The sequence below is a fragment of the Amphibalanus amphitrite genome, unplaced genomic scaffold, assembly GCF_019059575.1.
Source record: "Amphibalanus amphitrite isolate SeventyFive unplaced genomic scaffold, NRLGWU_Aamphi_draft 000861F_arrow, whole genome shotgun sequence".
Taxonomy (NCBI): domain Eukaryota; kingdom Metazoa; phylum Arthropoda; class Thecostraca; order Balanomorpha; family Balanidae; genus Amphibalanus; species Amphibalanus amphitrite.
In genome coordinates, this window is record NW_024882355.1 from 140683 (window position 1) to 254223 (window position 113541).

Sequence of the window (113541 nt, forward strand, 5' to 3'; positions counted from 1 at the left end):
GGATCGGAGCAGTCAGTGGCGGATCCAGGGGGGGCAAAATAGGCATTTGCCCCCCCCAAACGGCATAATTTTAACATTACGCCTATGGACGATGCATGGAAAGAATCGATAAATTGTTTTGGTTTGCCCCCCCCCCCCCCAAAAAAAACTCTGAGCTGGACAGCATCAGCATTGACATGTTATATAAAATGAGGTTTAGACTTCAGGTGGTCCCGGGTTCAGCACAAGGGGGCAAAAAATTGTCAAAAAATATTTAAAAAAATACCTGCCTTCAACAACACCTCATCTAATCACATATCTCAATACAATCACAATCAAAAAGCAAAAACCGTTTGAATAACAATGCAATATTTTGCAACCGCTGCACCATTACTGTCACGTACGCTATCCCTAGATTGGTTGCTGGTAAGTAGTGGTTGTCGTCATCAACTCGTCATGCAGCAGCTGATTGGGATGGGCGGGGCCTATTTTTATCCAGACGATAGAGAGAGCCCCAACTCGCAGCAACAGAAGAAAGTTCAAAGCCGGGGAAATACGTATAAACATCATTCTGTTCAATGACTTGGGCTCGTCAGCATTTATTAGCTAAATGTGTTGGTTGCGTGGCGATTTGCTACCATTATGGCCAATTACCAGCAAGTTTCTAGGTGATTTGCTGCTAAAAAAATTTTGAACAGAAGTTTTGACTCTTTTGCGCTGTTTTTTGTCTACTTTTGCAAGTTTTTCTGTCCATTAACTTACAGCTAAATTTGTATGTTACTGTCAAGTTTATAAGCAATGTTTAAACTTAGTTAGATATGGAAATTATAACATAAATATTTCTGTAATTCTAAATACATTTTTGCGTCGTTTCAAAGCCAAAATTTGAGCAAATTAAGGGTCTTAACAATACTTAATGAGTTATTCTTCAAGTTAGTTGCTCCCTAATTAGTTGCTGCGTTTTAGACGGAACCAGCACATAATTACTGAATCCTTGACGCGTCGTCCTTTTGCACCGGAAAGACGCTCCAGCTCTGAGAGGGTGTGTGGAGTTTCGGAATTTCTTTGAAAGATATATCCCGGAGGGTAAGTTCCATGCTTTTATCAAGGCCATCTATAGCTTTTATATTGATAGTCGGTCGTCCGAGTTTGGTAACCTAAGGGCACCTAGGGGGGATGCCCCCCGCCGGCCCCGCAGCGCCCGCAATCGACGTAAGTCAAAGTTGCGTTTTTTTGTGAATAAACAAACAACTCAGTCATAGGCGTCGCCAGAGATTTTCGGTTGGGGGGGCAAAATCAACTTTTGTGTTAAATCTTGCCTTCCTCCAGTCATTACTCATTCATTTTACGTATCATTCAACGCGCAATGGTGCGAGGAATACGATGGTGACAAGGTTTTCCTTGTAGCTATGACCTGCCATTTTTTTTTACAGAAAATTCAATTTTTTAAATTTTTGAACAAAAAAAAAACGATCGGTAGAATCACAATGGCTGCGCTTACCGACGCACTCTAGAGAGCCCCTGTGCAGACGCTCGTCGCTCATGATCATCACCCAGGAAAAGAGGTTAAAAACGCTCAGTTTAATCGAATCACATTGCTGAAACCTTCATTCACGCATGCATGCAGAGGTTCTACGTGAAATTCATAGGGCTTATCCCAGCCGCCGATTGAAGCTAAGTTGGGCTTTCGGCGGAGAGTGAATGTAGGAAGTGTGAATCGGAAGTAATTCATCTTTGCTCCAGTGAGAGGAGGTGTTTTGTTCACACGAGAGTGTGAACAAAATGTTTCTCGTTTTTCGTGTGCAAGGAAGCGCTGCAAATGCGAAGAAAAGATGTTTAACGGAACCCAAATTTCGCACGGCATAGCGGCAAGGGATCCTTTAGCGATAGGCTTGGGACTTTCAGACCATTTTAGGCCACTCAGGGTCAGTGTGGGCTCTCAGAAGCCTGCTTAGGGTCCTGAAGATCGGCGTTGGTCACCCCAAATAGTTACGTGTATGTGGTGCTTTAGGGCTTTCCGAGCCCAATGTGGGACCCTCAGAAGCCAGTTTGGGCGGCGGGCGCTAAGAGACCAGGCCCAGGGTGAGCAGGGAGCCCTCAAATAGCAGTGTGAACCCTGGAGGTCTGTGTCGAGTCCCTAAGGACCCAACATAGGGACATAAGAAACATGTGCTGGGACCCTCTGAGGCACACCTGAGTCGTGACCCCTAAACTGCCGGCTTGGGCTCAGCAAAATCTCTCGCCTCAAAAGCTCGGCTGAGCCATCAGAGGCCTAAGGTTCTCAGAAATTTTTGAAAGTACCTATCCTCAAAGATCCGTGTGGCCCTTCAGAGGTCTACGCATGTGTAAGGTCCTCAAAGATCCCTGTATGGGCTCTCAGAGAATATGAACACCAGTGGGACTCTCAGAGGCCGGTTTGGGCCCTCCGAAGGCTTCTTAGAGCTCAGTGGAGCTCCTTCGGAGCCTGTGTGAAATGCAAGCAGTCATGAGCCCTGTGGCACTTGAACGGTACTTGAGTCTGTCGCAGACATTTGACGAGAGTTGAAAAAGGCCCGAAGATTTAGTGTCACGCTTTGAACGCAAATTTTGTATCAGCATTTCAAAACTTATGAAAATCAGCTATAAAATGTAATAAAGAACTAACTAGGAACATGAAATGAATCACAGTATTGACATTTCCGAGTCTGGAGTCGGCGTCTTGACGATGTTGGCGACTGCGAGTCCGACTCTGGCTTGAACGAGTCTGACCTCACAGGCATTCTCAGAAAGGTACCCCCATTTTTTCCCGACTCAAAAATCTCATCGGATCTGTATCGATCTCAAGGGGTGCCCGGTCCGAGGTTGGGGGGGCAAGCTGCCCCGCTTGCCCCCCCGTGGCGACGCTAATGAACTCAGTAACTTTCATAAGGAAAATTAAGTATTTTAATTAAACTGCACATAAGTCAACAAAGTCGAAGACAAAGGAGGCAACTTTTGATTATTTTTTTTTCATTTTTTTTTTAATTTAGCTCGAATGTTTGAATGGGCAGTTTGACAGAGCCGGAGCCGACACTAAGTAGAGCCTGTTGTGTAGACCCCGACCTCTACCCGCTGCGGTCTGATCCAGCAATCCAGTTGGGCGATCTGACTGAGAGGAATATTAAAATTAAAAAATAACATTTTTTATTTGATGCCTCTGCAACATCCGAGACCACCTTTCTGGATCCGCCAGTGTACAAGACATGAAGATGTGGGCCCATTATGGTGGCCAGGCACAGTCAACTTCCCCTCTGCTCCCAGCTTTAGCTCTCGTCGCATGAGCTAAGAACAGTAACAGTGTGGTAGTTTCGTTTGGTCTGTTAGCTTATGGTCTATTGGATATCAATGTCAAATGTGCTGCTCATATACCTAGATTAATCTATATGTCTTAGAGCTGATCATAGTAACTTGTGCTTCCTGTATGGTGAGGATGATTGCTGAGGCATTATAATTACTTAATTTTTATTTCCCCTTTAAGTTCATGAGTTGAGTTGGCATTTTATGTCATTAGAATTTCAGGCTGGATACAGTTAGTCTTAAAACTTAATCAAGCTAGTTTTAACCAAAATAATTGTTTTAACCCGCGCCCCAGTGGCGGTCTCGGCCAACTTCGCCCTAGTGAGGGGGGGCATATGTTACCACCCACCTCTAACTCAAAAACTAAGAGGGCTAGAAAGACGCGGTAAAAAGCAGTCGATAGCCCTCAATGCGTCCGTTTGAAAGTATTTCGGTCATTTTTCACCTTAGAGCAATATTGGGGTCACCAGAGGTCATCAAAGGTCAAAATTTGCTAATTGTCATTATATTTTTCAGAAAACATGCCGCTATCTCATGAACTATGGTAGCTAGAAAAACGCATGGAAGAGCAATCAATAGCTTTTGAACTCTTCTTTTGAAAAAGTCATTATCAATATTGACCTCAGGTCAACGGTTTAGCCTCCAGAGGGCAAAAACTCCAAAAATAGCCGTTTTTACGAAAAGTGGTTTTCGACAATAACTTTCGACTACAAAAAGCCACGACATTTCTATTGCCAGAATCGTGTTCCCCTCGCCGAGACGCGTCGAATGAACTATAATTTGACCTTGAAAGGTCAACTTGAAAATTTGACCTCAGGTCAAGGTCATGACCTTACCGGAAAAGGTCATGTTGCATATCAGTCGATGCGTCTCAACAAGACAAACACAATGAGACCATCCCCAGCGTCCTATCTCTTTCCAATCGCGAGTTATTGGCAAAAAAACTGTTTGTAGCCTCAAGTGACCTCGGATGACCTGTCTAGAGGCTATCAGCAAAAATGACACCTTGGTCATCACGAGTGGTCTAAATCATTGTGATTCTGAAATAGTTGGACTGTTCCGATGCGTACACACGGATCTAGAGGCATTTTCGTTTTTCTCCATTGACTTGTAATGGAAAGGTCACGCCACTGACCTGACCTTAGGTCACGGATATAAAAAATCCAAGATATACAAATTGTAGGCGCCCATAACAGCATGCAATCCACCGAGTTTGAAACCTTTCTGACAAACACTGCAGGCTGGACATGATTGCAAACTTTTTTTTAGGCCTGGTCAGTTAACTTGACCTGGTGACCTGACCTGACATGACCTGGGGTCAAAAATTTCACACATTATCCAAAATTGATGTACCAAAAGCTACCCCAAGCGGCGCGGCGCTACGCGCCGCGGTTTTTTATTCACACGCAAAAAACGCGACAGGGTGGTAACATATGCCCCCCCCCCCACTGGGGCGAAGGTTAAGTTACTGACAGCTGGGTGCTTCATTTCAGGGACTTCTATATTTTATCACCAAACAGCAGGCTCCTGGAATGGCTAAAGCAAGAGAGGTAAGTGGATTCTGATATCTATTTGCTATGAAGCACAGAGTGAGATTGAATAGTAAAACAGCATATTCTAATTGCCATACTATGAAGTAATAGCCATTTGGATCAGGCTACAAGACTTCAAAGTACCTATGGCAGCAGGGTGGAAAGCTGCAAATTTACATCAGTCTACATCAAATTAAAGAGTCAAAAGCTGCACCATATAATTTCTATGGCAACCAGTGTTCTAAAATTGGATCTAGTTGAGTGTCCCAATGAAGAAAAAGTTCCTAGGATGAAAAAATGAGGCAAATGCCTCAATTAACCCTCGCCCCGTTGGGGGGGGGGGGGCAATTTGCCCCCCTATGGTTTTTCCTGAATAGCAAGAAAACCGCCAAATTTTCAGTACCTTCCCGGGCATCAGTTTGACACCTCCACACCAAATTTCAAGTCTCAGGTCACCTTAGGTCAGGAGTTATTGAGGTCAAACTGAGGTCATGTTCGAGCAAAAATGAGCAAAAAACATGCAATCTTGAAACGCTCACCAAATCTACAGTTACCAAGCAATTTCAAAGTTCTTTATATGGTCTGGTAGACCAAAAGCGGCGCTACAAAACTGCTATCTCGGATTTTCAAAATTTTGGGTTTTTGACCCCCGAAAATTCAAAAACTTGATTTTTCTGGAAAAACTAAAAAAATCCAATTTTTCCAAATTTCGAAAATACCGGAATATATGTGATGGTCCCTGCGCTCTTCTATATACATACCAAATTTCAGATCGATATCTCTTTTTTTGGCCAAGTTATAGCGAAAAAAAACTTCAAAAATGATGACGTCAAATTTTGGAACTCAATTTTTAGCGATTCTAGACCACGTAGGGCAAAACAAAGAACACCATTGAACTCCCCGTGACGAGCTGCATCGAATCGATACCCATTTTATGCAAAATATCGACTTTGAAATTTGACCTAATTTGACCTGACCTTGACCTAACCTTCACCATAACATAATCTAAACTGACCCCAAAGGCTGCCTGACCCACATAATCGTCTTTGACATAAAATGGACCATAATACATGCATCACATGATATTTTCATATTGTGACCCTCATTGACCTGACCTCAGTGACCTGACCTGGTATCAGTTACCTCATATAGCAAAATATGTGTTTGAAGAACATTTCCCCATCGATGATTTTCAATGAAATGCATTTTACTCGATTTTACAACGCATTTCTTGAAATGCCTGTAAAAATGCCCCGTCAAATTTTATAAAGTTTTTGGAAGACCAGCTCCCCTGGTGTTTTCCCATTGCTTGTTGGCCCAATAAGAAGTATGCAAAATTTCAGCTTCCTAGCTCAACGTTTGCGTCTGCCTCAAAGGCCTCGAAGTTTGCCCCATAGGGCATAATGGAGACTGCAATGCCGGTGTTAGCTGCATTGTCCTGGCAGCGGCGTTCATTGGCACAATATCGCCACGAATCAACTGCTGCCCAAGCAAGAGATGAACCAAACTAGTCTTTGCCATGCCCCCCCCCCACTCACACCCCTCCCCCTCCCTACCCCCCTGATTTTGTAATGCATCGTTTGATTTCCATGCATTGTTCACGATCACTTTATCTGTTTTTTTTTTCATGATGCCTAAATGCTGATTGAGACTAATATATTAGTACCTAGCTTTAACATGCATGTGCATATGTATATTACTTTCGACTCAATACTGCGGCGGCGGCAAACAGATAATTACGAACGACAACAGCAGCAGGAGACCAATTGACGGCGGACACGGCACTGGTGACGGTGACGGGTACCGGTGTCACTTGGCACGCCATTCAACACCACCGACACGTCTCACGTATCAGGCACCCCATTGAAGTTCACGGGCGAGTGGGCGCCCCATTCATTATCGCTGGCGTCCCATTCAGAGCATCTGGCGCACCATTCAATATCACTGACGCCCCTCCAGAACATCCGGCGCCCCCATTGAATATTACTGGCACCTCTCAAGAACATTCGGCGCCCCTCTGAACGATGGCGCCCCTTCCAGAGGGCAGAGCACTCGGCACACAAGTCAACACCACGGATGCTGATCTGCAAAGCGTAACACGCGCCCCATTAAAGATCACAGGCGATTGGGCGCCCCATTAAGAAAAAAAACATGGCGCCCCTCAGCCTCCAGAGCAGAGGCGTATCCAGCATACGCGGGCATTCAGGTCAAGCCCATTGTCCTGTACCTTTAAATTTGGGGCGCCCCCTTTGGCCCTAAAGGCATCCTCATATTATGCCGTTGCATGGAAAGAAATGACGAGTTTTTTTAATTGCGGAGTTCACTCCTAGACCGCACTGCAGAGTTTTCCAAAAAGCCGCGCAAGAGAACCTTCGTGCTTGTAGGTAAGCCACGACACCGGACACGCAGACTCGACCATAGTGGGTGACACCGGTACCCGTCACCGTCACCAGTGCCGTGCCCGCCGTCAATTGGTCTCCTGCTGCTGTTGTCGTTCGAAGTTATCTGTTTACCGCCGCCGCAGTATTAAGTCGAAATTAATATACATATGCACATGCATGTTACAGCTAGGTACTAATATATTTGTCTCAATCAGCATTTAGGCATCCTGAAAAAAAAGATAAAGTGATCGTGAACAATGCATGGAAATCAAACGATGCTTACAAAATCAGGGGGTAGGGAGGGGGAGGGGTGTGAGTGGGGGGGGGCATGGCAAAGACTAGTTTGGTTCATCTCTTGCTTGGGCAGCAGTTGATTCGTGGCGATATTGTGCCAATGAACGCCGCTGCCAGGACAATGCAGCTAACACCGGCATTGCAGTCTCCATTATGCCCTATGGGGCAAACTTCGAGGCCTTTGAGGCAGACGCAAACGTTGAGCTAGGAAGCTGAAATTTTGCATACCTTTTATTGGGCCAACAAGCAATGGGAAAACACCAGGGGAGCTGGTCTTCCAAAAACTTTAGAAAGTTTGACGGGGCCTACTGTACACGGTGAAAATTCGACCTTTGACCTGACCTGTGACTTCATCGGTTTGACCTAGGTCAATAAAATTGGGTCACAAGGTTGTTCCCTGATAGGAACTACAAGTTATTTCCAAATTGCCCCCCCCCCCCCCAACAGGGCGCGTTGGTCGGCAGAGCCCAACGGGGCACGGGTTAATCTAGGAAAAGAGTGTAACACCATTTTTGGTGCCAATTTATAAAGCAGGATTTCATGTCAGGATCTTGACAGGATAGGATCTGAAAGAAAAGGATGTGGAGGCATCAACTGCCAGGGTGTTCAGAGGGGGATGATCACCCCCCCCCCCCCCAGCAGGGCGTGGAAATTCAGGAGCTCCAGCGGGGCTCGGGTTCAAAATTTACTTATGGCGAAAATTGTACATAGGGTTTTTTAAGTTCACACTGAAAAAATGAACTGAAAGCGTAATACTGGCCTCGCCTCAAGTGTGTGATGTATGTTTGTACATTACATGTTCATTGTCTTATCATTCTTTATATAAAAAGGTCAGCTTGTCTCCCCTGGTCGAGACTTCAATACTTATACACGGGTGCACGTACCGGCGCGCATAAATAAGCTAGGTGTGTTTTGTGGGTCGGCCATTCCAGATGACTGGTAGGTGCTTTCTCAGTGACGTAGACGATCTTTGTTGCATGTTCTGTCTTTCCAAATACTAACTGTACAACTATTTGTTAATATACATCAATGACTTTTTTAGAAAGACGCTGAAGCTGCCCTGGACGCCAAAATCCGCCGAATCCAGGAGGAGAACCGACTTCGTGAACAACGGAAACAGGTATTGCACTGATCGAAGACATGTTAATCAAGCAACGTATGCATAGGCGTCGCCAGACATTTTCGGTTGGGGGGGCAAAATCAAATTTTGTGTTAAATCTTGGCTTTCCCCAGCCGTTACTCACTCGTTTTACATATCATTCGACGAGCAATGGTGCGAGGAATCCGATGGTGGCAAAGTTTTCCTTCTAGCTATGGCATGATTTTTTTTTGCAAAAAAAAAACAACAAAATTTTGAAAATTTATGGACAAAAACGACCGGTAGAATTACAGTGGATGCGATTGCCGACGCACTGCAGTGGGACCCTGTCTAAAACCAGGGTGATCTGCAATGCATCGGGCTTATCCCAGCCGCCGATTGAAGCTAAGAATTGGGCATTCGGCGGAGACTGAGAGTGAATGTCGGAAGTGTGAATCGGAAGTACATAATTCATCTTTGCTGCAGTGAGAAGAAGTGTTTTGTTCACTCGAGTGTGAACAAAAATTTTCTCGTTTTTCGTGTGAAGGGAAGCACTGCAAACGCGAGCAAAAATATTTAACGGGACCAAAAGTTACGCGCTGCATAGCGGCAAGGGATCCCTTAGAGATAGGCTTGCGACTTCCAGGCCATTTCAGGCCACTCAGGGTCAGTGTGGACTCTCAGAAGCCTGCTTAGGATCCCGGAGATCGGCGTGGGTCACCCCAAATATATACGTGTATGTGGTGCTTTAGGGCTTTCCGAGCCCAAGGTGGGCTCGGAAAGCCCTTTAGGGCACACGAGTCTTCAGAAACCTGTGTGGGCGGCGGGCGCTAAGAGACTAGGCCCAGGGTGAGCCTGGAGCCCTCGAATAACAGTGTGAAACGTCGGGGTCTGTGTCGAATCCTTAAGGACCCTACGTAGGTAGGGACATAAGAAACATGTGTTGCGGCCCTCAGAGGGACACGAGAGTTGTGACCTCAGATGCCGCCGCCGGCTTGGGGTTAATAAAGTCTGCCGCCTCAAAAGTTCAGCTGAACTATCTGAGGTCAGTTGAGGTTTTCAGAAATTTTTCGAAGGCATCCTCAAAGATTCGTGTGGCCTTTCAGAGGTCTACGTATGTATAAGGTGCTCAAAGATCCCTGTATGGGCCCTCAGGACACCAGTGGGACTCTCAGAGGCCGGTTTGGGCCCTCCGAAAGCTTCCTAGAGCTCAGTGGAGCTCCTTAGGAGCCTGTGTGAAAACCAAGCTCATGAACCCTGCGGCACTTGAACGGTACTTGAGCCTGTCGTAGACATTTGACGAGAGTTGAGAAAGGCCCCGAAGATTTCGTGTCACGCTTTGAACGAAGATTATGTGTCAGCACTCCAAAACTTATGAAAATCAGCTACAAAATGTAATAAAGAACCAACTAGGAACATGGAATGAATCACAGCATTGACATTTCCGAGTATGGAGTCGCAGTCTTGAAGATTTTGGCGAGTGCGACTCTGACTTTGGTTTGAACTGCACGCTCCAACAGTCTGACCTCACAGGCATTCCTCAGAAAGGTACCCCCATTTTTTCCCGACTCCAAAATCTCATCGGATCTGTATCGATCTCAGGGGGTGCCCGGTCGGAGGTTGGGGGGGCAAGCTGCCCCGCTTGCCCCCCCCGTAGCGACGCTAATGAACGTATGGGTTTCATATTGCCGAAAGTCAAACACACTGTTATATACAAGGTGTGCTTAATGAAACATGTGAGCTTAGTACCTACCTGGGACGTGCATTACCGCCACAAGTAAAGTGACATGCTCATATGCAAACTAATTTGTAAAGTCTCTTTATCCAAAAGGTGTTTTTGGAACGGAAGGTCACGATTCTGAAAGAATCGGTGTGCGATATCTGACTTGTGAGGCATATCATTTCCATCTTTTTTCCCATTTTTTTTTTTAGTATTTTCCTTACTTCGAGAATACTTTGAGAAATGAGGGTGTTACTTTACTTCACTGCTAATTTCCCGTGGGAAATTATTCCTTTTTATTTCGTACGTTTCTACATTTGCCTTTTAGTTAACTACCAATTAGTTCGCATACCCGCTGAACCGATCTGCCTATAGCCTAGGGCCAGGTCACCCATGCGCCCCCTGTCCGCCGGTGTGTCTGCAGGAGGTGGAGGCGGACCGGCAGCAGGCACGTGCCTCCGGCAGTGACGAGGCGCGCGTCTCAAAGTGTGTCCGCTACCGGCGCAGCCCCTCGCCCCAACAGGAGCAGCCCGAGGCTGGCCGGCGCGGCGGACGCGACCGCGTCGGAGCCGGCTTCCTGCGCGACCGGGCGCGCGACTGTCCCGAGCGAGGCGGCGGGCCCGCGGCGGGAGGTCGCGGGGAGCGGGACAGGCGTCAGCAGAACGTCCAGCAGCAGCAACAGCAGCGCAAGGAGGACGCCGCCTGGCGGCTGGAGCGGCAGCAGATTGACCAGCGCCGCGTGGAACGCTCCAAAGCCAGCGACGGCGGCTGGCGGCGCGAATGGGATAGAGAGAAGCAAGCGAATGCGCTCAGGTGGGTGTCGAAAATGCACAAAGGTGCGCCTCGCTCTGCGCAAGATACGCATTCTGAGAGTTATTTATGAGTTATGTTTAGTACATGCATTATTGTGCTTCATTCCTCGTTTATTTTGTGATATACGGCATAAATGAACCCACTTGCCCGCAGTAAGCTAATGCTGAGCTGCTGTCGGTGGCGATGTTTGTGTGTTTTCACCTGTGATTTCACCTGTTGCGCTGCGCACAGGGAGGAGCCGAAGTCACGCCGCGGTGGTGGCGGCGGGGACGGTCGGGCCCAGCGGCAGCGGTCGCCGCCCGGGGCGGTTACCGGCGGTGCGCTGCACCGGCCGCCGGCCGCCGAGAGACCGCCGGCAGGCGCCGCAGCGGGCGGCCAGCGGGACTCCAGGAGTGAGTGTTACTCGGTCGACATGAAGGGCAGGGATTTGGTGTTCACGTATTCGTGTTCCTACATCAGCTGAGGCGGCGGTGCTGCGGGACGGGTTGCCGGGTCCGCGCATGGTTGGTGATGTCCCCGCCTTGCCGACGCGGCTGGGGCTGTGGGACTGCGGGTGGTGACCGCGGTGCAGGTAGCATGCGTTTGGTTCTCCCGTGGTTGTGGGCGCGGCGAAATCACGGGACATGTTTTTTTACCTCACATATTGTGACATTCGTTCTAAGGTGGTGGAAAGTCCAGAGTCTATCACTCACCAATTTTCTTTGTCGCAAAATCTGTACATAACAATGATCTGATATCTGCCCGATCCGAGCATCATCATTAGCGTAGTGTAAATATGTTTGTCATATTTGCGTGGACCAAGTAGTAGCTGTCACGACATACCTCACTGTGACTCGCCCCAGCGAGTGAACTCGGGTATATTGTGCGGGTATTTATTTCCCTTGGAGTAATATTGTCATGCTTTCTTTAACAACATTTTGGAAATATGCTCGGTATTAGAATTAATGGAAGGATGCTTGTGCAATGATCACTACCCTTTTTGGTTCATCTGACAAGCCGTGCCCCCGTTCAGAACTCTCGTTTGTAAACCGCTTCTTCGTTGTGGAAGCCGGAAGGCTCTTCGTAATCACACCACGACTGAAATGAATGTTAGGTGATTGATATTAGCATTTTATTTCGGGTGATTTTATTTCCATTCGTGACCAAGCAAGCGGGTGGCGCTTTTCGTCCGTATTAATGCGCTATTTGTCATTTTTATTGTGTCCTAAATGTTTGACGATGTGGCAGGTGGGCTTCACTTTGGCCTCAATCATCCTAAAATTTTACTTCAGCTGTTTGAAATTGATCCTTCAGTAGTTTTGATTGGGACTTGCTATTTTTTATTGAACCTCAAAAATTTGAACGTGGAATGCGCGTTTAAATAACCGTCCAGTTTCAAGGAATGCTCTAAAATGTTTTGTTTTCGCCCTTTTATTTGTCTTTATTTTGTTTAAGTTTGCTTTCAGTGTACTTTTGATTTGTGAATGTGTTTGGTGTGCGATGAATGTACTCGTAAGCGCCTAACCTGTGATGTATAATCGAGCTGATCAACCTTATGCAAATACAGCCAAAGCACAGCGCAGTGCTTTTTGTGGATTTCGCACGGCACGCCACGGACGGCCCGCATGCTTGGGCCCGCACCCGGCCCCTGTCTCACAATGCCTGCATGAGTTGGTGTCTCTCCGAGCTTGCTCTAACCGCTGGTGGCAGAGAGCTGTGGTGTGGTGCACCCCCGCGGGGACGGGGTCGGCGGCTCCCCAAACAGGTACGTGGTCACCGGGGTAGTGAGTGAAAACTGAGGTCTGCGCACTTACATAACCGGAAAGGGACTAATCCGAGAAAATAAGCGTTTTTTGTCTCAATTGAACGCTACTAATGGCTACTGTAAACGCTCGTTTTGCGATGCAAATCGTTTGCCCTATGTTCGTTTAATAACGGTAATCTAAAATACTGCACTTCCTCTAGTGACTCAAGTTCTTTGCGCTTGAGCCCGTAACATTGTCCTGATGCCCGGACCGCGCTGTTCCTCCGTGTCGCTCCGTCTGACGCTGGGTCTGTTCCCGCAGGAGGCCGACGCGGCCGCGGCCGTAAACGGGACAAGGAGCGAGCTGAGGAGTCGCTGCCCGGCGAGCCCGACTCCCCTCCGGCCGGCCGGCGCTCCCCGCAGCAGCCGCCGTCCGCCTCCGAGGCCGCCGAAACAGAGTGCCAATTCGATCATGTGCCTGCCTCCCCGGCGCCCGAGAACGCGCAGCCCGTCCAGGAGCGTGGCACACCGTCCCCGCCGGCGGCCGCCCCTGTCCCGGCGGCGGCCGCCCCGGTCCCGCCGGCGGCCGCCCCGGTCCCGCCGACGGCCGCCCCGGTTCCGCCGGCGGCCGCTTCTCTCCAACCAGCCCCGTCTGCGCCACTGTCCGGTCCGTCTGTTCCGCCGGCCGGTCCAGTCGTTTCGCCGTCCCGTCAGACTGTCCTGCCGTCCGGCACGGTCGTACCGCTCTCCGGGCCGGCAGAAGTGAAGGTGACCGGACCGGCGAGCAGACGGGCGGCAGCGTTCAGCAACCGTCTGCGCGCCGAGCAGGAGGCAGCAGCAGCCGCAGCGGCGGAGGCAGCAGCAGCCGCAGCGGCGGAGGCGGCGGTGGAGGAGCACCCAGCCGAGCCCACCGAGGAATCGAGCGGCCAGTTCAGTGCCGATCTATCGGACGAGGACGGCGATCGAGAGTACGACTCGGACGGCAGTGAGCGTGGTTGGAGGCGCTCGGACATCTCACCAGAGGATCTGCTGGAAGCCGAGCTTCCGAACGGCTACCACGAGGAGCCGGACCGGCGCTTGGGCTCTCGGGACGGCCCTCAGCCTCCGCCCGATCCGCCTCAGCCGCGCCCACGCAGTGTGTCGCCGATCAGCGCCTTGCTCAGGGAGATGACCGGCGAGGGTCAGCAGTCGCCCCCACCGCCACCGGCACCGATACAGGCGCCCCCAGCAGCCATCTGTGACCCAGAGGCGGTGCTGGCCGTGGCCAGGAACCTCTCCCAGCTGGGTGTGCAGCAGCCGGTGTCTGTGTACCCAGAGCAGTACGGCCCCACACCCTCCGCCTATGGTGCTCCTCCGCCACAGAGTTACGGTGTGGCGCCGCCTCAGTACGGCGCCACTCCTCAGTCGTACGTAACGGCTCCTCAACAGTACGGCACGGCTCCTCAGCAGTACGGGGCGACCCCCCAGTCGTACGTAACGGCTCCCCAGCAGTACGTTACGACTCCACAACAATATGCCACGGCTCCTCAGCAGTACGCCACAGGTACCCCAATGTCGCATAGCTCGTCGGTGCGTATACCGCCAGCGACACATGACGCCCCCGTCATGTCTGCCTACGCAGGTGCCTCCCCGTCGTACGGAGTGCCATCATACGGCTCTCAACCGCCGTACGGCACCCCGTCCCAGAGGCCGCCTGTATCGTACGGATCCCCGCCTCAGGGGCCGCCTGTGCCGTACGGATCCCCGCCTCAGGGGCCGCCTGTGTCGTACGGCTCCCCGCCTCAGGGGCCGCCTGTATCGTACGGCTCCCCATCTCAGGGGCCACCAGTGTCGTGCGTCCAAGCGGAGGCGCAGCATCCGCCCTACGGCTCGCCCCCGCATGGCCAGTCTATGACGTACGCGTCCTCTCAGTCTCAGCAGATGTCGCTACAGGAGGTGCGCGGCGCCCCTCACAACTCGCCATTGGTACACAGCGCTCCCCAGGGGCCTCCGGCGGCCCAGAGCGCTCCCCAGGGACCACCGGCGGCCTACGGAGCGCCGCCGCCGGACCCGCGGGGCAGTGTGGGTGCTGCTGTGGCGCCGGCGGCCGTGACCAGCCAGCCGCCGCCGCCACAGGGCCCGCCGGCAGTCCCCCAGGCGGCCGTGCGCGCTCCGCTGCCTCCTTCTCCGCAGAAGAGCACTGAGCTGCTCCGACAGCAGCCGGCTCCCTCAGGCGGTCCCTCTCCGACCGCCGAGGCCGAGCGGGGGACTGCGGAGCCGGGCACATCGAAGGCGGGTCTGTACGTGCCGCCCGGTAAGCGCGCCCTGCTGGGCCGCCGCCGAAGCCCGCCGCCGCCTCCGGAGCCGCCGCGGCCGGCCGGGCCGATCCAGTGTGTGACGTTTGTGGACGGGAAGGCGGTGATGGGTCCGGTGGACGACTCGATGTTCCACATACAGGATATCCGACTGAAGGAGGGTAAACTGTGAGGGGTGCGGTGTGGTGCTGACCGCCAGACACACCAGTGGCCCGCCCAGTGCTCGGCACGGCAGTAGGTAGCTTGTGCTGTCCGGTGTCAGACAAAGCAGCGGTCCGTGTGGCCTGGTATTCGATAGTAATGTCCTGCAGGCAGCAAGAATAGTAGACGCCTCGGTGCTTTCAGCGTGACGGATATGCAGCTTTATGGATATAGTAGCTTTGCTGGAATGTTGATAAGTGGTGGCTAAAACTATATTACATTACGATTGAACTACCAACTAGATAAAAGGATTATATTGAAATTTGGATGGTATTAGGCCCATACATTTGTTATTGTCGAATCTGCATGTCGTGTTGGCATTATATGAAGATTGTGATGGCGTACATTAAAGAAATGGTCTGAAATCCATTTACACAGCGCGTGTGGTACAAAGCTAGATGAAACTCGGGGAAAATGAATCTGTTTTAAAATGTGAAGTTCAAACGTTCACGCCGTCGCGTCGTTCACGCTGATGTACGGTATTTCTGTATACGGCATTTCTGTACATTTGAGTACAAGTTATGTATTATGTGTGGGTGTGGTATGCTAGGCGTGACATTTGGTCACCTATCTTACACATGTGAAGGTATCTGTGCCCCCATCTCGGATCATGTTTCGTCGCAAGTCGTGACAGGGTGGTGGTTATGCGCATGTTGGTATGATGGTTCTTCGTTTGAGCGATCCGATCTCTTGATGCGAGAAAAGTAGGAGGACGGGGAGGCATTTGGGTCTGATGTCAGGGTTTTGAGTGATCTGGTCCATGTACTTACACACGTATGGGATGCTGGGTGTGCTTTCATGGCGATAAGACCGATCGGATGACACATTGATACGAAATGTCGTTTTGACTATAGATGTATCATGTAGGAGCCTGCAGTGCCGCCTGCCCTATTGTCACGTCAATGCTGTCATTGCTCCATTTGTTCATGAAATAAACACATCGTCTCTCGATTGACTGATTTTAGAAAACCACGGTTAGGAACAATAAGTGGAACCATTGTGCAATTGCATAGTATCTATCATCTAATACGTGCGATGCGATCAGTGACGTTCTGATAGTAACGGTGATGACCTTCTCACTCTACAGTTTCTCCGAACAGAAAATAATCGATGAAATACTAGGACTTACTCCACAAGGAGATCGAATGGGTCGGAGCGCTTTCAATATGTATTATACATATCGTCGTCAGCGAATCAATAACGGGTCGAATCGAGTCGGGTATCGAAGAGTACTCTTCGATTCGATCGGGTATCGAAGAGTCGGGTACTCTTCGATACCCGACTCGATTCGACCCGTTATTGATTCGCTGACGACGATATGTATAATACATATTGAAAGCGCTCCGACCCATTCGATCTCCTTGTGGAGTAAGTCCTAGTATTTCATCAATTTAATTCCATCTCCACATCATGTCATTACGTCAGAAAATAATCGTTTCATTCGTTCATCTTTCGGAAAAAGAACTACTCCAGGCTGGTGATACGTCAGCAATGTTGAGGTGTCAGGTGCTTGGCTCCTATAAAAGGTGGGAATCGCTTCTTTGTCGCAATTATTGGGTGTAGAGATGGCCTGCGCGCTTGTTGGATACTTGGGATCCTATATACGGCCTTGCTTGTGATTTCGTTCGGTGATTTAAAACATACGTGAAGGTATCTTAGCAGGGCCCTGTTCATGAAGTCTGCGGCCGCTGCGGCCGGCCGCAGGCTCTAAGCTCCGCCCATTTTTGAAACGTCATCACTCACTCGGCCTCAGCAGCGTTCCATGAACAGCGTCTGCTGCCGAAATAGTTTCCGACAATTGTTTACAACTGAAGCACACCGGTAGATAATTTGTTTACAAAATCGTCTCCATGACAACACGGCCTGCGCCTATTTGACTTCAGTGCGCCAAGTTCAGTGCAATTAGTTTTCTTGAGGCTCGGCGGTCGCTGGATTGCGGCCGCAGAGATCGCAGCGGCCGCAGCAAGATGACGTCATACATTCGTCATGCTTCATGAGCCCCGCCCCTTTTTGTGACGTAACAACCCGGCTGGCCGCAGCGACCGCAGCGGCCGCAGCGACCGCCGGGGTTCATGAACAGGGCCCAGGATAAATAACAAATAATGCAATATGTGACGTCATGAATTTTTTGTAAAAGTCTGAAATTACCTTTCATGGAAGTAACATAATGGTGAAATAATACACACTTACATCAAATTACATACAACAAAATCAAATTTAGAAGCTAAGTTATCATTAGCATGATTTTTCATATAAATTGAAAAATTGTCTTTTTCAGACTGGAAGACTTTTCCTCTATTTCGACTACGTCATTAGACTTTTCCCTCTCAGGGATGATACCTGTGTATAATACCGCCTGAACAATTGCTACAATCGTGGCGCGATGTTCTGTTATCGTCTAATTGGATGTATTGTGTGTATTGTGTCAAGGTATTGTGTATTGCGTGTATTGCACACACTGGCACACACATTGCGGGAGCGTCCTGCATTTTTGGTTTTAAATGATAAATAGCGGAAGATGTATGATGAAGATGTGCAATTAAAGGTCAATTAACATCACCTTACTGTTGGAAGACTGTGAGTATCATGGGATTGAGATTGGCCTCGTAATGTTTGTTGCATGTTGGTTGCATTGGCATGGGAACGTGAAGGACTATGGAATGGATAGTTCAGAGGGCTGTTCACGGGCCTTGTGTGCAGTTGGACCTCACACAGCCTCCAAGCTCCGCCCACTGCGTCCCTACGTCAGCCTTCCGTTACCTCACTTAGTGAGTGAGGCTCACTAAGTGACCGCTGTGGCCGGTTGGAACGGGCCACAGCGGACCATCCTGATCCACCACACACAGCCGTGACGTCAGAGCCACCTACCCATCCCCTACCCCCACGCCTGCTGGACGCACCGCCCACACCACATGCAGCAGTGTGCGGTGCCCGTGAACACCCCTCAGGTTTGCTGTCTGGTCTAGTCGTTTTGACTGTTGCATAGTTGCATCTTGCATTAACATGGGGGTGTAAAGGGCCTTGAACATGACACATCTTGCTGAAATGAGAAGCAGTCTAGTCTACTGGACTCTAACAGCATTCAAATTACAGTTAACAATTCACGTTCCCATTAGATTATTAGAAGGATGAAGAATAACCTGTTGCTCATTTCTATCAGAAATAGAAAAAATAAACCATTTCTGATAAATAATAAGCTATTTCTGATAGTTTTAGTTTCAGAGGGCTGAAAACATGAATAATTTGTTGCTCATTTCTATCAGAAATAGAAAAAATAAACCATTTCTTATAAATGATAAACTATTTCTGATAGAAATGAGCAACAGGTTATTCTCCATCCTTCTAATAATCTTATTAACAATGCTCAGCACAATGTTCAAATACCTGAAATTCCCATTAGATGCTTCAATTTATGTCTACTAGAGCCTCATCCAAGCCTGATCCAAAAATCCAACTTTTGTTTGGGATGAGGGAGGAGGCAAATAGTGGTGGTGATGTGTGGAAGGGGGATGAGCTTAGAGGAGGTTCATGGAGCGACAGGAAATATATTGTTTGAAACAAGAGGAGCTTAGGGGAGGCTGAAGTAGCCACTGGAAAAGACCCCTAGACTGCATTAGGTACAACACTCACAAATTCACTGCTACCTGGCCTGTTGGAAGAGGAGTTTTAGTTGGGATTTGGTGTTGGTGCACTGTATAGGAATTGGATATTTAGTTAGATTTGTATTTCCTATTAGAAAGTCTGATTAGTGATTTTCACATGAAAGCTCAAGAAAGCCCTAGGCCTTCTATGAGTGTGTAATGTTACAGGGAAAAATTAGGGTTTTCATCTGTCACATACCTATTTTTGTATTACCTTAAAATGTTATAGCAGTAGCATTGTGCATGTGTGACAGCTTTCAGGTCCAGATTGACCCATCCCCAGCACCTGTGACCCAGCATCAATAGTTTGTGGCCATGAGGCATGTTCAGTAAGAGCTGCTAAAAGTATACTGCAGGGGCTTGCCTTGCAGTTAGCTTTCAGCAGTGAGGAAAGACTAGAAAGAGTAATTAGAAACTGGTTCTCTCACGTCATTGGTGCATTGCCATTCATTGGTGATGTCATTCTCTCACTACCATGGTGTCACAGTTGGGTCATGTGTCTCACCTCACATAATGAATACAAGCACTTAGCACAGCCACCACTACTTAATGTGGTTCTTAAAATGTGAGGTCTGAAGTACCTAATTTTATCTTGAATGCTTAGAGTGTTCTTTATTATTTTGATCTGTTTCACTGTTTAAACATTTTGAGTTCTGTAGATTGAAGGTCCATACCATGATGGGTTATTCACAACTGGAAGATAGTAGTTGTGTCAGTTATTCATTGGTCATCACTCATTTCCACCTCAGTTCATTGCCAAAATTGAAAAAAAAAACAAAGCTCTCATTAGTTTTATTGAATTTGCCTCTATTAGTCTTGTCTGTAAAAGTGCTGCAATAATATGGATATTCTGCTGATGTTATACTATCCTGTAGGATCTTAGGTGTGATAATAGCATTATTTCCAAATGTCATTTTAATGTGAGTTGTTGTGGTGAAGCTATATGGGAATATTGTGACTGCAGGCTGAGAAAAAATTGATAAGGTTTGAATTTTCACCACCTATATTTATATAAACCACTTATTGGTAGTATACTTTGTTTATTCATTTTGAAAACAATTAGGAGGATGTTGTACTTTATATAATGAAACATTAAATCTGAAGCTTGTTTTTTGGATGTTGCTACCTTTGCCCTGTTATAATAATTATGAATACACTGGCACAAACAGACTGCACAGATCCTTGCATGTAGGTAAGCTATTTTGTCTATTGGCTTTTACCAAAGTATGCAATATACTGTGAAATGAGTTAGAAACGTAGAATGGTTTGATTTTTTTGCAACAGCTAACAAGCAACCATAATTATACCAATTGTGCCTACACCTCTTTGTACATGATCACATTTTGCACCAACAGACTGCATGCAGCTTGAACTTAGAGTGTATTGATATAGATATAGCTAGTATACAATAGCTTTTTATTACAACACGCTTATTTCCATTGTTTGCTGAAGTTCTTTAGCCTTGGGTACACCATCAAGTGCCATCAAACAGATAATTGCATCAAGTAGCAATTGATTTATCTTGTTCATCTACCCATAAAGATAAAACAAAAATAATTGTTTTGCGATGACTTACTTATCTTTGCCAATTACTTGCCATTTGCCACTTACTTATATGAGTCACTTATGATAATAAGGCCTATCACTTATCAGTCTAACATTATTTGTCATTTGTTTCATATTTACATGATCCAATGCAGGCTTCTGTTGTGGACTTTCGGTGTGCTCGTGAGAGCGGGTTGTTTCGCACGGTTAAAAAGGACCGAGAACACCGGTTCGGGGTCAGGGTTCACGCGCCGTGCGTCATCACTGGTCCCAACACGTGTGTCGCGCCCCGTTTTCCTGCACCGTTGCAGTGTGCGGTCCCGCTCGTCTTCTCCCTGCGCTCCGTCGGTGTAGATCTGGGCCGGCCCTGCCAGCGTGGCACCATTTCGCTACGGGGACACGATGAAACAGTTCATCAGTTGGTCATATTTCCTTCGTGGACTGCTAACCTAAATGGACGCGGCGGTGATAGAATTTACTTGGCCAGTGGCAGGTTATCGTCGCTCACATCGTCAGTGTGCGTCCCCTTGACCTTTACTCGGCACGCTGTGGCCGCCGCCCGGCTCCCCTCCATTGGTGGCCGAGCTGGGGCTCTGGTCCGGTCCGCCGCGTGCACCGCCCGCCGCGCCTCGCTCAGCGAACACCGACCGGCCGACGCCTCCTGCAGAAAATGCATGACCTTGGCCGGCAGAACCGGCCGTACCGCCGCCCGCTCGCCGCTCGCCGGGCCACCAGGAAAAGACGCGGCTCGTTGCGAAAGTGTCGCGTGTGTGAGGCCGTCCGAGGCGGCGCGATGGCCACGTTTGACGGCGAGGATGGCGACCGACCTGGAGCGTTCGTTGGGGGGGGGGGGGGGGGGGGGAGTTAAACCTGTTTGGTATTTCGTTTTGGTGGCCTGCGATGGTCGGTGCTGACGGTGGTTTTGTGCCGTCCGCCTGTAGTGGATAGCAATATAGGGGGCTACCGTGTCGGTTATAACACTGTAACAGGGCTGGTTCACGGGTCGCACTAATGGGAAACGTTCCGACAATAAAGACAGGCAGAAGTGCCCTGATGGACCGACCTGCTGCCATTCAGTGGCAATAGCCTCTGTACTCACTACTTAGGCATGTAGCCAACACCCTGTTTAGTGCTGCTATGGGGCCGAGCAGTTTGTCAGGATCGACTCGGTATCGTTATCGACAACTGCCGCGCTGGGGACCCTGCATTGCGTGGTAGACTGTCGTACCTAACGTGAATTCCTTGGTCGTAAGCACGGGTAGACTGTTTTCGTTTGTAAGTGCAGGTGATAACCAGTTCAATGATCACCCAAATCGTTATCGACAGTTCTTCACTGCTGCATATTCCTTAACAAACCGAATTTGATCTTATGGAATCTTTACCACGGCATCCTGTTTGGGCGGAATCGTGAACGTTCGGTGCTGCTAACCACCGGGCTAGCTGGGGTAGGTATTGGTTTTGTTTTCGTATTCTCAGCAGCGTGCAATCCTACGGTTACTCTGCACCCAACAGCTGTAACCTGAGACATTCTATAGAAGCTTATCACATTTCCTGCTGACAGACGAATTGAATTCACTACCTAGTATGTACCTAGTCACTGCGCTGTGCCCCTAATCTCATAATCGTTGCAGAGCCTTTACAAGCTGAGCCTAGCCATATGATGACGAGGGAACATTTGTCCCACAAAACGGGCGTTTGCAATTGCATGCGCATGATACAAGACACACCTGGAATGCTCGAACAAGCTTGCCTGTGATATTTCTTTGCGCTAACCAGTCAGACTCAGTTCATCCGTTGATTAATTTACCGAGCTATCGCAGAAGTGTCGCCACAAGCAGGACTAACGTGCATCCACACTTCATTTATCACCCAGAGATGTCACACGCTTTACACGGAGAGGACCCAGAGATTGTCCGATGAGCTTTCCCTCCCCGCCATGTCTCGGGTTTTCACTATCCTGAGTCGACCTCTTCCGCAATGTATCGGGTCCTGCCCCTGCCTTGTCCTGTGTCCATGCTGAGTGGGACCGTTAGCGCTTTTCTGTCCCCCTGCCCTGTCTTTGTATTGGGCCTTACCCCCTGCTCCGACCCAGTCACATGTCATTTTAACGGTGCGCGGCTATGAATGGTCACAAAAAAGAGCCTTATGTGTGGAAATAAGGGTGTGGGAGGTTTAACCGTCTGGTAGTGACTAACCTGAACAATAGTCTGATTGTATAGCGGCGTTTGCGCATTTTATTTAGACAATTCAATAGATACATAATCTTTTATTGAACCATTTCCGATAAAAATGTACCATTAGTCAGTGGCACATGTACGGCACAGGTGTCATGTGACCGCTGCCGCTCAGTCGGCCGCTGAGCGAGCCTGTGTGCTCAGCTGAACAAACTCGCCCGTCCCGGAGCACCTGAGTTACTGAGGATCCGTGTGCGCTGTCGACAGGGCCGCCGGGGAGCGCCGGACCTGCGCCGGCCGGCCGGCCACTCCTGCGGACTCGCCGGAGACAGCCGCTTAGCTATGGACCCGACGGCCTTTTACGGTAGGTGAGGCGCGCGACCCCGCTCCCTGAGCCGCTCATCTCCCTTGCAGAGTAGTTCAGAGTCCCGTGTCAGGGAGCCGGTTGCCGCTGTACGGGTAGCGTGGTTCGTTTTATGTCGCTACACTGCTGTCTTGTCGTGCGAGTGTGTCCTGTTATCGATCGGCAGACACCTGGCAACAGAGGTGCTGGACACAAAAGTTGCTTAGTTGAACGGTGTACTTTGTTGCAGTAGTGAAACACTGTTCACCAATTCGAATATTTGTTCCTTGCGCTCGGCCAGGTTGTAAGTGCCTTTTTAAGCCAATGACAATCACTTGCTTAGATGATGTCAGCCGTCTACAGCACCATAAACTGCTTCGATTACACACTTCAGGATCGTGGCAGCTTTCCCCAAGTGTTTGGTTTTGTCTGAAGAGCGCTGGCGATGCGTTTTCACATTGTGTGCGCTACTAATGCCTCGTGCTCAGCCATAGCTTGTGACCGTATTTGGACACATGCACAGGCTATGTCCCTAGTTTAGGGCTCAGGTTCGCTTATTTTGTTCTGTTTGGTATTTGGCCTGGGACCAAACACGTACGCTTTTACCGCAAGTCAGTGATGTTTTACGTCGAGTGCTCGCGCAAATAATTAATCCTTGATGAGTGACTCGCACAGTCATCCACTCGCATCGCATAGACGCCCGCACAGTCACTGCTTACTATTCCCAGGTCCCTAAATTTGGTACCGCAGTACGTCCGACGTCGGTCCTGAATTGCACGAATCAGATTCAAATAGGCTAGGCATTTTCTGAGATAAAGAAGTGAAACTCAGGCTAAATCATATTCTTCTTATTTTGGGCGTCGTACCCAAAATGATCAAGGGGAGCCTGCAAAGTGAATAGCTGTAAAGCCATTCACTTATAGGGAAGAGCTGCAACGCTAAGCAACATCGTTCCTTTTTGGAAGATAAATTCAATTCGTGTCTGGGTTGTGCTGAGACGATGGTTACACAAATTCAGCGGGCGGCTTCTCGAGACTTTAACGGTGTTTAGGCTTGAATTGAAATGTAGACTTGAAGGGCTCATGGAAAACTTCACGGAAGTTTTAGCGCTTTTTGCGTCACTAAGCGTGTGTGATATTTTCATTGAATATATCGCTTGCAAAGCATTAATCCCCTGTGTCTGGCAGACATATTATCGTTTATTGCGTGTGTTTTTGTCTAAGAAAATCTAAGCAAACCGCGTGCAATCAGCTGATCATCGAAGTCCATATTGTGCTATATATAATATTTTTGGGACGATGGGTTATGTTGCTCACTGATTTGTGACGTAAAGGCCTGACTACACTATGCGTTTTCTGCGTGCGTTTTTTGCGTGTTTGTGGGTTTTGCGTAATATCGTTCTAGAAAAATAAACGATATTACGTTTTTGTGATGTTTTTATATTCAATTGTAGTTAATATAAGAGTTATATTAACTTCTGCATATAACTGATGTAAAAATTATATTATTTTTTACTTTTTTCTAGACCGATATAAGGCAAAAAACGCAAACCCGCAAAAACGCACGCAGAAAACGCATAGTGTAGCCAGGCCTTAAAGGGAGATAATGACCTTTTTCCACAAAATCTGAGTTAGGATCATTTTCTGACAAAACACAACAAGTTATAATGTAAATTAAAACCATTTTGCTCAATGCGGTACCTTGCCGCAAATATCTCAACTTGAAGTCACGTTAGCGGGGAGCGCTGAAAATGACCGTTGAATAAGTACTTACATCACTTTTTGGTACTTGCATGTAATTTTGTAAAATGAGCGTATTCCTTACATTTGATCTTCATCACATCTAGTTAGTTAATGGTCGTCTATAGTGCCTTCAAAAGATATTCATGGTTTGGGGGTGGTTTATGTCTAAATTTACGCAACTATTTTTCCTGTTCATCATCTGAGGCCATATGCTGCTATTTTAGTAGCAACGACTCAATTTTGAATCGGTCCCGCCGACTGCACAATAAAAGAAGATAGATACAACACTTTTGCGGCATCACTGAAAAACTTATGCAGTACTGTTATCAAAATTCTCATAACACCGTTCGACAAACCTGAAGTCTTTTTGAAATAAATATGCTTGTATTTTTCGCTTCAGGCTCTGAGGCCAAAATAATGAATTTCGTAGTCGCAATCGCAAGATTTGGCTGCGTTTCTGGCGCATGCCGTTCATTTGTGGCGCAAAATAATACTTGGAAACAAAGAAGAGTAGGCACTATGTACGAATCTAATTAATTCTAAACCGAATTAACTCTAATTCAAATTAGAATCCTTACAACCAAGCAACGACAAGGCGATAACATAAACAAAAACCCAAGCGTCGCTGTTTGAAACAAAAGCGCCATATACTGCGACTTTTTTATAGAGAAGGACAAGAAGGACAACGCATTTCGGTGGGTGTTACAAGTACTGCAAGTACTGCTTCTTTTTTGCAAAAATAAAAACCTTTTTCACATACGAAAATGTGCTAGGAAATTTTCATATTTTATAGAAACTACAGTAGAAATAGTATAGATGTCGAGTAATTTTTATTAAAGAAAAAAGAAAGCTCATTATCTCCCTTTAAGAATATGAAAGCGCAGTCGATAGTAAGGTAGGTTAAACCTTGCCTTACACACTCGCTCCGTCCCTTTACCCATCTCTGCCTTCCGTCCGGCCCCATTCCTTTACGTCCCGTTCATCCCATCCGTCAACGCCTGCCCATCCTTTCCCGTCCGTCTGTCGATCCTTTCCGTCAACGTCTGGCCACCCTTTCCGTCCGTCTGTCGGCTGTCGATCCTTTCCGTCAACGTCTGCCCACCCTTTCCGTCCGTCTGTCCATCCTTTCCGTTCGGTCCGTCCATCCTTTCCGTTCGGTCCGTCCATCCTTTCCGTTCGGTCCGTCCTCCTGTCCATCCGTCCTTCGCCGGTCCGTGTCAGTGGGCGCCCCACGGAGGGGCCGCTCGATGTGGCCGTTTTCCTTGTCGACCGGTCACGCAGGGACGGCAGCGACGGCGACGCGCCGCGGCGGCCCGGCAGTGAGCCGTCGTCCGCCGCGCCGGCTGCACCTGCTACACCTCTCCCCGGCCGACGGGCCGGCGGCTGACCCGGTGTTCGGTCCCAACACCGAGCCGCGGTCTGTCTCTGTGGGGGAACGTCAGATCGGTGGGGCGGGTGTTGTAGTACCCCCGGCTACTCGGGGTCAACCATGCCCGACAAATCGTCAGATTCCGGTAAGAAATATACCCTCAGGCGTGGTGATGTGATCGATTTAATCACGTACACATGTGGCAGTACACAGGTCGTACGGGCGCGATTGCCTGTCAAACACGACTGTTTCGGCGATAAAATTCGTTTGATGGTTATCCGTGTGAAGGTCAGGGTCGTGACCGCCGCGGCCGCCGGTCGGCCGGCATTGCTGTTCATTGACCAAAAACATGACGCTAATTGAGTAAGTGCGTGATGCGCCGGCATTAGTGCGCTCTTCCCGGTGTCGGAGAATAGGCGGCGGTGGGGTTTTCTGGAGGAAACTGCCGGCCGGCCGGGCGGCCGACTGTGTAGCAGCGCTGTGATCGTACGGTGCGCGGCCGTTTCTGCAGCGGCTGGCTCGGCTCAGTCGGGCCCGGCGCGCCGGCGACGGCGGCGGCTCCGTGCTGACGGTGGCGGTGTCCGTGTCCCCCAGGTGCCCAGAACGGCCAGATGGGCGGCAGCAGCGGCATGTGGCGGCGGCCGCAGCCGGCCTACAGCACCAATGGCCCGCTGCCCAGCCACCAGGACTCGGGACCCTCGTCGGCCGATCTCATCAGGTGAGTTTACGTCTCGGGTGTGTCTAACGCGCCGCCTCCGTTGGTCCATCAGCGGTGGTTACCGCGTGTGTATCCAGTGCCGCCAGTGATCCTCGGCGGCTCGTTTCACGCTCGGCCACGCGTCATAGGCTGTTCTCCAGGCGTAGCGCGCCCACTCCTCGCCGGTGCTCCTCACAGTGGGCCACCAGTCCTCCGCCGTCCTCCTCACCACAGGCCACATGTCCTGGGCCTGGCTCTTCACTGCCGGCCACCAGTCCTCGACGGCCGTCCTCCTCAGCTGCGGACCCCAGTCGGCGGCGGCAATCCTCAGCTGCAACCACCAGTCCTCGGCGAGCACACCCAGCCAGCCGAGCCAGCCGTACAGCCAGAACTGCAGCGTGAACCAGCAGTCGCAGATGTAGTGCTCAAACACACCCATCACCGGTGGGAGGGGAGGGATGGAGCTCAGCCCGGCTCCGGCGCGACAGACGGATGAACGCCCAGCTCACGTGGCGCCGTGAACTCTGATCCTGGAGCCCGGCGGGCCGGGTCGCCCGGGCAGAGCTGGTCGTCGAGCCCGGTAACCGAGCGCCAGACGGTGCGCTCGCTCCAGGAACCTGGGACGGCCCGCCTCCTCTCGAACGGGCGCTAATTGGGCGCCGCCACCGTGCGTCACAGATGCCGCCGGTGACGCGGCGCGAACCGGAGACAAAGGGTGTTCGCCTGCAGGCCGCCTCTTGTGGTCGGCTTAATCGGTTAGCCTGGTGTCAGATGGTTGTTGTTCCAACAGCGGAGAAATAAGTTACGAAAAGAGCCTCAATTTGGTTGTTTTCTCAGCATGTGAGTGTGACCTACAAACGGTTAGAAATATTGTTAGAGATCCAGATGGGTCTGAGATCGTGTGAAGATAAAAATCAATGGTTCAATCAGCACATTATAATTTACTTCGGACGATGCTGTCATCCTCGACCGAAAACTATTCAATTCACTGAAAAACGAGGTCGTTTCTTTAGGGAAATTGCGACGAAATGACATGCAAGCGTGAATGGTCAGGGTCGGCAAATGGGGTCCTTGAATTTTGCAATTAGCTATTGCGCTCGTGAATTTGTCATTAGCAAAGCTTGCGACGCGCAATTAATTCAATAGAATGACTGGACGGGCTGTTGGGTGCCGCTTTTGTCAGTTATGTCTCACGTTTTCGGTGTTAAGTGTAAATTTTGTTATCGTCCTTTTCGGCTAGTTGTTGCATTCCAAAGGGGCCCTCTGAGATACTTCTCCATAAAACTTTCCATTTTCTGTATTATTCTTCAATAATCCGTCTTTACGGTTCTTTATCTTCATATTTTTTTGCGAAATATCTTGAAATAGTTTTATTCAATATCATCCACCTCTGATACTCCAGAGAAATGTCGTCACGTATTGCTTGGCTCAGTATGCGCTGCTCTGCCGAGGTCGTGTATGACGTCACGCGCCGCTGTGCCGTCCGGTATGAACTGGCCTGCCCTGCACTGCCGCCCCTGCCCGGCCCTGCTGTCACTCAGGACTCAGGAGTCGTCCTCGGTGTAGAGTGACGGCTTGACACTCCTGTAAATGGCATCACCGATTATATAACCGACCGTCGGCCATGGTCTGATTTTACATCCGCAGGTGTCCGATTTCATGCGGCCGGCATATGGCCTGCATAACAAGAGGGGCATTAATCGATCGAATTTCTGCGAATCCCGACCAGGCATGTCTATATTGAACGGTGGCGATTGGCGGCCGGTCGTCACATCGTCGTATTCATTGGTGACCTCCGATTGCGGTGTGCTCGGCTCACCGATACGATCGCAGCCGCTTATCAACGAGGTGGTCATCGCAGGAAATCTGCCGCCGCCAGTGTCAAGGACGATTGCACGTGGCCACCGGCAACTGATTAGCATGGCGCGCGATTGCTTTCCCTCGTTCTTGCGTCATTTTCCCGTGTTTTATGTAGCGTTTCCCTTGTATTCACATCACGGACTGCCCTTTACCATGACCTTACAATATGGAGGTGTCGTGTGGGCGACGCTTTCCGATGGCTCTGCGGCTAATGGGCTGTTGTCTTGGCAACGACGGCTCGCGGTCGCCTTGTCCTGGTGACTTGTCAGCTGAGCTCTGGGGCCTCTGCAGACGACACGTTTGGTGAGCGCAATCTGCATCGGCGACCGATGCCTGTTCAGTGGAGCGTGACGGATCAGAGGCCCTTTCTCAGAGGTCTGTCCCGCAGCTGGTAGAACCCCAGTGATTGGAGGCGGGGCTCTGGTGATCGGGGGCACCTCAGGGGTCCGTCCCGCAGCTGATCGGTCAGCCCTGGTGACAGGGGGCTCCTCAGAAGTCCAGTTTTGGTGGCAGCTGCAGCTGGTGCAGTTACAGCTGCCGCTGCACCAGCTCCGTCCTGAAGCTGGTGGGACCCTTGTGGTGAGAGTCGGGGCCTATGTGTTCGAAGGCCCTTCTCAATGGCGGAGACAGAGATTGTTCGCCTGCTACTGGATGTGGTTTCGGGATCGGAGGCCTCTCGTCAAACACCAGGGTGCGACAATTGGCGATGGTCGATAAAGGCAGGTTATCCTGTCTACAACTTCCTAACGTTTCATCGCCTGTGTCCAGAGTTAAAGACACAGGTGTGCAGTGGGGCAGTCTTGTTTGGGACGGGTTTCCTAATCACCGAACCGTCCGATATTTGCGCCGTCTGTTTGGGACGCTAGCTGTGACGCAGTTTTGGTGGTGACGACCATCGCACATCCACACTAACAGGCTGGTTGCGACTCATCTGTCGGTCGTACTGCCTGCCCCGGTACGATGTCACCGGTTGCGGCAGCTTGTGCCTGGCACTCATCTAATTTGGTTGACAAGCTGAGCTGACTTGAGGGTGCGATTGCGTACAGGGACCCGCAGTTGCTACTGTACACATATATTACCAATTTAGAATTGTGCTATTATTTGCTAAGTGCTGGCCATTGGAGAAAGGAAATGTAGCGCAAAGTATGGAGGAATAACACATGTTTGCTCCTAGGACGTATGTTTTGTATAATTCCTCTTACCGCAACAGATATTCTTCCAAAACTACAATCGTGCTATTTTTCCGCGCCGGTTGCCTCCCCAGAGCCCGTCCTTGGTATCGCCTATAGCTTCCGTTCTCGCTACGTGAATGAAAGTCACGTGACTACTACAGGTTTGCGCTCAGTACTAACACACCTAGCCCGAGGGCCGGTCCGTAGCGGGGAGGGGTAGAACGCCTGAGCTCCAGCGCAGTGGAGGTGGTGGTGGCCCGTATCATAAAGAGGCAACCGTAAGCAGAACTACAATTGCCGCAGTATAAGATTATGATCAAGTTTTCTTTAAATGTATTGATTGATAAGAAAGTGCAATGCTTATCTGATATAATAAAACGGTGTCCAAGGCTTTGGAAGAACTATAAAACATATTCAGCAACGTATAAATTTCTGATACAGGCCATGACCTTTCACCTTGCCTCCGGGGAGGACCGCTCAGGAAGCCACATACCGAACGAATCGAGGCCTCGCAGCGCGGCGGCAGAGGAGGTGGATAAACCATCGCCAGATCTTTCGGTTACTTATGTTTCCAGAAGAAGGAGGGGGAGGGGGGGTGGAGGGGGAGGGCTGTTTTCAACACACTCACCAATCCTTTCCTCATTAACTTATAGCTTACCGAAAAAATGCAACACAATGGTGGCCGTCACGAGATGTAGCGAAGAGTGCCTCAGCCACACCGGTTTTGAGTAAACGTTTAGCATTGGAATTCAGGCCAGTGATCCTGAAGCATTATTTTATTTTTGTCGTGCATAAGCTGGGATGACGTGGTCCAAGTTAATTGCGAAGAAACGGTTTTAGTTTCAGAACATTTATGAGGCTAGTCGCGCCAAATAGTATACGTTTGTTGTAAAATGTCAAATAGAATGTTGACGTGCTATCCAGATGATGGAATTTATTTGACACTAGAAGTCAAAAAGTGGCATCGTTAGTCATCCTGCATACCTATAAATCGATTCGTCGCCTTGGTTCGAGCCAGGGGCGGATCCAGAAAATCTCCAAGGGAGGGGCCATTAGAAACCAGGAGGCCCCCCCCCCATAATCCCACCTGTTGGAGGCCCCATCTTCCCACTTGTTGGCCCCCCCCCCCCAAAAAAAAGAACTGCGTCTATTGAGCTTATCTAGCTGTTCAGGCAACATCTCAACATCTGTGCAGGCTTGGAGGCCCTCTGTGCAGGTTAGGAGGCCCTGTAAAAGTGGTCATCTCTGTGAGTATAAGAGACCTCCAAGTTATGAAAAGCTTTACCAATCTTCTAACAAAGAAGTCTTCTCAGCTAGTCTTCTAAGAAATAACTAAGTGGGTAGGTTAAAAAAAAAACTCATCGGATTTCGGCCAGTTTATTTTCAGGAGGCCCCCTTTTCAGCTTTTTAACTTTTTAACTTTTTATTTTATTTTTGAAAAAAATCGGCCAAGGGGGGGGGCCATGGCCCCCATGGCCCCCCCCCCTTGTATCCGCGCCTGGTTCGAGCTCAATAGTTCTTTTCGCGGATGATCGGTTTCGTTTTCGTTTTCTTGGGGGGGGGGGGAAAGTTCATGAGCCAGTAACCACCCTCCCCAGTCCCCCAAACAACAATTGTTGACAAATACTGTGATGGCCTAAAAATGCCCTCAATTGTGTTACGGAGGGAAGAATGAGGTAAGTTGAGCCGCCTTTTGTTTTTCGTAAGCTACAGGCTAACTTACTGATCATTTTTTTCTGCGTTTACGGGTTGGACGGACAGAGTGGTCATTGCGCATGTAATGGTGGCCAGAAATGTTTCATACCGCTTCTTTTTGTACTGAAAGGCTACGTCAAAAATCATCTGGCACGTTGCTCATCTTACCCCATGGGCGAGGTAAGTTGAGACACGTCGTGGGGAAAGTTTAGCATGGATAGAAATGCGAACCTCTTCTTTTCCCGGGCGCGGCGAAGAGTGCAGGGCTCTTTTATTTACTCCATGACATACATACTTAAGGCAGTTTTTTCTGCATTAAAAGTGACTGTTTTAAGCCTTCCAATAACTCGTCAAGTTTTCTATCATGGAAGTAATCATTTTATCCTTCAGATAATCTGCAAATCACTTACAACTTGTGAAATCAACAAATAAAAACAATTTCCTACGATTTTTATTCAGCAGAACAAGCGCAGCTCAGTTTGGTTTTCGACAGCGGAGACAACAATGGCTTATCCGGCTCATCTTCCCCCAGGTGAAAATGGGTCATCTTGCCCTACCCGTGGCCATTTTCGGTTAATGACACCCGCTAAGGAAAATAACCATGCACCGCAGATAACAACCATCTCATTTTAAAAGCAAAACATGTCTTAGTTATCAGGGGCGATATCACATGTTACCGGGTGCTGAGCGTGAGAACGTTGCCGTCTCACGTGAAAGACTGCAGCATCGTAAGCGAACGGCACATGGAAGCTCAAGTCAATTAGCGCCATAGGAGCTGAGAAACATGGGGTGGCTAAACTTGCCCCTTGGCTCATTTTACCTCACTCTCCCCTATTTGGGGCTCTCAACCTTGATTTGTTAAAGTTATTTGTCTGTTCATTATAAAAGCTGTCAAATTTGCCGTATCATTAAACTTTTATTGAGTTTGTATTTCACACTTATCTAAAATGAACAATTTTGTCACTGGCTTCTTTTATGAATGGAATTGGATGGTCGCATGAATGAACGAATGAATAGCTCCATTTGAGCATCAGCTGAAATCAATCCTAAAATTTAATCTACCAGTCTGCAACGAAAATGCTTAAAAACCAGTGCAAGTTAGGTGCAGTTTCTAATCTATGCCGTTTTTTATTAAGTGTCTCATAGCTCCTTAATCTTGAGCCGCTTCTCTCACGATTCATTTTATGTGGTGCTTACATTGTTCAAGAAGTTATAGTATTCGAGCTCGTTGGTCTTAAAAACTGCTATCGAAGTAAATTAAAGTGCTTCGGGCTTCGGCACTTAAAAACCAATCGATATTTAACCCTCACCCATTCAGGCATCTCTTTTCAGCGTCTTTATAGGTACATGTAGCGGAGGGGCGTAGAAACCCTCAGCCATTCGGCCCTGGATAAAAAGAGCCAGAGCTTCGCTGAAAAATAAAAAGGAGCGAGCTGCTCGTGACGAGAGAAATCCGATGATTTGAGGTAGAGGTGGCAAAAGACGAAAATTTTGGGAACCAGACTCGAACCAGACCCGACTGGACATTTCTGGAACCAGTCGGACCCGAACCTAGTTGGAATCGGAACCAGTTGGACCCGTTCCCCAAAAGTCAATTAATACATACTACTTGAAGGTATCATTTGCATCATGTAAAACAGCCTATTTCCCACTGGGAATACTCATGAGCTACTGTGTGCAAAGAAAGATTCACTTCATTCACTTCATATTTTGCAATGATGTGTAGTGTGCAAGATGTATAGTTTATGCTAGGACCTGGTTGGACCCGTTATAAAATTTCCAGGAACCGGTCTGGACCCATATGGGTCCAGACTGGTTCTTTGGACCGGGTCCTCGGGTCCACATTTTGCCACCTCTGATTTGAGGGTCCTGGTCATCGCTGACAAGAAAAAGCCAATCATTTTTATGTCCTGGTCAATGCTGAGATCCTATATATGTAGTCACTGGTTGACCTCCCAGATCAGGTTAATAACCCAAAAGCACGAAAAATTGGGTCCTGCTAGAATTTCTGCAAGTGAAGTTTGCTGGGACTTGGCTTGCTTCTGACTCCGAATTTGCACTTGCTTTGATCAAAGATGATGTATCAAAGCATTTGGGGTAGGACGGGTCACGCCAGATCACCCATTAGGCGTTCTGCCGGCTATCCATAGAATGTTAACCAGCACTTACAACCTTGCAACATATTGCATAGGCACTATAACTGATACCTAAGTAAGTATGCCTAGTTTTCAAATGCTAAAATGGGTGCTAAATTTCAAACCAACACTTCCTAAAAACCACAGTAAAAAGGTGTAAATTTAAGGAAGTTGACCGAGATCATTTCAAGTAAATGACCTTAACCTGAGTTTCACGTGACCTTGGCACCCATAACAATCAATGAGACAAACATTAGATAGTATAGGTATTTCACATGTTGTCACGTTGCTAATCACGAAACGACTATGTAAACACACAGAAGATGTGCGCTGACTTTCAATTGCTATTCTGGCCTGACATGATCTTCAGTTAGTAACCATAACAGCGAAACGGCTTATTGTAACACAATTCATTGTGTATACGAAACCTACAAGTCCCTAAAAATAATCCTATTTACAACTTTTAAAAAGACACAGCTTATACAGCTTGGGCATACAATTTTTTTGCATTAAGAATTAAGATAATATTCATTCATCTCCACAGAATATGGTAAATTAGTGCTGCTGAAGTTCGCTTTCGAAGCGTCTCCTTCAGGCATTCCACAGCTCTCGTGCCATTTTGGATCACGGAACATGGCTGGGCGCAGGACAGGTCGTCTGCGAGCTTGGACGGACCACGTGACCACCTCCTCCACTCCCCCTCACTCCCGTCCCCTTCCCCAGCAGGGCGTCCGATCTAACCGCGCCCCAGGCAGTCGGCTCGGTCCGACCCTCCCCATGGTCGAGCCACGGCCCGGTGCCGCCTGAGTTTGTGCCGGGTGCAAAACTGGAGCAGTAACTAGCGCCGGAACTAGTAGTCAGCACGACCATCGTCAGATGGCAGGAGTAAATGGAATAAGCGGTTCCAGGTTTCAGAAGGAATGGGGCAGGAAAAAGCGCTGAAAACAATGTTTTGCTGATATAGCCATAAAAAGTTCACTGAATTAGGAGAGCAGCACATCAGTTCAAAGCCCTTCAGATGGTGGTTTTAATAAGCACACAATCATTTCCCAATTCGCCTCCAACGGTGTCACAGGCCAAGAATACGCTGAAATACTAGTGTGTACAGAAGCAACTGCGGGTCCCTGTACCTTCATACATACAAACATACATACATGCACTTTGATATTCAACGGTCGTGCGCAGTACGGCTTTTACGAGGTGCATCACAGGGCGCTTATTTCATGTCACGACATTGCATGAATCGAGACTGCAAAAATAGTTGTCCTTCTATCGCGAGCGACCCTCGGAATTCAGTTCGCGGGCTCGGTGACTGGCCATGCTGGATTTTCGAAAGTGAACCGAGCAAACACGCTATTCGCGGTCGGTCGGCGGCGGTGTTGGCGATTTTTCTCGCGCGGCTCGGTCGCTGGCGGGCCCCGCACGTGTTGAACCACGAGGTGGCGAGTTCGTGGAACGCTGAGTGGCGCGCCGCGGCGGCGCGGACTGACTGCCCGCCAGGACCGGGTCGGCACGCCGCGTGGACCGCGGGCCGCCTGGCCTCTCCAGTTTCCCATTCAGCGTCGACCTGAACGAGCGCCGTTGCTATCTCGCGGTGTCAACCAGCCAAGGTCACTGCGCCGCGAAGCCGCGTCTCGATGCGTACGGCCGTGTGTACCCTTTGAACCCGGCGCGGCGTTGAGCCTTGTTGGGCGGTCTGGGCTCAGCAACACGGCAACTTTGGTCGACAAACTACCAAAGCCGACCTGCCGCCAACGCTGGCGGATCTGAGCGCGCCCGGCGGCGGCGGCCGGTGCACCGTGGGGACTTATGCCATCCTAGCACGCATTAAGTGGCAAGTTAAAGTATTTCGATTTCCACTTTTTTGTTATTCATTCCACGTAGAATTGTCCAGCGCATCCGAATCACACCTTAAATCGTCTGTAAAATGATTGTTTATGCCTAAAAAAACCTCTCAAAGTGTAGCTTCGTCCTGACCAGCGTCGTGCTACCTGCATACAGCGAAAAAGCACACTACAATAAAACGCCCTCTCACTCGTTTCCCTGAACAGCAGGTTATAGTTGCGACATGTTTTCATTATCTTTGACTTATAAGGAAGATGATGGTATGCACGAAAATTTCCAAAATTCATCCAAATGTATAATTTTTGACCGAAATGCTAAAAATGTTAAAATGCTTCTTGATTCATAGAGTTGACAAGCAAACTATTGCCTTACAAAGTTTGTTACGCGGTGTTACGCGTGGAAATGTATATCAAAATGTTCTCCAATAATTTCTGCATCGGGGGCAGCTCTCATTTTTTGCCGAAATTTGCCTAAACCAGTCACTATGAGACGTCAAAGCAGACGGTGCCGCGTGGTTTCTTACGCCGCGCCGGGCCGCGCCGCGGCGGGTTACCCGACCGCAGCACACCGCCTGGGGGTTTCCGGTCAGTATAGGAGTTGGGAGGAGGGAGGAAGGGGGTGATACCATGTTGACATTATTTTTCTATCGCTAAATGTTATTTTTGAACAAAACAACAACACCCTTGCAACGCTGCGTCCATTTTATTGGCTATCGCCGCCAATGTTCACCTTATTGAACTTCAGTACAGAGCTTTGATATAGGTAAATCGAAAACTGTTGTAACTTTGTAAAGTGAGGTTGGTGGTTTTTGGGGTGCTAATCACGAATTTCAAGCTAGTTTTGATCAAGGATGATGTTTTCATGCTAGGCCGGGTCAGGTCAGGCCCGACCAGTAGGTGTCTTGCCGGCTATCCATAGAAGGTAGGCGTCGATTACCTTTGACGGCTTCGTAGCATGTTCCGTTAGGCACCAAAACTACTTAAATCTTCAAATGGGTGTTAAGTTCGAAATAAGCTCCAAGCACTTATCTAGAAAAATCGTATAACTTGAAAAAGTCAACTAAGGTCATCTAAGGTAAATGACCTTGATTTGACCTTAACGTGACCTTAAAATGCAAAGAACAAACAGCATTTCATACCTTGGAGAGTTAACAACCACAACAAGACTGAAAACGCGCCGATAATGTGCGCTGATAAGCGCCAAATCGATAACAGCCTGACATGGTCTGGTGAAACAGGTCACAGGTCAAATTTTTATTAAGGTCAAGGTCATGATATTTTAAGTGTGTGAGTAACATTGATCGATTCGAAGGTATAGAAAGTTTCGTCGTGATCCTCCACGTTTTGCTTGAGTTAATATGCGAAAAGTCGAGGACAGAAGTCTGTGCGACCCCCTCCCCCTTTAAGTGCAAGGACTAACAAAGTGCAAAGGTTAAGCCCGAAATGCCTTTTTGGTGATTGGGCTAGACATGAACAAATATCTACTTCTAAAACGATTGTAGTTTCGTTCTAATTTTTTAACGCTTCCACGCCCACGATGCATTGCTAGCCGAAAACGCTTCAGTGCTAAGCCCGTGGGGAGGGGGCGGGGGAGGGATGGGGTCAAGCAGGAGAGTCAACCATGTTGTCAGGGATCATACACCCTAAGCCTAACCATTTAAAGGTGAAATAAAATTAGTTAAGGTAGCGGAGGATGCGATATAAATAAATTCGTGCTAGGATCGATAAAAACCCCACAGTGCGGTGGCAGCCTGGCGTGCGACCCCGCAGGTGCGCCCCAGACGCCACTCAATGGAGCGACACGCCGCCGGGACCAGCGGCGAATTCTGGCGAGGCGTTACCGACCCTTACCATATGGATCGACCCTTTTTGTGCGTCTTTGTTAGTGTGAGTGCGATGGGCGCTGTGCGGATCGGTATGTCCGGGTGTGCGCATCCGTTCGATGAGCGATGGCACTACGGTGCTGAATGCTACCTACATATGTATGGACAAGTGGCCGTTGCAGCGGAGGCGACCGCGCGGCTGGCTGCGCCAGACCGGGTGGCAACAGGGGGCCCGGCCGGGTCGGCTGTCCTATGTGGGGCACCGGGACTGATACGCCTACTCGGGAAGGTGTGACGCTCTGAAGCCTGTCATTGCTGGCCGAGCGCAGTCGTCCGATATGGTGCTGCAATCTGCCATATGTGTAGTTTGAGGCCTTCTAGAATCCCTTGGATCCATTTCTGTGATCCTGAAGTACGTGAGCTGTAATGCTGGAAATGCTGCAACCTATGACATAAGTGGTGCGCAGAATCCGCGCGGCAGTAACACTCGCTCCGATTGGCGCGGACGCACAGCGGCGAATGGTCACCGTCTTTAGCCACGGGCCACGATGATGATACGCATCTCATGAGTGGACACCTGGGCGATCTGAGGCTAAAACATCCTTCAAACCGTAAAAATCCGCATCCAGATCTGTGAACTATCCAGTCCATTGAACCTAATCACATACAGGACATAAAATGACGCATTATGGTGTGTTCTAGAATCTTACTTGTAGTTCTGTACCCTCATTGGACTTGCGTATTGCAAGAGTTTGGTTCGAGCTGACAGCTGACCAATCCGTGGATGTCCTGGTCTTATCAACATGAGTACGTTCGACCGGCGCACCAGTCTCGGACTTCGCCACGGGCACTGCGCTGATCGCCGATCTGCGTCACGAACTGTCACGAGGTGCGTCACGGACAGTCACGAGGTGCGTCACGGTACTGGTGCGGACCGGCCTAGTCCGGTCCGGTCCAGTCCGACGGTCCTAAGCCCGTGGTCCGAGCCGGTGGTCTTGGTTGCTCGGGACCAGCCGTGACCTGTGAGCCGCGCATGACGCCCTGAGTGAGTGGTGACCCGCCGCCGGCCGCTGCACCAGCGCGTGCAGAGAGATGGAGCGGCCCTGTCAGGTGTGCTTACTCCCGGCCGCGGAAGGGGAATGGTGGGGAGACCGGGACCTCACAGAGCGACCAACATTTGCCATGATGCTAATGGCCGACGGCTGCGATTGTCACCGTCACTGTCATTCTCAGACCGATGTCTGACCTCTGACCGACGCCACGGGGTGCCGGACCTTTTCCTATTCGAGACATCGCCGGGAAATGGCGCCCGCCGCGCCGGCCGCACCTCTCTGGCCGGTTTCCTTGTATGTGTACGTGGCCCTGCCACCGAACAGACGACGTGGCCCATGCTGATTGGAGCCGCCCAGCGCGTCGTGGCGGTGATACGCCACTTGCCAGTGAATAATACAACGCACCGGTTAAAGTCGGCTGGTTTCCTGGAAGGGATAACACCGGTGCGGGATTTAACAGTGAAGTAAGCGCGATAACAAAAGCGCCGGCGTATGCATTGTGCTGAGTTTGAAGTCTGTGTCTTCGTTATTTGATGTGACTGCTCTGTCGTGTGTGTAGTGACACTTGTTCGTAGTTGTTCACCCTCCTCGACACTTGTGTTACTGGTCTAAACTGAGATTATTCAGATAAAAGATTAGCATTAGTATGAGGTTAAGTAGATAGGTCCTTGCAATACGTTTTAGAACATGTGAGTGGGAAATCTACATTTAGAAGGCCTTCGAAACCTGTATTCCGAAACATGACTATTCTGTAGTGATGTTCGGAGGTTCTTTGGCGACTTTTCATATTAATTTTCGGACCATGCCTTGTAAAAGGAATACTGAATGAATTGAAAATTTCGAAGCCGACTCTGCCTCTGCTCACTTGCATGGTAATGTAGTCCGTTCTTCGTAGCCGTTTCCGCCTATAAGCGAACTACACACCCTCTGATACCCTATCGTCGTCGACATATTGTCGCGTTGTGGCACTGGCGTCCCCGCAATGGTCCGTGCGGTATCACCGGCTGCAGTGTCGGGACAGCAACCTAACCTGGCAGCGGCATCCGTGTCTTGCTGGTGCTAGGCGGCTGTTTGCGTGTTAACCCGCAGCCGGTCCTGTTCCACTTTCCAGAATCAGAAAGAGATTACATAATAGCTGGCAAAACCGGACCGATTTCCAGGCATTGTTTCTTTTTACCTGCGATGGACCTTAGAGATAGCCCCAACATATTATTGAGCTGCCGAGGTCTGCAGGAGTGGCTCGCCCTGGAAGGCGGACGTTGTCCCAACCTTGGTCACCCGGCGCACACGCCTCCGCGGTCCAGCGCCCTTCCTCATGCCAGCGCTGGAAACTGACGCCGATTTCCGTAGCATCGTCACTGATGCCTCTTGAAACTGACAATGCGATGCGCTCAACGCAGGTTTTTCTGCGTTGCGTTCTCGGCCGGACTGGCGTTCCGCCGGGGTCACGGGGCTGTGGTGGGGTCCGAGTGGGGTCGGCCGGCCCCAGCGGTATGCGCGGGTCACTGAGTACGCTCAGGTGACCGCCGACACTGCTCCGATCCGCTCACAACACCACACTGCTGCTGACGAGACCATGTTGGAGGTGCGCAGCGCACGGTCAGACAAACAGCGGGGTGGGGTCAGCGGCTGAGCGGCGCGGCGCGAGCTGCAGGTCACTGATCCCCGCGGCCAAACGGGGAGATCGCTGGGAGAAGCTAGGGACGAATGTGAACTGGGTCGTCCGGGGCGATGAAGTACATATGTATGCTACCTGGCGAAGGATATAATTTGTATGCGGTTGTCTCCAGTAGTGGTAAACCCGGTCCGCGATGGCAATGATCAGCACAGTTGCATCACTCCTGCCGGGTAGTCATATTCGCGCCTGGCCGTCGGACTGATGCTTCGTCAGTTCAGCGGTGGTGCCCGGTCAGCATGACGGTGTTCTCTGCAGCGGGGACCGGTCGGCGGCGCGTAGCGCGGCCGGTCAGCACCGAGGGTCAGCTCTGCTGTCGGCAGTGGCACGGCCGGTCAGCAGCGAGGGTCAGCTCTGCTGTCGGCACGGTCAGCGGGCACCCGGCTGAGCCGGCAGTGCGTGCCCTCCGGCCGGCGCTGGGGCGCGGCGCCGCCGGCTCCAGTGGCGCCGCGCCGTCAGCACGCCGTGTCAGATCGTCTGCGCCGCGGCGGTCGCCACTTCGGCCGGCGACCTCTTGAGCTGTGCTGCCGCCGTGCCGCCCATCATCTCGGTAGGTCACGGCACGCCCGGCCGGCATTCTCAGCGACTCGGCGGCGCGTGAGTGTCCTCGGCGTGCGCTCTCGGTCTTTGGAGACCGCGCTCCGGCGTCTGTCGTGACCGGCCCGAAGGAAACTCGGTCCTCTGGCCCCGACCGCGGCCTTTGAGCGCCCACCTGCCATCCGGGATGGCGCCGGCATGTCGCTGCCGGCGAGGTGACGTCACGCATAAATGACGTCACACACCTATCCGGGTGGGGATGACTGGAAGCGGTCTGCGGCTTTTCGTGAAGTCGTGCGCTCCACAAGGCGTTTTGCCTGTCATTTACGTTACTTGCTCTTTTTGAGTTATTGTGGAGCTAAAAGGCAACTGTCAGTTTCTTTGGATTAATATTGTGGAGATTTATGTCACCATGACTGTCAAAATGTCTCCGCGCAGTTTGTTGACGCGTAGTTTAAATACAAAAAAAGGCTGTCGGCCCCCCAGTGTGGGAAGGTAGCTCTTATTTTGTCATTAATATGATGTGAACACCGGCCATGTTATAGCATCCTGATCCTACGTTGTATGCTTCTTTTTCCCTGAGGCAATCATTGTACCATTATTTATGACGATATCTGTCCATGAAATATTTTTAAGGTGCCTACATACCTATAGGTATGCGCATTAGCTCTAAGTGGTAGCCAGTTTCCTACTAGAACGGCGCCCGTTGTAAAAGTCACAGTGTTGTAAAATTGGTTCAGGGTCCGAAGCTCCCTCTTACAAGCGCAGTTAAGTGCTGACATCCAACGACAAACCGTAGTTACATAATTAATTATTCAATTACGTACTTGGTTGCGCAGGATTCGCTACTGCGCTTCTGGTCCTGGGTTTTTGGCTCCTGCCTTTGATGTTAGACTTGACGAACTGACACGAATGTTTTATATTTATTGTTTAATTGCATATGTGCTTAGGAAGTGAGGCCTGCAACAGTACCAATGAATCAATTGTGCCATTGACCAGCCTGCATTTTTCCTAAAGACATGATAACTAAAAATTTGGTCTAGTGGATCGCAGGATGCAAGGAAGCGCTGGTCTTTGAAGAAATGATTTGGATGCGAGAGTGATCCATGCCTCTGCTTCTACTGGGGTCTCCCAAGACAGAGGCCTTATGCAGCTAGTTGAATTCAACGTTCCTGCTGGGATTTAAACCTTACAATCAACGCCAACTATGTATTTGCAGTCTTGTACTCCAAAAATTCGCTATTTTAGTTCCTCGTTTCCCAACTTCTATGCCTGCTTTAACTGCTGGCCTGCTATATGAAAACTTCCTTCGTTCATTCGCCTTTAAACCGGTTAAATGCCGCCAACGTGTATCGCTGCAATACAAAACCGATCAGCAGATAGGTGTTCTGCAGTCGCTGACCGTTATCAGCCCCGGCGGAGGGCCGCTCGGTGACCGGCTGTGGTTGCAGGCCCGGGTCTCACCGGGGCATCACCCTGTGTTTGTCCAGCGACCGCACCTCGGGGGGCAACGTACCGTGGAGGTCGGATGTACGAGCCGGCCGTGAGGGTGTGGCTCTGTTTGACAGTGTGTCACGGTGTGTCAGTGTGACGGACTGGCGTCGGAAGTGACGGTCTGGTCTTTGTAGAGTCGGTAATATGAGTGTGTCAGAAGGGAGTCAGGCCGTAACCGAGTCTGCAGTCTTGTCTTGGTGTGTCCGAGTGTGCAGTATTGGTTTGTCAGAGTCTGCAGTCTGGTCGTGACAGTCTGCTGGCTGAGGAGTGAGTGTTTCAGACGGAAGTCTGACCGTGTTCGAGTCTGCGGTCTGGTCTTGCAGAAGCTGCGGTCTGGTTTTGTCAGAATCCGCAGCCTCAGTTTTCAGATTTTGCAGTCTGGTCGTGTTTGAGCTCATAGTGGATGATGATATTTAGTAAATGTCGATGGTCCTGGGAAGGAATGATGGCTTCTGTGATGATCCTGTCTTTCAATGTTGCCAGTCAACAGCAGGGTTTGGAATGAAATAGTAAAAGGCGCACTGAGCTGAGTATGGGTGTTGTGTCACCATTCCTTCGCTGTCGTCTCGTCACTGTCGATTAACACTCGCCAGTCACACTAGGGTGATCCCCGTGCCGCTCGCACCGGTCCCCGTTGTTCCCGTTTGTTTCCGCCCATGTGATGTGATGTGATTCTATGCGTAATGACTCCGTGTCTGCCTCTAACCGCACCGTGCTCTCTCCGTCCGCAGGGAGTTTCCGTCGCTGCGCGCGAACGGGTTCGCCGAGCAGCAGGCCCTGTTGCGAGTCTGGTACAACACGTGGTCGCCGGCCGAGCGACTCGTCACACTGTGCGCCATGCTGGAACAGCTGGCTGACACCCAGGTTAGTGGCGTGGCACCGATTGGTCTCAGCAGAGAGGGGAAGATGAATGAGACGAGAGAGAGAGAGCAGGGGACATGGCGGGGAGAGGGAGGAACACGGCTGGGAGAGGGCTGAGAACACGACTGATTGCGGTAAGCCAGCGGATGATATGAGGATCCGGTGCACTGCGGGTGAAGTATCACACCACCTTACTTTCGTACTACCTAGGTATGCAGTGATGGCCTTGCAGATGTGCACGTAGCTTGGCCTTTCTGCCGTGGTGGGCCTTGCTTACATTTCCTTGGTCCTGCAGTCCGGCTATAGCGGTTCCACAGCTATGTTCCCGCAGACCTGTGTTGAGCCTTACGACGCTCCCTGGCCTGATCTGGCGTGTCCGCGCCCGTATCCATTGGTCCTGTGCTGTCCGTGCAGCCGCCCGTGCCGTCCCGGCCTGTACTCAGAGCTCCAGGGTGTGCCAGACGTCTGTATATACGATCGACGACCATCGTTTGCGCAACTGGTGGGCTTGTCAGCGGCCATGGGGGGCAACGAATCTGGTTCGTAGTACGGCGGGATGTCACACGATACTGGGAGCCCGTCACAGGTCAGGGAGGTGGGTCACCCAGCTGGGTAGAGTCACGCCACTCATCACGCGTGACTTATCCGCCGACCGGCGACTGTTGCGCCAATGGCGGCGGCTGCCGGCGGTTTATACTAGAGTGTGCAGTATAAACAGTGCTCCGTGGCCCGGTCCAGTGCCATTTGTCCTGCAGACGCGCCGGACACGATGACTGGTCCCCCGCCCCCCGTACCCCCGTCCCCGTCCCCGTCATCCCCATGCCCAGTCTCTGAGCCCCCGGGCCCACCCGGGCGATGTCATTGTTTGCACCGACCGGCCCTACGGCGGGCTGTTGGCACAGCGTCGGGACACAGTCACAGCCAGGTACGGCACTCTGCCAGATCGAGTTGACCAACGTCGGAACCACCGCGGCGCAGTCGGTGTTGATTTGGTCTCTCAGTTGTAGGCTCGTAGACTCGTCAGTCGTCCATCGAGACATAAAGGGTGATATTGTTCCGTGCTGGTGTTTCTCACCAGACATTTACAAGTAATGTTCCGATTGTCAGCTGTCAAGCGCTACTTTTTTTTTTGTTACAGCTCATTCGGAGCTCTATCTGCTTGTGCCATTGCGACTGTGTATGGCTTCTTTTGCGTAAAGAAACCATAGACAACATATTTAGGCGGTGAATATCAGAGCGAAGTGAGCATTACAGCCCACGAATGATCAAATACGCATTTACAATAGCCCTATAGGATAAATCCCGTTTTGTGAACGACGCAAATTCGCTGCGACATTATTTCCGTCATGGCTAAGGGGAAATCCTGCTCGATATGCGCGACTTATATTGGCTAACTTCGCCTCACCTTCAAGCCAAAGACTAATTACTATACTCTAGTCACAACTTCCAAGTGTAGTAACAGGTGGACTACACAGTACACAGCTCTCGGGAACGTGTGCAATAGGCGATTCTGTCCTGACCTGGCCTGACCTGTGCGTTCTATTCCCCGCAGGTCACACTGCTGCGTAACCTGCTGCAGGCGCGGTTACAGCACAAGCCCGGTCTGCTGATGAAGGAGGCCAGGGCCAACAAGCCAGGTACGTCTGACTGGTGACGGAAGAGGTGTCTGTCATCTGTGTCGCATATTGTGCTGTCCTGATCACTGTACATTGTTGTGGGTATGTGTCTTTTCCAAGTCAGCCGTTTTACAGACCTTATTTCGGCGAGTGGATCGACTCCTGGAATCCTTCATACGATAAATCTTGCCTTAAATCCTGATAGCTTGCGGTATTTGCCCCGCCGACCCCACTAGGAAGGCCCTCAGAAGACACAAGGAAACATCGGTTTACGTTTCACTGAAGTCATCATCCAACTTAACCCCCGTCTGCAGTTTACCATAGACACTCGGGTTTCCCCAGTCGGTGGGACAATGGTTCTTTCTGCGAAGTTGGTCCCTATTTTCTACTTACCGCTAAGGTAACGTCCGCTCGTCGTGCCTCATTACCAGTAATAACAACCTTACGCCAGATGTTGGCATGAAGCGCTACCACCTCGTAGGCGAAACACTCAACTAGTGATCGGGGACTGTGGTGTGTGGGTGGCCTTTGTAACGTCATATTCGGGCGCCGCTTTGATAAGATGTCGACTCGTCTTCCCAGATTTGCACGGTCGTGTTGACTGAACACACTTCCTAACTAAATAATGTCTGCTGTTTCCCATTGATACTGCAAAGTGTTGCTTCCAACTGTCGCCATTCCACCTTCTATCTTAGTTTCTTTGGAGAACTGGCCGTAGCTCCTGCACACATGCTCTCTGCTGCTCTCGTCTGCCGTTGGTGCCGGCCCGGTCCGTCTGGCGGGTCGGGCCGGGTGGAGCGTCACTTCAGCATAAACAGCGGGGCCGAGCCGCCCCCGGGTCGGCTCGGGAGCCGTGAACCTGGCCAGCCAACTGACGGCCGGGAACAGAGTTGAGTGGTCGTGGTTTCCTTACGCTTCCTCTTGTTGCGCATGCAGGGGTTGCATTGCATGAAGCGTTATCATCTACGAAGAAACGAAATGATTACGGATTATTGGCCTCTATGCGACGTAAACGTGAAATTGGCTGGATAAGCCACTCCAGTGCCGCAGCCTTCCCGTCCCAAGCCTCCACAGAAAAGCCTCCGCAGTCCGCAACTTATGTGCTCTCCAAACCTAATCTGGCCGGAGCAGCGGCGCTAACGGTTGTGGTCTGTGTTTATGAGTGTGCGGCTCACTGGCGCACGCCGTATGGATATTGTATACATTACGTCACACTGCCCCGCCCAGTAACCCGCCCGAGATCACGGGACCTGAGCTGTTTACGGGAAGGGCTTCTGAGGGCAGCGTATAGGGCCGCGCCCACTGGGGCTGTTCTGTTACCGGTGTTCACTGGATTTTGTTCCTGGTCTGATCGGCACAGCTGAAGTCGTGAGACGCCCCTGTAACGGATGCTTTGTTGTGGGATAAACTGACAGAGGCTGCCGTGTGCACGGATCTCAAGCGGCGTGCCAGGGTTTTCCAGTATCTGGTCTCTCCCTGTCGGCTGGGCCGCCGCGTCGCGCGGGACGATTAGTGCAGATCATCTGCCCATCTGTTGCGGATTGAACAGTCAAAGGATAGGCGGCTCACGGCGGCTCGCTGTGGCGACTGTGATAACGATGACAGCATCGTGTAGTCGCCGAGGCGGTGTCATGGTCGACAGTAGTTTATACGAGCCTGGCAGTCCACCGGCAACAGCTAACACAAGATCCCCTTACAGCAGCATCTGAGGAAACCGTAGATCAGTTGTGTTTGTAACGCGATCAGAAGAGCACGCCCGGGTGTTCGTGTCGTCAGTCTGTTATACAAACAATGTGTCAACAAGTGTGTCACGGTTGTGATTGCCGTTATATTCGACCGTTTCGTCCTTGGCTTCATTCGTGCATTTTACATGTTGTTCGTGCTGTATTATTTGTCATTACAACGTTCATTAACTGAATGCATGCTAGCACACCGCCTGCATTCCATGAAACAAATTCTTTTAGTGGAATCGTAGCTACATTCGCTTGCTAAATTATGACGCTATTTTGAGCTGCAGGACACTGGCGTGCAGCTGTATTCCACCGAACACCTGTGTGCGATTAGTGAAGACATTGCTGTGCTTACTTTTCACAAAACACACATCTGTCACCCGCCAGTCCGGCCTCCGCTGCGCTATAACTGACCTTTTTACTCCCGCCTCTCTCCCTCTCACCATTCTCTCCCTCTCTCCACAGAGGTGGTGTTCCGCGAGTGCAGCGTCAACCCTCCGGAGCAGACGCTGGACTTTCTGCAGGAGCACCTGCCGCTGCTGGCGCTCACGAACCACGAGGCCAAGCCGCTGTACCTGAACGGCGTGATGCGCGCCGTGAGCGCGGCCATGAACGGCACGGGCGGCGGCCAGCGGCTGGAGCAGGCGCGTCAGCTGCTCGGCGTGCTGGCCGTCCATCCGGTGCTCACCAGAGATGACAAACGGTGAGTGGTGACTAGGGGAAGAAGCGGGGAGGGAGGGGTTAGGGGGTGGTCAAAGAGATTGGTGGTCCGGGAGTTGTCTCAAAGAGTTGTCAAAGTGTTGTGCTGGTTTGTGAGTCTTCAAGGAATATTAAGATTTGTCTAAGGACCTTGTCACAGTTGGTAAGGAAATGCGGGTCTCCCAACATCTGAACAGCTGGTCCCCGGTAACTACCTAACAAGCGCGAAAATTTGCTCCTTGTCTCAGCGGGTCCTTCAGTCCTAGTCGAACTTTCAGAAACGACGCCAAATAGCGACGCTATTTGTAATACCACTGTCGATGGGTTTGGATTAAAAACACGCAAGTCAAGTTCGATGTTGACATATGCTCGAGCTTCATGCCAACATTTTAAGCTTGTCACCCTCCACTTCCTCAGCCAAGCTCAATGCCTCGCCCTTCTCCCTCTCACCCTCCCTCTTATCCTCCCCCTCATCCCCGCGTCCAGTGGCACACGCCCGTCTCACCCCTCCCCTATGTGTCTTCTAGTCAGCGCTCACTCCTCCCCTATTTGTCTGGTCAGATCAGTGTGTCATATGTCAGCCGTGATGAGTCGCGGCCGCAGAGTGACGCACGATCCCTCTCTGTGTGTGTATAGTATGTGTGAGTGACCTCAGCCGACAGTTGTGTTTGGCACTGACTCACTGCCATTACGGCGAGACGGAACATAACGAGCTGCTACACTACGACAGGGACCGTGCATGTGTTCGTCAATTTTAGCTGTCATTGGTCATGAATTAAAACACGAAAATATGTTTTCGAATGGCTTCAATATCATCTTTTGGATTAACACAAGGCCACCTTCCTAATCAAATATATTTAATGTTTACATCTGTCTCCTTATTCGAATCTTCTTGCGGGATCCGGCATTCGGAATGTCCTGAGCCGCCAAGCGACATTGAAGGCAACTGAAGGCAGACTTTCCTGTTCTGTGATACCGGTTCGCGGCTTGTGGTGGCCGCTTTTTGGCAGGGCTCTGCACGAACACCATAGAAAGAATTAAGAAATTTTCGCGCCGCGCCCTCACATGCATTTCAACAGACATCACACGGATGAAGCGATATGACGGTGCACTTGTGATTTGGTGCAACCCAGGATGTGTCTGGTCTAAGTGGCGATCCTTACTATGCAAAATCTCATAAGGTTTTGTTCATGTGGCCCTACTTCCGACCAGGATCTGGGCTGTTTTTCTATCAGTGTTGCACTTCGCACCACCTGTCCGCCTGTATGTGTGTGTGTAATTTTACGTATGTGATGACGTGATTGCCGTGCCCAGCACGCCACCGGCCGGCGGCTGACCCCACCCCTTCCATGTCACAGTGTGGTGCAGAAGCTGTTCGCCGACTACACGGAGGCGGCCGGCGGCGGCAGCGGCACCTCGCCGGACCGGCGCGGCGCCGCGTCACTGCTCGCCTCCGAGCAGCGGCGGCACAGCGCGTGCGCCGCGTTTGGCGGCGAGCTGCGCGTGCCCAGTCCGGCGTTCAGCCCGCCGCAAGACGCGCCGACCACCGGCGCACCGTCCGCCTGGCAGGGACGCAACCTGCTCAGTCCGAGCCACGGTTAGTGCTGTCGACCGGCCGCGCCCCGGAGCTCGGCCATGGATTAGCGTGACAGTGGGGCTGGCGAGGCCGCCGGCCGACCGGCCAAGCCCAGCCGGGCCCACCGCTCGGCCGCCGCGACTTATGGCATTCCGAACCGGCTCAGCGCGGCGGCGCGTCCTCCGTTCGAGATGGGTGGATCGTGACTGGGTGATGACGGCGCAGCTGGGTGGCTTGACCTTGCCGCTGGTCATCGGGATGTCGGGCTCCGATTGCTTGGTTTGATGACCATTTATGGGATAAGTTGCAGCATGGTATCGCTGCCTGTTTGTATCATCTGCTAGCGTGCCCCAATAAGCTGGATGGATTTGAGCCAGCTGTGTTTTGAAATAGATGTCGGTGTTCTTTGAGCTAGACCCATTTCAGGGGATTGCTAACTAAAGTGGTCCTCTATCAGATTGTTGTGCTTGCTGAGCTCGAACCGTGCTGGCTTGTCATGATATCTAACATGAAATCAGTCCTAGGTATATCGTAATGCCACTTGTCCGATTGTTCCACGATAAGTGGGCGAATCTCGGCGAAGTCGCGTAGGCTGGTGTTACCAACGATCTTTCATTCCGCGTCATAATCTAGACTTAAGGCCTGGCTACACTATGCGTTTTCTGCGTGCGTTTTTGCAGGTTTGCGTGTTTTGCGTAATATCGTTCTAGGAAAAAAGTTATAAACAATATAATTTTTACTTTGGTTATATACAAAAGCTAACATAACTCTTATGTAACTAAAATTTAAGGTGAAAAACATCACAAAAACGTAATATCGTTCTTTTTTCTAGAACGATATCACGCAAAACACGCAAACACGCAAAAAACGCACGAAGAAAACGCATAGTGTAGCCAGGCCTTTATTAGCTAGGTTAGAACTTTAGTATATTCCAGCGTATTAGCTACGTATAAATGTCTGTTAATCTAGTTCTGATTCATACAATAAGTTATAGTACGAACTGACGATATCTGAAAACGAAAGCTTTTAATTACAGTTATACGAATGGCAACATTTTGAAGGCACAACCTTCCGGGATTATCATTAGTCACAGTGTCATAAACATGCCGCGATATAACAGCCCTCGGTGTTTCTTAGTGCTTAGGCACTGGAGTGTCTGATTTTTTTTTTTTGCGCACGTTGATGCCAGATCGGCTACGCAAACGCATGTTATTGGCAATGTTTTTGTTTCTAACTCTCGAGTATAACTGACCAAGCGAATGCTATTCTTGATAACGGTGTGTCGGTGATTCTGTGACTGGTTCTCAGCTGGTGATTGGCGATGTGTTTGACCAATATCTGTGTGACCTTTTCCCGTCTGTCTCCCCTCCACAGCGTCGGAGGGCTCGTACTCGTCCGACCAGAACCAGCAGCAGTCCCAGCAGCGCCTGCGGTCCAACAGTCTGACGCCGCCGGGCACCTACAGCCCGCCGGCCGGCGACCTGCACCCGGTCAGTGAGACAACGGGGAGACTCGCGGGGTCATACAGGGGGACCGTGGTGTCAGTAGGACAGAGTCTGCGAGGTCAGTGACATGGCGGAGGATCTGGCCAGCGATGCTCGCGGACGATGTGCTGGTGGGGTGTTTCAGACCACGGGGAAACGAGTCATGAACTTTTCATTGACTTGTTGCCAGTGTAACTGGTTTTACGTGTTTTAGTACCGTCCTTGGTGATATTTTCGTCAGGTCGTCTACGTTTGCCGTCCCGTACACTCCACTCAGTCACAGTCTGACCACACCTCTTCGTGTCTCCGCAGGGTGACCTGCTGAATGCGAAGCCGCGCAGCTCGTCCATCCACCTGGACCACAGCCCGCTGGGGCCGGGCGCGGCGCCGACCGTCACGTCCAGCGGCGGCTCCGGCACCTCCGGCCAGGCCGGCTCGGCACTCCTCTCCGCCCAGTCGGCCGATAAAAAGGTACGAAACGGATGGGAACATTCACCCTTCTAGCATGAGTGTGTCAACTGTCACAGGGTATCCCGTTCCTCTATAAATTACCTCGGGCTGTCTGCCCCAAGTGGCAATGCTCCTCTCTCAGTTCACATCCACCAGCCTATTTCTGTTTTCTTTCCCATCTCCCATTTTCCTCATTCTCGCTCCACCCCGTCTCTGACCTCCCCCCCCCCCCCCAGTTCACATTTGTCCGATGGTCAGCACTTACGATACTCTGCCCGTCCCGTTTTGTGACCGCTTACCCGCTCTGTTCACAGTCGTCGGGTGGTCAGCCGCCTCGCTCCAACAGCCACAGCAGTCTGAGCGACATCAGCCGCGACAAGGCCTTCTCCGTGCGCGGCAGTGGCACCACCAGTACGTGAGGGTAGCGGCACGGTGCATGGTACCAGGAGAGGGAATCGGTAGACGTGACTCAGCTTTATGAGATTTTCATTTAAGTTGAAGCATCGCAAGGTGATGAAAAGGGAGAGATACCTAGCTTTTGAAAGACGAAGGTCGAGTAAAAGTAAAGATGGTCATAACCGCAGAATTGAAACTCTGGATCGTTTGTAGGTGTATCAGCTGCAGCTCATTTTGACTGGTTCTTTTCTTAATTAAACTGTAGCCTCCGCTTGAAACTGACCTTCATCTCCGCCTGCAGCCGTTCCTAAGTGGCTGCACAAGCTCCGTTTGCACAAGTACACGTGGATATTTGCCGGTATGACGTACGAAGACCTGTTCGATGTCACCATGGAGAAGCTGCTTCGTCTGGGCGTCACGCAGGGCGGCGCCAATAAGTTGCTGAGGAACATCCAGGAGCTCAACGACCGAGCGCAGAAGCTCAAGGACCTGGAGCAGGTACACAGACACGATGACTTTTGAACACATCTTACAGCGTGGTTTGAATTTCGCTTTGATTTATTCGAGTTTGAAATGTGATTTTGTCATATAACAATCATTTGACTCTTTTTCCGAACCCCTTGTTTGCATTTTTATATTTCGATTAGTGAATCCCTTTTATATAAATCCCTTGTTCCTGTGTTTTGTACCCATGATCAGTGCTGACTTCACCCCTCTTGCGTCCGTCAGGGTCTGACCGAGAACAAGATATTCCTGAGCGCGGCGCTGGAGATAATGCAGGTGATGGTGGTCTCGCCGATGCGGCCGCACAAGCCGCGTCTCTCGCCGTCTCCGGCGCCGTCCGCGCCCACCCCGCCCACCACGTCAGCCACCGGTACACCGCTGATCCGCGTCACACGCTCTGACGACTCTGAGGAGCCCGCCTCGCCTCCGGCCGGCCCGCCCGTGCCGACCACCACCACTGCCGCATCCACGGGCACTGCGTCAACCACCACTGCTACTACCACTATCAGCGGCAGCGGGCAGGGAGACCCTCCGCCGGCCGCCGGCAGTGCTAACACCTCCGGAGAGGCGGACCTGCAGGCGCTGATGACGCGCGTGCTGGCCAAGATGTGCACCCAGCTGCTGGTGACCCAGTCGGCTGACGATGAGGCGATCCAGACGTTCCTCTGGGTGCTCGACGAGGCCACCTGGCACGAGGCGTTCAACGACGCTCAGCGCAGGAAGTTCGTCACCTGGAAACGGCAGATCAGTCTCGAGCTCGGCCGGAGACAGGTGAGATGGGTCACTCAGCCTGAGCCGATCAATCGTACTGTATTCTGCTTAATTCGTCACTTCTTTTATTTCGATCGTGTTTCGATAGAATCATCATAAGTGTCTCATATACACTATGTTTTCCGCCTATACAAGGCACTTGTATATTCCGCCTTCCCGGCTGTATTGATTCTAAGATTCATACGGTGCCGTAATTTACCGGAAATCTGTCCCGTTATTGGCTGTGAGTTTTCGCCGGACTGACTCGCCGCCCTCCGTGCCGTCGCCAGGTGTTCCCGCCACCGTTCCGGCGCCACTCGGACGCCCGGCAGTACCACTCTCAGCGGCGGCACAGCGACGCGCGCGGCTACGGACGCCGCTTCCCGGCCTCCTCCGGGTCGGGTCGCGCCGCGCCGCCCCACTCCGGCGGCTTCATGGGCGGCGGCGGTGGCGGCGGTGGCTACCCGGCGCCCAGTATCGGGTACTGGGGCGGCGCGCCGACCGGCGGCGGCGGGCAGCTGCCGGCGGCGGTCCGCTCCCGGGGCGCACCGTCATCACTGAGCCCCGGCTCGCACGGTGTGCACTTCCCGCGCCGCACCAGCCTGCAGGAGAGCGTACTGGAGGTGAGTGAAAACAAAGGAAACGCCAGATGATAGGACGAGATGTCGACCTAGTGTATGGGGATGTTGACTAGGGTTAAGCGTTGTTCGTACATGCTGAGCATTCGTCATGCTGTCGTGTGGTTCATTTGGAGGGTGCGGCAACCGATTCTGACACCTGTCTCGGTTTGTCGCTCTGCCGTATCGTGGCATTGAGGACGCAGACCGCCGCCAGGTTTCCCGGATAGTGCACCGTTGTGGCCGTCTGGCCATACACGCCTGGGCCACTCCCCGTACACTGTATGTCCGGTCTATGACACCCCCCCCCCCCCTCCCCGGCAGGTGCCACACCTGTCCAGTCTGTACCGGACCAACTCTGGCGACATCTACCGGCCGACGGCGGGCACCCACTTCTCGGCGCCGCCGCCCACCTACGGCTCGGGCCGGCTGGCCACGCCGGCCCTGCAGTCGATCCCGGCTGCCGCGCCGCCGCCGCCGCCGCCCCCGCCCCCGCCGCCGCCGGCCGCCGACCCGGCCGGCCGACTGGACTCGCTCGAGAGCATCTGCCGCAGCGTGTGTGAGACGGCGCTCAAGTAGAGGCGCGCGCCGAGTGGCCTGCCATTGCGCGGTATCCGTGCCGAGACGGTGGACCGGGGCCGGGGAACTGAGGCTGGGCGCCCGCCCGGCCCGCGCCGCTGTGATATCTCCCCCTGGGCGTCTGCCCACGGCCGATGGCGCCGGACCCGTCCGCCGGCAGTGAGTGTCGGACGGCCCGTCGGAGGGAGTGAGGCTCCCGCCGTCCGCCGTCGTGCTCTGCCGACCTCAGTCGCCGCCGCTGCCCGCCCGGCGGCCTGCCGGTGGCGCCGGCCGCGCCCGGACCCCTGGCCGTTTTTATGGCCGGGTCTGGGCCCAGACGTTTGTCGTCCGCTGTTGAAAGTTGAGCTTACCTTTGTGATGGTGTAGCTGCCACCATTTTCGCTGCGCCGCCAGCGCTGGAGGCCGGGGCCTGCCGTCGACGGTTTGTCGCTGTTTAATTGTTAGATGTTTGTCTGTGGCGACGAACTGATTTGTTGTAACATCATGTCCATGACTGCGCGCAAATTTTTCGCTTTCCTACTAACAACCACTGACTGTTGTGTGTGTGCGCACGAGAAGCGGCCGCGATGGCTTGGTACGCTCGGTTGTGTTGTGTTTACACGTTAAGGCGGGTTATTTGTGCGCTTCTCCCTGGACTGGCGCGGCGCCGTCGGCCCCGGCTGTTACGTGTGTTCGTGGATGGCTTGCGCTGTGCTGGTGGGGGCGGACGGGGACTGAAAGTGTCACTGAGGTGTGTGCACCGCGAGCTGCTGAGGCGGCCGGAGCTGGGAGTGTCTGATCGTCATGGGGATCTAAAACGCCATGCTGTGTAGCTAGGGCGGACGGGCGCGGCTCGGCCGCGAGGCGCGTCTTGCTCAACACGAGTCGAGGGGTCACCCCGGCGTCCGAGGGTGTACTGCGGCGCCCCCAGCGGCCGGATCTCGCCGAGTGGCGGCGGCGGCGGCGGAGGCGGGCGCCGCCAGCGCCGATCTTTTTGTAGTGTGGTGTTGACCGGCTGCGCTGGGCACCAATACAGTGTCCTGCTTAGTGCCTTGTGAATGGCGATGGCAGTTGGACTTTGAACGGGTGCGGGATTCACTGAGGGTGAAAAGTCGAGCTGGTAAAGTGTTAAATGGTTAATTTTTTGAAAGCCTATTGATGGTCTGAATTGTCAATGTTGGATGTTGATCCACTGTCTATGACTATTCACAATATAAGATGATGAGCAACCGTGAGTGTTTGGCGTACCGTTAGTCGCAGGTGGTCCTGGGGTTTCACCGGGCGTGAAAAAATAACTGGGAAAGCCTTAGCCCTGGGTGAGCTTCACATCGACATTACTGCTTCACACAATCGAGGATTTTTTTGGCTGCCTTGGAGGATTCTTTTTCAGTAAATAAAAGTTATAAGTTATAACATGCATGGTTTGTATCATAATTCGTGTAATATGAACAAAAGCAAGCTAGACTTTGAAAGTTTCTTTAAAAAAAAGACTACGATAGATTATGGGTTCTGCATGCTGATGCCGATGCCCCCGCACCATGGATTACCAACTACCACATCCTTCACTACTACATGCCTACTGCATGGGGCTACTTCATCCGACCCCCACCAAACACGATTTGGCAGCACTGTAATGAGGCCTGCTGGGCGTGAAGTTTTCCCTTCACCATAGGGTTTACACACAAACTGGTCAAAGTTTGAGCCAGGATATACTAGTCTAGAAATGCAAAAAACGAACAAATTTTGGCATCAATAGATTCAGCATTTCATCGTGTGCCTCAAACCGTCCATCATTTGGCCTCAAAGGAGGTAAAAATTGTTCAAAATCGAAGTTGAAAAGATGCTTTCTGAGCACATAATCTGGTAGCAATCACGTGACCTGCTATAAGCAGCTTATCGATAATTTACAAATATAATTATTAATATTCTGCTTTAAACAACATTAATCATACATTTTGAGCTTTCAGTACTTTAAATAAGGTCAAAACATCGCAAAACACAAAAATTAATACAATAGTCACGTGGGTGTCAGGAAATGTCACAGGTGCGTCAAATTTGTGACTGGGGCTTTACTTTCAAACATCGGATCTACCTGTTTCTTATAGGTATCTTGACTTCATCCATGCCCGCACCTTGGACAACACTTGAGAATCTATGACGTCATTTACTCTACATTTCATTCAGAATGCGTCGAAATGTATCATCCTTGTTTATTTTCATCAATGCGTTGTGTCAATATAAATAAACCCGTTGTGTGCAATAATTTATTTCAATTTTGCAATATCAATGAACACTGATCACTTATCAGTGATGTCATCATGACTTTATGCTGCAGGTTCTTCACCTGTCACGGTCATAGAATACTATTCACCTGTTAGAACTTAGAAGCTTAGGTAAGTAGGTTTTGATCCCATTGTGTTTGAAAGCCCGAGTGAAGTTGAAATGGAGATTGTCAGCCTTTGTTTAAAATGGATTTTTTTGCGCTTAAACCATTAATTTCACTTGCTTATTGAATGAGGATTAAGTAAAATATTATGTCTATCATTCCACAAGGTGGTATAAAGAGTCCTGTGTTGAAGAGTACATACAGCAGTAGGTAAGGTAATGTTGAATATTACATTTTTAACTCGAGATGTGCTGGCATTGGTTGTGGCGGTCAGATGCATTATCTTATAGACATGTTTGCCACAGCCCACAGGTGTGCTCTAACCACCACACTGCAAATAATTGTAAGTTAACATAATCTGACAAAGTGTTTTGCTTGTGACGAATGTTGTACTCAATGACAGAGTTATGCAGATTGCAGAATGACTTAATGGATTCCAGCCTGTTTTGCCGATTGTCAAATAGTGATGAACATTGCCGAATGCCGATTGGTTATGCTGAATAATGCTTGTTCAAACTGATGCTGAAATGGTTTTGATGATTGGCCATTAAAAAATGCAAGAAGGTGTACAACTTCCTGTTGGTGTGGTGCGAATTGCATATGAGATGCTGATTTGGTATGGAGTGAGGTATTGGATTGGCATTTGGCAAACTGATTTTTTTATATTCCAAATTAAAGATATTAGGTTGTGTGCTAATACAACTTCTCCCAAGCTTTTGCAGCAAAAGAGTGGTTGGTAAACCAATGTGTTTTTGGGATTGTAACTTTGAATGGCAAAAGACACTCAACTTTCCAGTAAAATGACTTAATAAAATGAGAACAGGGTTTTATGGACACTTCAGCAATGTTTGACAGTCTGTGGTAGATGCTCCTCAATTCAGATTACCTACAGATCAATTATCATTGTTGGTATCCAACATCCTAATACCTGTGGGGGGGGGGGAGGGGCGATGGCCTCTACTAATGTTTGGGAGATCTGGCAGGGACCTCCATTGGCCAGACCATTTTTTTAAGTAATTGAACTTGAAAAATCAAGAGCTAATGGGTTCTTGACTCTTTGAGTCTTGGAAGTGTTGATTCATCAATCTTGTGGTGCAATTTTCAGATGCTTTTTTGTTTTGGTTTGGATGTTTTCAGGTTGGTTGGCACTAAGCACAGGCTGGTCCTGGTGAGGATTTTTCTTTACAGCTGGTGTCTTCTGGCTTTTCAACCCTGGACTGCTATGCTTTGCACTTTGGGGCTTCCAAGCTGATGTGTCTTTCACATAGGAACCCACTGCTGCTGAATGACTTAGGACTGCAGTGCATGTGTACAGGCCTTTTTAGGCTACATTTAGAAACATATTTACAAAGAAAGAGAATATTTAGAAGCTGCCAACAATGGTCTAGGAACTAGTCAAATTCCTAAACGGTAAAACTTCTGTGAGCAGGCCATTGACTTTGAGAAGAGCACAGAGACTGACATGAATGGGTTAGCAGACACACAATCACACTGAACACATACAGGGTCTTGTCTGGTCTTGTCATCCCACATATTAACACAGTGTCCTTCAGCTTGATATTGAGGTTGTGAATTGAGCAGCTTTTCTGAAAAGTGCAGAAAATCTGTGGATAAACGGTCATCCGCAAGATAAGACACTGCCCAACCGATGTTTCTTTTTTTGAAAAAAATATGGAAAAAAATGCTTTTAATCATTAATGTGATACATGCAACTTTAAACCCTTTTTTCGGCAGTGGGCCGGTGTGCGCGGTGAGCCAGCGCCCCGTGCGGCGCCGGTACAGTCCGGGTGGGGCGCAGCGGGCCGCCGGGCGCTCCCTGCCGCCGCGCCATGGAGCTGTCGCCGACCTACTCCGAGTCGCCGCCGGACGGCTCGGTAGCAGCCGCCTGCTGCGACTTCACCACCTGCTGCTACTCGGGCCTGTGCGCCGTGCTCTGCTTCACCGGCGTGGCCATCACGTTCATCTTTAGGTGGGTCTGGACGGGGTGGCGTCGGTCGGCGAGGGGAAGATTTTGTAATTTTAGGGCGCCCGGACTTCAGAGGTCATCAGAGCAGTGGCAGTTATTCTTGCGGGGCATGAGCTGGGTCACATGCCTGATGCCAGCACTGGGGAAATTGCCAGATAAGACTCAGCCTACGCAATTAACCTTGACATAGACAATAGACATCGACTACCTGAGTACAGTGATCGACTACATGAGTACAGTGATCAGATAGTCAAATGTTGATGCCACTTTCGCTCCCTCTCCTGCAACGCCCAGCCCTTACCTTGCCTCTGCCCCACCTTGCGCCTGCCCCGACCCGATATGATAGGGTCCCTCCGCCAACAGCTCTGCGCCGGACCAGGACGCAGGCCTGGGTGTGGCGACTCCACAGACCTGGCTGCTCGGGCCCGTTCTCATCCTGCTCAGCGTGCTGGTGGCCGTCAAAACGCTTATGCACGTGCGCAAGCAGCGGCTGCGTCTGGCCGGCGGCCGGCAGCGGCGGCACAGGCGGCGGCGGCGGCCTGACTCGCTGGACCAGGCCGAGCTCGAGTCGGGCCTGGAGCTGTCGCTGCCGCCGCGCGGACACGACCTGCCGCCCTCCTACGAGGAGGTGATGAAGCTGATGCAGGAGGAGCGGCGAGGACCGCCGCCGCCGCCTCCCCCTCCGCCTCCACCGCCCCCACCGCCAGCGGAGGTGGTGCAGTGATGGAGGGCTCACTCACACGCGCACACTCTGGTCTGGAGACCGCGCAGCCAGGTAGCCGGGCCATACACAGCGAGGTGGTGAGTATACGTCTGAGAGTACCCGCCTGTACAGGGTGCGACTGGCTGGACGCTGTATGTCTGGATGTGATTGATGTGACACGCACATACCCTCGAGTATGTGACAGGTTCGATGTGACTGATGTTAGAGCCTTCCGCTGGAAGAGTTGATGATCTGATTAAAAGTTAACTGCGCTCCATAGCGCGTGGTCGATGGTTGACCACGTACCGAACACTGCTGATCAAAATAAGACGACGGCATTTAAAACGTGCCAACTAAGGCGTACGTTTGTCGCTCAAAGTTGACGGTCCTCTGAGATCCTGCGACTCCCTCAGACTCTTCTGGGTGGTTAAAATTGGTCATTGGCCGGTGTCATGGCTAACGCAGGCTGTTCCGGTAGAAGGGATGGGAGAGCGTACGAACGGGACCGGATTGCCGGGACAGTATCTGGGTAGTGGTTCAATGCTATCGGTTTTCAATGTCCCCGTGGGTGATGCTGGACAGTACTCGGTATGTAACTAGACTCAAATGAGATTGGCTTTGATAGCCATTGTTTACCTTTTGGAATGTGCTCACTTCCCAATGTTTAACTGCACCCAGTCCACAAAGCGGTTGTGGTATTCTCTTACTAGTTGCACAATAAGCTAAGCAGAACTCAAGATGTTCCTTTTATTTTCGCATGCATTTTTCATTATAAGGCACATGCTATTTGAGTAAATGGCAATATTGTAGGAAGCGACAGCGTTCGGTTTTACTGTTTCGATTGTCTATTTTGCTCGTGTCTGTGTTTATTGTCATTAGGTGTTTGGATTGGGTGTTTTGCCATACCGTTGGCGTCCGAAGAAAACTGAAGTCTTCTACGAGGAGCTTTACCGTCAGACTTGTGTCGGGCCGGCAGCTGCGCGCTCGGTCGCGACTGTTTTGTGCCAGACATCTGTCCATCCCGTCCAATGTAGCCGGACGCTGCATATCTCGCAACATCATATCCTTTTGAGCGCAATAGTGGTCCACGGTCATCATATCGTTGTCGCGCGGCGCCTCTGACTGTCGGTGGCCGGCGGCTCACATTCCGTGTATTGGTGTGACGGCCGTCCGTGACGTTACGTTACCCCCTCGGGGCGGTGACGGGTCGCCAGTCGCCCTACGGCGAGCGACTGCCAGCTGTGTCCGTGTGGTGTCTGCAGGGTGAGTGGGCGCGAGTGCAATTCTACGTACAATTGTCTGTCTGTGGCGGTGTGCGGCGGCCGTTCAGCTTTACATAGAATCTGTCCAGGACGGATCTGACGCCGGGTTGTCCGGCGACCCCAGAGAATCTCCCCGGCGCCGGTCCCGGGCCGCGGCCGGCCACCGCTCCGGCGCGCGCGGCCGCCGCGCAGACCATGATTCGTGTCTTTCGAAGGATGTTCCGCCGTACAATGCATGCATCGTCCAGGGTGGGTGTGCCGTGTCGACTGTACTGCACCAACAGAAATTCGGCGAGTCCATATATGATACAATATGCTTGCGTCATATTCACTGGCACGTAACGCCCAACATGTGTATTTTTGTAATAAAATGGTGTGATGTTAATAACGGAATGTTCTCAGCTTCAAGAAATACTCATTAATACAAACTGGGCAAGGAGTTATCGCAAATACGAACATATCGGAAACAGGTATGCCTCCAGGCTCGATCACACGTCATGTCAGGCACGTTGACACAGATCTGACATGAATGACCCTCCTGTCCATCGCTATGGTAAAACAGAACAGTCGAGACATGTAACCTTGATCTGCACCGGTTCGCCAAATTAGCAATTATCCCTATTAGTCCTCTAAGAACATTGCAGTCAACCCGGGAAAACGCAGGCGCATGACTGTCTGTCGTCACTAAGGACAATACCCCGGTAAACGTTCGTGGTTTACGTCACGATGTTACCCTCAATGTTGCGCACCGTATTACGTAAGCTAACGAGACGGAAGTCACTCAGGGAACATTTCATTTGGAGTGATTAATTACCAATCGCATAACAAGCATCGGGTAACACCGAATGTCGAGACAGGGGCCGACATTTGAGGGTAGGATAACAACAGACACGCTTTATTATGACAGTAAAGTCCCTGCTTGTGCGACGACGACAGCATTAATACCATCTTACAAACAATAGTAGTATTATCAATAATCAAATAGCACAATACAATAACATTTTAACCCGTGGCCAGTGCGAGAAAACGACTAAAACATGACGGTAGGTACAACAGCCTTGCAATCACAGTTCACTCTAGAGCATTTCCTTTCTCCCCAAGCAATGTAAATTGCAGGGCTGAACGCTTACTACATCCCCATCCTGGTAAAACCCCTGCTTCTAACCCGTAAACTGGATGATATTGTCACGTGAGACGCTAGCGTCTAGCGTAGACCGTTCGGCAAGCATAGCTACCCGGAACAAAGCTACATCCTGCAGCTGATCTCGGCACTATTGCTCTCCTGATAATCCCTGCTATCTGATTGCTAGCCCGCCGCTAATACTGTTTATCTGCTGGCGACCCTGCTTCAGCTACTGCTGGTGACCTGGCTACCGCTGCTGTCCCTGCAGTACAGTTCCCCTACTACCATGAGCTGCAGCAGCCGTTGTCGCCCCTGCTATTGTCACTACCCCTGTAGGTAGGTAGCACTACTTCTCTACCCTCAGCTGCTGCTACCTATTGCCCCTGCTTATGTCACTGCCCCTGTAGTAGTGTTTCCCTCCCACCTTCAGCTGCTCCCGCCGTCCTGCACCAGTTTCTGCGGCGCGCCCTCAGCTGCTCCCGCCGTCCTGCACCAGTTTCTGCGGTGCGCCCTCAGCTGCTCCCGCCGTCCTGCACCAGTTTCTGCGGCGCGCCCTCAGCTGCTCCCTCCGTCCTGCACCAGTTTCTGCGGTGCGCCCTCAGCTGCTCCCGCCGTCCTGCACCAGTGTCTGCGGCGCGCTGGCCGCCGGCCACGGCAGCCGACCCAGGTCGACGTTACCACCACAGAGCACCACCCCGACTCGTCGGAGGTCGGCAGGGAGCTGGTCCGAAAGAGCCGCCGCCACCACCATCCCGGCCGACGGCTCGATCACGTGCTGTCGGCACGGAACGGAGGGGTAGATCAGTATCCCATACGGTAATTGATGCGGTGGCTACTTACGCGTAAATCGAGGCAAGTTACATGCATCGAACAAGCTCTGGCTGGCCACTGCGAACTGGACGCACATGGCATGGATTTACCCGACGATTCGAGCCAACGTAAGTGCATCAAACTTACTAACGGCAGGTGGTCGCCGCTCAGACGTTACTTGGCATCACTTATCAGACCAATCATCGTGTAAGTGTAATAAGTAATAGAACACCATACGAGCAGAGTGGGGGGGGGGGGGGGGGTCTTATTGTCATTACCAGGGCTGCGGAGTCGGAGTCGGAGTCGGAGTCGGTCGGAGTCGACAGTTGTGACCGGAGTCGGAGTCGGAGTCGATTTTAGAAACCCGAGCCGGAGTCGGAGTCGGAGTCACCGAAAATCTGTCGACTCCGCAGCCCTGCTAGGTCTGCGGAGTCGAAGTCGGGAGTTGGAGTTGGTCGGAGTCGACAATTCTGTGCGGAGTCGGAGTCGGAGCTGTTTTTTGAAAGCCGGAGTCGGAGTCGGAGTCGGAGTCGCCGAAAATCCATCGACTCCGCAGCCCTGGCTCATCACCCACCTTGGTCCTCTCCCAGAAGAGTCGCGTGGCGTCCACGATCTGCCGGTCTGTGACAGTGATCACCTCCGGCTCCACCAGCCGGCAGAGGATGGGAAATGTCAGCTGGCCGCACTGCTGCGTGGTGCAGCCGTCAGCCAGCGTGCTGAGGAAGCGCGGCGGGTCCGCCCACAGCCGCCGGCCGGCGCGCAGACACGGGCCCAGCTCCTTACCGGCCGGCTCGACGGCGATCACTGCGGCGGGTGGCGGGGGTCAGACATACAGAGCGCGACTGCTGGGACCGACCGAGAGGATGGTCCTGTGCGGTGTGTGGAGGACCGGGTGTTGAGGTGGTGCACATCATAAGGTTTAGGCGTTGGGAATATGCTAGCTTTTAGCATTGAAAAGTATGGATTTGAGAAAAAGTCACGACAGAAAGACCAACATTCTCTTTCCAGAGAATGTCTCACAAATCGAGCGTGTTGAGGGCATTTGGCATGCATCGGCAATCGGCATATTTAATCTAACGTCCATCGAATCAACAGGAACATTCCTACAAGACAAGGTGCATTGATTACGAGCGAGCGAGCGCAGCGAGCGAAGTGAGTCTTTTCAATATAACGGAAAAATCTCAGTATGAGCGGCCCGGCCCGGCCCGGCCCGGCCCGGCCCGGCCCGGCCTGTAACGCTTTTGAGAGGCTTATATCTCAGCAACCGCTGGACCGATTGGCCTGCGGTCTTTTTTGTTGGGTAGCCCCATCCCTTCTACCCCGTAATTGACTACTTTTGATACATCTCAGTGACCGCCGTGGCACGTGCCACGTGAAAAGTTAAGGGTGTTCAAGCAGTTTTGCAAAAGTAATGATTTTGAGAGGCCCATATCTCAGCAGCGGCTTGAGCGATTGTCTTGCGGTCATTTTTATAGGGTAGCTGCATCCCTTCTACCAAAGGTCGGATACTCTTCATCTATGTGAGTGACCCCCACTGCACGTGCAAAATACAACAATAAGAGGTGCCAAATTTGTTCCCATTTCAGTAGCTCGGTAATTACTGGGGCGATTTCGCTGAAACTTGGCATACAGGTAGGCACCCACCAGGCAATGCATTCCCATGTGTTGCGGTTAGGGTGCTACTGCACGTGCGCACGTGCAGGGGGCGTTTCCAGATCTCGAGAACGGCTGGGCCGATTGCGCTCAAATTTGGTACACGGTTGGGGACCAGTTAGTAGGGTGCCGTGCAAAAGTCATTTTGGACCCCGTTTGCACGTGCGCACGTGCAGAATGCCGCTTCCAGATCTCAGGAACGGCTGGGCCGATTGCGTTCAAATTTGGTACACCGCTAGCGACCGGTTAGAAGGATGCTTTGCACAAGCCCGTTGGAAGCACCCTCTCGCCCTTCCGCACGTGCAGGGCTCACTATCTCGCTCGCTCGTTCTTCGCCCAAAAGGCGTTTTACTGGTTCGTAAAAGTTCCAGCATTACCGGAGCCACAGAAACTCGCGATCCAATTAGAATAGTTGCAAGTTTCGTTAACTAAAAAGTAAAATCTTAAAAGTTTTACTAAAACACCAGTGAACAAACTAAGCTTTAATTGTATCGAACCGTCTACAGCACAGCCAGTCCCACAATTAGCGCATTGACCGCTGACTATCGAATGAGCGGTGGCTGACCTTTGCACTCTGGCCGGAGCTCTTTCACTACGGTGGCGATGCCCGAAATCATTCCTCCGCCACTGACTGCCACCAGCACGGCGTCCAGATCCGGCACCTGAGGGCACACAGGGAGAGTTAGGTTCAGAGAGCAGTGGTGACACACTGGACGGGGTACGGCAGGGTCAGAGATCGCCTTGTGAGGGATAGCTACTGAGAGAGGCAGACTTTGATACTGCTCCTGACAGACGATGGTAGGTAATCAGGTTTGCTGATGAGGTGTGCATGTGGATGACAAATGAGACAGTGTTATCAGACGCAAAACGCCTCTAATACTTCCAAAATAACAACAAAAAGCGGAGGCACAGCTCGTTCGCTCAAAAAAAAAAAACGAAAGCGCAGCTCGTTCGCTCAGAGAGAGGTCTATTCATGATTATAGTTCTATCGCTAACCATCGGGTCTGATCAGGGTTGCGGAGTCTATGGATTTTAGGGTGACTCCAACTCCGACTCCGGCTTCAAAAATCGACTCCGATTCCGACTCCGAATCCGGACGGAATATCATGATATTAAAATTCATGATGGAGATGTTTTTTATCTTGCCTGAAACGATCCCTTGTGCGTTCCAAGGCTTTGCGTTGCAAATGTGCATGAAAAATAAGTCTTCTGCTTCTTTCGCTAAAAACGATCGTCCAAAACAGCAAAATGGTCTTTTTTCGACAAAATACAATTTCGAGCGCAATATCGTCAATCAAACAGGTGCAGTGCATGACGTTGAGCCATGCAGCGTTAACTCCGACTCCGGAGTCGGAGTCGGTAAGATTTTGGCAACTCCTACTCCGGGCAGAATTCTCGACTCCGACAGAGTCCAACTGCAACTACGACTCCGCAGCCCTGGGTCTGACACCAGCGAAGTTCGCGAGTCACCTGTTGAAGCAGCTCCAGAGCGATGGTGCCCTGTCCAGCGATCGTGTTATAGTCATCGTACGGGTGGACGATGGCGTAGCCCGTCTCGGCGGCCACAGCGGCGCACGTGTCCTTCCTGCGCGGACGGAAAGACTCATCATTGGTACACAGTCCTGCTGTACAGAGATGGTAGGTATCAGGTGACGAGTAGAACGGTGCTTCAGATGACAGGATATATCGGGGTACAGAGAAAACTCGACCGAGTGACACAACGCGATCACCAGAGATCAATTCGTTTAGCTTCACCAGTCTGTACTCAAAATAAATCAAAGCGATCACCTGTGACGCAGGTAACAATGAACAAACATTTATTACTACGTGTAAAATGCACATGACTGTACTTATGCTGACCCCGCCTTTGTTCACCTGGCCTGAGGGGTGGGCTCGCAGTAGACCAGCCGGGCGCCGTATGACCGAATGGCGTCCGCCTTCACCTCGGAGGTACCGCGCGGCACCACCACCGTGCAAGGCAGACCCGCCACGCCTGCAGAGGGGGTGGGTGGGGGCTGAGTGGCTGCGACCGCACACACCTAAAGAAGCGGGCCGGTCACAGGCGCACCGTAACACGCGACGCAGCTATAGGTATTTCAGAAAAGTGAGAATGCTTGTAGCATGTACACAGAGCGCTCCCTTCGACGTAGTGATAAGAACGAGGCCCACATTGGCGCCACCCCCTCGACAACATGTCCTGTGACTTCCGTGCGCCAGACCCAGACTGACAGTCATCGATCACTAACTCACCAGCAGCATAGGCAGTCGCCTGGCCGTGGTTGCCGCTGCTGTGGGTAGCTATGCCAGGCACTGTTGGGTTCTTCTCCTTATTCACCAGCACCTGAGGGTTAAAGAGCGCTATGAGAATGCCAATGGAAACACTGGGACAACTGATTATACTGCTGAGTCTGGGAAGCAGTATTCAATGGAACCAAGCTGAAAAATCACTGAACAGAAGGATGCTGAACATAGACTGCCATTATATATGGTAAGTGAGTTGAATTAGTAACTTCTATGGTCTATGGGAAAAAAACAGTTACGGTGCACAAACACTCCCTCTCATAGTGGGGTGTATGAAGTGGATTTTTGGTGACTGTGTAGCTACATAAAGCAATATACACATTCCCACACAATTACAGTACAAACTTACCAGAAAAAAATTGATACCTTATAAGGATAAAGGCACATTTTGACAAACATTTTGACATAATGCTCCAAAAATTGATAATAATACACAAGGCTCAGAGCCTCAGATACTAACTACATCTAATCAATATTTTTTCATGTCAACAAGGACTTACACAATTGCATGCTCCTCTAGCTTTGAAGGATCCTGTTTTCTGCAATTGTTCTCCCTTGAAGAACAATTCTTTCCCAGTCAGTTTATTAAAGAACTGGCTTGTAACAACAGGTGTCAGGTGCACATGTGACTTGATTCGCTGGTATGCTTTCTGAACATCATTCAGACAAACACCTCCCATCTTATGGCCTTCAACAACAAACACAAGCAGTGTGAAACATGTCAATGTGGTGAATCATATGTGCAAAGCCAAAGGGTGTTCACAAATCACATTCATAATGTCATTCACCTCAGGAATTCAGAGTTATGGGTAGCAACCATTGGCAGTGCTGTCAAGCCTCCAGCTGGCAACTCCACTGGCTCTTGGCCCTTGGCCCAGGAAGACTCAAACTCAAATTCAAATTCAAAGCCAAGACAGTTACAACAGGACTTCTTATTTCTTAAGGCCTGGCTACACTTAACACTATGCGTATTCTGCATGCATTTTTTGCGAGTTTGCGTGTTTTGCAGAATATCGTTCTAGGAAAAAGTTTTTACTAATATATCTTCTTTAATATTTATACAAAAGTTATTAAAACTTTTATATTAATGAAAAGTTTATATGAAAAACATAACAAAAGCGTAATGTCGTTTCTTTCTAAAACGACATTACGCAAATCACGCAAACTCGCAGAAAACGCACGCAGAAAACGCATAGTGTAGCCAGGCCTTTAGTGCACTCAGCAGTCATGACCAAAATATATACTGAACTTTAACCTTCTCTGGCAGGACAAGGTCAGTTAGGGAAACTACGAGGCGAAGATCCAAAAATTGATCGGTCAATAAATTGAAATAGGCTTTTGTTGACCCAGTCTGCAAAAAGTGGCAGAATTCGACGAGATCTCGTCAGGACAGACCAAGGCGGCATATACTGCCTTGACCAAGGCTATATAAACTGGGCAGACACATTCAGGGTATATGACACAGTGGGCAGGGCCCAGGGCTTGGCCCAGGGATAGCCTTGGCCCAGGGGCAGAAATCGGGCACAGTTCGACAATCCGGGCATTCCGGGGCAGGCCGTTTGCAGTCGGGGCGGCCCGGGCGGGGCGGGGCGCACGCAGGGTATATTGAGTGAAGGGCGCACGGTACAGAGAGAAAATAACCTATTTACATATACACTGTTGACTGTGCTATTTACAGTCACCGTGAAAATAATAAAGAAGCGGAGTACCGTTTTAAAAATTCGCGAGAAAAAGTGGGCTGCGCCACAATCGTCGCTAAAGCGCAGAAATTGTCATTTAAAACTGCTGCCATATTCGAATTTCCCTTCATCAGGGCTATGAATGTTTTGACGGTTTTGAGACCATAGAGTTTTGACGCCCCGTGTTCGTATTAGTATTCTATGACCGTGGTTTCGTATTAGCAACTAGCAACCAAGGCAAGAACCAAGGAAAGGTGCTCCGTGACCGTGCCAGGGTATATTGAATGCTCCGTGCTACCTGGAGGCCTGGAGATAGGTACTCCTTTCTAGCCTAACCAAACCGAATCAAATCAAATCAAACAAAACAAAACCTAGCCTAATCGAACACTCATAAAATTTGTTCTATCAAGTGTACTTGTAGGCATTATGTTTACCTACAGATCAAGAAAGACATTCGTCCAAAAGAAGCGCATTTCAGCTTTCTCCCATAATAAAGAGGTCGCTAAGTTGACCTGACCTTAGGTCACATATATCGAAATTCCGAGATATACATTGTATACATATTACATGCTACTGTTACTCTTATCTTTCGCTGAAACTTTCAAAGTGTTCGTTCGGTCGGTCTAGCTACAGCGAACCTTTAACCCTCGCCCGCACATGGGGGGGGTGGTTGCCACCCCCCCCCCCAGGCAGTCTTTCTGCTCTGCACTGAACATTTTTAGAGCTAGAAGGCTGATTTTTCGAATAGCTGCTCGTCTATCCTTTCTTGATGTCCACTGAAAATTTCAAGTTTCTGTGATTTTTGGTTTCGGAGATAAGACCTTGTTTTTCAGGTCATGTCGTGACCCAAATGGCCAATTCTCAACATCTTGCGTTTGCCATGGGCCTTGTGAGCTTTTGACACCCTGATTTCGGCCTTTTTTGCCAGTCTTACCTCGCACCTATCATGGAACATGTTGTTCGACGATGTACAGGGGTCAAGGTCAGGGTCAAGGTCAACCTAGGTCATCTAAGATAATTGCGTTTTAGGCAAGCTGAATTTACTTTTTGTGAAGTTTTTTGACTGCATTTTTGGTAAAAGCTTCTCAGATCATGATTTAATGTGATATGGACCCAAAAACAATCGGTGCACACATCAGTATACACACAGACACACACAGACATACAAACACATATAATTGACCTTGACCTAACTTGACCTGAAATGACCTCAGCAGCAAAATTCTGGTCAGATAGTGTGACAAAGAGGTTTTAGCTGGCTTGGCACCAGAAAACAGCATCGTCATCGGTATTTGATAAGCAGCGCACTTGATATCCAACGGTGACCCAAAACAGCAACATTTTTTAGTTTGACCTGACCTGGAAGGTCAATGACTGACCTGAGAAGGTAAAACTGGGTATCATTGGATTCGTCTCTTCCCAAAGAATCTTTTTGGTCTTTACTGCTAAGCTCTATCTCCAACAGGAACGAAATGGCGCGGGGGGGGGGGTGGCAACCACCCCCCCCCCCATGTGCGTTCTAGGATGGGAAAATGGCATGTGCGGGCGAGGGTTAAACGTTTTCTGAGGATAAGGTCACTTGACATGACCAGATGACATGACCTTAAAACGATCCGGATCGGACATTTTCATATGTGCGGAAAAGATGTATAATAGGTGTACTCCCTCTGCTCCCTCTGCTCCCTCTGCAGTCTGCTCCCCCCCCCCCCCCCCCCCAACACGGCGCAGGTGAAGGAAAATCCGAGATATGTACGGCCCTCCAGCAAAGAGTGGTTGGTTAGTCTCTGTGCTTTTGGTGTAATAACATTGAATGACAGAGACACTCCTGTAAAATGACTCAATAGAAATCGGAAGAGGGTTCGTGCACATATTTCGGCAATTGTTTTCAACAGCCATTAGACGTATTCATCAATGCAGATCGCTTATTGAGATGTTGGCAACCAACCACTAAATACCTGGAGGGCCGTACCTAAGTTATGAGACCTCTTGAGGATGCATGCTTAAAGGGACCCTCCCACCTTCAAAAAATTTAATGAATTGGCATGAAAGTGATGTCGCTCGGTTCAGAAAGAGCAAAAATGAATATCTACCAAATTTCATCGAAAAATATTCACCGGTTTTCAAGATATTAGACTTTTACTTTTGTTTACTTTTTGGGATCTCCGCTGTTCCTAGCGACTTTATTTGAAAGTGCGGCATTTGTTGCGCGCAAAGCAGCATATACACCCGCGTGCTGCCAAACGTTTTAGTAAAAGATTTAAAAATCGTTAGATCTCCGCTGACGTCACAAATTCTAAGGGGGCATACCAATGCATTAGCCCCTTAGAATCCGAAAACTGCAAGTTTGAAATTCCATATCTCCGAATTAAAGCATTTTTCGATGTTGTGAATGCCCAAACCGGTATTTTCAGGCCATGGCCACCAATTTGGCTATCTCAACTCAAAACTAATGTTAAGGTGGGAGGGTCCCTTTAACCCGCGCCCCACTGGGGGGGGGGCTATTTATAGCCCCCCTCCCGTTTTTCTGCAATAACTTCCAACCCGCTTGACGTATCGACGCCAAACTTTCAGTACCTTCGGCTGCATCAATTTGACACCTTGCGTCAAAATTTGAACTTCGTACCTACCATAGGTCGGCCGGAAATGAAGTCAGAGTGACGTCATGTTCGGCCGATTTCGACGCAAAAAATTGAACCATGGCAATCGCTCCCAAGAGCTCAGTTTTTAAGCTAGATCCAATTTCTTTGCAAGAGAGGACTCAGAATAGATTGCGCTATCAAACTGCTATCTCGGATTTTCGAAATTTTGAAAATTTCGAAAACTTTATATGATAAAATTCAAAATTTATATTTTTATTTTTATTTTGACTTTTCGAAAAAAAAACGGAATACCTATTATGTGATAGAACGCATCATTATGACTAACTCTAGCAAGTTTTAGCTAAATATCTTCAAAAATGGCTAAGTTATAGGTACGCATTATTGCAAAAAATTAACATTTAAAAATTTTTCAAATCAATTTTACAGCACGAATTTGACATCGTATGCCGATATAAATAGCACCATCGTGTTCCTGAGCTCAAACTGCATCCAATAAACACCTTTTTTGTTGAAAAATTTTAACTTCAAAATTTGACCTTTTTTGACCTGAAAGTGACCTGACCTAGGCTAAATTTGACTCAAAATGACCTCGAATGACACAGACGACATCAAATTCGAAATTTTTGGCCTAAATGGATCATAAAACATGTGTAACGTGACCGACGGATGATATAATATTTTCGTGACCTGTGATAACCTGACCTTGACCTGAAAATCAAAGTACAAGTTTGGTACCCTCAGAGTATCTAGAGCATCTGTTCACGAGTGTGTGAACCAAAAATGAGCCTGATCTGACTTGTAAGACGGCGGCCAGAGCCCAAAACGTGAAGAAGCTAAAATGCTAATAATTTTTACTTTGACCTGACCTGTGGCGTCATCGGTGACCTCGAGGTCAATGAAATTAGGTTTCGCTCGACAGTTTTTCCGGGGCTATCAGACGCCGTTTGAATTTTGACGATCGGCCCAGTAGTTTCGGAGTTAGGAGGGGGGGGGGCTATGAATAGCCCCCCCCCCCCCCAGTAGGGCGTGTTATACGCAGACCCCAGTGAGTGGGGCGCGGGTTAATACTAGGGCCTGTAACTTTCATCTCCTTGTGGAAGTTCCTTTGGCACTGAAAGCGTTGCGAAGTTGCAACTTGCGAAATTTTAGGACCGTGCAGACTGCAGAGGTTCACTTATGACGTCATAGGTCAGTGACCTGATCTGACCTGAAAACACAGTTGGTGTCTCAAGATCTGGCTTGAATCAAAGGTCAGGTACGCCAAGTTTCACCTCCCTTTCTTTGGCTGTTCCTAGCTATCGCGGAAAAAAAACTATGAGGGGCGGCCCCCGCCCCCCTCGGCCGGCGAGGGATAATCGATTGCCTTTCGACAGGATCTTTGCGGAGCGGCACTGCTGTGAAGCATGGACAAGGCGTGGATGAGTTACGCCAACAGCCAGAGTACACAACTAGGCATTCGACCGAAGTCAATGGAAGCGACACGTTGGCTCAATGCTGCATCGATTTGAACGCTAGCACTTTGTGGGTCGTTATATTCACTGCCGCAATATGCGTCAAGACAAGAGGACATGAAAGCGGCAAACTCAATAGCATTGATCCGTGTACGCAAATATTGCCCTGATGGAAAGTTTTTCCATTGAGTGCCATTGAGTGCCATGTCAGTGCCATTGAGTTCGAAATTCAAACAATTCATGATTAATGGTGGACATGTATACATAGAGTAACTTTTTTGTCCGTCAACTTTTTCGACCGTTTGAGTCTTTAACCCGCGCATGACTGGGGGGGGGCTTTACAAGCCCCCCTCTCGTTTTTCAGCAATATCTTCTGAACCGTTCGACGGATCAACACAAAACTTGCAGTACCCCTAGCGGCATCCATTTGACACCTTGTGTTGAAAGTTCAACTTTCTAGCTACCATAGTTTGGCCGGAAATGACGTCAGAGTGACGTCATGTCGCCCGATTTTGATGCAAAATATTGAATTACGGCAAATGCTCTCAAGAGCTCAGTTTTAAAGCTAGATCCATTTTCTTTGCATGAGTGGACTACAAATACACGTAGCTATCGAACTGCTATCGCGAATTTTCAAATGTTTTGAAAATTTTGGAAAAATAAGTTTTTTTCAATTACAAAATATATTTTTTGATTTTTTTTTTCAAAAAGTTTTCAATTTTTCGCAAAAACCGGAATATATGTGATAGAACGCACTCTGATGAACTACACTAGCAATTTTCAGTCCAATACCTTAAATAATAGCCAAGTTATTCGCATTATTGTCAAAACTTTACAATAACTTTTTTCAAATCGATTTTTCAGTACATTTTTGACGTTGCACAGTAGGTAATATAAATGGCAGCATTGTGTTCCTGAGCTCAAACTGCATCTGATAGGCACCTTTTTTTGTTGAAAAATATAATTTTCAAAATTTGACCTTTTCTGATCTGGAAGTGACCTGACCTCCGGTAGTCAGCTGAAAATGACCTCAAATGACACAGACGACATTGTTTTCGAAATCTACGAATAAAATGGACCAGAAAACATGCGTCACGTGACCGATACATGATAAATAATTTTCGTGACCTAGGATGACCTGACCTTGACCTTAAAAATTCGAAGTAAAAGTTCGTTACCCTCAGGGTATCTAGGGCATCTATCAAGGAGTGCGTAAACCAAAGATTAGCCTGATCGGACTTGTAAGCCGGCGGTCAGAGCCCAGAGGCCAGAGCCCAAATTGTGAACTAGCAAAAATGTCGATGATTTTTACTTTGACCTGACCTGTGACGTCATCGGTGACCTCGAGGCCAATGAAAATAGGTCTCACTCGACAGTTTTTCCAGCGCTGCCGTTTGAATTTTGATGATCGGCCCAGTAGTTTCGGAGATAGGGGCTCTGGAGAGCCCCCCCCCCCCCCCCCCCAGTCACTTGCGTTATGGAAAATACCCCAGTCATGGGCGGGTTAAACTCGAAAGAGCCGATTCCAGGATAGAATGGAGCCGGTGTAAGTCCCCTCAATTACAGTCATAATGCCCGGCAACTTAAAAAAATATTTGCCTCCGGCTACGTTTCAGTCATGCGCAGGATCGTGAGAAAAACATAATCAGCATAAAGCCTAAGCCTAAGGTATGTTCACATGTCAATGATGGGTTCGAAACAGGGCCTCCTCAAACATGTAAACTGGGGGGGCGCCCCCCAGTGATGCCGCTGCCCCCCCCCCCCCCCCCCCCACCAGTGGAGCTAAAATCGCGTTACTGGGGGGGGGCGCAGTTGAACCAATCATGTAAAAAATGAGAAAATTTCACTAAAAGCAGGGATGCGGAGCCGGAGCCGGAGTCGGAGCCGGAGCCGCCGGAGCCGGCATATTTTGCCCGGAGCCGGAGCCGGAGCCGGAGCCGTGAAACAATATAGCCCGGAGCCGGAGCCGGAGCCGGAGCCGCCAAAAAAGGGGGCGACTCCGGCTCCTTTTTATTTTTTGAAGAGGAAAAAATAATTGACCTAGTTCGGTTTGACAGTAGGTACAAGGCAGTAAAACATATCGTACTATTGGTCTCAATATAAGTGCCCAGGCGACCTGTAGTTTTGATGCGGTGAATACCCTCATCCTCGCCACAATGCGAGTGGGGGTGGCGCTGGCTGGGAGGAGGGGTGCACTCGGCCCGAGTTGTGGCGAGGGTAAGGATATTCACCGCATCAAAACTACAGGTCGCCTGGGCCCTTATCTTGAGACCAATAGTACGTCATGGGCCATCAAGTGAATGAAAAAGCCGAATATCCCCAGTATCCCACAGTACGCAATCAACTTCCTGTCTGCTCCTCCCCCCCCTCACGTCTATTGCATCCCCAGAACATGAGGACCGGTCATCAGGTGACGGCCATTGTTTTGAAGCCAGTGCAGTGGACTGCGACTCCCAGCACCGTCTCTTCCCACCCCCCCCCCCCCCACCCCCCAATGCAGCCGAGATGGGTGTCAGCTTACGATGGTTCAGTGAACTCCGATTGGGCTCATGCCTGACGCCTCCGTGATCTAGACACTCTGTTGGCTGAGTAAAGGCCGATCGCCCACTGGTGGCAGTTCCTGCTCCTGGAACCACCCGCCACAGTGGGGTCACGACAGGAAAAAAAAGCTTGCGCGGCCATCGTCACCCCAAGGGCAAAGCTCACATGAGCTCGTACAGCGACCGTCGCCCCCAAGGGCAGCAAGCTCGCTCCCAGGGCAATAAGCTCCCAAGAGCTCGAACGGCCGTCGTCGCCCTCAAAGGCAAGCTTCAAGAGCTCGGACGTGTGCTGAAGCCTTCGAGGGCAGGCATCAAGCTCGCCCCCAAGGGCAATAAGCTTCCAAGAGCTCATACAGTCATCCATCGTCGCCCCCAAGGGCAGTGAGCTCCTAAGAGCTCATACGGCTACTGTCGCCTTCGAGGGCAGCAAGCTCGCCCCTAAGAGCAAAAAGCTCCTAACAGCCCGTACAGCCAACGTCGCCCCCAAGGGCAAGAAGCTTCCAAGAGCTACCGTCGCCCCAGGGGCAGCAAGCTCGCCCCCAAGGGCGATGAGCTCCCAAGCGCTCGTGCAGCCATCGTCACCCCAAGGGCAATAAGCTCCCAAGAGCTCGTACAGCTACTGTCGCCTCAAGGGCAGAAAGCCCGCCTCCAAGGAAAAATAAGCTCCCAAGAGCTCGTACAGCCATCGTCGCCCCCAAGGGCAATAAGCACCCGAAGGCTCGTACGGTTACCGTCGCCCCCAAGGGCAATAAGCTCCCAAGAGCTTGTACAACCATCGTTGCCCCCAAGGGCAAAGCTCCCAAGAGCTTGTGTAGCCTCAGTCGCCCCCAAGGGCAATAAGCTCCCAAGAGCTTGTACAGCCATCGTCGCCCCCAAGGGCAATAAGCTCCCAAGAGCTCGTACGGCTACCGTCGCCCCCAGGGCAGCAAGCTCGTCGCCCCCAAGGGCATTAAGCACCCAAAGGCTTGTACGGTTACCGTCCCCCAAGGGCAATAAGCTCCCAAGAGCTTGTACAACCATCGTCGCCTCAAGGGCAAAGCTCCCAAGAGCTTGTACAGCCTCAGTCGCCCCCAAGGGCAATAAGCTCCCAAGAGCTTGTACAGCCATCGTCGCCCCCAAGGGCAATAAGCTCCCAAGAGCTCGGACGGCTACCGTCGCCCCCAAGGGCAGCAAGCTCGCCCCAAGAGCAATAAGCTCCCAAGTCGCCCCCAAGGGCAATAAGCTCCCAAGAGCTTGTACAGCCATCGTCGCCCCCAAGGGCAATAAGCTCCCAAGAGCTCGTACGGCTACCGCCGCCCCTAAGGGCAGCAAGCTCGCCCCCAAGAGGAAGAAGCTCCCAAGAGCTCGTACAACCATCGTCGCCCCCAAGGGCAAAGCTCCCAAGAGCCCGTGCAGCCTCAGTCGCCCCCACGAGCAAAGCTCCCGAGAGCTCGTACAGCCTCAGTCGCCCCCAAGGACAATAAGCTCCCAGGAGCTTGTACGGCCGTCGTCGCTCCCAAGGGCAATAAGCTCCCAAGAGCTCGTACAACCATCGTCGCCCCCAAGGGCAAAGCTCCCAAGAGCCCGTGCAGCCACAGTCGCCCCCAAGGGCAATAAGCTCCCCAAGAGCTTGTACAGCCATCGTCGCCCCCACGGGCAATAAGCTCCCAAGAGCCCGTGCAGCCTCAGTCGCCCCCAAGGGCAATAAGCTCCTCAAGAGCTTGTACAGCCATCGTCGCCCCAAAGACAATTAACTCCCAAGGGCTATAACAGCTACCTTCGCCCCCAAGGGGCAGCAAGCTCGCCCCCAAGGGCAATAAGCTCGAGAGCTAGGACAGCTACTGTCGCCTTCAAGGGCAGGAAACTCCCGAGAGCTCCCACGGCCGCCCGTCAGACCCGCGATAGTGGCGCCCGTAGCGGTCTGCCACCCTCCCCCCCCCCCGGTCATCCCGCGGCGCTTGCCCGGTCGCCACCGGCGCTCTGCTCCTTCAGCGCACCCTGCCGAAGCTTGTCTAAGCTCGTTCTTATCAACCAGGAAGCAGGGATAGAAGAAATAGCGTTTCTCGTCCCCCGAGCAAGTGATTGTTCGAGCTGTCCAAGCCAGTGTAACCTTTGTTCAACCATCTCCCGAAATGAACATTAGACAAAACGGAATTCCGAAGGTCCAATCCCGGATGACACCACTAATCGGTCCGCGGCGTCGCATTGTATTCTGCCAACAACCAGCGACCCGCACCATTCGGTCAAACTGACCCTCGACCGCTCACGCGGCTGCTCCTCGCCCGGCAAAGGCGGTCAAGCCACGCAAAGACGCGGGCACGTCAGAGCCCGCGTGGTCCGGAACAGCGACAGCCGATAGGTATCCGTGGTGTGCCTGCGAACCGACACGGCGCGCCGCTGCGCGCGCTTTAGGTCTGTAAAAACTCAATAAGACATCATCTGGGACCACCACGATCACCCCGTTCCGGAAGGGTCACTGCCCCCTCGACTCTCCCTCAACACCATGTTCCTCTCTCCTTGGCCCTGTCCCACTGCCCGTCCCAAGACTCCAGCGGACAGTCACCCATGCCCCAGCTGTGAGCCATGCGGCCGGGCGCCGCCATACGACACCGTGACCGATAAGGCCGGGCTGTTTACTTTATTGGGTCTCCGCTGCCCGGTCCGCCGCGCCGCGGCGCCGGCGGGCCCGTGGACCGCGCGGACAAAGGGAGGACCATTCCCGTTTTTGAGCGGTATTTCACTCGATGCTGCTACCACGCTGCTATCGCATTTTGCGAGCTGAAGTCACACATGTGACGACATTTTGGCAGGGTTGGAGATACGGATGTACGGATGTCATGGAAACCCAATTAGCACGTGAGATAGCGCACGCTGGCAGCGGCCGTAAACAGGGCCCTGGCCCGGCGCCTAGATCTGGCTGCGTGCGGCGTGCTTCGATGACGTCACCCACCCGGCTCCGCTCGCTCAGCCGGAGCGCAGGGGTTAAGCGCCGCTGCACCGTTGCAGCGCGCGGCGATACCAGGGTGCAGGTGGTCACGGGCCAAACCTGATATCAGCCCTGAAAATGTCAACCGAGGTCACCAAGTCACTGACCGCGTTCGCCCCCAAGGGTACCGCACCGCACCCACCAGCCCCCAAAGGCTTCAAACACCAACCAGCAGGCCCCTCAGCCGCTGCCACACTCCATATGCACAGGGACGTCTGACCCCGTCCCGCTCCCCCGCCGCAGTCGGCAGTCGCGCTGGCAGCCAGTCACCGAACTGTGACAACAGGAGACCAGGCAGGCGCTAACCCACAGTCTGGGTCCTCACGGAGCGCTCCCACGACCACATCTGCCGCGGTGGCGCGCTTCAAGCGTCCAAAAGCTCTTGACGAAGCAACGAAAAAAAAAACGTCCACGACCGTCTCTCCCAAGCCGATATTGCCAGCCTATTCGCTTTGTAGCACGAGATGTCGGACAACACCATCCAGATTAGACAGCGCGTGACTCCGCAATGACGCAAGTCGCGCGAATTCTGTCTACACGCTGATTATACATCGACAGCTGACAGCCATGACAATAAGCTCCCAAGAGCTGGAAAGGGGCGCCTTCGCGGTCTGCCCACAAAAGCATCCCTGCTCTCGAGAGCGCAGGTTACTGCGCCCGTCAAGCTGTCGCGGCACCCGGCCAGTTACACAACAGCGAACTCGGCCCTTCGCTTACCTGTAGTCAGTGGCATCTACTGACAAACCTCGCGTCATGAGTCGTCACAGGCGGTTGGTTCTCTGCCTCCCAGCTCCTGCGCTGCGCTGAATCGCAAGGCACCGCCCTTCTGAGTACCATGCCACCACTCCCTCTTTCGCCGTCACTATTCATAGCCTCTCTGTCACTCCGAGTGTCACACCACGAGAGAAGCCAAAAAGTTGTTGAGACCATGACCGATGGTCCGTCCCCTTCGCTGGCTCGTCTCTGACTGTCCTATATCCCGCGCTCCCCTCGTGCCTCCCGCCCCAGCCCGCCCGCTCCGCTTATCTCTCTCCCTCCCACCCTCCCTCCCTCTCCCTCGCTCTCTCCGGCATCTGTCTGCCCTCGCCCAACGCCTCTTAGCCGGGGGGCCGCTAAGTTGCCATTTGCGGCGACTGCGTTTCCAATGCCATCGCTTCCTAGTCCTTTGTTCTGCCAGTTCTCTCCGAGGTGCGTTTGCGCGGGGACGCGGTGAGCCGGTCATGGCAAGAGTAGGTAACGCGTATAACCAATCCAATTTTTCTTCCACCCGTATTTAATTGATTGCATAGGGGATGTACTGAGTCGGAGCCGGAGCCGCCGGAGCCGGAGCCGCCGGAGCCGGACCATTTTACTCGGAGCCGGAGCCGGAGCCGGAGCCGCCATAACATTTCACCCGGAGCCGGAGCCGGAGCCGGAGCCGATTTTTTTCTCCGGAGCCGGAGCCGGAGCCGGAGCCGTTTGAAATTTCCACGGCTCCGCATCCCTGACTAAAAGCTTACCAAAACAATCCAGACTATCTCCACGATCACCACGTTGTGACGTAATAATATGGCTGCCACTGAGCTGCCATATATGTGCAGTAAATACGGGCGGCTCAAGGTCAAAGGTTGTTATTGTTTGGCGTGTGGCTCGAGAATACACGGGTCCTGTTGTTCTCAATTCTTTGAGGTATATTGATGACACAGACTCGTGACATGGTGTCAGAAGTAAACTGAACCCTTCGTGTTGATATTTTGCCTGGTTGGCATTGCCTTCATTACTTGTATTCTCACTATGAATCTTCGATCGCCAACCGAGTTGAATTTCGGGGCGGCAAATATGGCTGCCGAGTGGGCAAGATGGAGCCGAGACTGGCAGTATTATGCTGCGGCCCGTGAGTTGGCTGCGAAGCCTATGGCGGTGCAGCTAGGGACTTTCTTTAATTGTGCAGGTGTCAGTGCACAAGAGATCGCGACACATTTTGAGTGGCAGGAGGCGGACGGCCTTCCGGCCCTCCTGGCCGAATTTGAAGCCTACTGCAACCCACGACGAAACGTCATTTTGGAACGTTTCACGTTCAACACCCGGCAACAGCGTCCGGATGAGAGTGTGACAAGCTTCCTGGCTGCCCTGCGCTCACTGGCGGCTACTTGTGAATTTCATGACGTGGACGACATGATTCGTGACCGCCTGGTCATTGGTGTGCGCGACCAGGGGACACAGCGCGCTCTTCTTCGTCAGTCGAAGCTGACGCTGCAGGAAGCGATAAATATTGCCATCTCCGAAGAGGCGTCAACACGTGACCAACAGAGTATGGCCGGTGCGCGCTCAGAAGAGCCGCAACAGAACACTAATGATGTCTGCGCAGTGTCCCAGCCGGTCGCACCCCCGTCTTCTGTTACGGTGAGCGCCCAGTGCCGCTTTTGTGCCCGGGTGCATGTGATGAGACGGACACAGTGTCCCGCGTGGGGCAAAACGTGCAACGTGTGCGGCGGCCAGAATCATTTCTCCGGAGGGATAGCGTGCCCACGGCGACGACCGGCTGGAACCAGTGGCGCAGCGCTGGGCGCCGCGGGAGGAGCTCGTGCGCCTCGACAACGCCAGTTCGGGTCTGGAGACGGTCGGCGCCGCCCACCAGACGGCAGTGGGCCTAGAGTCGCCGCGGTACAAACGCCTGAAGATGAAGACCCATACATCGTGGGCGCTGTTTTCGAAACAGGTATGGACCCCTCCAGGGTATACAAAACTATGCACGCCGACAATGGGGAATCTATCAGATTCCTGGTTGACTCCGGCTCCCAGTGTAATGTTATCGGTATCAACGAATATGAGCGAGTGTCAGGTGACGTCACCCACAGGCATTTGCAAAACAGAGTCACTCACCTGCGCATGTATGACGGGTCTGTGGTAGCAACAGTGGGGAGAGCCCGGCTAAGTCTGTACAAAGGGCCCGACAAACGACGTGTAGTGATTTTGTGCCGTGTAGTCGCACAGGATGTCACCCCGATCCTCAGCCTGTCATCATCCATTGACCTGGGCCTTCTTCAGGTCAATGATGTCGACCCATTGGACTACGTTCCCCATGTATATAGAACCGACAGCGCCCCTGCCGTGCCGACACCGACTTCCGCGGTCACAGACACGCGACAGGGTGGGACTATGATCGGACAGCAGCCATCTTTGCTGACAGCTGAGACCGTCCTCCGCGAGTATCATGATGTATTTGACACATCTTCGATCGGGTGTGTGCTGAGTGATTATGCGATCGTCACTGATCCTACGGTCCGTCCGGTGGCTGATCCGCCGCGTCGCGTGCGTGTACATGTTCGAGATAAGCTGAAGGCAAAGCTTGATGATCTGACAAAGCACGGTCTGATTACCCCAGTAACCAGCCCAACGCCGTGGGTCTCTAACCTGGTGGTTGTAGACAAGCCATCTGGAGACATTCGTCTGTGTCTAGACCCAAAATCTCTCAACGAGGCGGTGCTGAGAGAGCACTACCCGACGCCCACACTTGATGAAGTGACCTCTCGCCTTAGTGGTGCCAAGGTGTTCTCTGTTGTAGACGCCAGTCGAGCCTTCTGGCAAGTAGGATTGTCAGACGCATCTGCCAACCTGTGCTGTTTCCACACGCCCTTCGGCAGATATCGCTGGGAACGCCTCCCGTATGGTATAAAGTCGGCACCAGAGGTGTGGCAGCGAACGATGCATGAACTGGTGAGCGGCCTTTCCGGTGTAGAGGTGATTGCGGACGACTTTGTCATCTATGGCTGTGGTCAGACGCGAGCAGAGGCGACTCTGGACCACGATAAGAACCTTCTGGCATTTCTCGATCGCGCACGCTCCCGTCATCTCCGTCTGAACCCTGACAAATTCAAATTTAAGGTGAGTCAGGTGAAATGGATGGGTCACCTTCTCAGCGATCGCGGCCTACACGCCGATCCTGCCAAAGTGCAGGCCATCACTGATCTTCCTGCCCCGACATCAGTAATCGAGCTCAAAAGATTTCTTGGCATGGTGGGATATCTGTCTCGGTTTGTGCCCAACATTTCCGATGTGCTGCATCCCCTACGTCAGCTGACTCATCGCAATGTCGGCTGGTTCTGGAGTCCGGCATGTGAGAATGCATTCCAAACCATAAAAGACCTTCTGACATCGGCGCCGGTCCTCTGCTTCTATGACCCCAGGCGAGAAGCGACCGTACAGTGTGACGCCAGCAAAGCCGGTCTAGGCGCGGTTTTGCTTCAGGATGGACATCCCGTCATGTATTGTTCGCGTTCACTTACTGCAGCAGAGCAAGCGTACTCTCAGATCGAGAAAGAGCTGCTCGCCATAGTGTTTGCAATGACCCGGCTCGATCAGTTCGTGTATGGTAGGCCGGTCACAGTACAGAGTGACCATAAGCCGCTCGAGGCCATCATGGCAAAGCCCCTAGGGGATGCTCCTCTTCGGCTTCAGCGCATGCTGCTCGCACTGCAGCGATATGACATAACCATAGTGTACACTAAAGGATCGCTAGTGCTCGTGGCCGACACCCTGAGCCGAGCAGCTCTGCCTGAAACCAGTCAGTCGGCGTGTGCAGTGCAACTTGAAAACGTTGATCTGACGAAAGGCGTTTCGATCTCCCCCCAGAGACTGATGAAGCTGCGATCAGCTACCGCCGATGATCCCATTTTGTCTCAGCTGCTGAGGCAGCTGCGCTCTGGCTGGCCGGCGCATCGCCGAGACGTTCCTGAGCTTCTGAGGGGCTACTTTCCGTTCAGGGACGAACTGGCCGTGCAAGACGGACTGATCTTTAAAGGCCGGCGCCTCGTGGTTCCTTTCAGTCAGCAGCGAGAAGTGATAACTGAGCTGCATCGTGCTCACATTGGACTCGCTTCAACCCTTCGACTTGCGCGTGAGTGTGTTTTCTGGTTGGGTATGACCAGCGCTTTGAAGGAGACCATCCTCAAATGTACAGTGTGCCTGGCACATCACCCTGCTCAGTCTAGGGAGCCCATGATGTCACACGAGCTGCCAGATCGTCCCTGGCAAAAGATAGCTGTTGACTTGTTTGAGCTGAACGGTGTAGCATACAGCGTTTTGGTTGACTACTACAGTAATTTTGTCGAAGTTGATCGGTTGGCTTCAATGTCAACTACCAATGTCATAAAAGCCATGTCAGCTCAGTTCGCGCGGTATGGGATCCCAGAAACCATTGTCAGTGATAATGGCCCGTGCTACGCCAGTGCAGAGTTCAAAGCATACACAGATCGTTTGGACATTGTTCACTGCACTTCGAGCCCGAGCTATCCCCAGTCAAACGGGAAAGCCGAAAACGCTGTTCGCACGGTAAAGCGCTTGTTCAAAAAGGCACTCGAGTCGGGCGGAAACCCACAGTGGGCTCTCCTTGCTTGGCGGAACGTACCGACGGAAGGTATAGGTGTCTCTCCGGCACAACTCATGTTTGGTCGCCCTGCTCGAACTTTCGTGCCTCAGGTGCGCTCAAATTTCACGGCACCCGGCTCCCCAGATGTGTCGCGCGAATTGCTGCAACGAAAGGCTAAACAGGCGACATACTACAACCGAGGCACCCACTCTCTCAAGCCACTGGAAGCGGGCCAGTCCATCCGCATGCGGTTGCCCGGACAGGCTAGATGGTCACTCGGTGTGTGCGTGAGGCCACTGACCCACCGCTCGTACCTTGTGAAGGTGAATGGCGTGTTTTACCGCCGGAATCGGCGGCAGCTTCTGGCTGGAGATGTGGGCTCTGATGTGGACTGTGATGAGCGAAATACTCCAGTGCGTAACCCACCGGTACTGAACTTGCCTGCTTTCCGTTCCCGGGAACAGGTGCCACGCCCTTTCCAGAGTCCCTCATCGGATGAGGCAGGTGACCCACAGGTCCCAGATATGCCTGATCCCCTGCTGGCGCCTCCAGTTTCAGCGCCACCTGATATCCCTGTCCGTCCCGCTCCCTCGGCAGTACCAACGCCTGTCCGCCGCTCGTCGCGCGAATCTCATCCGCCAGGGTACCTGTCTGACTACGTCACTAAATGAGAAAGGGGCGGGGTATCGGGTATCGATGGAACTTGTGATGTCGTGTGTTTGCGCAGTTAAAGGTTTTGTGCTTACATGCCGGTGGAAATTGTGCTATCGTTGTGTGCGCATTTTCCCTGTTTAGGCTTACCCGTTATGCATCAGTGTTTTGGGTGTTCTGACGCTCGTCTTCGCGTATACTGCTCAATGTTCAGAAGCTATGTTCATTTGCTGTTCCTGTTCGATGATGGGATGTAGTGCCTACTGTTTTGGCGGTAAGGAAAGGGAGATGTGACGTAATAATATGGCTGCCACTGAGCTGCCATATATGTGCAGTAAATACGGGCGGCTCAAGGTCAAAGGTTGTTATTGTTTGGCGTGTGGCTCGAGAATACACGGGTCCTGTTGTTCTCAATTCTTTGAGGTATATTGATGACACAGACTCGTGACACACGTTACTGATTTTAGTTTCCTTATATCGTTGTTTCTTATCTACAGGCTTTTTTACAGATCCGCTTAAAGGAAATAGTTCACTTTTTAACATGGGTTTTGAACTGGAATAGCAGTTCCGTAGCCTGGGCTGAGACGAGCATAAATCAGGAGCTTTTACAGCCCAACGATCACCCTAGGCAAAGATATTCTATTTCTCGTCCCGAAAAAGGTGTCTTGCGTTGAGGATGTGTGCCTTGCATATATTTCCATCCAGTATGAAAAGAGCATGGGTACCGAAAATTCTTCAGAAACTAGAGAAATTATCTACGAGAACTCTAGAGAAATTCTCGTACTGATCAATAAGGACATTCAGCAGCAGCAGATCGCCCAAATGCCGGTGGCCGCGATAGTTTCTCTAGTTTCTGAAGAATTTTCGGAACCCATGCTCTTTTCATACTGGATCGCCTGTGCCTTACAGAAACTGAAAAGTTCTTCTTATATCAAAATATAGAAAATAATCTTTTGTTATAAATAGGTTTTATTTTCTTTGCTGATCATTTTGAACATAAAAAATCATAAATCCATTGCAAAAAAAATAATTTCGTGAAAGTGAACTATTTCCTTTAAGATGAGACGCGCAATGAGTTCAGACATTGCAAATTTTATAATCGAACAACCAGTGCTTTCCACGATAACTAATTTTCGGACCTTCGATAACGATAAAACGATAAGAAAGGTTTGCGATAACGATAAACGATAAACGACAAAAAATTAAAAAAACAGCGAGAGCGATAAAGCGATAAAACGATAACGATAATTGTTTTTTAACAGCGATAGCGAAACGATAAACGATAAAACGACTTAAATAATACAGCTTAAATAAGTGTACCTACTTAAAGTTTATTTGTAGCATATACTCAATACTGGATTGATCCAGTATTGAGTAGGTTTATACTGCAAAGAAAAGGACAAAAACACATTTTAGTCAAGCTCAGCATCTGCCACATGCTCTGTGTCAGTGTTGGCCTCCCTCTTCTCCCTCTTCAAGACAGCCTCCACTGAGGGCCATGTTGCCCTTGGTTCCATTTTTCCATCAGCCCGTTTTACATTTTATCGTTTATCGTTCATGATTTTTGTAACTTGCGATAAGTGGATGAGCGATAATTTTGAAAATTTATCGATAAACGATAACGATAACCGAGTTACTTAACAGCGATAATTATCGTTTATCGTTTATCGCTCATCCTATCGCATGCGGAAACCACTGCGAACAACGACTTGAAGCCCGAACGGGGCATGGTCATTGGTGAATTCCTTTGAGAAGGAAGCGCCCCGGCTGGTCGCCCTCTCAATCAGTCAAACGCTCACGGTTCAACACTGAGAAGTATTACTTTATTCGGGAGACGGGTTCATTCTTGAAGAGGAAATCTTGCTAGTTGCTACCGCGGTCAAATAAGAATGTGGCGGAGCTTTGTAGCACGAGAAAAGTTTTGTTCAGTGCCGAGACTGGGATCGATAAGCCCTTACACTTATTGAGGGGTTAGATAGATCCACCCCTAGGTTTTTCGCAAATAACTCACGTAAAAAGTGGCCCAGCGTGGCAAAACTTTCAGTATTCTCGTGATTATCAATTGACTACACATTTCCTGAAAATTTCATGACCCTGGTACCTGACCCTCATTACTACTGACCTGTGGCCTGTTTCTTAAGTCAATTTCAAGCAGGTAGCTTTTTAGGATGGTGAGCTGTTTTCAGGCAGGTTGCTGTTGCTTAATTGTTTCCAGTATCAGCGGGCAAGATTGACCCTCACACTTTCTGGGGTCGGTTAGATTCCTTACGCACTGCCGTGCCGTTTAATACATTTTTTTCTAATAAAGGCATTTTCTTTCATTCTTAGAAAGTCGAAAAGCCGGAAATTTTCGTCGATTCTGGACGCTGCGGGAGATATTTACCTCTAATGTCACCCAGCCGACCTGGATCCACCAGTAGGGTTAGGTGGCCTACCATTTCTGTGACAAAAAATCAGTGGCCTAATTCCTCAATCCGATGAGAAAACTGGATTTGGGGGTACCTACCCTAGGTTTGGCCTCTGAGCCTCTGCCACCCCCCCCCCTCGGTGAAAATTCCTTAGAGGAGGCTCTGGTTCGAAATCGATTATATGGTCACTCATATCAAAACCATAAAACAAAGCAGACTTACGAGTAAAAATCGTCGGTTCAACTACAGGAGTATCACACAAATACAAGTAGACAAGTAGAAAGGTGAAGCTCAAGGTACTGACTAGTGACTAGTGTAGCCGGGTTCCACTGATGTGCTCATTGTTCCTCAACAAGTAACCGTCAATGCAGTGTCGCACTGTGGTGATGATCGGGCCTCTGACCGTCGGACAGTCGTTGAAATGTCGACGCTCGCCGCATTACTGAATAACGCCGACGGCGCGGACGGAGGCCAGTCGACCGGCCGAGCCGCCGCTGCGAGGAGCGCCGGGCGCGGGACACGTTCCACCAGTGACCGGCGGCGTCACGGTAGGACGGCATGGCCGGCGCCGAGCGGCCGCCGGACGCGCTCGCCGGCTGGCCGGCTCCGTGGCGGGTGGCAGCCGTGCTCACTGGCGGCCTGCCGGTGGTGGGCGCCCTCAGCCGCACACCGCCCTACCAGTACCGGCTCTGCAGTGCGCCGGCCGCACTCGCCGTCGTCGCGGGCGCGCTGCTCGTCTTCAACGCTGCCAGTTATCTTTCGCCGTCTGTCTTGCAGCATTACCGGGTGAATTTGCACATGGCTATTCTGTTCGAGCTGGTTCCCTTGGCCACCATGGTTGCGTCTGTGTGGCTGACGTTCTCCCGGGGGCGGAGAGCTGCACTTCTGCTCCGCAACGCCGGGGATCTTTTAGAGGCACGTCGACTGCGCGGCTTCCCCAGCAACTCGGGCTCCCGGGGCTACTTTCTTCTGATCGGTCTGGTTACGCTGGCTAAGGTCGTTTGGGTCTTTTTCACTATCCATGATGGGGAAACTGCAGTGCTTAACGGAATACCCACGATGTCGGGTGTCCTTCGGTGTGCATTGATGATCACAACAAAGCTGAGAGGAGCTGCTCTGCTCACGCTAAGCATCCACCTCATGTCCGTCTTGATTGATGAATTCGACGCCATTTCAACAACATTGAAACAACTGCTGAATCCAGCACCCGAAGAGCTTACCAGCCACTCGGTGAACAACACGTCAGAGCGTCAGCCAGCCAGGACACACGACATCGACGTCAAGTCTCCTCCGTTACTGCTTCACGAGCTAGGTCTGAGCGTGATTGGCTCATCAGGTGGCTCACCGTCGCCGTCTCCGCCGCGCAGCGCCGCCGCCACCATCGCCTGCCAGCGGACCCTTTTCCTGGCGGCCGCCGACGCCACGGCCCTCTTCAGCGGCACCTATGCGCTCCTGGCGCTCTGCGTTGTGGGGCAGCACACGGCCGTGACCATTGCCGAGCTGGGCACCCTGTCCGTGGCGCGGCCGTTCGACGCCGTCACCGGGTACGTGCTCTGGTCGGCGGCGGAGGCGGCCGTACTGGCGGCGCTGCTGTGCCTGCAGGGCCAGCGGCTGGAGGAGGCCGCCGGCCGGCCAGCCGCGCTGCTGCTGCGCTGGCCGCCGCGCCAGGCCGCCGCCGCCGCCGAGGCCGGTCGGCTGGTGGCGCTCAGCGACGCGCTCCGTCCGTCGGTCAGCGTCACCAGCGGCAGCAGCATCAACAGCGGCCTGCTGGCCTCCCTTGCCACCGTCGCCATCACCTACCTAGTGGTGCTGCTGCAACAAAAGTGATAGCTCCGATCGATGTGACAATGAAGATGGAGGGTGAGCTGCACCTATTTGCATTCTGGAAAAAATTGTTTTAGCCATCAAAAGAGCGTTTCTCTGTAGGTATTCCTATAAGTAAAATGTTACGTTCCTCGGGTTCCTTGAGTAATATTCTAATCTTTTAATTTTTGAGCAATTTTTAAGCAAATTTATTGTGTAAAATTTTACTCATAGGCAGCTACAGAGAAAGTCTGTTATGATAACAAAACGAATTTTCAGCCTACAAATCGGTGCAGCGCAGCTGACCCTCTATCTTCCTTAGAAATGTAGGTAAGGTAAGGATGCTTGATACAAGTAAAGCTTGGTTAAGCTTTATTCCTTTTGCATCTTTCTGGACCAATCTTGCTTTTTTATGTTCGAGATAGCTACAACCATTGCTGCGCGCATTCCGTTTGCAGGGGGCCCAGGGCTGCGGAGTCGATGAATTTTAGGGTAACTCCGACTCCGACTCCGACTCCGGCTTCAAAAATCCGGTAGCGGCGGAACACCTTCAATAAGGGGGGGGGGGCTGCCGACTTTTGGTCCCATTCTTTCCATGCAGCGCCCATAGGGCTAATGTTAAAATGCCAAAATCAAAGGGGGGCACGGTGCCCCGTTGCCCTCCCCGTTCCGCCGCCTATGCAAAACTCGACTCCGACTCCGACTCAAACTCCGACTCTGACTCCGGACGGTTCTATTTAAATCCATAGCATGATATTGAAGTTCATAATGGAGATGTTTTTACCTTGCCTGAAACGATCCCTTGTAAGTTCCAAGGCTTTGCGTTGCAAGTATGCATTAAAAATAGCACGCAGAATTAGAAAGCGGATTCTGGGTATTCCCCGTCTTCTGCTTCTTCCGCTGAAAACGATCGTCTAAAACAGCAAAATAGCCTTTTTCGACACAATCTTATTTCGAGTGCAGTATCGTCAATCAAACAAGTGCAGTGCATGACGTTGAGCCATGCAGCGTTAACTCCGGCTCCGGAGTCGGAGTCGGTAAGATTTTGGCGACTCCGACACCGACTCCGACTCCGGGCAGAACTGTCGACTCCGACCGACTCCAACTCCGACTCCGACCCCGACTCCGCAGCCCTGGGCCAGGGGCACTATCGAAATTGAGCTGAAACACTCGGTACAAAGCAGATGGACGGCTTAAATAGACACTACTTTGCAAACTATAACTACAGATAGACCATTCAAGCAGTTGTGTTTATTTCGGCACCTAATGCTCTCATTTGCAGCCAAATGTTCTCCATATTATTCAGAGGCTGCAACGCAAAGCACTGTCCTTATGGTAGTTGTTCGAATTCTGCGAAGGCTAAGGCGCTCCGGTACGCGCATTGCACGCAGAGTGCAATGCGGGTTGCCTACCTTGAGTACCTGGTGGCTGGTGCCTATGCGAACATATGCATTAATTAAGTGCAATGTGTTGGTTGAAACATGACGATGTCGTTGGGAGTAGAGTTCTACCTAACAATGTATCCACTAAACAGTGTATGTATACCCAATACCACTAAAAAGGCGACATACTGTTATTCCTCATATTTCTCAGACATCTTTTTCTATTATTGTCCTTTTTAAACCAGTACAGAAAGTCAATCAATACAGCCGAAACATTTGGTTTAATTTTGTTTATCTCATTGTCACCCGAAACGAAGAAGGCGAAGCATAATAACACTGTTATGTAACAGTCATTGCGGCACAGCCTACGCTCCACTGAATCCGTTGGTCGTTTTTGCGCCGACGTTCTCGCGTTGCGCCGTTGACGTCCATGTCTGCTGTGACGTTGGAGTGTCGGCGCGGTCGGCAGGGCTGCCGGAGGGGGTCAGGTCGGCCGCGGTGAGGTCGTCAGCCGACCTGCCGTCCGCCTGGTAGGCCCAGTGGTTGAGCACGCCAAACAGCAGCATCTCGGCGGCGATCACAATGTTGAGGATAACTGCCGGCAGCCAGGCGGCGACTGTCAGACACTGAACCAGATACAGCAGATATGTACAGGACGGGAAAGGGACGAGACAAGTGATGAGCAATAGCAGATAAAGAAGGTTATGGAGATACACTGCATGGTGTATACGTAAACATAGCGATCTAGGTATTTTGCTTAATTCAATCGTGTAATTAGTGGCCAGTTATACGTTTGATTGATTTATCCGTGCCAACTTAACATAAATATGATATTCCTTTGTTGAATTTACAGCATGTTCATAAAAAACACACAATGCAATGTCATGCAGGCAGCCGCATGATCGATAGTCGCTTTGTCAACTCACACGCGCCGTAGACCTCTGGCGACATTGAAGCAGTACATGTAAAGCCACCGGTGGATATGACGATGCTAAAGATAAACTTTTGGATGTTGATGATCACCACGGTGAATTTCATTAGCGCGAACTTTGCCTGCAAACAACAACATTGTAAGCAGATACAAAATAACATGAATAAAAACAGCACATATACCTATGTGTGGACGTTAACCAGCGACGGCAGCCATTTTCTCAACCACACATAGGTAAATGATTAATTTATCTTTAAAAGAATGGAGTTGATGTTTCAAGTTATGTAAGTAGCTTTATCAAAAACGGCTTAGACCATCGATATTTCTGTTTATTTATTTCACGACGCATTAGCTAGAGCTAGTGCTATGCAATGATAATTAGCTAGAGCTAATTATCATTGTACGCTTTTTTGCATGATATCCGTCTCGACAACTCCACAAGACTGTGTATAGGTACTCGACTCGAGCAGTCGTCAATGAAAACAGCCTTCCGCTGCCCTGAGTAGGTGGACAGAGCCTTCTGCCGTGTCCTATTTCTATGATACAGGCCTGTTATTTACCCTACAATTAACTAACACGATCTAGGCTCACTCACCCGATAGCGAAGGCTCTGCAGTTGTCCTTTCGTGGTTGTCTCAAGCATGATCAGGCCGTACATGCCAAGGAGAAACGCCACGGCATGCAGTGCCATAAGAATCACGTATCCTGGACCGCCAGATGCCTAAGAGCGGAAAGCAGGAGTTCTGAACGTCAAGAAGTAATTGCTCATAAGATGCCCTTTAAAAACATGCGGCAAAAAAGAATAACTAAGGGGCTTGCCCCATGTCTCCCTCCTTGGAAGATGAACCGTCAGATTAATAACCATTTGTATGCACTTCTTAAGAAGTAATTTCGATAACCATTTTAGGCAGATGTCTGCTCTGTATCACGTAAAATCCGAAAGAGCGCGGGCATTTTGCTTACCTCTCCAACATTTTGCATTCCTGCTGAGTACAGGTAAAGTGAGAAGAAGAAATATCCGCTGACACTGAAAGGCAACTGGTAGACGAGCACCTTCATCACCCGTATGCTACGTCTGTCGGCCCACAAGCCATAGAGATTATGTAGATGTATTGATACTCAAATGCATTGAATCATGAACATAATGCAACAATAGAACGCATGAACAGATCGGTGGGCTGTAGCCAGACAATAGGCAAAATGTGTGTTACCTGTGCGGTAGCTTTAGGCTAAATTCAGGCTTAAACTGAAAGCTAAAATATAGACCGGCGTGTTTAGCTGATGGGATCATTGTGACCTCCGGCACTGACTTTGTGATTGTGGGTCTCGGACAGCAGGGACGGCAGCAGCAGCAGCACGGGGGAACAGCCAGGGGAACGGCGCTGCCCTCCACGGCAGCCAGCAGTCGCGACTCGCCGCCAAAGTACAGCAGGCACAGCTCGACGAACTTGGACAGGGAAACACTCAGATATCTGTCGGCACAACCGCACTGCTCTAAAAGAATCTCACACACATAAATGAATCGGGCAGTGCCTAGGCAATTTAGCTTATCCCGGCGATAATGAAAAATACCTTTCTTCCTGTTGTTCCTTTTAGGCATTGTGTAAATTGAATACCTATCCTCTGAAATGCTATTTGAAATATATTTGTCTTTCAACACTACCGTTTGAATCATTCACGTCTAACCGACTTCTAGTAAATAAAGGTTTATCGGCAATAATAACCGACTCTTTACTCACATGAGCCTTACCGCACGTAAAAGCCTGTCGGATGCCGGGACAATCAGGCTTCCGAGGCACATCAAAGCAACAAACTGAAAGAAAACGGCTAGGTAAATGTCATAAAAGGAAACTTTAAAATAAGCACTTATCAGTGTACACAGTTTAACACTTATTTCAAACAATTTATACACTGATGAGTTAGAGTACAATGTTATTTGACGTTCTTCAACAGTTGTTTCAATAATTACCAATCTCAATATGTGAAGCATTGCTGCCAGACTTGTCAAGAGCAGACATCAATCAGGACCGAGACTGCAAGCAACTGGTCTTTAATCTGTAAGAATCTTGGTCTAGTCCAAATGTGAATACAACGTTGTGCGAAAACATCGTTAAGGTCGGATCGCATGTTCCAAACATGCAGAGAAGGGCACCCGGTCACTTACGGAGGGCACTGAGTTAGCCCAGACGGTTCCAGACCGCCAGAGCTTGGGCAGTCGCTCATTGTGGTACACGCTCCACAGCGTCTTGGCCAGAAGACCGTACAGAAACAACACCTCTAGACCGACGACAACCCATAGCGTGATGACGTAACCTCCCAGGTCTGAAGCAAAGTGGAGCTGTTTGAGGGTCGACTCGATAAAAAGTCTTGTTCATACCGCAAGGAAATGTGAACGGCATATAATTGTTCTTGTTAGAACAAAAGAATAAAATTAAGATTATAGCAAGTCATTATCGACATCCATAGACATTTTACGTAATACAAAGATCTATGAAATAACGTAACCCGGTCGTCGCATACACACCAAAGCAAACACGATTATCATACGGTAATAGTTAGTTCGGTAAGAAAGAGGGACTTATACCAACCAAATACTATAAGAAGTGACATTGATACTGATGCTCATTGTGGCAATGCTGACACTGGTCAGTGGTCAGTAGTCGGATTAAGTGGTCAGTAGTCAGTGGTCAGAAGTCAGTGACACTGGTTAGTGACACTGGTCAGTGGCCACTGCAGTCACTTATCACTCTGATCAGTAGTCAGTCTAGCCGATATCATAGCGACCTCGCCGTGCCGCCCTTCCTCCCGGGACTCCCGGCGATCGGCCCTATTCCTCACCTTCCAGGAGCTGTGAGGTGGTGACGACCTCGGTCAGGGAGTAGCAGTCGGCAGCCGCTGCCGCCCCGGCGCCATCGGGCGGTGTCGGAGTCTCACCAGTGAGGCCAGGCCGCTCAGACGCCATGAATAAAGGTATTCAGCTGGTAACTGCCCACTGATTACTTACAGCAAACGTTTTCTGCGGATTCTGGAATTTTGCCGGGAAATGCGTCATCACAGGCCACAGCACCCAAATTAATTCGTATCGGACGGTGGTCAAGGTCGTCACAGCTCACGGACCGTCTCCAGACACGGTGCCTCCCACGCACACCAGCTCCAGAGCACTCGGCACCTACGCACGGGGACGAGTCACGCCTCATACGGGGAGGGGCGAGACGGCGAGAGAAAGTGCCAAGGCCATGAAACTTTCGTACGGGCGGTTGAAGTCCTCAGCTCTCCGCGCGGGTCAAATGTCAAGCTGGGTCATTCTCAAGTGAAAGCGCGAGCCACGAGAGGAATAATGTGATAAGTCGATTACTATTTATGACTTGAGCATCAGTGCTTCTTTGAGGGGAGTGGAGGGTGTGTCGTAAGATACACTTTCGATCTACAAAGATAATTTTGCAGGGCCATGTTATGCGATAATAGGGCAGGGGGTAGATATTGGACTGAGTCGACCGTCGATAGACGCAGTGGAGTGACTAAGCCCATTCCGCTGAGACGGGGTTATCCCGGTGTGAACAGGTCACCGTACCTACTAGTGATGTCAATTACAGAAAATGAGAATACCGATACCAAACCAAATACCAAGCAAAGCCATGGAAAAATATCGAAACCAAACCAACTTCGGAATACCAGAAAAATACCAACTTTTACCAAATTCACAGCCTCTTATACATTAGTGAGGATTCATAATAGGTACCAACAAAATACAAAAAAAACATTAGGATTGAAATACCAAATAACAAGTTGGTATCTGTTTGGTATCGGTACCTATACCAAGAAGTTTGCATCCGATTGACATCTCCATACCTGCCCACTCAGTCGGTCACCACGTAGAGACTAGAGAGGTTCCTTTTCGGTTCCTAGACTGTCTGGCGGGTTGAACGGCAGTCAGGACAGGACAGTGTGTCAGGTCCAGGTCAGTCAGTCTGCAGGATGGAAGGGGTAGTGATTAAAGGTAGTGTGCCAGCTTTCTTGGACCGTATGGAGTTAATGGCCCAGATAAGGAGAACCGGATTTTTAGAACTTATCCATACCTTCAAAACTCATGGAAACGTCTTAAATTCTTCAAATTTTGAGTACCCCAGTGCGAAATTCGCCCCGACGGGTTGTCGGTCGTACCCCAACCACATTTCACACCACTATGAACAATAAATGCACACACTGAAATCGCTATTACCGATATGCTCATCCAATCAAGTTTCGATAAACCCGTTCATCATCATCTCCTGCGGTTTCGAACACGCCTGTTAGGTGGCTTCTGATGCTCGTCGAGGTCGGAATTTCCAAATACGCGTGGTGCGTCGGGCCGCGCGCTCTGACTTCGGCCAAGAAAAATGCGTCAGCTGATCATTGTCATTTCTGCCACTTGCGTGTGGTGAAATGGGGTCATAACTTATAAGACGGCTTTTTCATATCAATTATTTTACATAAAATCATATTTCAAACCATAAATAATGTTCGACAGCCAAATAAAAGAAACAATACCAATACGGGCTTACAGTTTAAGGCTCGACATTGTGTTGTCTACGATTAGACAGCTGATAACTCATTCCCGTACGTCGTATGGTCGTAACACTATAATGACCTTTGCTTATTGTCACAAGTGCGCCGCATTCGCGATTGTTGCCCGACGCCTGTTTGCAGGTGAGCCCACTACAGTTGTTATACATATCTAAAAACCGAAAAACTTTTAGGCGAAAAAGGCACTATTCCAGGCCCATTTTTGATTTTTTTTTGCGATATTAGGTAAAAACATAAGCTTCTTATCCTAGGAAAAATAAAATGGGAAATCTTTCAAAGGTGGCACACTACTTTTAAACGATCAAGCGATTGCGAATTGGTTAGTTCCATAACCTTCGCCCCAGTGGGGGGGGGGGGGCATATGTTACCACCCTGTCGCGTTTTTTGCGTGTGAATAAAAAACCGCGGCGCGTAGCGCCGCGCCGCTTGGGGTAGCTTTTGGTACATCGATTTTGGACAATGTGTGAAATTTTTGACCCCAGGTCATGTCAGGTCAGGTCACCAGGTCAAGTTAACTGACCAAGCCTAAAAAAAGTTTGCAATCATGTCCAGCCTGCAGTGTTTGTCAGAAAGGTTTCAAACTTGGTGGATTGCATGCTGTTATGGGCGCCTACAATTTGTATATCTCGGATTTTTTATATCCGTGACCTATGGTCAGGTCAGTGGCGTGACCTTTCCATTACAAGTCAATGGAGAAAAATGAAAATGCCTCTAGATCCGTGTGTACGCATCGGAACAGTCCAAATATTTCAGAATCACAATGATTTAGTCCACTCGTGATGACCAAGGTGTCATTTTTGCTGATAGCCTCTAGACAGGTCATCCGAGGTCACTTGAGGCTACAAACAGTTTTTTGCCAATAACTCGCGATTGGAAAGAGATAGAACGCTGGGGTTGGTCTCATTGTGTTTGCCTTGTTGAGACGCATCGACTGATATGCAACATGACCTTTTCCGGTAAGGTCATGACCTTGACCTGAGGTCAAATTTTCAACTTGACCTTTCAAGGTCAAATTATAGTTCATTCGACGCGTCTCGGCGAGAGGAACACGATTCTGGCAATAGAAATGTCGTGGCTTTTTGTACTCGAAAGTTATTGTCGAAAAACATTTTTCGTAAAAACAGCTATTTTTGGACTTTTTGCCCTCTGGAGGCCAAACCGTTGACCTGAGGTCAATATTGATAATGACCTTTTCAAAAGAAGAGTTCAAAAGCTATCGATTGCTTTTTCCTGCGTTATTCTAGCTACCATAGTTTCTGAGATAGCGGCATGTTTTCTGAAAAATATAATGACAATTGGCAAATTTTGACCTTTGATGACCTCTGGTGACCCCAATATTGCTCTAAGGTGAAAAATGACTGAAATACTTTCAAACGTACGCATTGAGAGCTATCGACTGCTTTTTACCGCGTCTTTCTAGCCCTCTTAGTTTTTGAGTTAGAGGTGGGTGGTAACATATGCCCCCCCTCACTAGGGCGAAGTTGGCTGAGACCGCCACTGGGGCGCGGGATAAGAAGGAGAGATGACACCACAGTTGCAGCAGTCTTACCAGCTGGTGCATCTCGGTGTTCACACCCAGCGCCACTCAGTAACTATTGGTAAGGCAATATTATCAGTAATAACCATGAATTAAGTTGATATTGACATTCAACGCGTTTAACTTCGTGCCCTCAACAATAACCTAAACAAAAATTAACATCTATATAATTGCCGACCTTTCACCATAATCACGAACCACTCACGCCACTACGAGACCCAAGGCTGCACTGTGCGGGACAGCAACAGAGCACACGCGTCGCAAAGCCGCGTGTTTGACTCGGAGCCAGCTGGCGTAGGAACTACTGTGTCTGGGGAGCGGAGAATCGTACAACCGACCACACGCTATGCATCTGTTATGGGTGATACAATCAGCATCAGCCTACAGGTGACGCGGATAGACCTGTTCGAAGGACAGAGTGTTGGATCTGTGGTCTTGCAGTGGATCTCACGACCACACTGGGGCGTCTATGATATATGATTCTATTAGATCTTACAGAAAATAATGATGTTGAATCACAGATCATGTATAACGAGGTCAAATGCCTATTACCAATGGTATTGGTACAGGTAGGCATGCGGGTGCATCCCTAAAAATACGTAGGTACACTGTAAGATACAGGTATAGGTAGATACTGATGTATGCGGTTCGATCTATAGTCAGATCACGGTTGTTCACGGTCAGGTAGGTTAAACATCGATTAATTTGTAACGGAGATATCATGCATCTGTTACGGCGATGTGATGAACCAGAATACCAAAATGCTTGGCGGAAACGGTAAGTGATAGATGCTTATTTCCAAATCTCATAGAATTATAGGTAGGTTTATGCGAAACGACTATTTAGCTGAAATAATCATGATACGAGCATCTAAAAAAGCCGAGACGAGATCAGTGGCGCGGGAACCGGGGGGGCTAGGGGGGGCTGAGCCCCCCCAGCTTTTCGGCTGGGGGGGCTCGTAATGTATTTGAGCCCCCCCAGCTGGAGGAATCGAAATCGGAAATCTACCAACATAATTTCATAGATTCATACATAGGCGTGGGAACCGGGGGAGGGGGCAGTGGGGGAAGCTTGCCCCCCACAACTCTGCGGCCGTGGGGGCGGTGCCCCACAACGTTTCATGAGGCCAGGAACCGTTGAGCAGCTTGTCCTCCCCAAATTAGGGGTTGTGGGTCACAAAGGAAGAAAGCATGTTAGTGAAAAATCCACCTATTTCACTGGCTCGGCATCTCATTTGGCAGATTAACCCTAGAACGCCTAGGGGGGGGGGGGTTGTATCAACCCCCCCTGAGGTTTTTTCGAAGTGCACGCTAAACGGCTTGTCGTAGCGGGCTGAAATTTTCAATACCCTCTGGGGCAACCTTTGCGCATCTTTTGCCGAAAAAAAATTGATCGGGTCATGTCAGGTCACGGAGTTATGACGTCATAAGAGGTACAGCCTCCGGCCGACAGTTACCAAACGTGTGCGCCGAATCCCTAGGTTTTCTGCCGGTGCTACCCACATTGTTTGATGGATCATGATGAAACTTCCCATGCATGTTGGGGCAAGCATTGGCTATCGTGTGGTGCAAGAAAATTGACCGGGTCAGGTCAGGTCACGGAGCTATGACGTCACAAGAGGAACAGCGTCCGGTACTATTTTTGAAAAGCGCCCGAACCACTATTTTGCTAATTCTTGTCACCTCAATGGGAATATGCAGCAATATTAGCTTCTATAGGGAGCAAATGGACCTCCCAAATCCAAAAATACAATCAGATTTCAAAAATTTAAATTTTGATTTTTCGAATTTCTGCCGCCGACTGTGACCTTCCCGACTTCCGGCGCTCCCAACGCGCCATTTCTAGAGCTAGGGAAACGAAATACATACCAAACGATAGAGAATTGATCAAGGAACACGATAGTGAAGGTTTCAAGTCGATATCTCCCACCGTTTTGCCGCAATCGCCGCGGAAAGTTGAAAAAAGTTTGATTTTTTCGGAAAATTTGACCTTTGACCGGTCATAACTAGGTCAAATGTTGACCTAGGACCAAAAAATATACCACCAATCGCGAGATCTCGTTGAGAGCAATCCGTTGTTTTTTCCGCTAAGCTCTACGACCTTCCGTTTCGAAACGCCAGGGGGGGGGGTCGTAACAACCCCCCCCCCCTGGTCGTTCGTGTTATGAGAAATGGCCTGGTCGTGCGAGGGTTAAAACCTTTACTCCAGGTTGCCAAAACGGTAGTTTCTTCACTCAGCTGAGACGGAATACCTCACTTTTTGAAAATATTTTCGTGTTTTTTTTTTTGTTGAAAAGGCCAAGGTCTGAAAAATAAGTGGCCTAAAACCGGTGAGAAAACTAGATTTGGGGGTACCCTAGGTTGATTTCTACTATGGTTCAGCCCCCCCAGTCTGGAAGAAGTTCCCGCGCCACTGGACGAGATGAACAGATGTGAATAAATGACGATGAATAAAAAACAATTTAACACGAAAATATAGCTGTTTAAATTCACGGTGGAAGAGAAAACAATGCTAATCCCTTGGCTAATCCAAATAAAAAGCCGAATTTCATAATATTGTGAGATGACACGCGCGACAAAACAAAACGAGCCGCCGTGCGGCGACGACATCAATGGGTCACGCAATGTTTATTGGTCGAGAGCAGAGCACGAACGTTGCATTCACGATTTAGTCTATTTAGCCAAAGCGTAGCATTTTTTGAAATAAGTCATTACTCATTAGTGATTTATGAGGTTGTTTCATTTAGTTTGCAAAACACGAGATGCATTCTATTCTAAATGAAATCTGATGATAAACTTTAATTGTCAGTTTTAAAAAAATGTTCTACATGTTTCTGATGAAGATGCGTCATCGGTACTCACCGTGCGGGCGTCAGGTCAGGTCGTTAGGTCTGGGTCCACCGGGCCGCGCGGGAGGGAGTCAGCCGGCCGCACGCGAGCACTCCACGCACAGACTGGTCCGGGCACGTGCGACCTGCGGGACGGGACGCAAGGTGCGCCGTTTGCTGCCACACAGCCAAGGTCGTACCAGGCGGCACATAAAGCAGCGCGCATCACAACAGAGATGCAGTCTGTGTGCCGGCAGCGCTGTACGGAGAGGTAATGGCCTCGATCGAACGGTGCATTGCCAAATAGCTTCAGCAACGGTGGCGTCTGTCCCCGCTGATCAGGTACTGCAATCATGCTTTTGGCTGTTGGACGTGAAATTTTAGAGCATTTAAATTGCGACTTTTCACCTTCGATAGAATGCTCCTGAATGGAGCCTGAAGTAGGTAGGTACACATCTCTCTTCTCCCTAAGGTTAAAAGTTATTCATAAGCAGTAACTTTCGCCCTCTCATAATGACTTGCAGGCTTCTCTCACCGCAGATCACAGCCGCTCTGCTACGTTCTAGAGATGCAAGATTCTGTGCAGGCCTGGAACAGTGTCCGGCTAGTATCTATAGCAATAGGTACCTAAGAATTGTCTAAAAATCAAATGCAGATCCAGGGAATGACAATACAACCAGTAACAGAGATCCCAATAAAAGGAGGGAACAGCTCGGTCCGAAAACGTAGGCATTTAGCCCGGGCTGTGGAGAAGCATAGCGTTTCGCGCTTTCCAGCGATGGGCTCACTCTTGAGGTTAAGATCTAAGGGCTGGCCTTTTAGGATGAACTGACAAGCATGCCATCAAGTTCTTGTTGAAAGAAGGTAAGATCTTATTTTCGGAGGAGATATTTATCATCACACCGGATATCGACCTTGTAATATTTGCCCTGACCTCAGAAGTCACCATCTGACCTGAAAACTTGAAATTGGCTCCTAATCGGGAGTCACTATGCAATATGCATCGTCGTAACGAACACCCTTATTTTCCTCGGTGATCTAGATCAATTAGGGGCTAAACGGCGAATAATCTGTCGCACCCACTCTGTCCCTCAGGGGCGCGGGAACTTTTTTCAGACTGGGGGGGGGGGGGGCACGCCATAATAGTGCTCAACCTAGGGTACCCCCAAATCTAGTTTTCTTACCGCTTTTAGGTCACTTATTTTTCGTCCCTTGGCTTTTTTTAACAAAAAAAGAAACATTTGCAAAACAATGGCGGCATTCCGTCTCAAAGTTGTGTTGTGGGGGCACTGCCCCCACGGCCCCAGAGTAGGGGGGACAAGCTGCCCCCACTGCCCCCCCCCGGTTCCTGCGCCTATGCTTCCCCTCCCCCGTAGCGTATGTAATGTAGAACACGACAGCTTAGGCCTAACTTAGGCATGCAGTATGCACGCATGCATTATGCAACTTGCATGGCGACTCTTCGGTCTCTTAGCGACATCTATTTAGACATGACTCCAGCCTTACTCCCTGCTACCAACGTAGGTGGCAGGGCGGTGCCGGTACGGTCGCTGTATCCACTTGGGCTAATCGTTCTCAGGATTACGTGACAAAAGATCGTAAGACAAAGGTTCGTATGGAAAAAGATCGCAGGAAAATGATCGGAAAATAAAGATCGTATGTTGTAAAAAAAATCGTACGACACAAGATCGTAAGCAAAAGATCGTAAAGCAATGGATCGTATGGAAAAGATCGTAGGAAAATGATCGTAACATAATGATCGTATGTTGCAAAAGATCGCGCGACAAAAGTTCATAAACTAAATAATCGTATAGAATAATCTTGTAGGTAAAAGATAAAAGGATAAATAGCGTAAGTCGGAAAGTGTTTCATGAAAAACCATCGAGGAGGGGGATTTCAAACGGACATCCCTATTGGGATCTCATCCGTCCCAGCGAACTTCGCCGTGGTAGGGCTATTTGCAATCCCGTACTATTCGAAGACGACGCAAGTCGAAAAATACCTATTAACCCTCGCCCTGGCAGGGCATTTTTCATAACACGGCCTGGCAGGGGGGGGGGGGTCGATGCGATCCCCCCCTCGCGATTGGCTCCTATGGCACCTAGAAACACCAAATTTGGTAGGTAGGTGGCCCCCCTGGAGTTCTCGCCCCTGTGCAAATTTGGTTGCTCTAGGTCAATATTTAGGGGGGTTTTGGGGGGTATAAATGTAAAAAAATTCGCTAAAAACAGGTCAAAAGTTTTTCGCTTATAACTTTTGATCTAATTAAGATAGAGCAAAACGAAAAGCACCAGTGAACTCAGCACGTCAAGGCGCGTCGAATGATATACTTGTTAGCTTTCTTAAGTGTACTTAAAGTTTTTCTTAAATTTTAAGTTAACTTAAATTAATAAAATAAGTTAAAGTTAACCAAATTGCATCATATGGCATATCATTCGATTCGGCTGATCACCAGGAAGACAATGATACCATTTTTTAAGCTCTAGCGTCATAATGTGCCAAGTTATTGGCAAAAACGTCATTTGACCTCAGTTGACCTCATTTGACCTGACCCATGGATAAGTACACCAAACAAAGAAGCACCAAGTGACCTGCTGTTAAGTACTGTGGTTTCAAAGCACAAAATTGAAAGAACGAAGCGGATATCTCCAGTATTTTCCGAATTTAGTATTTTCCCATAGGCTTAAAGGGACCCTCCCACCTTAACATTAGTTTTGAGTTGAGATAGCCAAGTTTGCGGCCAGGCTCAGAAACCACCATTTATCCTGGTCGCAACCCCCGCAGCTTTATGGTGTTCAAGAAATTTCTTCCCTTTACTTGCAGGGTGGGACCAGCGTGGTCCCTATCTCTTAACCATTACGGGAATCTGATGACGTCATCAGGCTTTCGAACGTCCGTTAAATGTTTGACTAAAACGTTTTGTAGCACGCGGTGGTATATGCTGCTTTGCGCGCAACAAATGCCGCACTTTCAAATAAAGTCGCTAGGAACAGCGGAGATCCCAAAAAGTAAACAAAAGTAAAAGTCTAATATCTTGAAAACCGGTGAATATTTTTCGATGAAATTTGGTAGATATTCGTTTTTGCTCTTTCTGAACCGAGCGACATCACTTTCATGCCAATTCATTAACTTTTTTGAAGGTGGGAGGGTCCCTTTAACATTACGACGTAATGACCTCTAACTGACCTCAGGTCAGTGACCTTAAAAAACCCGAACTATATGTTATACAACTCGGTGAACTTAGCACATTCTGAAAGTTTGAAGGAAATCAGTGCAAAACTGTGAGTTGGACAGGTGCAAAAAGAAAATTGAAATTTGACCATGACCTTGTACCGGTTTTCCTAACCTGGTGACCTGACCCAAGGTCACCCGGACCTGAAATTTTCAGGTCATATGTAAAAAGGTTGCCCCATAGGCTGTGCCAAATTTGGCGGCGCTGCGCGCCGCCGTTTTTACGCTATCTTCGAAAAACCTTAGGGGGGGTCGCATCGACCCCCCCCCCCCTGCCAGGGCGAGGGTTAATGCAAAGCATGAGCATAAGCCATAAGGCCTTTTTCATCACCATAGTACAGAATTAAATATTGTGTGACATTCAGGGGGCATCCTCGTGCTAATTGCGGGGCTTCAAATAACGGTTCTGCCCAGACGGTCAAATAATGAGCAGTAGACACCACACTCATCTGTGGCCGAATGACTTTATTGGCTTGATTTTCAGCTGATGTATAATTACATAAGCATGCGTTATAGCGTTTCCCGGATAGTATAGCGTTTCTCCCAACGATGGGTACACATAAACGTCAACGCTGCTGCCATACTGCGACCACGTGTTCATGCGCCACGCTGAAGACGGGTACCGAATCCGATACGTCTTCCACCTACACCAGAATCGGAGGCCCATTGGCTCGCCAGTCTGCCATGATGCGTAACAAGCACAAATAACAAGTCCTGATAATAAACACAAATACAAATACAAATAGCAAAACATCACAGGCCCATGTTCTGTGCCCTGTAGGAGACAAACGTCCCTCTGTTTTCTTCCCTCGATGTCTTCTTAAGTATAGGTCTCGCGAGTTTTATCGGTAGGTTTTGCACCTGTGAAATGTAGTAAATTTCCGGCTATATCTTCTTCGTCTTAAGCTTTTAAGGGTTGAAGATGCGATCCACTTATTCGTACAAATGTCTGTCATGATCCTGTAAAATGGCTTCATCGTATATCGATTAGTTTCTTAATAGCCGGAAATGTGAAAAGGCACAACCTACCGCTTAAACCTAACACGTAATGCCGATATCGTCACCTACCTTCCATTACCCTTTCCCAGATCCACGGGCGCTACTCATCTACGTTTATTCGTAAGGATATTATTGTATGGTATATCAGTCGGGGAAACTGTGGTCAAATCTTCCATTTTTAGAAAGCCTTCCATTTTTGGAAGGATTTTCTATATATGGGTACGCACCTTCCAAAAATGGGTACGCTGACGACGTCATCGTACCCAAATATAGAAAATGTTGCGCATATGTTGGAACTTACCGATTTCCGCCGAACATGAGGCAAATGCGACTGTCGCCCCTGGTCGCTTTCTATTCGCCATAGTGAAGTGTCCATAATCTAGCGTGGATGCCTAAATCCTAGCGTGGATGTATTTTAGGTAATTTTTCAAAGTAATGAGTCGTGGAAAATTGACAAAAATTTACCGACAAACGATGGTTTTATAAGACTTTATCAAACATTTTGTAAGCAAAAAGCATCAAAAACGAAAAGTAAATATCCTTAAAAGTACTTTAGTGACGGGCCATGCTTGTTCGATACCGCCGACTTTATTTACAGTGCGGAATTGTCTGGACAGAGTGCGGCGGTTTCGGGAGTGTAGTGGCGAGTACCTAAAACTTGTATTTGTTGCCGTTTTCTGCATTTATTAGCATATTGTGTGGTTGATTTCAGTTTTTTAAGGCTTTTGCCAAACATTTGGGTGGAGGTCTCGTCATTTTTCAATGTTTTTTCCGGAATATGGGACGAATTAAATAGGCGTTGCTGCGCCGTTTTTCGTGTTACTTTCTATCGAAGGAGCATGAATCTTCAATTTATATGAGGAATAGTAAGTTTAATTTAAACCATTTTTTTGTCAGGGCTATAGCTGTGTTCCTCCTGGTTGGTTATTGACCAGCTGTTTTCTCTTCTGAATTTCTATGTGTCCTCTAGAAGTAGAAAAAGAGAGCAGTGCGCCAGGACACCATGCTATTATATCACTATGTACATTGACATAGCATGCCTGTATTACCAACACTAGCACTGCTGCTTCTCCTTATATCAATGATCATAAATGGCAAAATCAACTATTAATGTTACACATTTAAAAAGGCCGTAACTTAAATCAAAGAATGTGAATCACAGTTGGGAACACTGAGATTAGACCTTCCAATTTTGGAAGCCTTCCATTTTTGGAAAATGCATACCCATTTATGGAAGGTCCTTCCAAAAATGGAAGGCTTCCAAAAATAGAAGATTTGACCACAGTTTCCCCCACTGATATAAAACTATATACCCGCGCCCACATTTATTTTCCACATGCTGATTAAAAGCCAGAAGTTGCGATAGGTTGGCCGGAAATGACGAAAGAGTGGCGTCATCCTTTGCAATTCTAGACGACGGAAAAGGTTATGCATTAAGAAGAGCTCAAATAAAGCATGTCTACAGCTTCAAAGTAAGATCAAAAAGTCTTAAACAAAAGGGACGTAGAATTGACGGCACTACAAAATTGTTACTTCAAAATATCAAAGCTTCTCCAAAGCTCAAACATGAAGAAAAAATAAATAAACGCCTAAGTAGGTACCACATCTTGCCAATCAGCATATTCAATCTAAATCGAAAAGCTCAATTGTAGGCTATATGTACTATACAGGCATTAGTTCCTACTACCTAGGTAGTAGGAACTAACTAGGTAGTAGGCATTAGTTCCTACTACCTGGTAGGTACCCAAAAAACACCCTGCGATGATCACGACCCTTTTCACAGCTCGATTTGTGGCCATTTAGACCACCTAGCGTAAAACCATGGCACCGATAGAAACCTCTAGAAACAGATGAACATTTTCCGACTTTTTTCGGATGTAGAATACCGATATGTTGATGGCTAAGCGACAGGATATTTTGACAAAGGATTAACAACAGCAGATTGTCTCAACCAAGGTCTCAACTACTTTATAGTTAGATGTCACCCATGTGGCGTCATTAGTCCTTGCTGACGCACGTGTGTTAGACGGTACCGACTCTCGGTGTTGGGGACTCCTTGTTGCTAGTATTGTCCGAACCTGCAGGTGTGACTTACAATGTCCCCGGGCCGGTGTGAACGGGAGATAATGGCAACGGGGAACATGAAGTACGAACCTAATAACCATTAGCGTTATTATATCCCTCCTCGGTCTGCATCTTGACGGCAGGTGTGCGGGCATTATAGGATGGAGCACAGACTTCTTCGTGCATTATCAAGAACGGTTCCAACCAAAGAGTGGGACTATCGGGCGAAATCTTGCTAAAACTAACTAAGCGGGAATGACAGAGTTACTGACCTACTGATCAGCTTTTTACAGACGGAGCAACTTCAAATACGTTTTGCTCTAAACGTCTCCATTCCATTCAACGTTCATTGACAGTAAATGTGGCCTATTGACAGTAAATGTGGCCTATAGGCCACATTTACTGTCAATGAACTTCGAATTTGTAATTAATGAACTAGATGCGGACCCACTACTGTACGTTGTGGTTGAGGGGTAAACCGATAAAACCCCTTGTATTCAACACGCAGTTAAATTGATGAAAAAAAAAACGTTCAACAGTGAAAGGGGGCATTTGCTTCGACTTAAAGGCACTCCATATAAGGGCAGATCGCAACGTCATACCAAATTTGTTTGCAATCGGTCTTAACCATTCTTGACGTGCGAAATGAAATGACATCGAAAAATGGTGATATTGGTGAAACATTTTTTTTTTTTGCATGCAGGATGCAGGAAGATTCTAGTCCACGGAGAGAGGGACATTACGTCTGAGAAGGGGTCTGTAATATGGCGGTCAACCACTAGATAAAATGGGATATTGAACCGAAAAGGTCGCGAGCCATGCTGATGAAGCACATAATAATTATCTAAATTTCACACCCAGTGAATTGTGACAACATATTCGAGGATTGTGACCAAATAGTTACATTTATTGAGTTGATTCACATTCCTGTTTCAAGTTGGCTGGACTCCAAAACAATAAATTTTATAGGGGAAAATCATTAGGTATTTTCAGGCAATTTCATACAAAATATGAATAAACCTACCTTTATAACAAAAATTGTTATTGTTTCCTTATTCTTTGTTCTTTATTCTATATTATGCATTCTTTATCCCTTATTTTCTAATATTCTATTTTTTATTCTAAAACGTTTCAGTAAACTTAAATGCACTGGAAAGCGCATACCTTTACCTATGGATGCAAGAGCCGAGACAGCTAAACTTCTTTTTCGTTATGCAATACCAAAATCGACGCCCACGATCCGGTGCCCGGGCTCCTATTGCCTCACGGCGAAGTGAGTACAGCCGGCGGAACGGTGTGGCGGCGCACAGCACTCGGCCTCGGCGGCCTGACGCCGCGCCGCGCTGCACCAGATACCGCCGGACGGCCGCTCTCTCCTCTCTGTGACGTCACAGCTCGGCGGCGGTGTTGGCGTGACGTCACGCCGGGAGGAGCGGTGGCCGCTGCACCGTGTGGAAAGGACGGGGGTGTCCCGGTGGATCGACTCAGCCTCCACGTCCACACCGCGCGGACGGCGGCACCCGTGCAGTGGAAAAAGGGTGCTGTGGGCCATTATTTTCACCTCGACAATTACAGGGGTCGATTCAGAGGCGGTATCTTTGAACTATAAATTGTTATTGCGCAGTTGCGGACTCGTGAAAGGTGATGGAAGCTATGCCTGGCCAGCTCTGATTTTTTTTTCAGCACCGATACTTTGACGAAAAAATTGGGAATTTCGAAATAAAACGAATGAATTCTACGTTTTATTGTCGACACTGCATAGCGATTTGCATGCGTATGTATTGATTTTCAGCCTCCATCCCAAAAGTTTCTCCATGCCAGCTTTGGCAAAAGGACCGTGCCTGCTTCTGAAGTGGCGATTACGCCAGATACTCCTGTTAAGTTCCTTTACTGAGCTGCCGAAAAAACCTGCTAAGGACATGACGGGGCGAGTGGCTGGGTCCTCTGAGTTACCGAACGATCCTCCCGCTTTCCGGGAGCCCCGGAATCTTAGCTTTCAAAATGACCTGGGCTTCAAGTTGGCCTGGGCTTTCGCGTCAGTGAAGGTCACTGACGCGAAAGCGTCAGTGATTTCAATTGTTTTTTTTAGCACATGTGCAAAGGCACAACGGCCCTTTATTTCCAGAGTGCCTTGGTGAGGGAAACTGCTATAGTTTTGGCAGTTTCCCTCTGAGGGTGGTAAGAAGAAATCATCTGATCGTTTGATAGAAACCTGTAAGATGCCTTATAGGCACGGCTGTGTGTAACCCCGTTAGCGATCAGGCCCTCTGATCGCATAAATGTGGACCTCAGGGTGCAGGGGCCCATTGGGATACCTGAGGTTCTCGAGTGCGCGATGGCATGCCTCTCTTCTTGATACCCGAAATTCATAGGCGGCGGAACGGGGAGGGCACCGGGGCACAGTGCCCCCCCCCCCTTTGACTTTGGCATTTTAACATTAGCCCTATGGGTGTTGCATGGAAAAATGGGACCAAAAGTCGGCGGTGCCCCCCTTAATTGAAGGTGTTCCGCCGCTACTGACCCGAATATCCTACTCGTTTCCTGAGTTTTTTTTTTTTTCCAGAGCGGCGTGATAACGTTGTATGCTGCAGTCTGTGCTCTGCGTCGTCGTATCGGCACAGGTGTTCCAAAATTGTTGTTGTTGTTGTTGCACCGATGGATTTCAGTTGTGATCGTCTTAACAAAACGATACAAAAGATTATAGATTGTATATTATAGGCCGACATTTTACGTGACATCACCTCATAAGTCAAAATTCCATGTACCGGGCTTCTCACAAAAGTCGGACCAATTTCTTTTGCAGATAGTGGACTGGAAACAATATTTAAACGAAACAAATGCACGTGAAAAGAAAGCAAATTTTTAGGAGATTTATATGATACCATACTTGTTGAGTTTAAAAATGAGACTGTGGTCTTAAGAAGCAAAAGCAAACTCAAAGAAATTCTACTTTCAGAATAAGTCGGTCGTTTCAACACAACGGAACTTCCGCAATCTTTTTTTTTTTTTTTTGCAAAGTGAACACCATCTTGAAATGCTATATTCCACATTGTTGAAAGTTTCTGGGCCGAGGAAATGTTAACTGCTGGTTCAAAGAACATAGCGGCGGCCGCAAACCCTTTAACCCCGGCGAACGTCGCTCGTGTGGGAGATGCGCTACCCAGGCTGTCAACGGTCAGCGATACCAGATGACCCTGACAAATTTTTGTAGTGTCCTGCAGACCACAATGGGCAGCGATCCTGAAGCACTCAAATGCCAATAGTTCCAGCCGGACTAGACGTTTCCACGGCCAATACCGCTAAAGAAAACCGGGAGTGGGTGCAGGAGCGCTCCGGGCAGCGTGTGATCTCGAGGTTTGAGACACATCTGTGACCAGCGAGCTCCCCGGACTTGACCCCACCCGACTTTTTCCTGTAGGACCACCTCAAGCCCCAGGTGTACCGAAACCACCCAAGAAGTCCCAAAGACCTGAAGGGTGCAGTGAGGTCGGCAGTGCGCAGCTGCCACCTTCCGTGTGCCGTGCTGCAACAGAGGCCGCGCTGCGCCGGGCTTAACTTTGCATCGAGCGAAACGGAGGTCATCTCGAACAGGTCTGGCGCGGCTCAGTAAGGCGATCGCCGACGGTCGAAATCCCCTGAAACAAAACATCTTTAACCAGGCTTTCAGGTGATACCTGATTTATTTTTGTAACACTGACACATCCTAAAATATATTAATTAAAAATTCATCCGACTTTTGTGAGAAGCCCGGTAGGTAGGTAGGTACCTAATCCTATAAAACTCCATCTAGTTATATAGGTATTTCCATGCGGATTGACGAGTGGATCTTGATGGTGCAATTAGTTTTGTTCTACAATTAGTTGTAGCTTACTTATAGCTCAAACGTTATTTGCAAAAAAAAACTCTCTTGACATCTAACGCCGACGCGCCGTTACTTTGAGTATTTTCGGGCCCCTGTGAGGTGACATCATTTCTTACCATCAGCCTGGTCTTAGCCTCAATAAAAAAATTGTAGACCTTGTCAATCTGCATCCTATATGCCGTTTACCGCTTATTGATAGCTTACTTCTTTTTCGACATATTTTAGGGGGGGGCAGGTATCCCCCCGTGGGTATGTCAGAAGTTGGTTCGGACACCTGTATGGTGCGCGGGTTAAGAGCGAAGCGAGTCTTCTTCATGCACGAGGTGCATGGTCCAACCTGTTACGCTATAAGAGCCGCTAATTTACATTCGCAGTCGCTCATCAGATCTTTTCTGTTTAGGTAGTCCCAGCCATTTAACGAGTACCTCAGCTTCACCGTACTCGCATGGTATATCTAGATCAAATGCAGTGAACGTCACGGCACGTGCCACGTGCAAATCGGGAATGCCAACAATTGTTCGGCATCATACTTTTTTCTCTCCAGAAATTTGTGTGCGTTGCTCGAGTAATTAGGAGTTTGAGAACTCGTTTTCACATTTTTGAATGCTTAATGACAAATTATTATCTAATTTCATTCCATATCGTGGATTCTCTTTCTTTCCTTCCTTAGTCAATATTTTCTTTCTTTCGTTGCCAGCTCACTATCGTCTCTCCCTAGTTTTCTTTCCACATCGCTGCATTTCTTTTCTCTCTTAGTCTTCATTCCCTCTACTTCTCTCGCTCTCTCCCTTAATCTCTCCCTCTCTCTCTCTCTCTCTCTCTCTCTCTCTCTCTCTCTCTCTCTCTCTCTCTCTCTCTCTCTCTCTCTCCCTCTGTCCAGCCGTCGGAGAGCTCCGCCCAGGCCGGACAGCAGGCTCTCGGCTCTCCAAGTCCGGCCTGACTCACTGGGCCGGGCAGGGCGGAGCGGTGAAGGCTGCTGCGGCGGTGGTGAGTCACGGGCGGTGGCGGCGGCGGCGGTGACGCCGGCACGGGGCCCCTCGCTCGGAGCGCCGCTGCCGCCCTGTACTCTGTACCGACTGTTACGGCGCTCCCAGACCCGCGGCGTCCAACTCCGACGCCCCAGGGCGGCAGATAGTGCAGCCGGACTACAACGAGACAGCAATTACCTACATGTGCACATCTTCAGGACACAATTACACTTTAACCCTCGCCCATGTAGGGGGGGTTGGTGCAACCCCCCCCCCCCCCCCTGAGGTTTTTCTTAGCTACACGCCGAACCGTTTCAGATAGCCTGCGCAAATTTTCAGTACCCTTTGGGGCATCCTTTGCGCAACTTTTGGTAAAAAAATTTGTCAAGGTCATGTCAGGTCACGGAGTTATGACGTCATAAAGGGAACAACCTCCGGCCAGATTTACGCTAAATTGGAGATTGCTTCACATTGGTATAAATGCCGACTGACCTGACACACTGATGGATTGTTTTAGAATCACAACTGGCTGATTTGACATTGGCACAATGTCCGTTGACATTTTGAAGGTTACTAAAGGTCAAGGTCAGGTCAGTGACCTCGGTTGACCTGTAATGACTTCTTGCACTTGTATGTCTTTTCGGGGTATTTTGATGCCCTGAATTCGAATTTGCTATCCATTTCAGGCATCGTCGGTTGTTTCTTGTAGTTCATTTTGGGTCAGGGTCAGGTCAGTGACGTCACACGCCTGACGTGACCCAATGCACAAATGACCTTGCAGACTTCCGATGCTCCCAACGCATCATTTTTAGAGTTATGACATCGAAATATACACCAAACGATAGAGAATTGATCACGGATCACGATAGTGAAGGTTTCGAGTCGATATCTTTTACCGTTTTGCCGCAATCGGCGCGGAAATCTGAAAAAAGTTAGATTTTTCCGAAAATTTGACCTTTGACCGGTCATAAGTAGGTCAAATGTTGACCTAGGACCAAAAACTATATACCACCAATCGCGAGATCTCGTTGAGAGCAATCCGTTGGTCATTTCCGCTAAGCTCTACGACGCTCCGTTTTCAAACGCCAGGGGGGTCGCACCAACCCCCCCTGCATGGGCGAAGGTGGCAAAACACCGTTTACGGGCGAGGGTTAACAAATTGTGCTACATTATGCGACATTGCTGGATCGGAACGTCTTCAGCATAGCTCATATTTAGGCAATTGTCGTTTCGTTACGTTTTGATTGATGGTGTCAATCGAAGTAAACATTTTCGGACTTTCGAACTGATGTCGGAGACCGATTGTGACTTTGGGCGGTTGAAGGCAATTTCTCCTCTTTTTTTTTGTATTTTTCGGTCAGTGCACTGCACTGTGACGAACATATCAACATATCGTCAAAGATAAGTTTCGAGCTCGGGATGTAATGCCTAATTTTGGTGAGTTTTGTCTTGCTGATACAAAACGATTTCTTTTGTATCAAAATGTGGGAACATAAACATAGAACCTACTATTGAGCGCATTCGTGACTTGGAAAATCGGACAATTTTCGGATACTGGGACGCTCCGGACATTTTTATTGTCATTTTCATATAAGAACAACATTTATCCCGCCATTTTCACACTCTATTTTCAGTTTTTTTCATATCTTCATGCTTCTTTTCTGCACATGCTGTTGCAGTTTTAGACCCATATCGTGCAGGATCAGGTCACCAGGTCACGTCAAGTGACTTTATCTCAGAAAAAGTTCCGATGCTCGCCATAGCTACACCGGCTAAAGGACCTCTTTTAAACTTTCAGCAATTGTAAGATTAACACTTACCAGTATGTATAAAATGTTTATCTCGAAAATTTAACTCGCGCCGGGCCGGTGCTCCGAGATTCCGCGCCGCCGGGCCGGGGGGAGGGAGGTGTCTGAACACCCCCTTCTAACTATAAGGCTACTGGGCCACGTAGCGACACGCGGTGAGCGGAAATCGAAAGAACGTCCAAAATAAGAACGAGAACACTTGGGTCATTTTTTGGGTCAGGTCAAAGGTCAGGTCACCAGAGGTCACCAAAGGTAAAATGTTGACTATTTCAACATTTTGGAAACTGCCGACGGCTATCTCGGGAACCGATAGAGCTACAGCGCCGCAGAAAAGCGCATTCCATAGTCCTTTTACAGACCTTTCTGGGAAATGTTCTCAGATTTGACCTCAGGTCAACGGTTTAGCCTCCAGAGGGCAAAAACTCCAAAAAAACGTTTTTTCGGCAATAACTACTCAAAAGAGCCATGAAATAACTTTTGCCAGCATCGTGTTCCTCTCGTCGAGACGCGTCGAATAAACTATAATTTGACATTGAAAGGTCAACTATATAATATATATATAATATATATAAGTCAAAGGAAAGGGGAAAAAATCCAAAACTGCTATTCTGGCGCCGGGAACGATCTCAAACTATCTCAAGCACACGGAATCGCGATTTCATTCACTTCTTGCAAGGTTCCATGCTTCAACTTTGCATTTTTGACCTTGCGTGACGTCATTTATGACGTCACTAGGCAGGGCCATGAGAGTTTTTGCCCCTAACTCCCGATCAAACTGAGCTAGCGAGTCGGAGAAACCACCAATGGGCTCAAGAAGACCTGCCGAATCGAATGATATGTGATATGACTTCATCAAACCAGCTTGGTGACCTGGAAGGCTTTGACTTAACCTTGACCCGAGGTCAACACGTCAAGTTGACCTCATCCGAACAAAAAGTATACCATTCGCGACGCGCCTGAACAAGGCGAACACGGCGATGCCAAAGTCGCGCCGCTGCGACCGTTCTTTGCGAAGTTATGAATAAAAAACGATCCCATGCCTTGGGCCACTTGACCTGACCTGACAGGTCACCGGTTAACCTGAAACCTTAATCTCGGGTACCAGTAGCTGCGTCTCGTAACGGCGCACACGCTCGGGCTTCCCGCGACGCTCCAGGGCGAAACGGGGCTAAAATGTGGCTGAAGTAATTTATCCATTATTTTTGACACTCTTTCACAAGCCGCTTACCGCTTGTGGCTATGTGCCCCAGGGGTCTAGATAGGCGGGGAGGGGGGGGGGGACAACTCCCCCAGCACTTGATGAAAATTCCAACCACTAGCACGGCGCGGCTTAAACGACACGCCAGGCAAGCATGATTTGAGTAAATGTTTCATTTTCGATGCATTACAAAATGCTATCAAAATAGGTCACTTAAATATGTCGTAGCTCGGCTGGGATTGGACATACCTAAAGTCCGATAACCAGGGCCAGGGGAGAGCGCCCCGGCCCTGAAAAACGCGTTTTTCGCTCCGCTGTCTAACTAACTCTACCTATAGACCAATAACTAACAAAGATAGGTACGAAGACAATGGCGTTATCAACCGAAAGGTTCCCTAATGATTATTCTAAAACCGAAAATGTTTGCCCTCAGCTTAATTTAAAAGGTCCAAAGTCAAAACCAGCATTTATAGGCATTGCGTACCTAGTACCTAAATAGTGATCTCATTATTTGTTCGAAAAGAAAACATGGCGCATAAAATTAGCCAAAGCTGCCCGGAATTTAACGAATTCTTTGGAAGACTACGATGGTTGCGCAAAGTCTAAGCTCAAGGTCAAGGTCATTGTCAAATATGACCTCGATCTTTGCATTTTTGGTGTACCTATCTACCTTCCCACAGAGTCTCCCCGGTGTGCGATGCTTTCCTTACCGGGCTGGGGAGTATTCGGACACTCCCCATATGGGTTTCCGCACATATCTACAGAAAGGTGGTGCAGAAAGTGCTAATGCTCGCCATAGTGGCTACCGTCCTGATTCCTGAACGCTTTGAAACTACCACTTACCAGCCTGCTTGATAAAAGCAACAGTACGAGACGAGTATACATATACATTATACATGTATCCCTTACCGGTTGGGGTCTAGCGAGGGACATACAAAGCTATCTCGGGATTTCAAGTCTGGTCTTTTTTGCGACCTTTTCATTATAAGACAATGAGATTAAAGTAAAGTGCGCCTCTTTTTTTGACGAAAGTCATAGAAAGCACTCTTTGCATCGTATAACAGGCTAAAACACATTGCATCAGAAAATTGCACCCATGGACGATGACTAGTAATTATATCGCATACGTTACGATTTGTGACGTTCCGTAGGTA

General features: G+C 49.8%; 7 protein-coding genes across 22 annotated transcripts; 5 read left to right on the forward strand and 2 right to left on the reverse strand.

The window, feature by feature from the left end:
* Positions 1–954: 954 nt before the first annotated feature.
* On the forward strand, positions 955–12670 carry LOC122367287 (coiled-coil domain-containing protein 9-like). Its single transcript, XM_043340256.1, has 5 exons — positions 955–1065; positions 4788–4844; positions 8544–8621; positions 10724–11112; positions 11344–12670. The coding sequence occupies exons 2-5, from the start codon at positions 4827–4829 to the stop codon at positions 11573–11575; spliced, it is 717 nt and encodes a 238-aa protein (XP_043196191.1). The 5' UTR covers positions 955–1065; positions 4788–4826; the 3' UTR covers positions 11576–12670.
* On the forward strand, positions 12321–15301 carry LOC122367289 (basic salivary proline-rich protein 1-like). The gene is made up of 5 exons (XM_043340257.1): positions 12321–12339; positions 13158–13387; positions 13550–13666; positions 13958–14204; positions 14457–15301. Exons 1-5 carry the CDS (start codon positions 12321–12323, stop codon positions 15299–15301), a joined length of 1458 nt encoding a protein of 485 aa, XP_043196192.1.
* A 2435-nt stretch (positions 15302–17736) lies between these two features.
* Positions 17737–54598, forward strand: LOC122367274 (protein Smaug homolog 2-like). Of its 3 annotated transcripts, none has more exons than XM_043340231.1 (14): positions 17737–17907; positions 22958–23054; positions 26739–26862; positions 42860–42992; positions 44542–44626; positions 46801–47038; positions 48393–48631; positions 49985–50100; positions 50407–50565; positions 50859–50955; positions 51242–51438; positions 51670–52215; positions 52485–52817; positions 53136–54598. In XM_043340231.1, the coding sequence occupies exons 2-14, from the start codon at positions 23033–23035 to the stop codon at positions 53388–53390; spliced, it is 2544 nt and encodes an 847-aa protein (XP_043196166.1). In that variant the 5' UTR covers positions 17737–17907; positions 22958–23032; the 3' UTR covers positions 53391–54598. The 3 variants fall into 3 exon arrangements, with proteins under 3 accessions (XP_043196166.1, XP_043196167.1, XP_043196164.1); XM_043340232.1 differs by lacking the exons at positions 17737–17907; positions 22958–23054 and adding an exon at positions 26130–26289 and having other exon boundaries at positions 52485–52675; positions 52709–52817; XM_043340229.1 differs by lacking the exons at positions 17737–17907; positions 22958–23054 and adding an exon at positions 26130–26289.
* A 969-nt stretch (positions 54599–55567) lies between these two features.
* Positions 55568–60074, forward strand: LOC122367277 (SET-binding protein-like). Of its 6 annotated transcripts, none has more exons than XM_043340241.1 (4): positions 55620–55716; positions 55751–55762; positions 57490–57724; positions 58085–60074. In XM_043340241.1, the coding sequence occupies exons 3-4, from the start codon at positions 57585–57587 to the stop codon at positions 58443–58445; spliced, it is 501 nt and encodes a 166-aa protein (XP_043196176.1). In that variant the 5' UTR covers positions 55620–55716; positions 55751–55762; positions 57490–57584; the 3' UTR covers positions 58446–60074. The 6 variants fall into 6 exon arrangements, with proteins under 6 accessions (XP_043196173.1, XP_043196176.1, XP_043196174.1 ...); XM_043340239.1 differs by lacking the exons at positions 55620–55716; positions 55751–55762 and adding exons at positions 55769–55820; positions 55923–55965; XM_043340243.1 differs by lacking the exons at positions 55620–55716; positions 55751–55762 and adding exons at positions 55802–55820; positions 55923–55961.
* A 441-nt stretch (positions 60075–60515) lies between these two features.
* On the reverse strand, positions 60516–77842 carry LOC122367276 (beta-hydroxyaspartate dehydratase-like). 4 transcript variants are annotated; one of them, XM_043340234.1, is made up of 9 exons: positions 77526–77842; positions 66074–66261; positions 65523–65613; positions 65148–65265; positions 64743–64857; positions 63838–63934; positions 62194–62423; positions 61432–61584; positions 60516–61345 (listed from the first exon to the last, which is right to left on the reverse strand). In XM_043340234.1, the coding sequence occupies exons 1-9, from the start codon at positions 77539–77541 to the stop codon at positions 61322–61324; spliced, it is 1032 nt and encodes a 343-aa protein (XP_043196169.1). In that variant the 5' UTR covers positions 77542–77842; the 3' UTR covers positions 60516–61321. The 4 variants fall into 4 exon arrangements, with proteins under 4 accessions (XP_043196169.1, XP_043196168.1, XP_043196172.1 ...); XM_043340233.1 differs by having other exon boundaries at positions 60516–61584; XM_043340237.1 differs by lacking the exon at positions 77526–77842 and adding an exon at positions 67283–67357 and having other exon boundaries at positions 60516–61584.
* A 506-nt stretch (positions 77843–78348) lies between these two features.
* On the forward strand, positions 78349–83231 carry LOC122367298. Its single transcript, XM_043340282.1, has 2 exons — positions 78349–79506; positions 81420–83231. Exons 1-2 carry the CDS (start codon positions 78582–78584, stop codon positions 81452–81454), a joined length of 960 nt encoding a protein of 319 aa, XP_043196217.1. The 5' UTR covers positions 78349–78581; the 3' UTR covers positions 81455–83231.
* Positions 83232–88126: 4895 nt separating this feature from the next.
* LOC122367297 (organic solute transporter subunit alpha-like) lies at positions 88127–98396 on the reverse strand. Of its 6 annotated transcripts, none has more exons than XR_006254034.1 (9): positions 98292–98396; positions 92169–92355; positions 91495–91652; positions 91081–91143; positions 90641–90802; positions 90294–90405; positions 89926–90051; positions 89326–89452; positions 88128–88994 (listed from the first exon to the last, which is right to left on the reverse strand). XR_006254034.1 is itself a non-coding variant. In XM_043340279.1 (9 exons), exons 2-9 carry the CDS (start codon positions 92290–92292, stop codon positions 88765–88767), a joined length of 1113 nt encoding a protein of 370 aa, XP_043196214.1. In that variant the 5' UTR covers positions 92293–92355; positions 93180–93294; the 3' UTR covers positions 88130–88764. The 6 variants fall into 6 exon arrangements, 4 of the variants coding, with proteins under 4 accessions (XP_043196216.1, XP_043196214.1, XP_043196213.1 ...); XM_043340279.1 differs by lacking the exon at positions 98292–98396 and adding an exon at positions 93180–93294 and having other exon boundaries at positions 88130–88994; positions 91070–91143; XM_043340278.1 differs by having other exon boundaries at positions 88131–88994; positions 91070–91143.
* Positions 98397–113541: the final 15145 nt, after the last annotated feature.

Coding starts and splice junctions, on each gene's coding strand:
- LOC122367274 (XM_043340229.1), top strand. CDS start 26,265: ATGCCCGACAAATCGTCAGATTCCG. Junction 50,566..50,858: donor CCCAGTCGGCCGATAAAAAG/GTACGAAACGGA, acceptor CTCTGTTCACAG/TCGTCGGGTGGTCAGCCGCC. Junction 52,216..52,484: donor TCGAGCTCGGCCGGAGACAG/GTGAGATGGGTC, acceptor TGCCGTCGCCAG/GTGTTCCCGCCACCGTTCCG.
- LOC122367297 (XM_043340279.1), bottom strand. CDS start 92,292: ATGGCGTCTGAGCGGCCTGGCCTCACTGGTGAGACTCCGACACCGCCC. Junction 89,453..89,925: donor TGCAGAGCCTTCGCTATCGG/GTGAGTGAGCCT, acceptor TGTTGTTTGCAG/GCAAAGTTCGCGCTAATGAA. Junction 88,995..89,325: donor GCCAGAGGTCTACGGCGCGT/GTGAGTTGACAA, acceptor GGCTGCCGGCAG/TTATCCTCAACATTGTGATC.
- LOC122367289 (XM_043340257.1), top strand. Junction 13,388..13,549: donor CCCCGCCGGCGGCCGCCCCT/GTCCCGGCGGCG, acceptor CCGTCCCGTCAG/ACTGTCCTGCCGTCCGGCAC. Junction 14,205..14,456: donor TCCTCCGCCACAGAGTTACG/GTGTGGCGCCGC, acceptor CTGCCTACGCAG/GTGCCTCCCCGTCGTACGGA.
- LOC122367287 (XM_043340256.1), top strand. Junction 8,622..10,723: donor TTCGTGAACAACGGAAACAG/GTATTGCACTGA, acceptor GTGTGTCTGCAG/GAGGTGGAGGCGGACCGGCA. Junction 11,113..11,343: donor AAGCAAGCGAATGCGCTCAG/GTGGGTGTCGAA, acceptor CGCTGCGCACAG/GGAGGAGCCGAAGTCACGCC.
- LOC122367277 (XM_043340238.1), top strand. CDS start 57,585: ATGGAGCTGTCGCCGACCTACTCCGAGTCGCCGCCGGACGGCTCGGTA. Junction 57,725..58,084: donor GCCATCACGTTCATCTTTAG/GTGGGTCTGGAC, acceptor CTCCGCCAACAG/CTCTGCGCCGGACCAGGACG.
- LOC122367276 (XM_043340234.1), bottom strand. Junction 61,585..62,193: donor TCTTCTGGGAGAGGACCAAG/GTGGGTGATGAG, acceptor CCGTGCCGACAG/CACGTGATCGAGCCGTCGGC. Junction 61,346..61,431: donor CCAGCGCGCCGCAGACACTG/GTGCAGGACGGC, acceptor CCGCAGAAACTG/GTGCAGGACGGCGGGAGCAG.
- LOC122367298 (XM_043340282.1), top strand. CDS start 78,582: ATGAATCTTCGATCGCCAACCGAGTTGAATTTCGGGGCGGCAAATATG. Junction 79,507..81,419: donor GGGCGCTGTTTTCGAAACAG/GTATGGACCCCT, acceptor ATCTCCCCCCAG/AGACTGATGAAGCTGCGATC.